At 47.2% G+C, this 144179-nt stretch overlaps 1 protein-coding gene and 3 pseudogenes across 1 annotated transcript; 3 read left to right on the forward strand and 1 right to left on the reverse strand.

Annotated features, from left to right (window-relative positions):
* Window positions 1-14531: 14531 nt before the first annotated feature.
* On the forward strand, window positions 14532-111145 carry FAM135B (family with sequence similarity 135 member B). The gene is made up of 19 exons (XM_066625229.1): window positions 14532-14608; window positions 34192-34271; window positions 57511-57650; window positions 59808-59878; window positions 61534-61707; window positions 65865-65991; window positions 82316-82469; window positions 84909-84958; window positions 86825-86980; window positions 89925-89998; window positions 91303-91457; window positions 93319-95341; window positions 97621-97787; window positions 99545-99636; window positions 105738-105835; window positions 107164-107315; window positions 107421-107531; window positions 109024-109137; window positions 110940-111145. Exons 1-19 carry the CDS (start codon window positions 14532-14534, stop codon window positions 111143-111145), a joined length of 4221 nt encoding a protein of 1406 aa, XP_066481326.1.
* Window positions 46813-46930, reverse strand: LOC136649810 (5S ribosomal RNA; annotated as a pseudogene).
* On the forward strand, window positions 103341-103457 carry LOC136650081 (5S ribosomal RNA; annotated as a pseudogene).
* Window positions 111146-114133: 2988 nt separating the features above from the next.
* On the forward strand, window positions 114134-114250 carry LOC136650344 (5S ribosomal RNA; annotated as a pseudogene).
* Window positions 114251-144179: the final 29929 nt, after the last annotated feature.

The following is a 144179-nucleotide window of genomic DNA, read 5'->3' on the forward strand; positions in this document are numbered from 1 at the left end:
GCGCGTGAATCAGACCAAAAACTCTAACCTTTTGACATGTGCCTTTGGAGTGAGTTGTCTTTTGTTTTCTATATTTGCTCTGTCAACAGTAGTTGCATGATGACTGGAAGATGAATTGTGGGCACAGATGGTGTATTGGTTTAAAAACAGGTGCTTGGAAAGGCAGGATGCTGGCAATTCAATGCACAAAGTGATTTATAGATCCTGTGCACAGTTGGGGCATGTAACATGTGGGGTTTCAACAGAACTCATGCCCTGAGCTAAGAATATGCACATGAAGGTGGGTTTCATTTTTTTCATCCTGCCTTAAGGAACCATGGAGAAGTAACATCAGTTACAGACTGAAAAAACCTCTACCTGTGGACAGAAATGGAATTAGGGATGCCATGAATATTCCCACCATACGAATCAAAAACCACATGTTCACTGTTGCAGCAGAGTGTTTGAAATAGGCAACAGGGTTTAACTTAAAACAAAAAATTATTAGTGGTTTAATGGGAAATGTTTTTGCACAATTGAGGGCACAATCTTAACCAGGTCTACTCAGAAGTATGTCCTATTTTGTTCAATGGGGCTTATTCTCAGGAAAGTGTGGTTTGTTTTCGCACTGTCCAATGAACACTCGAGACAACAGGTATGGGAGAAAGGGCCACTTTATTTAGCAGTTACAACAGAAGAGGAGGCTGAGACCTGCAGCATCCGAGGCAGCGAAGCCCCCTGTGGTGCGGAGGTGGAACCTCTGGGCGGTACCAGAACACATCTGCCCCCAGGCGGGCATGCACCCGATTCCAAGTCGCTCCCCGTTGTTGGGCAGCGCAGTGCATCCATGTCTGTCCCTTAAGGGGAAGGCAGCCGGACCGTGGGCTGTGCCACCTGGAGCCGCTTAGCCTCTGAGGTGGACCCCGCGGTCCCGGCCAGGGCCCCGTCTACGTCCTCGTGCCGCCGAGCCCCTGAGGACCGAAACTGGGTTCTGCCCTGCCTATGCCGCCTGAAGGTGCTTGCCCGAAGTCCACTTCATACCTCCTAACCCGCACCACCTGCCTTCTTAAAGTGACCAATGGCAGCTTGAAATGGGGGGTAACCCTGGCCCATGACAGTCCGGGGTAGGTGAAAAAACTGCCTGCCCCTTGGCCAATCTTGGCAGGCAGCAAAAAATTCCTACCTGGCCCCAAACAGGGACCAGTAAAACTCAGACTGCCTTTAGGGAGGGCGACTGGGTGTTCCCACGGCGCCCATGTGCAAAGGAGGAAAAGGGCTGGGTATTGTGCCTTTTAAGAGGCCCTCCCTAGCTGCCAGCTCCAGCCCTCTTCCACTCCCCCACTGGGAGGAGACTCTTGTGTTCCAGGCCAGGCTAAACAAACTCCGATCACCCCTTTAATTGGGCAATCGGGATAGGATTGCAGCCTCAGAGCCCAATTCAATTCCCCACCAATTCAGAGCATGCTGACGGAGCACATGTTGCGAGCTATGGTAGTGGGGGTGGGACCAGACAGCCCTGGAGTGGTGAGTAAAAATCATTTTTACTTCTCTCTCCATAGGGTGCCTGGCCATCAATGGGTCTCTTTGGACCTGAGCCAGCTGGCGTTGTCGGGGGAGACTTCTGGGGTGGGTTTGAACAAGGAAAAGAGATAGGATCTGGTGTGTGTGCTGCTGCTGGTTGGTTGGTTGGCTGCTGCCGCCATGATCCACCCTCCTCCCATCCCTAACCACCACTTCCCTGCCCAGAACCACCTACTCACCACCCCCTCCGCCACCTTTCCTGCTCCAGCATGACATTTAGAAACAGCTGCCGCATGTGAGGGGACTCCAGCCATTTGTGCCAAAGTGGACAACAGTGGCATGCCTTTTATGACACGACAGCAGCACTTTTAGCAGCAGACCAGGAGTTCTGCTGCCGTAAATGCCCTCTAGGATTGGGCCGTAAGCTACCTTTCATTTTAGATGCGGCAGTGGTTTTGCAGTCGACTTCTGGTGCGGAGACCACAAAAAAATCTCATGGGGAGATAAGGTGAGTGAGTGAGTGAGTCATGCATGCCTTTCACTGTAAAAAGTAGAGCACTCTGCTTTTTGCACAACCCTGGCAACGATGTGAATAAACACTTGTTTATTTATTAAATAGCTTGTTAAACCTTGAGTGAGGGTACCAAGTAGACACTCATTGGAGGATGGGCTCCCAAGCCCAAGGATGGAAATTTGCAGATAGACTAGTGCGCTCCCGCACCTGTCCAGGAAAAGCTGCCCAGAAGAACATAAGAACAGCCCCACTGGGTCAGGCCATAGGCCCATCTAGTCCAGCTTCCTGTATCTCACAGCGGCCCACCAAATGCCCCAGGAAGCACACCAGATAACAAGAGACCTGCAAGGCCTCCTGGGAATTGTAGCTAAGAACATAAGAACAGCCCCACTGGCTCAAGCCATAGGCCCATCTAGTCCAGCTTCCTGTATCTCACAGCGGCCCACCAAATGCCCCAGGGAGCACACCAGATAACAAGAAGACCTGCAAGGCCTCCTGGGAATTGTAGTTTAAGAACATAAGAACGGCCCCACTGGATCAGGCCATAGGCCCATCTAGTCCAGCTTCCTGTATCTCACAGCAGGCCACCAAATGCCCCAAGGAGCACACCAGATAACAAGAGACCTGCAAGGCCTCCTGGGAATTGTAGTTAAGAACATAAGAACAGCCCCACTGGATCAGGCCATAGGCCCATCTAGTCCAGCTTCCTGTATCTCACAGTGGCCCACCAAATGCTCCAGGGAGCGCACCAGATAACAAGAGACCTGCAAGGCCTCCTGGGAATTGTAGTTAAGAACATGAACAGCCCCACTGGATCAGGCCATAGGCCCATCTAGTCCAGCTTCCTGTATCTCACAGCGGCCCACCAAATGCCCCAGGGAGCACACCAGATGACAAGATGACAGATGACATCCTTGTGCCCTCCCTTGCATCTGGCATTCTGACATAGCCCATTTCTAAAATCAGGAGGTTGCGCATACACATCATGGCTTGTACCCCGTAATGGATTTTTCCTCCAGAAACATGTCCAATCCCCTTTTAAAGGCATCTAGGCCAGATGCCGTCACCACATCCTGTGGCAAGGAGTTCCACATATCAACCACATGCTGAGTAAAGAAATATTTTCTTTTGTCTGTCCTAACCCGCCCAACACTCAATTTTCGTGGATGTCCCCTGGTTCTGGTGTTATGTGAGAGTGTAAAGAGCAGCTCTCTATCCACTTTATCCTTCCCAAGGATAAGGCATGGATGTCAGCTTATCGAAAGACAGGTCCTGGCCAGTGGCATAGCTATAGGGGGTGGCACGCCAGAGCCATTCTGAGTGCGTGAGTGACTGCAAGTTGCCTTCACTGCCTAGAATGGCTCTGACGGTGATTGGAAGGGGCCACTTACATGGTGTGTTGCAGCACCTGGAGGGCTTAATGCCCCTTCAGTAGCTATGCGACTGGTCCTGGCTTGATGCCTAAAGGCGTACAGAAAGCCAAACAGGCAACCAGTCAAATTGGGTCATGGACATATTAGGATATGACTTATAAATAACAGTCTCATTATTCTCAAGGATTCTGTTCCCAGAACTCAGGTGGATGGCAAAAATCCACACTAAAGCAACTTCATTTAAGAAACAAGCTTTGAAGGGTTTCACTCCAAGGCAGCAACCCCTCCCTTCCCCAGGAGCCCAGCACAGGAAAAGAATGGAGGAGATGATAATGACTTGCATTCTTTCACCTGCTAAGGGGGAAGGGATGGGTAGCTTGCCTTGGAGTGAAGCTGTTCAAAGTGCCTGGAGAGAGAATGACTGATGGATTGTCAGCCAGCTGCTCCCTCTCGCATTAACAAGGCTATTGTTAAATGTCTTTCTTCCTTTGATTTAAAGGGTCCTTCTCATCACACTGAGATGAAACTGCAGATAAAAAATCCATGGATAATTAATTTATACCTGTAAATGCAAATTATAACAGCAAGCTGCAAAGCTCTTCTGTGGTTTTGGAGCTGAGAACATATTCTCAACCACATGGGTTTGGTATTTGTTTAAAAGGACTGAGATGCATATCAGAGACCCTGAGAAAGCCAGAGGATTTGTTTCCGATTCTCACATGTAAGTTGCAACTGGGCAGAGAGGCAAAGGCATTTGAGCTTCTGTTGGACCATGAGGATGCTGGGATGAATCAAGAAAGCTGAATGAGGACTTTGTGGTTGTGCCGACTTGCAGATCATGGGCTGGCGATAACATTAAATTTTAATTAGCGGGAATCAGATGTTTGCCTCAAATGGCCAGGAATGACTGAGGGGGCAGCAGCGCAACTCTTATCAGTATCGAGAGGGAGCCAGTCGACGTGAACCTGGTTTTAAAAGTTCAGCTAGACAGCAAGTCCAAGACAGAGATTAGTCACTGCTCTGCTGTGATAAGCTTTTTCCTGGGTATATGTTCTTTTCTCTCTCAGTAGCATTCCCTGTTTCACTTTTGTAATGTTTCCTGAACGCTTGATGGATCTGATTTTCAGCAATGTGTCTAAGTCAGTGTTTCTCAAACTGTGGGTCAGGACCCATGGTATGTGACTGCATTTGGGGAACTCTGCTTTTAACAGGCTTCTCTGTATATGCTTTAAACAATGATAGTAAATGAGACTTACTCCTGGGTACGTGTGGGTAGGGTTGCAGCCTAGGATTGTTAAAAATTTTTCTGCTTGATGATGTCACCTCTGGTCATGACATCGTTTCCAGTGGGTCCTGACAGATTCTCATTCTAAAAAGTGGGTCCCAGTGCTGAAAGTGTGAGAACCACTGGTCTAAGTGCTTGCCTGGTCAATATGTGTGTTGGAGGAGCAGGTGTGCTCCCACACCCTTCAGTGTGCTCCTGACCTGTCCTGGGAAGGCTTTAAATAAGCCATTTGTCACACACAGTTTTGATTGGCACACTCACTCTACTTTTTTGGGAAGAAAAATGGAACAATGACAATAAATATATTGCATTCCTATGAAGTCTGCCAGCATCATAGGGTGAGGGATCTGGGGTGAAGGCCTACACTTGCCCTCCATAATGCAGGGATGGGCTGGAGTAACTGGTGAGACTCGAATCTATCCATTCCCTGCCCCGCCCCACCCCGCCCCTTTTGACTCAACTCATGCACGAGTCATAGCGTGCACCCACGTTGACTTACCCTGGAACTTCCTGAGTCACTTTGACTTGCACCAGAGTCCCTTGTGAAGCAAGCTGTGGTGCGGGTCAGGCGTGACTCCATGGAAAAAAAATCAACCATAAGAACATAAGAATAGCCCCATTGGATCAGGCCATAGGCCCATCTAGTCCAGCTTCCTGTATCTCACAGTGGCCCACCAAATGCCCCAGGGAGCACACCAGATAACAAGAGACCTGCAAGGTCTCCTGGGAATTGTAGTTAAGAACATCAGAACAGCCCCACTGGATCAGGCCATAGGCCCATCTAGTCCAGCTTCCTGTATTTCACAGCGGCCCACCAAATGCCCCAGGGAGCACACCAGATAACAAGAGACCTCATTCTGGTGCCCTCCCTTGCATCTGGCATTCTGACATAGCCCATTTCTAAAATCAGGAGGTTGCACATACACATCATGGCTTGTCACCCGTAATGGATTTTTCCTCCAGAAACTTGTCCAATCCCCTTTTAAAGGCGTCCTGGCCAGATGCCGTCACCACATCCTGAGGCAAGGAGTTCCACAGACCAAACAAAAGCCGACTGCTGCTATTATTCAAGTGAGGGTAGCAGTGCAGTGACTGCAGAAAAATGATCAGTTCCATATAAACTCCAATGACAAAACACCTTCCCCTGATTGCATAATGACTCCTGATTCTACGTTCAGAAGGAACGCCAAGGCACAGATCGACAGGGACTGGGAAACACCCGAGCTTAGCAAGGTGGGAGAAGGTGGAATAGTCTGCATGAGAATGGGGGGCCCAAAGCAGCAAGCGGTGGAGGGTCATACACAGCAGCTGAAGCGTTTAACGGTATGACCCAATCCTTTGCAGCTCTACTCAGAAGTAGTCCCATTGTGGCTGGTGATTCAATGACCCTGCCAGAGCTATTAATTTCTCTTTGATTGCTAAGAACCAACTCCCACCCAAGTTTCCCCACCTCCCCCTTTTCCCCTTTCCTGGGCTTCTCTAGTCACTCCTAAGGCAAGAACCCCACTCCATCCCTTGGGCTCCTCCTTCCACCCATCATAAGAACACAAGAACAGCCCTGCTGGATCAGGCCATAGGCCCATCTAGTCCAGCTTCCTGTATCTCACAGCGGCCCATCAAATGCCCCGGGGAGCACCCCAGGTAACAAGAGACCTCATCCTGGTGCCCTCCCTTGCATCTGACATAGCCCATTTCTAAAATCAGGAGGTTGCGCATACACATCATGGCTTGTACCCCGTAATGGATTTTTCCTCCAGAAACTTGTCCAATCCCCTTTTAAAGGCATCCAGGCCAGATGCCATCACCACATCTTGTGGCAAGGAGTTCCACAGACCAACCACAGGCTGAGTAAAGAAATATTTTCTCTTGTCTGTCCTAACTCTCCCAACACTCAATTTTAGTGGATGTCCCCTGGTTCTGGTGTTATGTGAGAGTGTAAAGAGCATCTCTATATTCACTTTATCTTTCCCGTGCATAATTTTGTATGTCTCAGTCATGTCCCCCCTCAGGCGTCTCTTTTCTAGGCTGAAGAGGCCCAAACGCTGTAGCCTTTCCTCACAAGGAAGGTGCCTCAGCCCAGTAAACATCTTAGTCGCTCTCTTTTGCACCTTTACCATTTCCACTATGTCCTTTTTGAGATGTGGCGACCAGAACTGGACTCAATACTCCAGTTGTGGCCTTACCATCGATTTGTACAACGGCATTACAATATTAACTGTTTTGTTCTCAATACCTTTTCTAATGATCCCAAGCATAGAATTGGCCTTCTTCACTGCCACCACACATTGGGTCGACACTTTCATCGACCTGTCCACCACCACCCCAAGATCTCTCTCCTGATCTGTCACAGACAGCTCAGAACCCATTAATCTATATGTGAAGTTTTGATTTTTTTGCCCCAATGTGCATGACTTTACACTTACTTACATTGAAACGCATCTGCCATTTTGCTGCCTGTTCTGCCAGTTTGGAGAGATCCTTCTGGAGCTCCTCACAATCACTTCTGGTCTTCACCACTCGGAAAAGTTTGGTGTCATCTGCAAATTTCGCCACCTCACTGCTCACCCCTGTCTCCAGGTCATTTATGAAGAGGTTGAAAAGCACCGGTCCCAGGACAGATCCTTGGAGCACACCGCTTTTCACCTCCCTCCATTGTGAAAATTGCCCATTGACACCCACTCTCTGCTTCCTGGTCTTCAACCATTTCCTAATCCAGGAGAGGACCTGCCCTCTAATTCCCTGACTGTGGAGTTTTTTCAGTAGCCTTTGGTGAGGGACCGTGTCGAACGGCTTCTGAAAGTCCAGATATATAATGTCCATGGGTTCTCCCGCATCCACATGCCTGTTGACCTTTTCAAAGAATTCTATAAGGTTTGTGAGGCAAGACTTACCCTTAGAGAAGTCAGGCTATTAAAAATTAAGGATTACCTTGGACAAGAAAGGATGCAAGATAATAAGACTTGAATGACTCTTTAATTGGTTGACTGATTTGACATTGTTATTGACTGGAAGTGGAATATTAACTTACCCCTTTTGGATATAAAAATGGGAAATTAGCCTTATAAGAATGTGAAACAAGATAATGAGAGTTGGTTGTTTTTTTTTTTAATTATTGGACCAGTTTATCTCTGTTTTTTATAGCCAGAGGTATATTGGCTTGAATTGATATTGATAAGAATGGCATTCAAAAATTTAAAGGATGTTAGTAAAAGCCAGCCCTTATTAATGGATTTGTTGTGGGATTTCAGAAATGAAATGAAGCAACAGGTCAGAAAATTATCTGAACAAATGAAGCAAATAAACTCCTCCCTGACAAGCATGCTGGAACAGATTACAAATAACAGACAAGAAAAAAAGAATGGATCAAATGTCGGATGAAACTAAAGAAGTGGAGATTTTTGAAATGAGACAGGAGATGGAAAAAGCAACTGTTATTATCAGAATTAAGAATTTTAAGGAAGAAAAAAGAGGGAACTTTCAGAGAGCATGTCGTTTCAAGAAGAGGAAGAATTTTTGGATTAAATCCAAAAAGAATAGAATGAAGAAAAAGAAAGAAGAAAAGAGAGGGATTAAGAAATTTAAGAGAGTTAAGAAGAAAAAGAAGTGGAAGGAGCCTTGGGAGGAGTAAGAAGGAAAACACCAATAAGACAGAGAACAAAGAAAGTATTAAGACAGAAAGTGAAAATGGCTGAACAACAAGTAGATCTTTTTTTTTTCTTTTTGCAGGTATTAATGGATCAAATTCTTTTTAGAATTGAAGAGTATTCCATTAATTATATCAAATCAAAGTAGATGTAAATGAAAACAAACTTGGAATACAAATATTGCAAAAATTAAAGTGGTATTAAGATAACTAAAAGGGTTATTTTTTAAAAGAGAAATTATATAAAATATTTTATAGATATTTAATTTCAGAGAAAATAGTAAAACTGTACCCTGGGTCATCAAACAAATGTTGGATAAGTAAACAATTGAGGGAACTTTTTATTATATGTAGTGGATATGCGAAAAAGCAAAGAAATATTGGAAAATGATATATAAACTGTTACAAGAGATATTGAAGTGTGTATTGCCATTTAAACTGGAAACATTCCTCTTAAATGTGACATCAGAAATTAAGAATCAGATAAGAAATATTTTATTTTAAATATTAGTTTAGTGGCAAGAAGAGTGTATAAGTAAAATCTGAAGCCTTTTTATGATTGGATAGATAATTTTAGATAAAGAATATTGATTGTTTAGTTAAATTATTAATCATTAGATTAACAATCTAATCACCCTGGGGGCTGGGGGCTAAGAATAGGCCCTCAGTTTGGCTGTACTTGTCGTAAGAGGCGACTAAACAGCCACCGGGTAGATGGGACTCGTCAGCCTAGGAAGGCAGCTCATCTAAGAGAAGGAAACTCTGACCTCAAACCTCCACTGCCTTGTGGCTACATCCAGTTCTGGAAAAGGCTTCAGGAGTCAACCTCGAGGCAAAATCAGGAGCCGGAGTCCCTTAGGCAGTTCATGGCTGAACACAGTCATGTTCTGGCAACTCCTGCGACGCCGCTGGAACCAACCGTATTGGCTTCTGCCTTTCCATTGGACCATTCCAGCGACGTGGAGAGGGGGGATTGGCTGCATGGGTAACAGCCTATCCTCCATACCTTCTTTACCCAGGCTTTGCGCACTGGAGAGGACACTCCAACTTCGCCATACGGCGTCGGCACAACACGGGAAGCAGCAGTTTACCGGTTATAAGTCTTTGCTTGATTGGCGTAGAGCATGACGCCAGGGGCTGCTTCCGACGGTGGGAGAGATCATTGCATCTCATTGGGCAGCTACCGCCCGCCTTAAGCTGGGCAGTCCCCAGCCAGTAAGGTGTTGCCTCGCCACGGTCCGTTAACCTCATGGGGTGCGTGGGGTTTAGGGTGAAAACCGACAAGCGGATCGACAACTCTGCACCATGCAACAGAAAACAGAAAACTACTGCCCTAAAGCTGGGCACCTGGAACGTTAGGACAATGACACCTGGCTTCTCTGATGACCTGCAAGAAATAGACGACGCACGCAAAACAGCTGTCATCGACATGGAGCTGAGCAGACTGCAGATGGACATCGTCGCCCTTCAAGAGACTAGGCTGCCAGATTCCGGATCTGTCAAGGAGAGAAATTTCTCATTTTTCTGGCAGGGAAAACCACCAAACGAAACCAGGGAACATGGCGTTGGCTTTGCGGTCAGAAATACCCTGCTGAAATCCATCATCCCACCTACTGTGGGAAGTGAAAGAATTTTGTCCCTGCAGCTCCAGTCATCAGCAGGACCTATCACTCTCATCAGTGCTTATGCACCGACTCTGTCGTCTCCAGCAGAAGCCAAAGACAAATTCTATGATGACCTGGCCACCACTGTCAAGAAAATCCCTGTAAAAGAGCCATTGTTCATCCTCGGCGATTTCAATGCTAGAGTTGGTGCTGATAACAGTTCATGGCCCACTTGCTTAGGTCAGTTTGGCACTGGGAGGATGAACGAAAATGGCCAACGCCTGCTAGAGTTTTGCTGTCATCACGGTCTCTGTGTCAGCAACACGTTCTTCAACACAAAGCCCCAACATAGAGTCTCTTGGAGACATCCAAGATCAAAGCACTGGCACCAGCTCGACCTGATCCTCACCAGACGCTCCAGCCTTCCCAGCATCAAGATCACACGCAGTTATCATGGTGCTGCCTGCGACACTGACCACTCCCTGGTGTGCAGCAGAGTGAAACTGCAAACAAAGCGACTGTATCACACGAAAAAGGAAGGAAGACCTCGCATTGATACCAGCAAGACCCGGGATCAGAGAAAAGTGGAGGAATTTGCACAAGCGCTTGAGGAATCTCTTCCAGGCCCGGCCGACGCAAACGCATCCAACAGATGGGAACATTTCAAGAATACCGTTTACAACACCGCCTTGTCCATATTCGGCAAGAAGACCAACAAGGCGGCAGACTGGTTTGAAGCCCACTCTGAGGAGTTGACACCAGTCATTGAGGAAAAGAGGAGAGCTCAAGCAGCATACAAGGCCTGTCCCAGTGAGCGCAACCTGCAGGTCCTCCGAACTGCTCGCAGCAAAGTCCAACAGACTGCCAGGAGATGTGCTAACGACTACTGGCTCCAGCTCTGTTCCGAGATACAGATAGCAGCTGACACGGGCAACATCAAGGGGATGTATGATGGTATCAAGCAGGCCCTAGGTCCAACACAGAAGAAAATTGCCCCTCTGAAGTCTGCCACAGGCGAGGTCATCCAGGATCGGGTGCAGCAGATGGAACGCTGGGTGCAGCACTACTCTGAGCTATATTCCAGAGAAAATGTAGTCACAGAAGAAGCACTGAACAACATTGAGTGCCTGCCTGTGCTGGAAGAGCTTGACAGTGAACCAACCCTAGAAGAACTTCACGTGGCCCTGGACTCCCTTGCCTTTGGCAAGGCACCTGGAAAAGACAGCATCCCTGCTGAAGTCCTAAAATGCTGCAAAGAGATCATCATCACTGAGCTGCATGAAATCCTCTATCTCTGCTGGAGAGAAGGTGGAGTACCTCAAGACATGAGGGATGCAAACATCATCACGCTGTACAAGAACAAAGGTGACAGGGGTGACTGCAACAACTACCGCGGCATCTCTCTCCTTAGCGTTGTAGGAAAGCTGTTTGCCCGAGTTGTACTAAAGAGGCTCCAGGTACTTGCAGAGAGCGTCTATCCAGAATCGCAGTGTGGATTCCGAGCCAACAGGTCCACCACTGATATGGTATTCTCCCTTAGACAACTGCAGGAGAAATGCAGGGAACAACGACAGCCACTCTTTATAGCCTTCATAGATCTCACAAAGGCTTTCGACCTGGTCAGCAGAGACGGCCTCTTCAAGATTCTCCCCAAGATCGGATGTCCACCCAGGCTCCTCAGCATCATCAGATCTTTCCACAAGGACATGAAGGGCACTGTTGTCTTCGATGGCTCCACATCAGACCCTTTTGACATCCGAAGCGGAGTGAAGCAGGGCTGTGTTCTTGCACCAACCTTGTTTGGGATTTTCTTCACTGTCCTGCTGAAGCAGGCCTTTGGAACTGCAACAGAAGGCATCTATCTCTGGACCAGATCAGACGGAAAGCTCTTCAACCTCTCCAGACTGAGAGCAAAATCCAAAGTCCAGCTGAAATGTCTGCGTGACTTCCTCTTTGCCGACGATGCAGCTGTCACTACCCACTCTGCCAAAGATCTCCAGCAGCTCATGGATCGTTTTAGCAAGGCCTGCCAAGATTTTGGACTGACAATCAGCCTGAAGAAAACACAGGTCATGGTTCAGGATGTGGACTCACCTCCCTGCATTACAATCTCTGAGCATGAACTGGAGGTTGTCCATGACTTTGTGTACCTTGGCTCAACGATCTCCGACACTCATTCTCTCGATACCGAGCTAAACAAGTGCATCGGTAAAGCAGCTACCACGTTTTCCAGACTCACAAAGAGAGTCTGGTCCAACAAGAAGCTGACGGAACATACCAAGATCCAGGTCTACAGAGCTTGTGTCCTGAGTACACTTCTGTACTGCAGCGAGTCATGGACTCTTCGCTCACAACAGGAGAGGAAACTGAGCGCTTTCCACATGCGCTGCCTCCGATGCATCCTCGGCATCACCTGGCAGGAAAAGTTCCAAACAACACAGTCCTGGAACGTGCTGGAATCCCTAGCATGTATTCACTGCTGAAACAGAGACGCCTGCATTGGCTTGGTCATGTTGTGAGAATGGATAATGGCCGGATCCCAAAGGATCTCCTCTATGGAGAACTCGTGCAAGGAAAGCGCCCTACAGGTAGACCACAGCTGCGATACAAGGACATCTGCAAGAGGGATCTGAAGGCCTTAGGGATGGACCTCAACAAGTGGGAAACCCTGGCCTCTGAGCGGCCCGCTTGGAGGCAGGCTGTGCAGCATGGCCTTTCCCAGTTTGAAGAGACACTTTGCCAACAGTCTGAGGCTAAGAGGCAAAGAAGGAAGGCCCATAGCCAGGGAGACAGACCAGGGACGGACTGCACTTGCTCCCGGTGTGGAAGGGATTGTCACTCCCGGATTGGCCTTTTCAACCACACTGGACGCTGTGCCAGAACCACCTTTCAGAGCGCGATACCATAGTCTTTCGAGACTGAAGGTTGCCAATACAAAAAAAGATTAACAAATATGATAATTTTTGTATTGATGAATAATTTTGTTTTTAGATATTATTAATTTTTTTTTTTTTGGGGGGGGGGGGCTAATGTATGTTGTAATCAATGGCCAATACCCTCATGTGTAACCTGTGTAGTTCCAGCCCTAAGTCTAACCTATTTTCCTTACCTGTATCCGTAATAAATAAATAAACTTGGTTGTAAAAAAAAAAAAGAAATAAATAAAAAAGCCATGTTTCTCTAACCTCCTTAGCCGGTTTTTGAATCACTTGACTGTGAGTACGTCTTAGCTCATGAATCACCATTGCCCTTTATTTCAGAGGCTGCTTATTATTTTAGTCCTCTGAATCTGATTTCTTTGACTTCTACACTAATGGTACACAACAGAGAGAGCGAGTGAGCGAGAGCACATTTCTTCAGGATTGTATTATATAAGTGTGTGTTTGGGGGGGGGAGATTTTTTAAAAAACAGATTTTGTTTTTCCACCAAAGACCACATCTCTGCCTCCTAGGAAACACAGACACAAGACAACAACGTCCATTTTTTTGGGGGGGTGGGGGATTATTTTGTTTTGCTTCTTTGTCCTTGACTTTGTTAAAAATGAATTTGGTGATGGAGACAGACAGGTGTGACTAAAATAGCCAGGCTTGTTGTTTTTGCTCTGGAGTAACTCAGCAACGCTGGACAGATTGATTAGCAGCCAGGTTGGTAAACAGCTTTGTGGTACAGTGGCTTCTGAAGGTAAATGATAATAGGTGTTTCTCATTTATTCCTCTGGTTCTTAGGTGATGGTCATATGTAATCATTTGATTTCTCTTCCCTTGATGAGCAGCAACTGAGTGCGTGAATAGACTCAGCTGAGAAGTGTTGTACAGTTAAATGGAAGTTCAATCTTTAGATAGATAGATAGATAGATAGATAGATAGATAGATAGATAGATAGATAGATAGATAGATAGATAGATAGATAGATAGATAATTGGACTGAGCCTGTTTCATGACAGTAGCAGACAATGTTCGCCTATGTGGAGCGTCTGTGCATTGCCATCTCTACCCAGAAAGCCTCTGACAGCAAATGGGAAGGGCTTTTTACCCAGTGTATTATGGCACCTGCAGTACTATTGCACTGCCCCCCCTTGTTGCTATGCCACTGATAGAAACAGCTTGCCAGCCTCTGAAGCTGGAGCAAATAGCAGGGAATGAGTGCTACCATCAAACTCAGCTGATGAACCAATGGATGTACCTGACCAGATGTCACCAGAAGCAGAATGCCAGAGTCAACGGCACTTTGGTCTGATCCCAGTGGCATAGCTAGAGGGGGTGCAAAGCACTAAGTTTTGCAGGGAACGGCCCCTCCCCTTCCCCATTTTGCTCCCGCTGCCTGGAATGGCTCCAAAGGGAAGGGGGAGGGGATGCTTTATAGTGCAGTGAGGATGCCTTCAAAATTTAGTGCTTTGCACCCCCTCCAGCTCCGCCACTGTATGATTCAAAATTGGAGTTCTTATGTATAGATTGAAGGCAGGCTCTGAAGTTATGAGGCAGCTTGCCATTGGATAGTGGAGGCTTCAAGCAGCTTCCACTGTGAAGCTCTAACTTTTCAATCTGTGTCAACTGCTGTAAATCTCCCTCCCCCTTTTGTTTCCGGTTCATTAGGTGATGACCTGAAAACATCATGTCGGAGGTCCAGGGAACGGTCGAGTTTTCTGTGGAGCTGCACAAATTCCATAATGTGGATCTGTTCCAGAGAGGGTGAGTCTGGATATTCTTGGTGTTTTCAGAAACAGTTATTTAGGATCAGACACCATGTTTATTTGGAATCTGGTTGTCATAGCAAGACATAGTATAACATACCAAGATCCAGGTCTACAGAGCTTGCGTCCTGAGTACACTTCTGTACTGCAGCGAGTCATGGACTCTTCGTTCACAACAGGAGAAGAAACGGAATGCTTTCCATATGTGCTGCCTCCGATGCATTCTCGGCATCACCTGGCAGGACAAAGTTCCAAACAACACAGTCCTGGAATGTGCTGGAATCCCTAGCTTGTATGCACTGCTGAAACAGAGATGCCTGCATTGGCTCGGTCATGTCGTGAGAATGGATGATGGCCGGATCCCAAAGGATCTCCTCTATGGAGAACTTGTGCAAGGAAAGCGCCCTACAGGTAGACCACAGCTGCGATACAAGGACATCTGCAAGAGGGATCTGAAGGCCTTAGGAGTGGACCTCAACAAGTGGGAAACCCTGGCCTCTGAGCGGCCCGCTTGGAGGCAGGCTGTGCAGCATGGCCTTTCCCAGTTTGAAGAGACACTTTGCCAACAGTCTGAGGCAAAGAGGCAAAGAAGGAAGGCCCATAGCCAGGGAGACAGACCAGGGACAGACTGCACTTGCTCCCAGTGTGGAAGGGATTGTCACTCCCGAATCGGCCTTTTCAGTCACACTAGACGCTGTTCCAGAACCACCATTCAGAGCGCGATACCAGAGTCTTTCGAGACTGAAGGTTGCCAACCAACCTGTCATAGAAAGAGTCCTATTACTTCAGGCCAAGGTCCATCTTGTCACCACAGTGGCTAACTAGATGCCTCAAGGAAGCTCACTCTTGTTGTCAAACTTTGGGCACAATCCTAACCAGATCTACTCAGAAGTAAGTCCTATTTTGTTCAATTGGGCTTACTCTCAGGAAAGTGTGTTTAGGATTGCAGTCAAGTCAAACTCTGTTTGACTTGTGGCCAAGAGGAAGGCAGAGAGACTTGGGACAGGGGGTGGATAGGCAGTCTATAAGCAGCTCAGCCCAGTAGCATAGCCAAAGGGGATGGTGCAGAAAGTACGGCAGGTGCTGCAATGCTCCATTTAAGTGGCCCCTTCCACTCAACACCAGAGTAATTCCAGATAGCATTGTGCATTACTGTCGATACCCAGAATGGTTCCAGTGGCAAGTGGAACGGTCCACTGATACAGCACCTTGTGGGACCTGGCATACCTACCGCGCTGCCCCCCTGGCTACGCTACTAGCTCAGCCTGAGAGCCAGGCCAGAAACAACCGCTATAATGGGCCAAGTGGAACCCTACATGATCTTCCCCTGAGCTTAAAACTGTAGTGGGACCCTCTAACCATCTGCAGGATTCTGGCCAGCAATTTCTCTCTGTTTGCAAGCACATCTTACCCTAAGTCCCTCTCTACTCCAATTCTTGATTTGAGACTCTTGGGACCTTACAGTACACAGCCAAACAACAGATATATTCCATGTCCTCATTTTTCTCTGACTGAACTTACAATGATCAGTATGGGTGGAGTGCAAATCAGACTTTTGGCCTTTTTTAAATTCAGCATAAGAGCATAAGAAGAGCCCCGCTGGATCAGGCCAAGGGCCCATCTAGTCCAGCTTCCTGTATCTCACAGTGGCCCACCAAATGCTTCAGGGAGCACACAAGACAACAGACACAACCTGCATCCTGGTGCCCTCCCCTGTATCTGGCATTCTGAGGTAGTCCACCTCTAAAGTCAGGACTTTGCACATACCCATCTTGGTTTATAACCCGTGATGGACTTTTCCTCCAGAAATTTGTCCAATCCCCTCGTAAAGGCATCTAGGCAAGATGCCATCATGGATGCAAGCATGGAGCTGTTTGCTGAATTCCAAAGGCTGGTCACGCATAATGCAATTTTTGAATGGAGAGGTACATTTTAGGGCTTCCTTATCTCATATGAATAGCCCTAAAATGTACCTTTCCTTTCAAAAATGTGATTTAGTGACTGGTGACAGCTGAGCCTCTAAGCAGAATTAGCTTAGGACATCTGACATTCTTTAATAAACTGGGAAATAAAGTTATCCGAGTCTAACAGAGATCAATTAATTGATTTGTTTGCTTATGTAAAAAGCCTTCAATCCCTTCCTCTTATTCTGAAACCATTTCAATACTGATGGGCAAATCTGTGTGTGGGTATTTAAAGTACCTAACAAGTTGACAGAGGCTATCAAATTTAAAAAAAAAAAAAAAAGTTCAGAGGAAAGTGAAAGAAAGAGAGGACCAGCAAGCAGATAGAGGGTTCTCAAATTAAATATGGGATTTGAGGTTATTTGTAAGTAGCCCTGCTGTCTTGACTATTTGCAGAGATGGTGGGCTGAGAGCAGAAATCCACTCCTTTCCAGTATACCTTATGGAACTTGCAGAAGTTCTTTTGTTCATTACCCCTCTCCCTGGACAGCACTCTAGACCAGTGTTACTCAAACTGTGGGTCAGGACCCACTAGGTGGGTCGCGAGCCAATTTCAGGTGGGTCCCCATTCATTTCAATAGTTTATTTTTAATACATTAGACTTGATGCTACCATGGTATGTGACTGCATTTGGGGAAATGTGACAGATCTGTACTTTTAACAAGCTACTATGTATATTCTTTTAATAATGGTAGTCAATGGGACTTACTCCTGAGTAAGTGTGGGTAGGATTGCAGCCTAGGATTGTTAAAAACGTTCCTGCTTGATGACGGCACTTCCAGTCTTGACATCACTTCCGGTGGGTCCTGACAGATTCTCATTCTAAAAAGTGGGTCCCGGTGCGAAATATGTGAGAACCACTGCTCTAGACATCACTCATACATGGAGGGATAGATGGATGTAGTACACACATACGTGAATGCATTCACATGAACACTAAGTTGCTCTGCTGTGTGCCATGATTAATGGGGAAAAATAATATATTATTTCTGGGAGAAAACTTTTTTTTTTTTTTTTTGCAGATTTTGGTGTTTTCCAAAGTACAGAAAGCAGTATTATGTATTTTTATTCAAAATTTTCATTATAATTATAAATTATAATTGCTTTAAAAGTGTACTAGCTAGGTGATATAGGTGGTATCGTGTCAGCCAGTGCAGCCATAGTCCACCCATGTACCTCCCATTAAATAATAAATAAAAACCAAATGAAACTGTTTTATTTTTTCACAAACTATGTTTTTTTCTTCTTCAAAAAATGGAAAGCACCAAAAGTGATGTTATGTAGTTTTATTTTGTTATCAATGTTCTCTCCCACCTCTAATTGTTTCATACACTGCAGGAAGAGGACTTTGGTTTTAAAACTGGGTCATAGTAAGCATCTCCCTGTGAAATGTTGGAGGGCGTGGTAGGCTAATAGCTGGAGCTATAGTCCTGCACACTGTTAACTGGGCGCAAATCCCATTGAACTCTATGGTGTTTACTTCTGAGTAAGTGGAGAGGGTCATTTGGGGTATAAGGCTGAGTCAGAGACTGGTGCAGAGCTGTCATGAACTTCCCTGGTGCTGGGGCAGTGATGTCACAAAGTCACATGATGTCACTTCCGGGTCTCCCTAGAAGCGGGAGTGGTGGTACAACAGCTTTGCACATGCTGTTCCTTCTCCCCTGGAAGCTGGGAGCCTCCACAGGAGAAGGAATGGGGAGTGTGAAGCTGCTACTGCCCCCTTCTCCAGAGAGAACCCAGAAATGACGGCCTTGCGCCACAAGCACCTCCTTCATAACTAGGGCAGAGCCTGGGAGCAGTCATGTTCCCCTGCTTGGTATAGCACCCAGGGCAGGTGCCCCTCAGGGTCTGCCCTAGTTACAGCTTTGGACTGGTGGGTGCAATGGCTGGAGCAAAGGCCAGGAGAGGCAGACCAATGTGGGAATCAGAAAATTCAGGAGACATACACGGAGGTAGGTGAGCTACAGGAGCAATAGTTGAGCCCTGGGCTTAGTGCAGACTCTCAGAGGTGCTCCCCAGGTTGAGCTGTTGTACCAATGAAGATCTGGCTGGAAATCAAGTGCTTAAACAGGAGTGGGAAGCCCTGACATTTCTGTAGCTACCTATGTCCTGATTTGCAGCATTTACCCAGATTTATTTATCTGAGGAGTTTTATACGGGACTTCATTCCTTCTCCCAGATAGCCTCATCAGTAGATAAGTTTCAAGCAGCCTAGTGAACACACCTCTGCTGGCTCTGAAGCTCAGTCCAGTGTTGCTGCTGGCGATGGAGGGGGCCGAGGAGTGGGGTTCCTACTGGGAACACTGGATTATACAGGCTTCTCGGCGGGCTCTGGGGTTTGATTCTTGGAGACTTTCCATCCATGCTAGGAAGGCTTGCTCTTTTTCCACAGGTAAGGCTTTATTGAGGTCTTGATAGTCAGTGCTTTGGCACGGATCTACCTAGTGAGCTATTGCCATTGTAAAATTTGGCTTTGCACTGCAGCTTTTTCATTGTTTGCAATGGATATTGTGCCCAGTCAAAATATAGCTTTCTCATTTTGACAGCTTAGATATCCAATATTGCCACGGTGTACCTGTAGCTGATGTAGCACAGGTTGGTGGGGAAGATTGATGCTTCCCTGCTGTAAAATGCTTCCCAAAAGGAGCCAGAGGAGAGACGAAAAAAAGACATTGCGGGAATGGGCAAGTTGCAGCAATGGATACTGTAGACAGGGAAGGGGCTGCAGCTGTGAATTTGGGGGTGATGTATTATTGCTTGTGTTTCAAGCGGTGTTCTATTGTGTACTGCTGAACAGAGAAACAGGCAGCTGAGGAGGAGGCAAGTGGAGGAGAAGGAGGGTTCGGGACATGGCTGGGGGGTTACCTGGGAACCGGGGCAAAGAGGAGCTGAGAGGAGGGCCAAGAAGCCAGGGCTAGGAGGGGAGTGGGTTCGGCAGTGGTAGCGAGTTGATCCATTGCAGCTGCTGGGGCTGACCCCAAGGCCAGGGGACAAATGTCCCCTTACCTTGAGGAGACCTCCAGCAGCCAAAAATCCCCTGTGGGATACAGTGTAGCCTGTGCCGGCACTTCTGCATTTCTGCACAGGAATTTAAGAACATAAGAACATAAGAACAGCCCCACTGGATCAGGCCATAGGCCCATCTAGTCCAGCTTCCTGTATCTCACAGCGGCCCACCAAATGCCCCAGGGAGCACACCAGATAACAAGAGACCTCATCCTGGTGCTCTCCCCTACATCTGGCATTCTGACTTAACCCATTCCTAAAATCAGGAGGTTGCGCATACACATCATGGCTTGTACCCCATAATGGATTTTTCCTCCAGAAACTCGTCCAATCCCCTTTTAAAGGCGTCTAGGCTAGACGCCAGCACCACATCCTGTGGCAAGGAGTTCCACAGACCGACCACGCGCTGAGTAAAGAAATATTTTCTTTTGTCTGTCCTAACCCGCCCAACACTCAATTTTAGTGGATGTCCCCTGGTTCTGGTATTATGTGAGAGTGTAAAGAGCATCTCCCTATCCACTCTGTCCATCCCCTGCATAATTTTGTATGTCTCAATCATGTCCCCCCTCAAGCGTCTCTTTTCTAGGCTGAAGAGGCCCAAACGCCGTAGCCTTTCCTCATAAGGAAGGTGCCCCAGCCCCGTAATCATCTTAGTCGCTCTCTTTTGCACCTTTTCCATTTCCACTATGTCTTTTTTGAGATGCGGCGACCAGAACTGGACACAATACTCCAGGTGTGGCCTTACCATCGATTTGTACAACGGCATTATAATACTAGCCGTTTTGTTCTCAATACCCTTCCTAATGATCCCAAGCATAGAATTGGCCTTCTTCACTGCCACCGCACATTGGGTAGACACTTTCATCGACCTGTCCACCACCACCCCAAGATCTCTCTCCTGATCTGTCACAGACAGCTCAGAACCCATCAGCCTATATCTAAAGTTTTGATTTTTTGCCCCAATGTGCATGACTTTACACTTACTGACATTGAAGCGCATCTGCCATTTTGCTGCCCATTCTGCCAGTCTGGAGAGATCCTTCTGGAGCTCCTCACAATCGCTTCTGGTCTTTACCACTCGGAAAAGTTTGGTGTCGTCTGCAAACTTAGCCACTTCACTGCTCAACCCTGTCTCCAGGTCATTTATGAAGAGGTTGAAAAGCACCGGTCCCAGGACAGATCCTTGGGGCACACCGCTTTTCACCTCTCTCCATTGTGAAAATTGCCCATTGACACCCACTCTCTGCTTCCTGGCCTCCAACCAGTTCTCAATCCACGAGAGGACCTGTCCTCTAATTCCCTGACTGTGGAGTTTTTTCAGTAGCCTTTGGTGAGGGACCGTGTCAAACGCCTTCTGAAAGTCCAGATATATAATGTCCACGGGTTCTCCCGCATCCACATGCCTGTTGACCTTTTCAAAGAATTCTATAAGGTTTGTGAGGCAAGACTTACCCTTACAGAAGCCATGCTGACTCTCCCTCAGCAAGGCCTGTTCGTCTATGTGTTTTGAGATCCTATCTTTGATGAGGCATTCCACCATCTTACCCGGTATGGATGTTAGGCTGACCGGCCTATAGTTTCCCGGGTCCCCCCTCTTTCCCTTTTTAAAAATAGGCGTGACATTTGCTATCCTCCAATCTTCTGGCACTGTGGCCGTTTTGAGGGACAAGTTGCATACCTTAGTCAAGAGATCTGCAACTTCATTCTTCAATTCCTTAATAACCCTTGGGTTATTTAGGTTGATTTATTTGGGTTATTTAGGTTGATTTAGGTTAATTTAGGTTGAATCAGGCTGCCTGATCTGAAGCCAAGTATTAATGGAATCATGCTGAGTGTTAATTTAGTAGGGTCCTACCTTTTTACCTACCGTGGATATTATCCAGTGTGGCTGCCCTAGTCTGTGGGCTCTTCTCCACCAAGCAGTGGCATAGCTAGAGAGGGTGCAAAGCATGAAATTTTGCAGGGAGCCTCATCGTGGTGTGCAAGAGGCCCCTCCCCCTCTCCTTCAGAGCTATTATGGCTGAGGTGTACGCCTGGCTCCGAAGGGGAGAGGGGACCCTCGCACAATGGGGAGAGGCTCCCTGCAAAACTTAGTGCTTCACTCCCTTCTAGCTACACCACTGTCTGGAGGCACAGCAAGCCACGTAACTATGTCATTCCTCATGGATGACAGTCCTTTTCCCCCAATTTCCCCTAAAATGAAACTTCAGGGTCAGTTTGCGAGATTTCTGTGAGTGAGAAATCCGAGATGTATTGAATGTACCCAAAAGTTTCTATACAAGTGTAGCAATTTTTCAAAAGGGACTTTTCGCCTTGAAGACTTTTTGACGGTTTTGCAACGACTTTGTCTTTCTGAATTTCAATGCGCAGCATTTTAGACGGGAAAGCATGGCACTTTAATTACTTAAAGTGCCGGCTGCAAAGGCAGCCACATATTAAATGCAAGTCAATCCTTTCATCGCTCTACATCCCATTTTGTTTCTTGAGAATATCCATTAATCTGCGGGCAAGATGTATGCCTTTATTGCTTGGCGGTATAATTGTATTCCCCGCCTTCCAAAGCAGAAGCTTACAAAATGAATAGTTCGTTAGAAAGGAGCAAAATCATTTGGCTGTGAATGAAGAATGTATGATGATGTTCACGAACAAGCAAGAGGTTGGCTTTGAACAGAACTGAGAGTGTAACCCCCAAGGGAGATGACTGCTTGCTGTCAGCCAAGAAACACTTTGGGGATAGGTAGTAGTAGTAATTTTATTGTCATTGTGCTACAGCACAACAAAATTTATGCACCTTCGAGATACAAGCATAAATATATACTACAATTCCAACAATCACACTCTGCACACTCACCCACACATTCTATACAACATGCATCATAATATAAAAACAGTATAACAGACCATAATGCCCAGGAGCTTGGTGACAACTATATTGCCTTATTCAACGTAATTATGGCTGTGGGATAAAAACTGTTCAGGAATCACGTGGTGCTGCTCTAATAGTTCTGTATCGTCTACCCGAAGGCAACAGTTCAAAGAACTTATGAGCCGGATGGAAGGAGTCTCTCAGAATACTATGTGACTTGTGCAGACAGCAAGATGTATAGATGTCCTCCAAAGCTGGTAGATGAAGGTTGATGATCTTATTAAGAGATCTTAATAATTCTCTGCAGAGCTTTTTTGTCCCCTGCAGAGCAATTTCCGTACCACACCAAGATATCATAGGTTAGGACACTCTCAATGGTGCAATGATAGTAAGACGCAAGCAGCTGCTGTGACAAATTTAACCTCCCAAGCTTCCTCAGAAAATATAACCGCTTTTGTGCCTTTTTAATCAACATGCTGGTGTTAATAGTCCATGAAAGGTCCTCTGTGATGTAAATACCTAGGAATTTGAAACTAGCAACCCTTTCCACCTCCTCACCATTTATGTATAATGGTGTGTGTACATCGTCTTTTTCCAGAAGTCAATTATAAGTTCTTTAGTTTTTTTGATGTTGAGAGATTACTTTCTGTGCACCATAATAACAACTCCTGTACCTCCTTCCTATAAGCAGACTCATCATTCCGGCTAACAAGTCCCACCACTGTAGTATCATCTGCAAATTTTATAATTTCATTGGTGTAATGTGATGGGGTATAATCATGTGCATACAGGGAATAGAGGAAGGGGCTCAGCACACAGCCTTGGGGAGCTCCTGTATTTAACATCAGAGTGGAAGAATGATAAGAGCCCATCCTAACTGACTGTGGCCTACTTGTCGAAAAGTCCTTTATCCACAGACAAATGTCTTGCTGTATGCCCAAACTAGCCATTTTAAAAAACAGCCTGCTAGGTAGAATGGTGTTAAAAGCAGAACTATAATCCACAAATAACAGCCGTACATATGTACCCCGTTGTTCCAAATGATGCAGGACTGTATGTAAAACAATAGAGATGGCATCATCAGTTGACCTGTATGCAAATTGACAAGGATCCAAGGTTGGTGGAAGACCAGACTTAATATGTTTCAACACCAGCCTCTCAAAGCACTTCATAATTACTGAAGTTAGAGCCACAGGTCGATAATCATTGAGAGAAGCAACTACTGTCTGCTTAGGAACTGGCACTATAACAGATGTCTTCAAGCAAGTAGGGACAGAGCACTGTGACAGAGATAAATTGAAAATATTTGTAAAAACTTCAGTCAGCTCTGCAGTGCAGTCTTTGAGGACCCGTCCCAGAATTTCATCTGGGCCAGCTGCTTTCTGGACGTTAATATTCTGTAAAACCCGTCTCACATCATCAGGCTGCAGGACAAGTGACTGACCATCAGTGGCTGCAGCTGGAATGTTGGTGGCTGCCATCTCCTGCTCAAACCGGCCAAAAAACTGATTAAGCTGCTCTGCCATGGAATCACTACTGCGGGGCAGACTATTTTTATAATTCTGCCCGGTAAGTTGTTGCAGGCCCTGCTGTACCCGGCGGGTATCCGAACTTTCAAAATGCTGCTCAATCCTCCGCCTGTACATGGCCTGTGCATCCCTGGTGCCTTTTTTTAAGTTCGCTCTAGTCTCACTCTACTGTAGTGTGTTTTCAGAACGGAAAGCAGCATTCTGGGCTCTTATCAAAAGGTGCACATCTCTGGTGACCCAGGGCTTATTATTAGGAAACTCCCGTATTTGTCTGGTGGTAGTGACAGTGTCCATGCAATTTTTGATATAGAACAGTACAGTCGAGGTATAGATGTCGTTATCGTCCTCCGCAATAACGTTCAATCAGTACGCCTGAAGCAATCCCTAATTTGCTCCAATGCATCTTCTGACCACTGTTGTTTTTCTCTGACAACAGGCCTAATTCTATTGACAAGAGTATCTTGTCTATTGACAATCTATCTATTGACAAGAGTATGATGGTATCAAAAACAGAGATATATGGTCAGATTGTCCCAGAGGGGCAAAGGTATAGTCCTATATGCGTTCACAATATTACTATACACATGATCTAAGGTATTTTGCCCTCTAGTGGGACATTGTACATGTTGATTGAACTTAGGGAGGACAGTCTTTAAATTAGCTTGATTGAATTACATCAGTTGATGCAATTACATACACTCCATCTGGGTGGGCCCGTTGCTGTTTACTAATAGCAGTTAGCAGATAGTTCATAGCTAGAACAGTATTTGCAGTAGGAGGTATATAAACTGCAGTAATTCTAAACACAGTAAACTCAGGAGGCAGATAGAAGAGGCGGCATTTATCAGCCATATACTCCAGGTCAGGAGAACAATGCGTATCCATTATTGTGGTGTTTGTGCGCCAGTTGTTATTTATGTAAACACAAAGCCCCCACTCCTTTTGCTCTTTCCTGAGTCTGCAGTCCTATCCTCTCGATGTACTAGGTGACCTAGTAACTCAATAGCCTCCTCTGGAATGGAAGGATCAAGCCATGTCTCTGTAAAAACCATGGCACAACAGTCCCTTATATTTTTCTGCGTAGAGATAATAAATTCCAGCTCCTCTATCTTGTTTGAGAGGGATCTAACATTTGACACAAAGAGACTAGGCAGTGCCAGCTTGAACGGAGATCAATTGTTTAATCTCACCCAGATCCCAGCTCTGCGGCCTTGTTTCTGTTTTCTGTCTCTACGCTGTCTTCGTTGCTTCTCAGCTGGTAAGATGTTCCACTCAGGCCCTGGCAATCTGGCAATCTCAGCTGGAATGCTGTAACCCAAGACTCCCAGTCTCAGAATGCAATCTTTTCAGCTCAGACTGATAGCGAATAGCTCTTGTCAGCTGTATATCTAGGCATGTATGGCACACTACACTGTTGGCAAACTTCAGTCTCGAAAGACTATGGTATCGCACTCTGAATGGTGGTTCTGGCACAGCATCTAGTGTGGCTGAAAAGGCCGATTCAGGAGAGACAATCCCTTCCACACTGGGAGCAAGTGCAGTCTGTCCCTGGTCTGTCTCCCTGGCTATGGGCCTTCCTTCTTTGCCTCTTTGCCTCAGAATGTTGGCCAAGTGTCTCTTCAAACTAGGAAAGGCCATGCTGCACAGCCTGCCTCCAAGCGGGACGCTCAGAGGCCAGGGTTTCCCACTTGTTGAGGTCCACTCCTAAGGCCTTCAGATCCCTCTTGCAGATGTCCTTGTATCACAGCTGTGGTCTACCTGTACAGCGCTCTCCCTGCACGAGTTCTCCATATGGCATGTATGGCACTCAGCAATAAATAACTAAACAATAAACTAATTAAAAAAATACCAATCTCCAGAGTGCAAAGCTGCTGCATATACATGCGCTGCCATCTTGGAAAAAATTGTACTCACTGGAGGAATTGGAATTGGAATAGGAATTGTACTCTCTGGAGAATTGTTCTTTCTTAGTGCTCTTGGAGCCTGGCTTATAGCCACAGCAGCGTGCGAGAGAGAGCTCCTTTACTCCTCCCACCACTGCTATAGCAGCAAAAATGGTGAATGAGAGGGAGGGATTGAGATTACTGGGATTACTGGGAATCCCCAACTGGGATTAAATCTCTGCCAAAGCAGAATTTGGGGAGATGCGATGCATGCAGGGACGGCCTTAGGAAATGCAGGGCCCAATTGAAACAATGTCGGGCCCCCTCTAATTTTGCAGGGCCGCCTCTACTAATTTTTTTTTTTTAGCTGTTAGCTTGAATGGAACTAGAACAAGAAAAAAAATCTGTTACTTCTGTGCAAGTGGATAGGACTCCTGTACCTTTAGTAGTTGTGAAAAACTGAAGGGAGGAGGGAGTGTGCGCCCAGCCTGCAGAGCTCCCCGACTCTCACCCATCACTGCTCCATCCGCAGCAGCCCGCTCCAGACCAAAACAGGGGAGAGGATGGTGCCGGGAGCTGTGAGGGCGAGGAAAGAGAGAGGTGCGCATGCTGCCACCTGCATGGCACCAATTTCGGGCCAATTGGAAGCAGTGATGGGTGGAAGGGCAGTGCGGGGCCCCCACCATGCGCGGGGCCCAATTGGGTTAAATCTTCCTAAATGCCGGCCCTGAATGCATGTACTGCTAACACTCAAGCCTGAAACTCCCAGACATCACTAGCTAGACCAGAATGCAAATCTAATTCATGAATTCACTTTGTGAACATGTTCCATGATGTGCTAATTCAGTGATCAATATCAGAAGCAAGAAGGGAATGAATGCGGTTCCCTCCATTCTTTCATTAGCAACTAGTGTTTTGGCAGCGCAAGGTACTCGTATTTTGTGTAGGGGAAAAACCTGGGCCACTGTTGTGCAATGCTGGGCCACTACTAGAGATGGTAAGAGGCCTGGCACATCTGGCAGCAGCTCTGGAAAGCTCTGCAGGTGCCCGTAAGTTGGCAGCAGGCTGTGGATGAGAAGGGAAGAAACGGCATATTCAGAAAGGAACTGGGAATGTGTTGGGGGACAGAGTCCCCGAGGCATCTGGTGGGACACTCTGAGATACAGGAAGCTGGACTAGATGGGTCTTTGCCCTGATCCAGCAGGACTCTTCTTATGTGATGCATGAGGGAGGACCTTCATTGGCTCATCTATTCCACAGATACTGCTTGAGGGGAGTGATGTCCAAGGCATGCGGGGCTAGTTGGGAAAAGAGATCAAATCCCATTGCAGTCCTGATGATTTATTGGGAGAATGATGGGGTATAATTCCGACTGGACATCAGGAAGAAAGATTTAATGGTAAGAACATAAGAACAGCCCCACTGGATCAGGCCATAGGCCCAACTAGTCCAGCTTCCTGTATCTCACAGCAGCCCACCAAATGCCCCAGGGAGCACACCAGATAACAAGAGACCTGCAAGGCTTCCTGGGAATTGTAGTTAAGAACATAAGAACAGCCCCACTGGATCAGGCCATAGGCCCATCTAGTCCAGCTTCCTGTATCTCACAGCAGCCCACCAAATGCCCCAGGGAGCACACCAGATAACAACAGACCTCATCCTGGTGCCCTCCCTTGCTTCTGACATAGCCCATTTCTAAAATGGTAAGGTATGGTTGGCAACCTTCAGTCTCGAAAGACTATGGTAGAAGCCTACAGCACCCGGTATTCCCAAGCGGTCTCCCATCCAAGTACTAACCAGGCCTGACCCTGTTTTGCTTCCAAGATCAGATTAGATCAGGCATGTGCATGGTAACAGTTCAGCAGTGGTACAGATTGCAGAGGGAAGTGGTAGACTGCAGACCCTCAAGCAGAGGCTCGACAGGAACCTGCTGGAGATGCTCTGGGATGATTTCCTGCTACAGGGGGTGTTGGACTAGATCACCTTGTGGCTCCTTTCCAACTCTATGATTCTATGAGAACTGACCAGAAGAGTCCACCTCATTACATCTGACAATGCAAAAGTGTTTTGAAAAAAGCCGTTTGGGGGGTTTTGGTGACCCATCCTTGGGTGTTCCCGAATCAATTGCAAGTGGCTTTGGACACATCAGTCAGGAGCAGGAGGCAGGATCCTGAACACCCTGTGGAAAACGAGTCCCTTTCATTCCTCCCAGCAGGGCCTTCTGCAATCACGATTGAGTCACGCTGGCAGAGGCATGTTGCCGTGCATCTCTCCAGGAGCCATCTATCATGCGCTAAACGGAATTCAGTCTCCTGGGCTGTCAGTCTGGCATTTCTTGTGAGCACTAAATGTACTTTGGAAGGGTTTACGCTGCTCAGAGGAATGGGAAAAAATGACTCCTGCCTGCCAGCCATTCAATACCGTTCAACAGGTAGGCTTGGATGGGTGCCAGCACTTCCCTTAGTTTATTTCAAACAGCAGCTGGGTCTGTAAAGGGTATAGAGCCAAGCCTTGGGTTCCAACGATACGTGCATGTGAGTTCTCTTCTTGATCTTGAATTTCCACGTTCTCCTGGCTTCAGAACTGGAAACTGTATCCTTGGAGGAAGGGGTTGTTCATACCTTTCATTCAGCAATGAAATATAGCTTGACCGATTCGTAATGCGAATGTTTTCATACCGGAATATTGAAATGAGGTGACATGATAGGGGGAGGGAGTTCCTGATGATCTAGGTTAGCGGTTCCCAAACTGTGGGTCCAAGACCGACCAGTGAGTTGTGACCCAATTTTTGTTAGGTCGCAAAACTGACAGGATAGATTAAAAACATAAGAACATAAGAACAGCCCCACTGGATCAGGCCATAGGCCCATCTAGTCCAGCTTCCTGTATCTCACAGTGGCCCACCAAATGCCCCAGGGAGCACACCAGATAACAAGAGACCTGCAAGGCCTCCTGGGAATTGTAGTTTAAGAACATAAGAAGAGCCCCACTGGATCAGGCCATAGGCCCATCTAGTCCAGCTTCCTGTATCTCACAGCGGCCCACCAAATGCCCCAGTGAGCACACCAGACAACAAAGAGACCTGCATCCTGGTGCCCTCCCTTGCATCTGGCATTCTGACATAGCCCATTTCTAAAATCAGGAGGTTGCGCATACACATCATTTGTACCCCGTAATGGATTTTTCCTCCAGAAACTTGTCCAATCTCCTTTTAAAGGCATCCAGGCCAGTTGCCATCACCACATCCTGTGGCAAAGAATTCCACAGACCAACCACACGCTGAGTAACGAAATATTTTCTTTTGTCTGTTCTAACTCTCCCAACACTCAATTTTAGTGGATGTCCCCTGGTTCTGGTATTATGTGAGAGGGAAAAGAGCATCTCCCTATCCACTCTGTCCATCCCCTGCATAATTTTGTATGTCTCAATTAAGCTATGTCAGGGCTGGTCTTAGGAGCTGCAGGGCTCATTGCAGATATTTTTGTGCCCCCCCCCCACGGGGGGTCCCTTATTTACCAGGATGAATGGCAGTGGAGAGGTGACCCAGTAGTGGTGTCACCACCAACTGCTTCCAGGAGGGATTTCAGCCAATCAGACCCAGGAGCGGGAGGGAGCTATCCAATGGCAACAGTTTGTTCACCGCGCTTTCCATGGAATATTCCACACCCAAGTGTCAGCTACAGAGCGAGGTGCCAGCTGTGGCAATGGGTACTCTGCTTGCCATCCCAGTGCAGGGCACCTTCAGGGGCAGGGGCTTGTTGCCCTAAGGCTGGCCCTGAGCTATGTGCATCAGATAGGGGGGGGGGTAGCACTGCTGCCCAATCACCATTATATCCACACCCCTTGGCATTTATGAACCAGGGCCTCTAAGAAGTTTGGGAACCACTGATCTAGGTAGCATGAAACCAAGCACACGTCATGCTGCAAGTGCACTGTCAACAGGTAAGGATCTTCTTCAACCAATAGAAGGTTGAAAGTTAAATTCAAAGAAAAGGGACAAAAATTATATGTAGTGTCCCGATCTTTTCTTGGTTGTGGCCGGGGCATTCATGCCTGGCTCTTATCAGCTTCTGAGTCCGTCTGCTGCTTCTTCTCTGCTCTGGAAGCCTGCTAAGTCAGGGTCAAATGCTTCTTGCTGGTTTTCCTATGGCGATGCCCACTTCGCTTAGCCTCCCGTTCTTTTGTCTTTCCCCCTCTCTGTTTTTGGTCACCTGCTCACTAAGCACCCAGAAGGGGAAGCAAAGGGCAGGTTGCTCAAAGAATGCAGACAGAAGAGCAAACAAAAGGCAGGCCTTGCTACCATGGTGCGCCGAGAAGGGCATGAGCTCCTGAAGTGGGCATAAAAGGTGTTTTCAAGAAAGCCTGTTCATGCTGTTGTCAGAGAACAGCGGGGGGGGGGGGGAGAACAAAAGGGATGGAGCTTTTATTTCCTGATGCCTGGGAGCGCAGACTCGAAAAGGCAAGCGGCCATTCCATTTTGAAGCTAAAAATAAACGAAAAAGAGAAGAGCCAATCTGTGGTTTACACACATCCAATTTTTCAAGCTTAGCCTCCTATTTAAGTGTAGTCAGAGCAGGCAGGGGCTTAAAGGTTACGCAAATGGATGTTCTGTTTCCAAGAGGATTTTCAAAGCGCACAGACTTGGGTCTCAGGACCGGGCCTGTTGTCTTTGCCCAAAGGCTGGCATGTGGCAAGGGATTGTTTTAAAAGCCTGAGATCTGGCACAAAATCAGATCTCAAGGGCACCAACGCCATTCATTCACGGAAACACTTTTTTATGTCAAGATGAAGAGTTGAGAAGCATCCATGAGATCAACTGAGATAGTCAACTCAGGTAGCAGGCTGGCAGGAGTGTCCACTCACTCTTACTGTACTTTTTCCCATTCCCTGAATGGGAAAAAGGAAGGATATGAAGCAGGGCTGGTGCATGCCTCCTTGCTGCCAACAAGGCCCACTACCCACAAGATGAACTACCCACAACTGCCTCTGTTCACATGTGCCCATGTACTCACCCCTGCTGGCAGAGGAAACAGGACAATTTGTTACTACAGGCCCTTGAAACAGAGCCACTGAACTCGGAAGTGTTTTTTGGCGATTTTCAACTGCTGTGCTCCCATGGCACACCTGCGGACCTTTCATGACACATCAGTGTGCCATGACATACTTGTAGAAAATCACTGCACTAAAGACATGTGCAAAACTGTATTTTTCTTGTTGAAACTCCTTTGGTTTCCTTTGAAAATTATTGGCTATTTCTCCTTAATTCGTCGGCTCTGCTGCTTGTGGGGAGGGACGGAAGTTGGACCTCTCATGACAGCTCTTTTGCTTCCCTCAAGCCTGCACAGCATGCCATACTATGTAGGAGAGGCAGGCAGAAGATGCCAAGAAAGAGATGTAGATTGGCAGCTTACGTTCCAGGAGGTTAGGAAGCTGAGGGGAAAGGAGGACTCAGGTGTTTGCTATCATTTCTCTCCTCCCACCTGAGACAACACGACGGGGGAAATGTGAACTGTCTGCTTCCGGACAGTAGCACAGCTATAGGGCACGTTGAATATTGTAGGTGCCGCAACGTGTGGTGTAAGCAGCCCCTCCCACTTGCCGTCGGATCCATTCTGGGCAGCAGTTGCTGTCGCTGCAATACTTAGCATGCCACCCCTTCTGTAGCTACACTACTGCCTCTGGGCTACAGAGAGCAAGAAGAGAGACCTGAATGACATGCCATGGCTTCATTGAGAAAAATCAGTGGCGTAGCTAGAGGGGGTGCAGAGCACGATGTTTTGCAGGGAGGTAACTGCGGAGGTGTTGTCTCCATTTTGCTCTAGTGGCCTGAAATGGCTCTGAAGGGGTGGGGCCACCTTGTACGCCGCAGTGAGGCTCCCTGCAAAAGTTAGTGCTTTGCACCCCCTCTAGTTACGCTACTGAGAAAAATACAATACTTTCACAGTTTAAGAGAATTTAAACAGAACACTCACAAGTGGAAAAGAGCAAAAAACAAAGTGTGTTGTTGTTGTTTTTTTTAAACACATACATAACGTCAAAGTTAATCAGATCAAATCTCTGTGCTACTGGAACATAAACCAAAGGTGGTACAATGCCCCGACAACCCCTCCACAGCCCTCTCTCATTGCCTGGCTTGGTTTTAGTCTGCTCATAAACTAAAATGTGGTGGTGGAGTCCTGAGATAGTAGAATAGGCTGTACCGTTTCAGATTGTGTCACTTGTTCAAATGTCCTGCCCTGTCAAAAAAAAAAAAAAAAAACACTCTTCCAAGAAGAAGAAGAAGGGCAGTGGGGGCAGGTGAAGTTCTGGGTCACAAAACTAAGGCCCTCAAGCTTTGAGCTAATCTTTAGGATGCCCCGTTTTGAAAAATGGATTGGGCTGGATGGTATGTAAGAGGAAGAAATTCATTAAGCGTTCAGGATCAGCCCCAGACTTGTGCCGTCTTCTCCCCTAGACATAGCATATTCCCGAACTCACTGCTCTTGTACATGATTAGGGAATAACAAGCAAGTGCGCACTGGGGTAATCTGTCACTGGCAAGTGGCATTGCTGGCTGTCAGAGTGGTAGGGCAGCGATCTGTCGGGGTGATGACATACTGTGATCACAACTGTGTTTCTTGTGCCTAGATGATAAATTCTTCCACGTCAAGGCAAAATGCTGCTTTTCCGTTGCTCCCTTTTAACTGCTGGTCTGTTGAACGCTGGGAGTGAGCTGAGCTGCCGATACGACAGCGGGGCAAGCTGTCCTGGCCCTTCATCCAATAAATGCTTCATGAGCCAACTATCTCAATTTCATTTGGCTATTATAAATGAATTAGTTTGACAAATCGCACCATTTTAAATATATAAAAAAGGAGCCACTATTTGTACTGAAATGACTTTTTGGAAAGACAAGTTCCAGGAAGGTCTGTCATCAAACTAATTAAACAGTGAAGGCAGTGAGGAGGTGGGGATGGGTGGATGAGGGGCAGGATCAGTGGCGCTAGCACATGTTGCATCCTGTTCCCGTTCCTGGGTATGATCCGCGATACAGGGCAATGTGGACTTGTGCCAGCAATTGGTCCAAGTTGCCCCATTGCAGCTACTGGGGCATTCCCTGGGATAAGTGGACAAATGACCGTTTATCCCAAGGAGACCACCAGCAGCTGAGATTCCCATGCAGGATGCCGGCACCGTTGCATGGGAATTTGCACTGAATGGGGCTTCCCAAGTCCTGTTGGTAGGATGACCACATCTCTGAAATCCAGTGGAGCAGCTACTGGGAAAATAGGCCATGGTCAGGCATTCCAGTGGCAGAGCTTCAGCTCCTGAAACACAGACAACCCTTTTCAGAGTGTAAAGTAAAATCTCGAAATGTTCCAACTACTAAAACAATAGCAGAATAACATAATAAGTAATTAACTGTAACCCAAATAAACACATCAGTAAAACATCATCGGTATGTAAAACACAGAATATAAAGGAAGAACACATAAGAACAGCCCCACTGGATCAGGCCATAGGCCCATCTAGTCCAGCTTCCTGTATCTCACAGCGGCCCACCAAGTGCCCCAGGGAGCACACCAGATAACAAGAAGACCTGAAAGGCTTCCTGGGAATTGTAGTTAAGAACATAAGAACAGCTCCACTGGATCAGGCCATAGGCCCATCTAGTCCAGTTTCCTGTATCTCACAGCGGCCCACCAAATGCCCCAGGGAGCACACCAGATAACAAGAGACCTCATCCTGGTGCCCTCCCTTGCATCTGGCATTCTGACATAATCCATTTCTACAAACTCCAGCCATTGGTCTCCCATCAGTCCTGAAGGCTTGGGGGGGGGGGAGTATTCAACTGCCTCTTGAAGGTTAGTAGGAAGGAGACTAAATGGATCATTTTGGGAAGGGGAGCTTTGGGAGTATAGCCATGAAACTGATGGAGGCTGACCTACCCTCCGTGGAATCTGGAGTAGATTTGATCAGATGATCTCAAGTGCTTGGAAGGTTCATGAAAGCAAAAGTCCTTTTCTGCTGTTGCTCCCCTGTAAATGGTACTTGGAGGCATTCAGCCTCTAAAAATAAAAATTTCATGTAGTCCTCCTGACACCCCCAGCAGAACTGGGCTATGAATGCATATTTGTGTTTTCTGTGGGTCCCAGGACCCCTATATTCCTACCCCTGCTTGAGAAACGCTGTTGGTCTTATCAAAACTCTCTTTTGTGGCATCCACAGATTCTTTGCTGGAGCTCCAAAATTCTCCAATCTGATGGCAAGTTCACGTGGTGACTTTGACTCATGCAAAGGAGAATGGGAGTTTTTCTAACAGTTTTCTTCTTATTCTCCCAACTTTTCTCTAGGTACTACTTGATACGTGCCAGTCTGAAGGTCCCAGCCAGGATTCCACATCGATTAATGGCAACTATTGGGGAACAAACAGGTAAGGGGGGGGAGGAGAAGAGAGAGAAAAATGTCCTGAACTAAGGTTAGTCGATGCCAGTTTGGTGGACTGGTCTAACTCTCAGGAGGATGGATTGCAACAGCTCCATTATAACACAGAAATCTGAAGGTGAACCTCAGTCTGAAAATAGCACACAGCTCAGTGGTAGAGCAGCTGCTTTGCATACTGAAGTTTGCTGCTATAATCTCCAGGAGCATTAGGAAAGACCCCTGTCTGAAACCCTGGCGGGCCACTGCCAGTCAGGCCAACGCTAACCCAGATGAACAGGTCTAACTTGATAGAAGGCAAATTTCTATGTAACCTGTGCCTCAAATGGCTTTCCTTGACCCAAGCTGTAGGTACCTACACACCAAAAGAAGAGTTATTTACCCTTTCCCTCATGTTGTGTTGCTGATCTACATCCCATGCACTCTGAAGCGGCTATTAACCCCGCTGGAGAGACATGCAGGCACCATACATCTCCCTGTTCTTGTAACATGGTGGAACTAGGAGATGTTTTGGGAGACAATTTGGGTAGGGCAAATGGTACATCGTTGCTCATTACAATTGGAGCCCTCTGTGACTGCTTTAAAGATCCCCCTAAAAAGCCCAGAGAGCTCATCATGGATCTCACATGTTGCAACTTGTTTGTGCCCAAGGTTCATTTATTAATAATACATCCTACCTTCCCTGTAATGGTAGCACAAGGCAGCTAGTAACAATTAAAACCAATATGGAACAAAATGCCTTTGTGCAAATTCCATACCAAAGTACAGTTCTGAAAACAGCAAATCATTCCCCCCTCCTTGATCTTGGAGCCAGCAGAGGTGGAAATGTGTGCGCATGGTCTGGCCTCCACTCCTCTCCAGCTTCATCTCTGTCTTCCAGGTGTTTCAGAAAGCCTTTCAACTACCTCTTCCATAACTCTGACCACATCACCCTCCCTTTATGATGCCTCCTTAACATTGCGCTTTTTAATGCACTTTCTTGGAAAGTTCTCCACTTCCCTAGCCTTGGCTTCGTTTCTCTGTTCCTCTCCCTCCAGTGCGGCTCAGATTACATTTTTTTCACACGAGATGTTGACATGGGTTTTTTTGGGGGACATTTTTATATATATGAGTGTCTGACTCTATCTACAATGTGGTAGTTTTGGTGATAAGCAAAGGCTACAATAACTGCTACAGATGGTGATCGGTGAGGTTAAAAATGGCAGTAGTGTAGCTAAAGGGGGTGCAAAACACTAAGTTTTGCAAGGGGTCTCATCAAAACATGCAAGCGGCCCCTCTCCCTCCCCTTCAGACCCATTCTGGCAGCCAGGTTCGGAGCCAGGTCTGGTGCTCCATTGGTGCTAGGGCCTGCAAACGTGCCTTATGGCATGTTTGTGACAGTGCGTGCTGGCGGTGAGCCAGTACATGCTGAGTAGCATGGGGCCCTGACTCAGTAGATTCAACTGGAAGGTAGGCTGAAAATGTGCTATTGATTGAAAGGGGAGCCTTGTCCATGCAGTATGACTGAGAGTAAAGCAGAACCACCTTCTATGTCGCCTGTCTCTATACAGCAGAGTGCTGTGTCCCAGGTGGGAGAGGACACCCTGATGCTAGGACTGCTGTGGTGTTTTTACCACTGAAAGGATGTCAAACCTGAAAAAGAACATGCAGCATGGAGTGAGCAGTGGATTTGCATGGGACTAATGCAGCCTAACGAGGACTCTAATTGCGTTACAGGGCCAGCATCAAAGCAGGGGTGGCTTAATCGTCTTGGAAATGTGTCATAATTGATTTGAAAGCTTGCGGGAAGATTATTAATAAGGCTGCACTTTCAGGTCCAAGACACATGCAATGTGAAATGCATCATCATTAGCCCTGATGGGTTGAGTTTTTCTTTGTGGCAGCCACTGACGCATGTGTCCAAAAGGGATCCATGGGTGTTAAAGCCCCACCTCCTTATGCCACAGTCCTGATTTATCCTGCAGCTAATTGTCTTAAGGGGAAAGCTTCCATTGGCAATGAATAGCAGGCACGAGTTGGGAAGGATCATATTTGGGCAGGAGAAGGGGGTTGAAACACTATTCTTCCCTGGGCAGTGCTCCCAATTCAGATTGCCCCTAGCTCAAGCTCCTATTGACAAAAACAACTATGCTTCTCAAGGTTGATGCATGTCACGGGCTTGAGAGAGGGAGCGCCATTCCTTTGGTTACCAGGAACCTGCCTGGAGATGCAGTTACCTATGTAATGGCTACATCTCACAGGATTGTTATGGCTAATTTATGGGAGCGCTGTCTGCAATGAGTTGAACATTTAACACAGACGGAATGGTCCATGATTTGGTTGTTATTTTTTCGGTGGTGTCTCATGCGAAATAAAAGCGACTGAGGATGTCATTTGTGAAGGTGGAATGTTGTCTGAACAAGCTTCATCGAGCCTCATGATCAAGTGTTTGGGGGCAAATGTTGCTTCTAGGAGAACCAAGTTCAAAAACGCATGTGTGTTTAAGCAATGTCTGGTTGGCAACTTTCAGTCTCGAAAGACTATGGTATAAGCCTATAGCACCCAGTATTCCCAGGTGGTCTCCCATCCAAGTACTAACCAGGCCTGACCCTGCTTAGCTTCTGAGATCAGACAAGATCAGGCATGTGTAGGGTAACAATGTCTAGTATAGCAATTTTCACTGTTTTTCTTCTTGAAGGATCAGCACGCTGATCTCTATGGTCTTCTCTATGGTTTCCACCTCTTGTGATGTCACTTCTGGGTTCCAGGAGACTCGTCCAGGTTCTGCTGCTCTGTAACGAATATAATGTCTATAGTCATGAATTGTCTGTCCTTATTCTGCCAGCTCAGACAATTTGTTACTACAGACAGTTGCCCTAGAATCAGAGCCACAAAACCAGGAAGAGTTTTATCAGCTATTTTCAACCACTGTGCTTTAAACTCACACGGCACACCAATGTGCTGTGGACACCAGTTGAACATCACTGGACTAGAGTGAGAAAGTCATAGAACTGAAACTAAGGGTGCAATCCTAACCCCTTATGTCAGTGCTTTCTAGCACTGGCATAGCATTGCCAATGGGGCATGTGCTGCATCTCACAGTTGGGTGTCACTCACGAAGGCTTCCTCAAAGTAAGCGAATGTTTGTTCCCTTACCTCGGAGCTGCATTGCCCTTATGTCGGTGCTGGAAAGCACCGACATAAGGGGTTAGGATTGTGCCCTAAATCTGAGAACAGATTTAACTCAACGAGTCTAAATCCTGGCTGTTAGTCAGATCCTGAGGAATATGCTCAGCTTGGCAGAGAAGCAGGAAGGTCTTTTTTTCTTTCATTCAATGCTCTTCTCTATCCAGGGCTGTGATGGAGTCATTGGTCTGACATTTCACTCTCCAGTGGCCTTCTTGGACATAGGTTGTGGTAGTACACCAGCTGATTTTTTCAAACTTCGGGATTCTCTTTCATATTCCTGTGACCACTTGTAAAAACTGTTGTCTATCTACCTGGAAGCAAGGCCCAATGGTTTCCATGACGTTTGCTTCCAAGGAAGGGAGATTAGGGCTGCAGACATGTGCACACTGAACTCTGTTCACACTGTTCCATGGAGTCAGGCGCACTGACATGGATTCAGTGTCATTTGGGTGCAGGTTTACATCTGAATGAAATCTGTCTCATTGCTCTTTAAATGCAGCTCAGTGAAGGAGCACCACTTTTCTTGCTTCTGAAAAAAAGACATGTTGGATGAGTTGGACAACAAGTGAAACCGCTCATTGGTCAGTGGAGCAGGAAGGAATCAAGACTCTGAATTGTATCAAATTGCCGTCATTAGTCCCAATAATGCTTGGGAAGGCAATTTCTGCTTCCATCAAGTGGAAGTGAATTTACTGCCTTCTGAAGTGCAAGAGGGAGAATAAATATTTTTATTTCTGAGTGCATGACATCTGGCTCTGTTTGGAGGACTTCATAGACAGTCAGATTAGAAACACGGGACTTTACACTTGGAAAGGGCACCCAAGTGAAGGAAAAGAAAAGAAAAATTAGGGATGACATGGTAACCTAGCCGTTTTTATTCTGATATGGATACAGTCATTCTGCTTGATGCAGAGAATAATCCCAAAGACAGCTTTTGTCTGGTTCATTCCATTGGATTTGTATTTATCAGAGCTGGGGGCTTGAATTTTCAACATATGAACTGCCCAGTAGCATAGCTACAGAGAGGTGGCATGGTAAGCATTGCAGCCGCTGCAAAAAATGGTTGGCAACCTTCAGTCTCGAAAGACTATGGTAGAAGCCTACAGCACCCGGTATTCCCAGGCGGTCTCCCATCCAAGTACTAACCAGGCCTGACCCTGCTTAGCTTGTGGTGTGTAAGCACCTTCTCTCACTCCCTGTCAGAGCCATTCTGGGCAGTGATGGCATTACTGTCACTGCCCAGAATGGCTGGGAGAGGTGAGTGGGAGGGGTGGCTTACATGCCGCATTGCATTGTAGCTATGCTACTGCAACTGCCTTGTTCAGAAGTGGTCCAAGGGCTGGCTCATCCAGGCGGTCACCTTAAGCAGCAGATTGGGTGGAGATGCTCCGAGGTGGGCACATGGAGGAGGTTTCTGCCCACATTTCTCCAGTGTTCTCCTCTTCCACCCTGGAATGGAAAAGGAAGAGGGGGATGGACCCAAAGAAGCATGGAGGAGAATGGTAGGCTAGAGTGTCAGAGACATTCTAGCCTACCATTCTTATCTCCTCCTTCCTCTTCCACTCCATCCTCCTCTTTGTTTTGCAGTCAATGGAGTGGATACAGCAGACTGGCACATCATTAAGGGTCGGGGGCATTTGACACATGGTGTTGGGCCACATTTTGTCCACCTTGGGTCCTCTGCACATAATGTAACCAGCTTGCTCAAGCAAAGTAAATCAGGGCCTTGATGAGTGACTAGCTGGGAGCCCAATTTATGCCACCTTGATGATGTCGGAAAAGTGGGATCTGAATTAAATAAGTAAGTAGATCTAGCTCTGTATTACCTCCATTGACTCCATGGCAGCAGCATAGAGGGTTTCAGACAGGGATGCCAACCTGACTGGAAGATGCCAGGGATTGGACCTACAAGTAAAGCAGGTGCTTTAAAACTGAGCTATGACCCCTACTCTTCCGTGAAAGCAAGTTGGGGGATAATAAATGGGGAGGCACATGTGGGTGTGCATCACATTGGAAACAAAGCACAGTGGTCACTTTCAATATATGCTTAGCATTTCCAAAAGCAAGTAGGGGGGGGGTCCCCCGTATCTATGGATCCTGTATCTGTGGATTCAGTTATCTGAGGATTGTGTCGGGACCTATCCCTTCATGTCCATCTGACTGAGCCCTAGAGATATAAAAGTCACTTCCGGTTTCTCCTTTAAATGCCTTTTAACTTTTCCGGGCCTCCCAGTGCCTTATAAAGCATTAAAAACATCACTTCTGGTTTCACAGAGAAACTGCAAGTGACTTTTTACCTCTAGGGCTCAGTCTGAGCCCGGCAGAGACTGCAGACAGATGGATGTAGCCTCTGCTGGGTTTAGAGGACCCCCTGGAGGCAAAGGGAGCAGAACTCCCCACAGCTCCAGAGGGTGGGGGGGAGGTGTTTGCCCGAATCCATGGTTTCACTTAACCGTGGGGGGGTTCTGTAATGGATCCCCCGAGGATATCTCAGTATAGCTGAGATAGTTTTTGGTGGGTATCCTAAACCATAAGATGGAAAGGCAGAAAACGACAGAAATTGGCGGGATTTTCATATCACTGAACTATATATTTATCTCAAAGAGGCTGAAGAAGAGAGAGTCATCACACTCCGTGTCGTCTTATGAGTCCCAACTGTGACATTCATAACTGTGGTGCAAGCAAATGCATGCGCATAAGGGAACATGCCCAGATATGGCCTGCCTCCATTGAAATGGATGTGGCAGGCCTTGATCACAGGGAAGATTTGTGTGTGTTTTAAAGAATTCCCACAGGACACTGCTGGCACGGATCCATGACTTCTAGTCATTGGCCTCTCAGGAGTGATTCACTCTGTGTATGTGAGCACAGGAGGGAGGGAATTGTGGGTCAAAAAATGGAGGGTGGATTTTGACTTCCTCTTCACAAAACCTCAGCAGTTGTTGGCAACCTTCAGTCTCGGAAGACTATGGTATTGCGTTCTGGATGGTGGTTCTGGCACAGCATCTAGTGTGGCTGAAAAGGCCAATTCGGGAGTGACAATCCCTTCCACACTGGGAGCAAGTGCAGTCTGTCCCTGGTCTGTCTCCCTGGCTATGGGCCTTCCTTCTTTGCCTCTTTGCCTCAGTCTGTAGGCCAAGTGTCTCTTCAAACTGGGAGAGGCCATGCTGCACAGCCTGCCTCCAAGCGGACCGCTCAGAGGCCAGGGTTCCCACCTGTTGAGGTCCACTCCTAAGGCCTTCAGATCCCTCTTGCAGATGTCCTTGTATTGCAGCTGTGGTCTACCTGTAGGGCGCTTGCACGAGTTCTCCATAGAGGAGATTCTTTGGGATCTGGCCAAGATCCTGGATTGATCCTGGATTGAGCTCTTATAGCTCAATGGCTAAAGTGCTGGTCTGTGGAGCCAGAGGCTAGGGGTTCAAATCCCTACGAGGAATAAACCTCAGCAAGCTGTATATTAAATAGCAACTGGCTACTATGATTATCCTGAAGCGATTGAGCATTATGAGGAGAAAGTGGTCATGATGGAAAGAGCTGTTTGTTTTTTTCCCAGGGAAGTTTTTTTGCTTTGAGTGATCTTCTCAGTAAAGAATATAAATTTCTGAGAAACCCCAGGAATCCGTAGAACACAGTTTGAATACCATCAGATTGAAGAGCTGCTGCTTACTCCAAGGGCCAGAGCTTCCAAAACAGATGCTTATGTCATCTTGTAGGGGTAGCCAAGTGTCTCATTACACAAAATCTACCCTTTTTGCTTCTTTTGGCTTAAACCAGTACAACATGGGCAACTCAGCTTGACAGTAGGGATCTGCAGTGGGTGGGGCAGCGGGTGAGGCAGAGCCTCCCCACCGGAGACCTCTGAAAAGCGCTGCCGCTGTGTGACGCACCCAAGCTTTAGCACCTCATACAGGGGTGGTGCTTTTCAGAGGACTCTGGTGGGGAGGCTCTGCCTCACCTGCCTCCCCACCCACAGCACATCCCTACTTGACAGACCAGCATGGGCTAGCACTGCAGGTTGGGCTTCCCTGGATTTTATATCTGAAGACATTCAATTTTGGTGACCTTGACAAATGCACGTTGGTTTATGAAACATAACAGAGATAAGTGACGACATTTATATCACTCACGTCCCCATAAGGGAATTAATGGGGGAATCTTAGTTCCCCATCTTCGCATAATGGAAGAGTACGAGAGGAACCATTAGCGATCATTCTTTCCGAATGGCTAATTGGAAATGTCAAAAGGCAAGGTCGAGAGGAAGGATTGATGACAGGGTTGTGCAACTTCTGTGGGAAGTTATACTTGAAGACGAAAAGTTTAGCTTTGAAACTTTGTGCATCGCTGCTAACCCACTGCTTAGGACAGACCCACAAACATGACCCTCCCAGCTGAACATCACTCACTGCTCATGTATGGTGGCCCACTGGAGAATGGATTAACTTCTAGGTTTTAGAATTCTAGGAATAAGTGTCAAGTACCTGAAAAACCACAATACATGACTGATGTCGATCTTGCAGTCCAGACTGAGATGCTTCATCTCCTTAACCTTCATGCCAGCCTTGCAACCTGTTGTGTGTTGGTTCCCTTTCAGTTACTAAGTTCTGTCTGATTCCTGATCCCTGGAACCTGTGGAAATAACTTCGCGTTGTGTGTGGGTGGGTGGTCTCCTCTGTTTGCCTTATAGCCCAAGCTTATCCTTCTCCCTCCTTATTTGGGTAGCCATGCGGGATCCAACAGGGGGACAGATCAGATGGTGTCATAAAATATGTATATTTTATGTGTATTTCCAGGTATAGGGTTGTCTGTTTTTTTGTTTTTGTTTTTATGTTAGAGCCAGCTTAAAACTCAGTAGTTCCAGTCGCTGTCCTTCAGAGCTGGGATGCAAAAGTTGCTGGACAGCTTGAGGGGAGAGGAAATACAGATTGGGAATTGGCTAAGACTTGCGAAACTGGTTCAGCAGTTTTCAAGGGGTTTCAAGGGGAGCCAGTGGATTAGCTCAGATTTCCTGCTAGCTGTCCTCCAGGGAGGGAAAGGTAGAGATCAGGTTTCAAGGAGCATGGTCAAAGCAGCCAATCATCTGGCAGTCCTCCAATCAGAGAGCTGGATGATGGAAGTTTTCTCCTTGTCCAGCCATCACAGGATCCAGCGGGGAACTCCAGACAGGGAGAACCACCAGTACCCTTGGGGAATGCAAGGGAAGACTAGTGGTTCCAGCATTCAGGTACAAGCATAGGAATCAGTATTAGCTAGAAACTGTAAAATCCTATGTTGATTTTGGTCCGCCTTCTCTGTGCCATATAAGCTTGTTCAAAACTCCCAGGAAGCTAACTCTGAGTTACATCATATGTGTGAGATTCATAAGAACATAAGAACAGCCCCACTGGATCAGGCCATAGGTCCATCTAGTCCAGCTTCCTGTATCTCACAGCGGCCCACCGAATGCCCCAGGGAGCACACCAGATAACAAGAGACCTGCATCCTGGTGCCCTCCTTTGCATTAGCACTTCAGCACTTTCTGCTGTCTGTCTATATTATTTTCACTAGCCTATAGGCTCAGAACAGCGGTTCCCAAACTGTGGATTGGGACCCACCAATGGGCCGTGACCTGATTTTTGGTGGCTCACAAAACTGAGAAGCTGATAGTTGACAAGGAAAATGTCTCAAGCCCTATGGAAGCTGAAATGGAACAGCACATGTGCGTTTACTTATAAGTATGTAAATATATCTCAGTTGACTGTCTCGGCCCGCTCGGTCCAGGCTGAGGAGAATGCATCACCACCAGAATGGTCCTGATGATCGCAGGCCCCAAAAAACACTCGAGAAGGAAGGCCCCCCCCCCGCCGCCGCAAACTGAGAAGGAAAATGTATAGAGCTCTGTGGAAAATTGAGGCGCACATTCAAATTTACTCATGAGTAGGCAACTGTGCCTCAGTGCTTATCAAAGACCAGGTGGAGGGGAACGCAAGGCCACCAGAATGATAAAGATGAAGCTCATCAAATGTGCCAGAAAGCAGCGCTCCCCATCATAGTAAAAAGGATAAAAACAGAGGCTTGAGGGCTGATAAAGTGAAACATTTTTGTTTTAGTCTCATAAAGCTAGGTGGGTCCTTTTAGGGTATTGTTTTAAAAAGTGGGTCCCGGTGCTAAAAGGTTTGGGAACCATGATTTTTTTTTTTTTTTTTTGCCAAAACGCAACCTAGTTTTTGCTAAAATACTGCTTTTTTCATTTGTTCTTGTTCCTTTGATTTTGTTATCTCCTATGCCACCCTACTGGCTATGAATGGCAAAGCCAGATGAATAATTTCTGTTAGGCTACAATCATGCTTGCCTTTAAGACAGCGGTTTTCAAACTTTCATGGAGAGTTTTGAGTTACCATAAGTGCTTGCGGTGGGGGGGGGGAGAGAGAGGCATCGGGGGCGGGGCTTTAGTGGAGGCGGAGCACGATCGCTCTGCTTTTACTTTCACTGCTGTGGGGAGCCCTGCTGAAGGTCGTACCGGGCTCCCTGCACCCCCGGGAGGCTGCAGGAGGCTTGGGTAAGTGCATCCAAGCCCCTGCAGCCCCCTGAGCAGCCCGATCCTGGGGATTGCGCCGATGCCTCCTCCCTGCCTCCGGGCTACCCCCACCCCTTAAGGGGGTAGAGGCCAGGGCCCACAGGCTGGGGCGTTGTGACGCCCCAGTTGGAAAAGCCCTGCTTTAAGAGGTCATAGGCCTCTTTTGTCTGAGCTGTTCAAACACAGGTTCTGACTGGCCCCAGAACATCTTCCAAGATCTGGAGATCACATGTGAATACATGCATAAATGGAAATAAGTTTGTACAAACATCCTCAAGCATGATTCACAGTTTTGCCTCAATGTTTTCCTCCTGGAATGGGCTTGCAGCCCAAGCTAGCCCCTTCTGTGCATCTCTGGGCCTACTTCAAGCGCCTCGATGTCCCCCTCCCCCTTAGGGTGCCACAGGACTGTTTTTGGTTTTCACCACACATACGTGCGTCCACACAATACATTTTGACGTGAGCGGATATTGATGAGATCATTTTAATATACCGCATGTGCATTTATACCTGAATCCCTTTTGTTTTTCAGTCCACTCAAGAGGGTTCTGTGGTCCCTCTTGGTAACACTCCAAAGCAGTGCATTACCCAGACGTGCTGATCAGATTATATTTTCCCCGGGTGATTATTTGAAATAATTATGTGTATTGAAGGGATGTCCGCAGCATCCACAGCATTTGTTTAATCCAAAGGCTTTAACACGTTCCATTTTGTGGTTGCGTCATAATACTTCAGTGTTGCCATGGATTCCGTATGATGATGCTCAAAGGGGGGGGCGCTTTGTTTCGTTAAAAAGAAACACAGAGCGGCTTGGAGTGTATGTATTAATTCACATACATCAGACTGCTTCACAGACAGATCATATTCCTTGGCTTTTTTTGGTGTGCTAGTTAGGTTTTTCCTTTGATTGTTGCATTTCACCTTTTAATGCAATAAAAGAAATGATGAATGTGTGCAGAAAGTGCAAAGGATTTTGCCAAGGATTAGCAGCTGGCTGGGCTTAGTTTTTCAATCCCACAGTCAAATGGGTAAGTCACTCAGGTTACAGTGGAATTCAGTTTACTGTGTCTGGAGAAGAACTACCACAGCATTCCCCAAACTTATAATAAAGTGAGACAGAGCAGGATTTTTTAGATTAAAACTAAAGGTACACATTAGTCCTGTTTTGAAGTTATTCTCCCATTCTACCCACAATGAGGGGGGACATGAGTGTGAGCTACCTAACCATACTGTCTCCCTCTGCCAACATAGCCGTGAGCAAAGCAATCTGAGTGCCCACACGCAGTAGGGAAGCTAGAGGGGGTGCAAAGCACTAAGTTTTGCAGGGAGCCTCGCCATGCCGTGCAAGCAGCCCTCCCCTCTGGAGCCATTCTGGGTGGTGAGGCCTGGAATGGCTCTGAAGGGGAGAGGGAGGGGCTACTTGCACAATGTGATGAGGCTGCCTGCAAAACTTAGTGCTTTGCACCCCCTCTAGCTATGCTACTTTCCACATATTCACTTCTTGTCTGCAAAGAGCAAGACTGAACATAGGAAGGGCTCCTTTGTGTGATTTGGAATTGGGCAAAAAGGGCATAAAACAATCAGACTGGAAAAGCAGCGGAGCAACCCAGAAAGTGATGTAAACAATAATGCATACCAGGACTTTCTAGCACAGTCAACAAGGACAGTTTGGCAGTTGGGCAGAAGGTGGTCAAAGTTTCAGCCCAGAGGCTTTCTAAAGCAGTCAGGTGTTTGCCTACTGCCTGGAGCTGTATTATGCTAGGGTATGATAGACCTCTCTCAGGAGGGCATTCCTCATAGTTGATGCCACTGCTGAAAAAGTCCGAATGCAGTAATTTTCAGTGGCTGTCTTCCCATGGCACACTGACCTCTAGGGTCTTCACCTCTTGTGATGTCATTTCTAGCTTTTGGGAGACTCTTCCAGGTTCTGTGGCTCTGTTTCAAAGGTAGCTGTCCGTAGTAACAAATTATCTGTCTCTCTTCCTCTGCAGGCAGAGCAATTTGTTTCTACAAGAAAGCTGCCCTAGAAGCAGAGCAGCAGACCCCAGATTTTTCTCAGTTATTTTCAACCACTGTGCTCCAAAAGTACACCCATGGGCCTTTTCTGGCACACCAATGTGCCACAGCACATTGACTGAAAATCATTGTCTTAATATCCCCTGTACCTAATTTCAGAATGGCACCTGGACCAGGGTCTCTGGTGTTCCAGTGCATGTGGGAAGACATGTTGAAGTCATCCTTAACATACTTGAGCCCCAGCTATTTAACCAGGTCTACTCAGAAGTAAGTCCTATTTTGTTCAATGGGGCTTACTCTCAGGAAAGTGTGGTTAGGATTGCAGCCGTAGCCATTTAAAAGTTAAAACCAGCGCTTTGACTTGAGCCTGGAAACAACACAGGCAAGCAGTAGAGCTCAAACAAGACCAGAGTAATGTTCTCTGAGTGGACAATTCCATCCATTGGCCTAGGACCATTTTGACCTTGTTCTGGTGCCTGCCATCTACAGCCCCACAGCTGTCCATTACAGCAGGAAATCCTGGAGGCTACTAGAATACAAGTGACGGCGGGATGCTCTGGCTTGACTTTGGAAGCACGTGGCTGGTGTACCGGTTAAAGCTGGTGGAAGATGCTCCTCTGAGCCTCCAAAAGCAGTACCAGAGCCAGGGTGCTGGATTCAGGGTTTTTGTGGGTGATTGGGCACACCTCTTTCCAGCTCTGGCTGTCATTGGAAATATTTATATATTGCCTTTCAACAAAACAGATTCACAAAGCAGGTTGGTTGGCAACCTTCAGTCTCGAAAGACTATGGTATAAGCCCACAGCACCCGGTACTCCCAGGCGGTCTCCCATCCAAGTACTAACCAGGCCTGACCCTGCTTAGCTTCTGAGATCAGACGAGATCAGGCATGTACGGGGTAACAGGATGTGTAGCAAAATAAATGGAAAGATGGTTCTCAAAAAGGCTCGCTCTTTTCTGGTGTTCTGCAAGAGGCACACCAGCCAACAGCCACAGGTGTGATGCTTTGCTGGGGCTTGTGGGGTCACGGTTCTTCTACTGCAAAATATAGGAGAGCCTGCAATTAACGGGCTCTCTCACTTTGCAGCTGTTTTCTCAGTCTCTCTGCAGAGAAGCACAACCCAGGCCAGACATTCAGTTTGTGACAGTGGATCCCTTGGTGTCAATACAACAGAGTCCAGGACAGAAAATCCTGACATTCAATGAGCATCTAATCTGTGGCTAATTCCCAGCTGCAGATGGGGAACTCACACAGATTTAGGCTGCTTTGGCAACGGCCAGACAGAAATTAGATTTCCATGTAGGCTTCTCTCCCCCCTGCATCCAAACACACAGGTGGCTGTTGCTGATTGTGCACAACAAGGGGAAAGAACAGAATAATTCGGAGAGGACATGTTGTCTGGGCACCGTCCAATGAACACTGGAGACAACACATGTGGGAGAAAGGACCACTTGATTAGCATTTCAGTACAGAAAGGAGGCTGAGACCTGCAGTTGCAGGGGCAGCGAAACCCCTGTGCGGACCACTACTCAGAAGCAAGGCCCATTATAGCCCAAGGGGCTTCCTCTCTGGAAAGCGTACTTGGGATTGCAGCCCCAGCGCTTAAGCCTCTGCCTGGCTCCTCAGATGTAAGCCCCATTACAGTCCCTGGGGCTTACTCCCATGAAAGTGGGTGACGGCAGAGGCGCTGAGCTGGCGCCCGCCTCCCCATGTGCATGAGGCCGCAGGGATCCGGAGGTCCGCCCGGTGGGACACCTCCTGGAGCCCCGGGCTTGCCTGCCAGCCGAGCGCAGGGAGCTGCAACAGTCCTGCAGCTTGCACAGCACATGGCCAGGCCCCTGCGCCTTTGGGAGGACTCTGCGCCATGCGGAGCCAGCTCCCACATGGAGCGCACTGCAACCTGCCCCCTGGGCAGGCAGGAGCCCTGGAGCAGCCCTGTGATCATGGTGCCCCTCTCCAGCAGCCCCTGTGGGCGCCCTCCTGGGAAGCAGTAGCAGGAGCTGTGAGCTCCACGTGCACTGGAGACCCTGGCGAGGCCAGCAGGGAGACCTGGCTCCGAGCTGGAAGGCGGCAGCCTACCCCTCCGCCCACCAGGGAAGGGACTGAGCACACATTCCAAGCATGTCTGCTCAAAAGCAAGTCCCCCTGCGCTCCACGGGGCTTACTCCCAGGAATGTGTGCCTGGACTGCACCTGATCCTTCCTTGGGCAGAGCCTGTCCAAACCCCCATCCCCACCTTACAGGTCAAACACGCTGCAGGTGGGATCCAGCGCAGGAGGCCTCCTTGGAAGTTGCACTGGTCCTGAGTCCAAGGTGGCTGGATGGGGTCAGGTCCACTCAGTGCCCAGGAGCTAAGAAGGAAGGGGGGCCATTGCTGTGTCCTTAAAATACCTCTGCTCCCCCCAGCCACAGCCCTCCACCTTGCAGGGGAAGGGGCTCCCGTGTTCTGGCCAGGCCATACAAACTCCGATCTCCCTGCTTGTAATTGGGTGATTGGGATAAACAGGAGAGAGAGAGAGAGAAAGAGAGAGAGAGAGAGAGGAATGCAGGAGGGTGGGAAAATGACAGGAGGTGGGAAAATAGGATTGGAAGAGAGAGTAAGAGCCCAATCCTATCACTGATCATTGGCAATGATAAAGCTACACCAATGGGTCGGGTGCTGCATCCAATGATGGGGGGGGGGGCAATCAGAAGGTCTGATGGCCTACAGATCTCCTAGAACTTATGCCAACTGTATACTTGGCATAAGTCTGAGGAGTGAAAATGGGGGGGGCAGTGGAAAAAGAGGGGATAGGATCCTGGCATATGTGGGTGCTGCCAGGATCAACCCCTCCCTCCCTGCTTCCCTCCTCCCTCCCTGCCCCTAAACTGGGGAAGCAGTCAAAGTTTGAGAAAGCTGGTTGAGATAAGTAGGAGACTAGATAAGGGTGATCAACCTGAAATTGAATCTGGACAAAACAGTGAACCTCTTGGTTTGGAGTTCTGAGATGTGTGTCTTGAATCAGCAGCCTTTTCTGAATGGGGTATCACTGCTTCTCCAGGAACAGGTCTGCAATTTTGGGATCATCCATGGTGTATATACCATGGATTCATTGCTGCTCTTGGAGGCCCAGGTGGTGGCGGTGGCCAGAGAGACCTTTCCTCAACTTTGACTGGTGGCCTAGCTGCAACCATACTTGAATCATGCAGACCTAACTGCAGTGGTCCCTGCTCAGTCCCTGGTGTTATCAAGGAACTGCAGATCTTACACAGTAGTACTGGAAATAAATAAATAAATAAATAATACTGGCAACCTTCAGTCTCGAAAGACTATGGTATCGCGCTCTGAAAGGTGGTTCTGGCACAGTGTCTAGTGTGGCTGAAAAGGCCAATCCGGGAGTGACAATCCCTTCCACACTGGGAGCAAGTGCAGTCTGTCCCTGGTCAGTCTCCCTGGCTATGGGCCTTCCTTCTTTGCCTCAGTCTGTTGGCCAAGTGTCTCTTCAAACTGGGAAAGGCCATGCTGCACAGCCTGCCTCCAAGCGGGCCGCTCAGAGGCCAGGATTTCCCACTTGTTGAGGTCCATTCCTAAGGCCTTCAGATCCCTCTTGCAGATATATATATTCTGCCTAAAACCCTGAAGTGATGCTTCTGACCGAAGGAGTGAGAACTGGATTGGTTTGACTTGGAATATGTTTCATGGAGAATAGCCAAATTAATTATTTTTTTTTTCTGTAAAAAAGAACAAAGAATTCACTTTAAATATATTTTACCAGTTTATTTCCTGTCTTTCTCTAGCAGTTTCAGGAGGGTTGCAATGACCATAAAGAAACTACACCAGTGGTCCCCAACCTTTAGAAGCCCATGAACCACTGAAACAAAAATTGGAATTATCATGGGCCATTGGAATTGTCATGGATCACTTGTGGCTGTGGAGAGTCTGGTCTCCACCCTCTCTGGTGGTCCATCTCCCAACTGCTCCCCCATGGACTATCAGAGAGGATGGAGAATGGCCTGCCCACAGCCACAGCTGACGCTTCAGTGGTTGTGGCTGTCACTTCTCCTCCCTCTTTGGTGATCCATGGGAAATTAATCATTTCCAGTGTCTTGCCATGCAACCAAAGGTGATTTTTTTTTTCCTGAGACCTCTCAGACCACTTCTCGGAGTCTCGTGGATCACCTGTGGTCCCTGAAACACAGGTTGGGAACCAGTGGACTACACAGTTTACTATTGTGTGAACTTTTTTGGGAGCAAGTCCACAAAAGTTCTGTGGATCCTCAGATTTCCATTACAACCACCCAAATCAGAAATTCAGCTTTTGCCTATTGAATTCATTGGACTGATCAGATTCTGAGTATCAGTTTTGAGCATGTTTGTACCTGTATCCATAAACACTAAAATCATTTGGCAAGGTTCATATTTCAGTCCTATATCTATTTTTTTTTTTAATTCAGTGTTCACATTTTGAGTTTAGCTGCATTTGATCATTGGTTTGCAATCGCCTTTAGCACTCGGCTCTACTGATAGAGAACATGTAATGACATTTAGCAGCCGACGTTATTTGATTGTGGATAGCTTTTGAGTCCAATTTTGAGCAACATGTCATGTACAACTGCATAGAGACTGCTCTTTTGCAATGTTTGGTCAAAGTGCATATGCATATCATTAACATAGAAGGAGGAAAGAAATCAATGAAGTGAACTGAAATCTGTGCATTTACAGAGGTCTGCACAAAATCAGAAAATAAAACTGCAGCACTCTGGGCTTTTGCCACCACCGTCCCAGGTCTGCCGCTGAACCCCAGCCATCTGATAAATTGTACTCATTAAAACTCAGCTTCCTTTGAAAATTCTTACATATTTTGCTTGGGCAGGAATAGCAACATTTCCTGTTAGATTTTGGGGATTTTAGATTTCAGTGGCCACATAAAGGTGCATGAGATCTCACGGAGAAATTATGCTATTATTAGAATTCTCTGGATTTCTTTAAAAAGAAAAATGACTTGGGCCCAGTACTTCTGTCATTCTGGATCACAGGGACCACTGCAGAACTATTACTTCCCATATTCCAAGGTGCTAGGAGATGATCCAGACCACATTTGAGGAGCCCTCATAGTGGTTCCTCTCTAGGCTGTCATCAAACTGGGTTAACACTGTGGAATGAGAAGGAATTACACCATGGGCTCCATGGTGCAGACAGTAATCATACTTCTGTGGCTTTCAAAACATGGAATAAAATACATGTTTTGCCTGAGCTGGAACTTACGTTGCTACAATTTTTGTTTCTGGTAAAATTAAATGGCAACGCTAAGACCATAGTTTGCAATTACAAGAATGAGCCTCAGGAATATGTGCACCCATGTCCTTATCCTCCTTTGCACATGTTGGGCCACTTTAGGTTTTAGATAAGAACATAAGAAGAGCCCCGCTGAATCAGGCCAACGGCCCATCCAGTACAGCTTTCTGTATCTCACAGCAGCCCACCAAATGCTTCAGGGCACACACAAGACAACATAAGAACATAAGAACAGCCCCACTGGATCAGGCCATAGGCCCAACTAGTCCAGCTTCCTGTATCTCAAATGCCCCAGGGAGCACACCAGATAACAAGAGACCTCATTGTGGTGCCCTCCCTTGCATCTGGCATTCTGACACAACCCATTTCTAAAATCAGGAGGTTGCGCATACACAACATGGCTTGTACCCCGTAATGGATTTTTCCTCCAGAAACTTGTCCAATCCCCTTTTAAAGGCATCCAGGCCAGTCGCCATCACCACATCCTAATGATCCCAAGCATAGAATTGGCCTTCTTCACTGCCGCCGCACATTGGGTCGACACTTTCATCGACCTGTCCACCACCACCCCAAGATCTCTCTCCTGATCTGTCACAGACAGCTCAGAACCAAAACACAGCAGCAAAACACAACCTCCCCTGGTACCTCATCCTGGTACCCTCCCCTTCATCTGGCATTTTGAGGTAGCCAACTTCTAAAATTAGGACATACCTATCATGACTTGTAACCCCTGATCAGGACTTGTAACCACACTTTCCCATAACCACACTTTCCCATAACATCTGAACTCAGGAAACTGTGGTTTATTTTAACAGTGATTAGTTCACAAACCATCTGAGGCAGTGCTTGAGCCAAAACCGAAAGTGTCAGCTTTCAACCTGCCACCTGTGAGCATGAAATAGATCAGGAGAAGACGAGGGACTGCACAAGCAGAAGGGTGGCTGTGCTTGTTGTCATAACAACAAACTATGGTTTGGCATTATGCTTCGACCAGGCTTCAAGGTGAAATTTCTGGTTCTGTCTTGGAACGGTGGAGTAAAAGTTGCCAATTGTACCTGCTGTTCTGTAACAATTTGCATGCAAACAATAGGAAAAAAAGTTCCCTAAGGTTGATGAAGAGCCCTCAGAGACATTTCAATGCTGGCCACGTACGTCAATCTGAGCCATTCTGTTCCTGCGTTCTCAGGAAGGCACTTTTTAATTAAGGGGAAGCTCTGCAGAGTGTAGTATCTTCATCTCTTTGCAGACTGACATTGCTTTAGCGTTCCTCTTAGTCACGGGGGGGGGGGATTCAGGATGTTTAATCCTCTTTGTGCATTATAATTTTTGCTAGAAAAGGAATAGCAAGCAGTGTTACTATAAAGTGGAGTCTGTGCTGCTTGTCTTCTGTTGTTGTATGTTCTCATTCTTAATACATGGTTGCCCATTTGAAAATACTGCATTCAAATCTTTCTGACTTCTGAGGCTGAAATCCTATCCACACTTACCTGGGAGTAAGCGCCATTGATTATAATGGGACTTACTTCTGAGTAGATATGCATAGGATTGGGCTGTAAATCATCCAATGGAGTCCAGCTTTGGGAGAGATGCTAATGGCAGTGATATCACAACTTAGAACCCAATCCTGAACTCTTCAGCGCTGGCAGTATGAACGCACCACCAGCGTTGGGTGTTGCAGATGTGCCATCAGGCATTCTTGAGAAACCCTGTGCAGAGTGAGTGTTGACACCAGCACAGCACCAGTTGGTGCTGAGCCCAGAGTCAGCTGGAGACCGGTCAGAGCTAGGTAAGAATTTCAGGTGGCAGGGAGGGCCTTGGGGGTGGGGGAGGCGTTCTACAGCAGAAGGAGGGCAGGGGGGCAGGAACCAGGGTGGGAGGGGGTGGGATCTGAACTCTGTGTCACACCAGAAGGCCCAACACGGAGTCTCTCGCGTCTGTGCCAGCAAAATAGCTGTTGCAGACTTGAGAAACCCCATTGTGGGGCTTGGGGCTTTCCCTGGGGGTAGGGGATGAAAGGAGACCTCCGGCAGCTGCCATGGGGCCGAAGGATGCAGCCGTAGCTGCTTTGGTGCTGCTGCACCCGGCGGCAGGGTCGCCTTTAGGATTGGACTGCCCTGGGCTGCCTGGGGTGGCTGCTCCTCGTCTAAGTAATTGGTGGTGATGAGATGATGTCACCACAAATTTCTTCCAGGCAGTGCCACCAACTACAGAGAACAAGAGAAAGCCCACCCTTCTCCTCCCAACCTCCCCAGAGTGTATTTATGGAAGAAGGGATAACTCTTGTCCAAACAGAAAGGAGCGGCTTCTTCTGCAGAAGACTAAAGTGGCAATAAAAGTCAGTTAGTGTAGGCCAAACCATGCTGTTCACTAAGCCCAGGTGCCAACGCATGAGCTTTCACATGTTCTCACACACCTTTTCACACCAGTATGAAGGGCTCCATTGCCCTTCTGAGTCTCTGCCTGGTCCATGAGTTCCATGAAAACCCATGAACCAGGCAATCCTTCCTTCCTCATCCAGGGCCGTTCTTTCTTGTTTCTTCATGAGTGCGGCATACAATTGCCTCTGAAAAAGCAGTCCCTCTGAAAAAGCAGTGCTCTTGTATCTTTAAGGGAGGGGACAACACCATTTGCATTCCCACTTGGGGAAGCAGAGGTGATGGAATCTCAAGTTGGTACCTGCTGCCTGACGTTTTGGTAGATGCTTCTTTTTGTTTAATGACAATTTAAAAAAAAAAATTGTTGTCCAGATGAATGGGTGTATTTTTAAACAGTCACAAACTTTTAATCAATTAATCTGGTTAATCAGCCAACTGTTGCAGCTTGAGAATGAATTTAGCAATTAATGTCTTGCAAAATCTCTGAAAGGTGTCAGAGATGAGAGCTCTTCCGAAGCACAGGCTTAAAAATCAATTTCCCAGTTAATTAACTGGTGAAGAGCTGTACTTTGCTCACGCAGCCCTTGCTTTTGTAATATTCATTTGAGTTTGCTTGCAGAGAAGTTGTTTTGACATCATGCCCTGTTTTCACCTGGCCAGCTCAGGTCATGGGCAGTTCACCTTGATTGCGAACAGCATTGTTCAGCAAACCTTGATGAAGGAGACCAGAAGCAACTTTACTGTGGCACATTACATGTCTCTTTACACATGGTTGAAGTCTCTTCTCTGCCTCGGCATGCTGGGTTGATTTACTTCACAATCACATATTCTGTTCTCAGGGGTGACAAAACCTGCAGTGCTGTTGCTCTGCTCTACCCTCCCACCCAAAAAAAAACACTCCGAAGCCCTTATCATGTCCCTCACATGCTACCATCAAACCCAGAAGTTCAGGACTTGCAGCGTCATTTACAGGGACAGTGCACAAACAACAAAACAGAATTGATCTAATCTCATCATGTTGGCAACCTTCAGTCTCGAAAGACTCTGGTATCACGCTCTGAAAGGTGATTCCGGAACAGCGTCTAGTGTGGCTGAAAAGGCCAATTCGGGAGTGACAATCCCTTCCACACTGGGAGCAAGTGCAGTCTGTCCCTGGTCTGTCTCCCTGGCTATGGGCCTTCGTTCTTTGCCTCTTTGCCTCAGACTGTTGGCCAAGTGTCTCTTCAAACTGGGAAAGGCCATGCTGCACAGCCTGCCTCCAAGCGGGCCGCTCAGAGGCCAGGGTTTCCCACTTGTTGAGGTCCACTCCTAAAGCCTTCAGATCTAATCTAGTCCATATTATACTTAGGTGTTCAAGACAAGTGCCTTCAGCTATGGTGCTATGTACAGTTTCTTGGGAGTAAGCTAATGCATTTTTGAGCTGCCACCCCTGCTGCCACATGTCCCAGCCTTACATGTTCCTCTTTCCCAACCAGCAGATTTCCTGGATAAAGGAATGTGTGTGCATGCGCTCCTTTTACCCTTTGTCCCTTCTAGTCTCGTGCAGGAGTGTGTGCTGGGAGATCCCCCCCTCACGTCCTCAGATAAGCCGCTGCTTGTGTTGAATGAGAGCCAAAGTGGCTGAAGCAGGTGGTGAGGGCACCAAACCCAAGCCTGACGAGACCGCGCTTTTTCATAATGTTTTGCTTCATGGAAACAATTTGGTGGTGACTTCCATGTTGCCAAGCTTTTCGTGACCCACCAAAAATTGACTCACAACCCACTGTTGAGTCTCAACCCACAGCTTGGGAAACAATGCTCTAGGTTAGGCTGTAGCTCCTTCTTTGGAGATTTCACTTCTGAAGGGGAGAGGGATGAGACCTGATGAAGTCTTGCAGCTCATGTTAGAATCTATAACATTTCCTCGGAAAGCAATCAAGGGACCATGATTTCCCAGGGACAGGTGGTACTAGTGGTACGAGGGGAGGGACCATAGCTCAGTAGTGGGTTAGATGTTAGCTTCCATCTGTGGCTTCTCTGGTTAAAACACCCAGCAGCGGGTGTTAGGGAGAACCTCTGCTTGAAATCCTAGATAGCTGTTGACAGGTGGAGCAGATAGTGACTGGGCAAGATGAGTCATTCATGAAGCACATTTTCATATATATTAAAGTGGAACTGCCCTGGTCTAAACAAGGACTCCAAAAATACCGTTCTAGTAGGGACTGACTGACAACATCTTAGCTTGTCTAAATGATGTCTTTAATCCTCCCAGTTATGTGCCGGCAGTTGTCCAGGCTGGAGTGTGTTTGAAAGCAAAAATTACATTAAGTTCTGCATCTCCGATGAAAGCTAGTGCATCAAAGACACACACACACACACATATTTTTAAAAAAATCAAATCATACAATCAAATTTCTTTTTGGTCCCACTCGATTGAAAGGAGAATGCATTTGCTCTGCAGTGCAGTTTGCCCAGCGACTGTAGAATGATGAGTTTTAAATGAAAATAAATAGGGCTACGCCAAGGAGCTTATCTGCCTCACACATTTTATCCCCATCACTGCAGCAGGGCAAAGCAAATGAGTTTTCAAGTCTGCTGTCCATGCTTTCAGTGTGATGCTTAACTGAAGAGGTGCAGGTGTTTCAATATGCAAAAGAACATTGTGGAAGGAATCATTGTTAATATTCTAGACCAAGATCAAACGAGAAACCACAAAGAGATGAGAAGAAACCCCATGTAATTGCTGGTGGGCTGTATCATTTCTGCGTGTTGATGGGGGAATGGAATGTTCCAATCTCCCTCCACCTCAGTGGCATAGCTAGAGGGGAGGCAAAGCACTAAGTTTTGCAGGGAGCCTCACCATGGTGTGCAAGGGGCCCCTGCCCCTCACCTTCAGAGCCATTCCTGGTACAGGGATCAAAACAGAGGCCAATGTCAGAGAAGATCTAGAGAAGAAGCAAACACCTCTGTTTTGCTCCCACCACCCAGAATGGCTCCGAAGGGGAGGGGCTGCTTGCACACCGTGGTGAGGCTTCCTGCAAAACTTAGTGCTTTGCACCCTCTCTAGCTATGTCACTGCTATGCACTGGTTAGTATGGCACAGAATACAGATGTTGGGACACTGGGCTAGATGGGCCTTTGCTCTGATCCAGCAGATCTCCTTATGTTTTGTTTAGCTAGTATATCAGAGAGAGGTTCCTAGATTAGCATTTTTCCTGACATGCGCTAAGTTTGTATGCGCCTGATTATTCTATGTGGAGAAGACTTCAAATATGGGCAGGAGGTCTGGTCTAGAGGGTAGAACCTCTGTTAGCCCGAAGATAACATCAGAAGGTTGCCAGTTCGAGGACACCGGCAGCTCCCTGAACGGCTGAGAATGGCGAGACCTTGAAGCAGCTGACAAGCCCGGCTGAGTGATTCCACCTGCTCTTGCTGTGAGCAAGAAGCGTCTTGGCTTGTGAGAGATGGAGCTGCTTGTCAGCCTGCCTGGGAGAACTGGAGGCCAGAAGTGAGACCAAACCAGGAAGATCCATTCTGAAATGTTGTTGGTTCTTGAAAGAGAGAACATCTATGATTGTAAAATTCCTCTTGAGGGATTTTGAAACGCCTGCCTATGCAAACCGCCTTGAATAAAGTCAGAGGAGTAATCCGATGACCAGAAAGGCATTATATAAATACCTTGTTGTTGTTGTTGTTTTTCCATCTCATTTCTGAGAAATGGGGCCTCCACATGGGGCTGTTTGGTGACTTGATTGCAAATGCCTAGAATGTAGACCAAATTAACCCTGGATTTCAAACGAACTGCACAAGCAAGACTAACTTAACAGGCATGCTGACTACAGTATGTTTGTTCCTTCCCCACAGGCGATTCCATCCTATGCTCGGCCTGCATCCACGAGAACAGTGTCTACAGCAGAGTGTTCCAGATCTTGTACAGGAATGAAGAGATTGTCATCAATGAGTCCATGAACTTCAGAGTCCACCTTCTTCTGGATGGCGAGAGGGTGAGGCATTTTCTTGTCTCTCATACAGGACTTCACTCTCACAGCCATAAGAACAGCCCCACTGGATCAGGCCGTAGGCCCATCTAGTCCAGCTTCCTGTATCTCACAGCAGCCCACCAAATGCCCCACGGAGCACACCAGATAACAAGAGACCTCATCCTGGTGCCCTCCCTTGCATCTGACATAGCCCATTTCTAAAATCAGAAGGTTGCACATACACATCATGGCTTGTAACCAGTAATGGATTTTTCCTCCAGAAACTTCTCCAATCCCCTTTTAAAGGCATCCAGGCTAGACGCCATCACCACATCCTGTGGCAAGGAGTTCCACAGACCAACCACACGCTGAGTAAAGAAATATTTTCTTTTGTCTGTTCTAACTCTCCCAACACTCAATTTTAGTGGATGCCCCCTGGTTCTGGTGTTAATGTGAGAGTGTAAAGAGCATGTCTCTCTCCACTCTGTCCATCCCCTGTATAATTTTGTATGTCTCAATCATGTCCCCCCTCAGGTGTCTCTTTTCTAGCTGAAAAGGCCCAAACGCCGTAGCCTTTCCTCATAAGGAAGGTGCCCCAGCCCAGTAATCATCTTAGTCGCTCTCTTTTGCACCTTTTCCATTTCCACTATGTCTTTTTTGAGATGAGGCGACCAGAACTGGACACAATACTCCAGGTGTGGCCTTACCATGGATTTGTACAACGGTATTATAATATTAGCCACTTTGTTCTCAATACCTTTTCTAATGATCCCGAGCATAGAATTGGCCTTCTTTAGTGCTGCCACACACTGGGTCGACACTTCCATCGAGTTGTCCACCACCATCCCAAGATCTCTCTCCTGATCTGTCACAGACAGCTCAGAACCCATCAGCCTATATGTGAAGTTTGGATTTTTTGCCCCAATGTGCATGACTTTACACTTACTGACATTGAAGCGCATCTGCCATTTTGCTGCCCATTCTGCCAGTCTGGAGAGATCCTTCTGGAGCTCCTCACAATCACTTCTGGTCTTCACCACTTGGAAAAGTTTGGTGTCTACTGCAAACTTAGCCACCTCACTGCTCAACCCTGTCTCCAGCTCATTTATGAAGAGGTTGAAGAGCACCGGTCCCAGGACAGATCCTCGGGGCACACTGCTTTTCACCTCTCTCCATTGTGAAAATTGCCCATTGACACCCACTCTCTGTTTCCTGGTCTTCAACCAGTTCTCAATCCAGGAGAGGACCTGTCCTCTAATTCCCTGACTGTGGTGTTTTTTCAATAGCCTTTGGTGAGGGACTGTGTCGAACGCCTTCAACCATGTCGAACGCCTTGCCTTGCTAGCTTGGAATGAGGCGTGGCTAGGAACTATTGACATGGCCTGATCTCACATGAACCAGCCCCCCAGCAAGTTGCTTCCCTGTATGTCTCTCACAGCCCAATCGTGCCCCCCCCCCATTGATGAAGTGATGCCAAAGTGTCTACCACTGTATCCTGCAAGGAGGGGCCATTGTGGAGGGTATATTTACAAGAAATACTTCTTCTTTCCCAACTTCCCTACACAATTCCCTTCCCTTGTTGTCCCCCTTGTGACTGTTTTAGACTGCGTTCCTTGGGGCAGGAATTTGTCTTGGATTCTATTGTACACATGGACGGTGCTACATAACCAAATGAATACATAGTACTGTGCCCATATTGGACCCACCTATGTAGCCAACATACCTCTTGGGTCACAAGTTCTGCAGACCTGTATCATGTGTTCATCAGAGACTATACGGTTCTGTGTCCACCTGCTGAGATGAGGTATGAACCACTTTCCAGCTCTTTTCTCAGCACCTCTTAATCCTGAGTCCTCAAAGGCAGCAGGCTGGTCAGTCTTTCATTTGTGCAATAACTTGGCCGAGCCCTTCTGGGAGCTCAGCATCCCATCATTCAGAGTTGTCAGTCAGCTGGCTTTCTTGTACTTCTATTTCCTTAGTGCCACTTTAGCTTAAATATTGATAGATACTTGGTGGATGAGAAGCTCCCTTGTCAGAGGTAAATGTGTGGTGATTTATCAGTGTTGCTTGATGGATCCTCTTGCGTACTGTTCTCAGCATCTCTCTCCTTCCTCCCCCCCCTTACGAAAGGTGTTTCGTAAGCTGGCTTGTAATGGCAGGATTATTTTTTTACCTTCACAGGTGGAGGAGGCATTAAGTGAAGCAGATTTTCAACTCAAGCTGGACCTGCACTTTACAGACAGTGAACAACAGTGAGCACCATTGGAAACCCTCTAGTTACTCACTCAGGCACAACCCTGATGGCCATTCATGCACGGTTGGCCTAAACCTCCCTCATTAAGGGCACAGTCCCAACCCACTTTCCAGCACCGACATAAGGGCAATTTAGCTGTGAGGTAAGGGAACAAACATTCCCTGACTTAGAGGAGGCCTCTGTGAGTGACACCCAACTGCAGGGTGCAGCATACGTCCCATTGCCACCACTGTCCCAGTGCTGGAAAGCACTGACATAAGGGGTTAGGATTGCACCCTTAGAGTTTTAAAAGTTAGATTTGGCTGATTGGCTTCCTGATGTAAGCTCCGTGCCCTTCTTTGCTGTTAGGTCCACTTCTCAAAATTGATTGTGTGACATTGAATTCCATCAGCAAAAAGAGCTCCATCCTGTTCTGGAAACCTCATTTTATTTCTGGGTGGTCCTATAGTTTACTAGAATATAGCAGGTCATCAGCCCATTCCAGAAATTCTCCTTCCTCCATCGAGAGGTGGGGTTCTAACCCAGTCAACACGGAGCTATAGACAGCTATAAGGACAGGAAAGACTATCATTACTGACGCAAAGTCCATCCTAATCAGGAAGGCTTTACATTCCTTCTTGTTAAGGGGAGTTGACCTGCCTTGATAATATTGAGCTAGAAGGAGCAATAAACAGGGGTTCTCAAACTTTGTAGCATCGTGGCCTACCTCATCCTCTGTGATGGTTCATGTTGCTCCTGATGGTGCTGGGGGCTTCTCCTGACCCAGTGACCCACTGGGCCTCTGTGGGCTTCAGTATGGCCTTCAGAAGCCTCAGTAAGCAACTTCAAGTTTATGGAAGCAAACTAGAAGTAGCTTCCAAAAACCAGAAGCGGTTTATGGGGCCTTCTGAGGGCCATTCTGAGGAACACAGAGATTTGGAGTGTGTGTCGCTGAGATGGGAGAGGCCTCCAATAAGTAATGGGACTTCTAGAATATCTCCTGTTTGGAGCCAAACTAAAGTAAGGGTGGACAGGAGGGTCCAGATTGTGACCCACTGTGCTTGGGCCACAACACACCAGTGGGTTGCAACCCACACCTTGGGAAGCACTGCACTAGAAGGTAGCTTCATACAAGCCTTTGGAGGCTCCAAGGTTCAATTTCTGTGCTAGGAAGTGTGTAGTCACTCACTGTTACAGGTTGTGACATATTGAGCCGGTGGAAGTCTAATGTCAGTGGTATGGTGAGTCTCTCCACACATTTACATTTAACATCCTGGCCATGTGAAACACAGCTGGTCTTTCCCGTTTGGTCCCCAAAGTAATCGTGCAGGCTGGGTACATCCTCTGACTTGCTTTGGCAGCTTCTCACAAAACAACAAAGAAAAGTTGAGGGCCAATAGCTGCTTTCACAAGGGAAAAAAAAAAAAAGAATGGATCTGTGAACAGGGAATGCGAGTCACTTTGGATTTCTTACAGCAGTGTCATAATATTGTCACTGCTGCTACAAGTACAATTAAGAGCTAAGCACCAGCCTTGTAAATGTGCCTTGTTGCAGAGAGAATTGCTGCCAAGTGATAAAAATGCTGCTCACGCCTTCTTCCTGAGGACTCTAATGATGCGGCAGATTGAGCCGGCGGGAGGCTTTTCTATAACTCTGCCAAACTCTCCTTCCAGGCTGAGAGACGTCACGGCCATCCCCTTGATCAGCAGTCGCACTTTGGGGCTTCACTTCCACCCACAGCGAAGCCTGCACCATCACGTCCCGGTCATGTTTGACTACTTCCACCTGTCCGCAATCTCAGTGACCCTGCACGCCTTCCTGGTGGCATTGCACCAGCCCCTGATCAGGTAAAGGATGGTGGAAGCACCAGTGTTGAGTTTAAGGATACTGGGGCAGATATATATGGGATACCCAGGGATAGAGAAGACGATAGAAGTTTCAAAGATCACTTCAGACCAGTACATTGCACCTGGGCAAGGGGCGGGGGGAGCTGATATGAGGAAAGATCATGGCAGACCTAAAGGTCCCTAGGACCTGGCATGTGATAATGGAGTCACTGCTATGTGTGATGGTCATAACACCTAAGAACATAAGAAGAGCATGTTGGATCAGGCCAGGGGCTCATCCAGCTTTTCTATATCTCATATTGACACACCAGATGCCTCAGGGAGCACATAAGACAATACCTGCATCCTGCAGCTTCCCCCTTGCATCTGACACTCAGAGATAGGCTACCTCTAAAACCCAGAGGTTGCATACAGTCACAATAACTTGCAATCTGTGACGGATATTTCCTCCATAAATCTGTTCAGTTGTGAAATGGGAAGGAGATGGGGCACGGAGGAGGGCTGATCAGGCCTGGGAAGGCTGCAGGTTCTGCAGCAGTGGTGCCCACTGAATCCAAACCCCCTTCCCAAGCCTAGTCTGCCTTCATTGGTCAACACAGACTTGTGCCAGCTACAGAGCTGGTGCAGGTCTGGTTGCTACTAGAGCCAGAGGCTTTCCTGGGGGTCCCTGTGCCCGGGACATATCGTTGCCACAATTACTTATGCGCAGTTGCCTCCTCCGCTCCCCCTTTGAAAACAAAGGGAAAGAGAGCAGGCTGCCAAGGCCCCCACAGAGCCTTCTGCACCATGGGGGGTCTCCATGGCAGCGGTCTGGGACTGCTTCCAGCGGCCCCAGACCGCTGCAGTGGAGACCTCCGCACCGCTTGTAAGCTGCGCGGAAGGCTCTGTGGGGGGCGGGAAGCAGTACAAATCTCCTCCAAAGTCAGAGGGGATGCATGCCATTTCCCCTCCACCTCTGAGGGACATAGGCAGAGGAGGGGCACCCCGGTCTGGGAAGCGGCATGTGTCTCCTCCTAAGTTGGAGGAGGCGCGCGCAACTTCCCCTCTGCCTCTGAGGGATGCCCTCAGAGGCGGAGCAGGGGCACCTAGGGGCGCTCCTGGGAGGCAGCGGGCTGCCCCCCTCCTTTATAGGAGAAGACAAGATGGGTGCCCTAGAGCATCAGTGCCTCTCTAGGGTGCCTGTCTCCTATCCTCCTATAAAGGAGAACAGGAGGAGGCGGCTCAGAGGCAGCAAGCTGCCTCTCTGCAGTGCTCCTGGGTGCTCCTCCTGGGGGGGCGAGGGTCCGAAAGGCGCCCCTGGAGGGTCAGCGCTTAGGGCATTTGCCCCATCTACCCCCCCCCAGGTACACCAGTGGCTAGAGCTTTCCATGAGGCAAGGGAACAGATATTCCCTTACCTTGAGGAGGCCTCGATATCCCAAAAGCCCCCATGGGATATAGTTAGGATTGGGTTGCTAGTTTAATACCTCAATGAATTTTACAATTTGAACAATATGGGTGATGCAAAATTATTATACAGTCGCTCACAAGGACTTCAACATTGGCTCTATAATAATTCTGTGCTAGACTCATATCATTCAGCTCTTAGCATTCAGTGAAGTATAAATTGAAATGCATTAACTTTGTTAATTTAATAATAATGTTCTCATTTAATATATTGAACAACCTGAAAATCAATATGATCTGCTACTTTGACACAAGAGCAGAGATTTGCCTTGATATAACCAGGTTCCTTTCCTTTCCCTATTTTTTTCCCCATTTCTATCCAGTGTGCTTTTACTCTTTATTTTATTAGCTATGTTAACACCACTTTTTTCCTACTTGATGGTTTAATGGACTTTCTGCTAACTTTGCCTTGATCTTATCCCTTTTCCCCACTTGATGAAGTTTAAATCTACTGGAAGAAGCACTGATGTTCTGGGGGAGGGGGGGGCAAAACACTAAGTTTCTCTTCTCTTCCTTCTGGCCTTCAGAGCCAGTTGTGACTACAAAAGCGACAGGCTTGGAAGCCAGTCTGGCTTCAGCCATTTCTTCTGGCTCTGAAGGCAAGGAGGAGGAGCCGCTTTACATCAGCGGCCAGGCACCTGAAGAAACAGGCTCCCCTCCCACACACCAAAGCCATTGCCAAGAAGCATATGGTTGCATTCTCCTATGTTCTGCTATTCCACGTGAATGCATAAACTCCACTATAGTATGTATGTATATAGGGCCTCCGAGAGGAATTTTATCAGGGGGTCCAAAGTTTCTTTTGGGCCCCTTTGCAAAGGGGGAGGGGTGAAACAGAGCTGGGGAGGGTGGTGAGCAGAATAGGGACAGGGAAGGGTGAAACAGGGTGGGGGGAGGGTAGAGACAGCTGGAAAAGCCTTTGGAGCCCAGGTCTACTAACCCATGTAGCATCAGTAGTGTCCCCAGCATCCCCAGTCATGGTAGTGTCCCCAGCATCCTATACAGGCAACGAGTTTGAGTAGATAGGAAAACATAAGATCTCAGGAAATTTCTGGGTCCTCTCCTGGGCCCCCTTTTTGACCCTGGGCTGGTTACAAATTACCCTCTTTACTCCCCTCTCCTAGGCCCTGTATGTTTGTATGTTTGTATGAGCTCCCTCGAGGAACTCAGAGTGGTGTTCATACGTAGTTCCTCCCCATCCTTTTGTCCTCACAACAACCCTTTGAGGTAGGTTAGGCTGAGATATAGTGACTGACCCAAGGTCACTGAGGGAGCTCCAAGGCTGCATCTTTGGTCTTTATGAATCTTTGGTCTTCCAGGTCTAAGATCAACTCCATTATTTATATACTGCTTTTCAACAAAGAAGTTCTCAGAGCAATTTACAGATAAAATCAAATACAGGTGGAATCTGTTTATCCATGGATTTTATATTGTCAGATCTGGTGGGTTCCCTGGACCCACATTGAGCCAGACTTGGCGCCACCTGAACCCTCCAAAGGTGACCAAAGCTATGCTACCCCCCGCCCCTGCAGTCTCTGCGGGCTTCAGAATAGCCTAAAAGGCTGAAAAAAATGCAACTTCCGGTTTCCACAGGGAAATCAGAAGTGACATTTTTGGTTTGCAACCTTCAGTCTCGAAAGACTATGATATAAGCCTACAGCACCCGGTATTCCCAGGTGGTCTCCCATCCAAGTACTAACCAGGTCTGACTCTGCTTAGCTTCCAAGATCGGACAAGATCGGGCATGTGCAGGGTAACAGTTGCTACATTGCTTACAGTTTTGCTCCAGAAACTGGAAATCACATTTTTTTTCCTGCCTTTTAGGCCATTCTGAAGCCTGCAGAGGCTGCAGACATGTGCGTGGCCTCTGTGGGCTTCAGAAAGACCTCCAGAGGTGGTCCAATTGCTTAGATCCAATTGCCTTTGGAGGCTTTAAAGGGACCAAAACCACAGATTTCAATATCCATTTTCAGTATCTGCAGGGGGTGGGTGGTTGGGTTCTGAGAATGTATCCCTCACAGAAACCGTGGTCGCACCTGTAACTAAATGGGTCTCTTTCCCCAAAGGGTCCACAACCTAAAGTGATGTAGAAAAGCAACAGCAACTGGGGGGGTGGGGGTGAACTGTGCTGGAGTGAAGAGGAACAATTACTCTTCCCTTGTCTCTTTGCCCAGTTAGCAGGGTACAAACTTATACAGATGTATGAAATTATCTTCCCTCCCTGAAGCTCCCATATAATTAGTGACTCTTACTGACATGACAGTATCCCAGATCTTATTTAGGGTGCAATCCTAACCAACTTTCCAGCACTGACATAGCTGTGCCAATGGGACATATGCTGCATCCTGCAGTTGGGGGCAGTCATGGAGGCCTCCTCAAGGTAAGGCAATGTTTGTTCCCTTACCTAGGAGCTGCATTGCCCTTAAGCCAGTGCTGGAAAGTTGGGTTAGGATTGCGGCCTTTGCTTTTGTTATCCATATTGCAGTTTTCCAGGTTCTGTACTTCCCATTCTTGCTGCAGTTAATAAGTTTATAATCAGAACTGGTATTTTAGAGTATCAAAAATGTATAGCAAAATACAAAGGACTGGGTGTTTTTAGTGCAGGAAGGAAGACAGTGGGGTGAGGGTGGGCTGTGAAATGCACGACCACTGTACTTTGTTGAAATTCTTAACTTTAAACGAGAATGTGTAACCAGGTGTCTCTTCCTTTAGCTTTGCTCGTCCAGGAAAGGGCTCATGGCTTGGTAAAGGCAGCTCGGAAATGGGGCCAGATCTGCAAGGGATGTCACTCGAAAATCTGGTGTTTGGAGCTGGCTACTGCAAGCCCGTGGCGTCAGAGGTATGGGGTCGCTGCTTTTGCACGGCTGAGTTTGTGAATCATAGTTCTCAAAGATGGTGAGGATCAGTCCTTGTTAAGGCAGAGCCGAGAATTTCATATGAACTCCATTTCTAGGAAGAGCCTAGCAAATGCCTTCACACGCATACTGTATGTAAGGTCTCTAGCAGCCTTGGGAGCACAGAACCCATTATTATTCATTAATAATTTATTAATATTAATAAATAAAAATATTATTTCTTTCTAGATCTCCCTTTTTTCCTAGTGGGTCGTGACAGATTGTCATTTTTAAAAGTTTGGTGCTAAAAAGTTTGGGAAGAACTGGTAGTGGTAGTGAGTTGTGCTGATTTTATGAATCTTGTAATAGAGGTGCATAAGAGGTATAAAAGCTAAGGGCACACTGGTGGTGTGTGCATTGTGTCATAGCTGGCCAGTGTGAGGAGTGAGGGCAATGCGCACCAAACAATTGCCCGTTATAGTAATGGTTGGCAACCTTCAGTCTTGAAAGACTATGGTTTAAGCCTACAGCGCCTGGTATTCCGAGGCGGTCTCCCATCCAAGTACTAACCAGGCCTGACCCTGCTTAGCTTCCAAGATCAGACAAGATCGGGCATGTGCAGGGTCACAAAGAAAGGAAGAAAACTCTAAAGTGGAAGCTGCCTGTGATTCAGTGATCTGGATTCCTCCAGATTCAGAACCCTGAAGGGGGGCAGTTGCTTCCTCTAGCACAATGAAACATACATAGGAGCAGATAGGGCTGGCCTTAGAAGCTGCAGGGTCCAATGCAAAACATTTTTGCGGGGGGCTGCACCCCCAAAAGTCTCCATTCACTCACAAGGGTGAGTGGCAGCAGTGAGGCACCCGGCATTACCAACTGCTTGGGGGCGTAATTTCAAGCTAATCAGACCCAGGGGACAGTGACAGGGAGGGCTGTCCAGTGGCAATGCTTTGCTTGCCACGCTCTCTTGTGAAGCCTTGGCATGGAATCTTCCATGCTGGAGCATCAGCTACAGAGCGAGGTGCCGTCTGTGGGCACTCCACTCACCGCCGCAGTGCAGGGCCCTCAAGGCCAAATTGTCCAATGGCCGGCCCTGGGACCAGAGGCTGGATAAGGTTTCATAAGAAATACTTAACACACAGTTTCAGTGGATGTACATCTTCAGAGTGATCAGAGAATCCTACAACTTTGGAGCAGAAAACCAGGGTGTGGAAGTGTGAGAGAGATAGTGTGAGAGAGATGGCCTGGCAGGTAGGGTGCACAGGCAGAGCACATCCTTCTCCTATGATGATCTGGGAAGAAGAGAAAGTGTGTGGAGAAAGGGAGGAAGGAAATTAGTATTAAGAACCACATCTTCTGAAAGGAGCATAGAGGGCAGGTGAAGAGGTCTCAGGTGTCCAGACAGTATACTGCCCTCCAGAGTCCTGAAGGCAGATTTGCATCCAAATTCCAACACAGACCATTAACAGGACTAAAAGAAAAATGCAGCATTTTATCAGGCAAATGCTGTTAATGATCCCACCTTAAAGGCAATGCTTCCTCTGTGGTACACTTTGGGCAATGACAGCTGTGGAAGAAAGAAAGCTCCAATTACAAGCAAGTTGGCCATCTCAGGTCAATTTTTATTTTCCCAAATTCGATCACTTACTCATTTGGGTTTTTTGTAACGCGCCGCCAAGAGCGCTCCAGTTATGATCTGCTTTGCTTTTCAGCTCGCTGAGACTATGTCGATTGCAGGGATAATTGAGATAATGAGCTTGTTTATCAACAGTAGCTAGCTCGATTAGTTAATGTTTATAGCTGCTTTCTTTCCTGTTTTATGGGCAATGTTGTTTGTGTGTGACTGCCGCTCGGCTAAAGAGATGCTCAATGCAAACCACTGATTTTAGAGGTAGCAATGCGGAGAATTCCTCCAAGCATCCTGCTCCATTTCCCACCAAATAAAAACTGCAGCATTCGTGGCCTCAAAAGGCCTTCTTCAGTAAGACAAGAATTTTGAGGCCACCTTGGAGACTGAAGGTTGATCAAGAAAGGCACAGGGAGAGCTCAGCACAGTCACAGGAGCTGGAGGAAAACAGAGGTACCCTATGGGGCTTAAGCAAACGCTGGAGTCTCTTTGGCTTAAAGGGAACATCTGTAGATCTCCACTGGTGCCAATGGTGCAACTATTTACAGCCCAATCCTAACCACACTTTCCTGGGAGTAAGCCCCATTGACTCTAATGGGACTTGCTTCTGAGTAGACATGCATAGGATTGGGCTGCCAGTGGGCACAGAACCAAGGAGGCCTGCACTGGGCAGCTCAGAAGGGAGCCTTGGATTTGTCGACAGCCCCGTCTGCCCCAAATGACTCCAACAGTGACTGAGAAAAGTCACTTACATGGCAACTTGTGGCCCCCGCTGTACTTATCGTGTCATCCCCCCTTGGGCTACACTACTGATTACAAGAAAATCCCTACTACTGACCTCATTTGCAAAGGTTTTGGCCAATACTGCTTCTCACTGGTTTTTATGCTTTGATTCCGCACTCGAGAGCATGGTGCGCTGCTGTGTTCCTTAGATGTCAACCATTCTTTGTTGAGTGCTCCTGACTTCTCATCATGCAGAATAATTAAATGTCAAGAGCGTAAGGTTGTCTGGGGCCTCTTTCACTTGCTCTTGCCAAGTGACATGCCAGAGATGGGCTGTATGATTTTCTTTTTATTTCAAGAGTATTCTCTGTTTCTCTTGCTCACAGCTCAGCACGCTACTAGACATCGCCACAGTCGTTAAAAAGAAACGGCATGGGGCAGTCCTTCCTTCTCTCTTGCAAAATGCAGAGGATTTGGCTATTTTATCATTTTTTCCTTCTGAAGCGTAGGCTTGCTCTGCACTTGAAAAGAGATAAAGGTAGCCTGGCCATTGATCTTCACGGGATTTTAATTTCAGGCAAATGGTTCCTCACAGCCTCTGTGGTTCAGAGCATGATTTATCCCTAAAGCTTTGGCAGCTGCAAATGGCGCTTTAGAATGGACTGCCTCACACACAGTGGAAAAAAGAATTTTAAATGAGAAAAGGTTTGATTCCCTTCAAGTTGCTCAGTATGACTCCTAGGCTGTTGGTCTTCAACCGGTACACAATAAGCACAACCTTCACCATTTTCTTTTCTTGATTTAAGGAAATGTTTGAATTAGGGGTGGCCAATCTTTCAGCCCTAGAGGCTCCTGGATCTTTAGCAATTGTGTTGAAGAGGGAATTTCAGCAGGTGCAGCTTGTCATCTCACAGATGAAAAGCTGCACCTGCTGAAATTGCGTCATAAGAACAGCCCCACTGGATCAGGCCATAGGCCCATCTAGTCCAGCTTCCTGTATCTCACAGCGGTTCACCAAATGCCCCAGGGAGCACACCAGATAACAAGAGACCTCATCCTGGTGCCCTCCTTTGCATCTGGCATTCTGACATAGCCCATTTCTAAAATCAGGAGGTTGCCCATACACGTCATGGCTTGTAATCCGTAATGGATTTTTCCTCCAGAAACTTGTCCAATCCCCTTTTAAAGGCATCCAGGCCAGATGCCGTCACCACATCCTGCGGCAAGGAGTTCCACAGACCAACCACATGCTGAGTAAAGAAATATTTTCTTTTGTCTGTCCTAACCTTCCCAACACTCAATTTTAGTGGAAGTCCCCTGGTTCTGGTGTTATGTGAGAGCGTAAAGAGCATCTCTCTATCCACTTTATCCTTCCCATGCATAATTTTGTATGACTCAGTCATGTCCCCCCTCAAGCATCTCTTTTCTAGGCTGAAGAGGACCAAACACCATAGGCTTTCCTCATAAGGAAGGTGCCCCAGCCCAGTAATCATCTTAGTCACTCTCTTTTGCACCTTTTCCATTTCCACTATGTCCTTTTTGAGATGTGGCAACCAGAACTGGACACAATACTCCAGGTGTGGCCTTAGCATCCTCTACACAATTGTTAAAGGTCCAGGAGCCCTAAGGTGGAAAGGTTGGCCACCCCTGGTTTAAATAAAGGAAAAAGTGAGAGAGAAAGAGAGTGGAAAAAGAAGATGAAAGGCTAGCTTTAAGAAAATGATTCCATGCAGGGTTGTAGAGGGACAGTTCTACATAGCCTTCCTTGTAAAGAGTGGGGGATATCCCCCTCCATAGTTCTCCATTTGACACAAGATGAGATTTTGTTTTGTTTTTTCCATTCTCTGGGAAATGAGAAGATACTGGAATATTTTGTCTCCTGAGACCCAGGTTGTGAGCAGGTACTTTCACGGTATTTTTCATCATTACTCATAGTCTCCACAGCTAAGCACTGGAGGAATAGTCATAGCTGGGCGTCCAAGATGTTTCTGTTTTAGCACAATGAAAAGCAAAGTTCTTGCAGGAGCAGTCCAAGTTCAAGATCAACCACATGGAAAGACCTGGGGGCGAATACTGGCATTTTTATATCTGTTCCTCAGTTTTATTGGTTAATGTCAGGACTGTAAAGTGCATCATTTGGAAAAAGTGGGAAATCAGAATGCATAAGAGATTATGGTGACAATTGCCCTCTGTGTGTGTGTGTGAGCGAGAGAGAGAGAGAGAGAGAGAGAGAGAGAGATCTAGAGAAAGATCGCTGACTTGCATGTGTTCATTAGAATGTCTGTAGAGAGCTCCTGTCTCCAACTCTCTGTGCAATCAGGAACCTTGTTTTTCAAGATTCCTGATTGCTCCCCTGTCACTAGTCTTGTGACAAAGCCATCTGGGGTGGGGAGAGACTTTCAACAGACATTTTGATGAATGTGTGTAGATTGGAGCCTTGGCTTGCTGCCTTTACGCCCCACTCTCTGCACATTCAAGGTAGGAATTTTGAGGAGCACAGGACTAGTTTGTTTATTTTTCTTTATCCTTGAAAAAGTGAATAGTAAGGAAAATAGACCACCTGTTCTTTTACACTAGTATTAGATACAGTTTCTCAAACTGTGAGTTGGGACCCACTTGGTGGGTCGTGAGCCAGGTTCCCATTCATTTCAATATTTTATTTTTAATATGTTAGACTTGATGTTACCATGTTATGTGACTGCATTTGGGGAGATGTTACAGATCTGTACTTTAAACAGGCTAACATGTATATGCTTTTAACAATGACAGTCAATGAGACTTATTCCAGGGGGTGGGTAAGATTGTTACCCACCTAAGATGGTTAAAAGTTTTCCTGTTCGATAATGTCACTTCCGGTAATAACATCACTTCTGGTGGGTCTTGACAGATTCACATTCTAAAAAATGGGGTGCTAAAAGTTTGAAACCACTGGGTATTCTTAAGTTTTGGGGGATGCTGTGCCTCTCTACTTGCCAAGGAAAAGTCCCTTTAGGTCAGTGGCTCCCAAACTGTGAGACGCAGCTCCAAAGTGAGCGCAAGTGTACTCAGAGGAATGTTGTGGGATGTTTCTGGTGTCCTCTTCCCAGGTACTGCCATCTTGGATTGTGCAAAATAGCAGAGATCTTGTACTATTGTCATCTCATGAGAATAGTGCAAGACCTTGTGCGATCTAGGGCACAATCCTACAATAGACTTGGGCCAAGGCAAGTTCCTTGCGCCAGCCCAGGAGTGTTGCAAAAGTGCCATACAGCACTTTTGCGCCACTCATTGGGAAGATAGGCCGGTGCACGTCCATGGGCCCCAGGAAGAGAGTGAGTTGTGATGGCAAAACTCGACTGATGCAGGAGCCTGGGGGTATCTGGGAAGGGCAGGGAGGAGGAGGGAGGGAGGCGTTTTGGCGCTGGGGAAGGGTGGGCAGCGGGCAGGGCAGTGGGCAAGCAGGCAGGGAGTGGGAGGCCGCAACCCAGGACCTAGCAGTTATGCCTGATCCTGACCCTATTCCTGGGCAGCTCAGGGTAGTCCCAGGCTACTCGAATTTGCACCACCTGAGTAGACCCTTTGGGGCTACTGCAGTGTGACCACCTCCAGGTCCGGGAGATGGGTGGTGCCAGGATCCGGCACTTAGGCCAGATCCTAACCGCTCCCCCCAACAGCCTGGCCTTACACCAGGCTGCTTGGATCTGTGCCACCTATTTAGGTGGTGCCAATCAGAGTAGCCCCATAGGGGCAGCTGCCTTACGACACAGAGTAAGGGGAATGAATCCCTCTTACTCCAAGTTGTGCTGCAACCCAGCCCAGCTGGCCCTCCTGCTCCAGGGCAGGTTAAGATTGTGCTGTCTGTGATATAACTCCATGAAAAATAGGCCAGTTTTTCTCCTAGACATGTGTTTTTGTTTTTAATTCTTAAAAGGAGCCTTCCTTAAAGAGAGGGTGAGACCCTTTCCCCATTAGGGGAATGTAATATTGTCACTCCAATAAACAATTGAAGTAGAGAAAGAACTTGCATTCAAGGTGTCTAACAAGGTCATAGACAAGAGCACTTAACAACAGTGCAATGCAACTGACTGACAGAGCAGGTAGATGCATTCATTAAACTTGAAACTATGCACCTAATGCATTCTAAATTAGAACAATTAAAATTTCAAAATTATAAGTGCACCATGCAAAAAATCTTGTCTCCATGTGATTATAAATAATTATCCTTAATGCCTGTTTGATCAGAAGCGAGCAGTTTCAGAAGGAAAAGTGTAGAGAGCCAGCAACCACTTCACTGTCTCAAAACTCTTCAAGTAGATTGTAAAATCTAGAGTGGAGCCTTCAATCCACTCAAGGCATATGTAAGGAGGCCCACCCAGATCCGTTCAGGAAAGTTTCCACCCAAGACAGCCAACATTTCTGGCTCAGATCCTGGTTTGATTCAGAATCTAGCAATTCCACAGCTCTCACGTCGCATGAGGAGAAAAGCCACTGCGTTCTAGCAAAGGCCATTATGAAATGTGGTTGTGGTCGCTAGCAAATAATTTCTCTCTTCGGCAGTTGCTAGCCAATAGTTGAGTGACTGGCTGATGTTTTGATAATGGGAGCTAAAACAGTCTATTAAAAACCCATAGAACTTTGCGCTGTTTTTTATATACAGCCCGTAAAACATCTCATGGTTTATCACTGTTGAGAGAAGTCAGTAGGCAAGAGAGCAGATAATAATCTTATCTGTGACGGTGGGAAAATAGAGAACAAATACTGATGCAGCCGCGTGGGTAGAGGGGGTGCAAAGCCCTAAGTTTTGCAGGGAGCCTCCCCGCGGCGTACAAGCGTCCCCTCCCCCTCCCTTTCGGAGCCATTCCAGGTGGGGGGAGCAAAACGGAGGCGAATGCTCCCCCAGCCTGGAATGGCTCTGAAGGGGACGGGCTGCTTGCATGCCGCAGGGAGGCTCCCTGCAAAAGTGCTTTGCACCCCCTCTAGCTATGCCACTGTGCTGATGCCATTTCCAAACATAAATTTTCCATAGCAAAGGAGTTGCAGAAACGACAGCCATCCCCTTTTCTAGCTGTCAGTTCAGCTTGTCTTTGCAGCACACAAACTTACTGGAAAAACTGTTTGGGGACAAAAAAAAAAAGCAACCTAATGACTGAGCAAATCATGGTAAACTGCTCTGTGGCTCATAAAATTTGATTGTTTGTAAATGACATCAAGGTTGGTGGATGGAACGATGAATAATACAGGAGGCGTCTGCAGTAGCAGGGGAGCAAAATAAGGGAAAAAGCAGAATATCTTTACCAGTCCCACCAGCTATTTGGAAGTTCTTTGACGCACAGCAGTGAACTGCAGCAAGGAGGTGTTTACTTTAAGGTGACCTGCTGAGCAAAACTTTGCAATAGCTGCCGTTGCGGACTCTAAAAGCAGGAGAGGAAAAGAGCTCAGAAAAACAACATCTCCTCTGCTTAGGTTTCTCGAACTGCAGAGCAGAAATTCTGGCCCCTGTTGTTGGCTACAGTAGTATAACACACGGGATTGCCAGGGTGTCACCTGGAGATTTCTGTTGAAGCTTTATAAGAAACAAGAAGTGTTTTATGCCCTGTTCTAGCTCAGTACTCTCCTGCATTTCCTCTTCTTTGGCCTTCCTTTTCCAATCTAGGAAGTGGAAGAAGGAGAAGGGGAGGCAAGTAGGTAGACAGAAAAGTGTGCCCCCCCACCCAGTGGCATTGCTAGGAAGGTACGGGGGGTGCATCCCCCACCGGGTGACACACATGGGGGCATAACATGCACTGGAGGGTGACTCCACTAGTTACCAAAATTGCTAAAATCGTGGTTTGTAGGAATAATACCATCATGTTATATACTGTTCAATGTGTAATTTACAGCAGAATGCAATAAAAAAAAAAAACAGAGTGAAATGTCTCAATTCTATCAAAAGTTATGACCAAAAAACTAGAAAACAAAAATGCAACTGTCTTACAGCCCATTCCTATCCACACTTTCCTAGGAGTAAGCCCCATTCACTCTAATGGGACTTACTTCTGAGTAGACATGCATAGGATTGGGCTGTCATGAAACAAAAAAGTACATTTCCTTAATTCAAAACGAACCAATCAGACTGATTGTTTGAAAAGCCAATGAGATGCTGTTATGACACAGCATGGAACCAATAGGGTATTAGTAAGGTGATGCCCGGGGGAGGGGTATGGGCTATGTCAGAATGCCAGATGCAAGGGAGGGCACCAAGATGCAGGTCTCTTGTTATCTGGTGTGCTCCCTGGGGCATTTGGTGGGTCGCTGTGAGATGCAGGAAGCTGGACTAGATGGGCCTATGGCCTGATCCAGTGGGGCTGTTCTTATGTTCTTAAACTACAATTCCCAGGAGGCCTTGCAGGTCTTCTTGTTGTCTGGTGTGCTCCCTGGGGCATTTGGTGGGCCGCTGTGAGATGCAGGAAGCTGGACTAGATGGGCCTATGGCCTGATCCAGTGGGGCTGTTCTTATGTTCTTAGGGGGGTGGGGTGACACCACTAGTGATCAAAATCAGTAAAACTGCGATCTGTAGGAATAATACCATCATATCCCATTTGATGTGTGATTTGCAGCACAACGCAATGAGAAAAAACCACAATGAAATATTGGTGTTCTATCAAACGGTATAGCCAAAAAACCAGTGGGGCAGGGCAATGGTACATCACCATGCCCACTACCCACGTCATTGCCTCACCCATTGTATGGGAGGAGGTCCATCATGGGGGTGACACGCTGGCTTCCCACACAGGTGACACAAACCCTTGTGTCACCACTGCCCCCACCAATCTGTTGCCTGAGGCAACAACTTCAGTTGACTTCATGGATGGGCCGGCCCTGAGGGTAGGGTTTCAGCTTTTTTAAAGGGATACACACATTGCAACTCTGCATACAAGAGAGTTGCATGCAGCAAGCCTGGCTGTTGGACACTGGCCTTCCTGGGGGGTGGGGGAGGACAATACAGTAAGTTTCTTCAGGCACCTGGTCGCTGGTGTGAAGCACCCCCTCCTCCTCTCCTTCAGCGCCAGTTGTGGCTGCAAAAGCCAGGCACCTAAAGAAACTTACTGTTTTGCCCCCCCTTCAGAAACGCCAGTGCTGTTGGGTCAGATCTCTGGCAATATTGCCAAAGAGCAGCTCTGTCTCCACCTCTCTCACTGCTTATGCACATTGACTGACTGGCACTGGGCTTCTGTATTATGCAGGCAGAAGATGTTCAATGTTGATAAATGTGTCAACGAGTACATAAATGTGTACATTTACAGATACATAAATGTGAGTATGAAGATTTTAGTGCTTTCTTATAAGGTGGAGATTAGCTGGGGAAGCAGGACCCTGAGAATAAGTGGCAAAATTTAGAAAGTAACTGACAGAAGCCATCGCAATGACCCAGCTGGGTTCCTAATCATTACTTGCTGATATCTCCCTTCCTTGATAAGACAGCACAGACACCATTAGGAGGCCCAGGTTACTGGCATACCTGGGAGGGGGTCAAAGGGGGAAATGCCCTGGAGTGCCACACCTTCGGAGGCAGTAGTGCTGGCCGACCCCCTCCCCCAAACCCCTCCATGTCCTCCAACTCCACCATTAGCTTTGGCCACCCTCCAAAGGCCTCCTGAGGGTTGGGGAGGCTGCTTTTGGCTTCCTTCGGGAGGCCATCTGAGTTCTCCAGAGGGCTTCAGTTGGAAAACTATTGGAACACTGGGAGTGACATTTCCTCAGAAGGCCTCCAGAGGATCAGGCAAGGTCATGCACAGTCCCAGATGCAGCAGTAAGGAGGGTGACCGGTGTGGGAGTCATGCAGGTGGCACAGGGGCCAGGATTGCCAGTGGCCCAGGTTTGCCTGTTGGGAGCATGCCAGAGGTCTTGCAAACCATGTTTTATAGTGTTCCAGTTTAACTGCACTGCTCTGCAATCTCAGTGTTGCTTTAAGTGAACTTTGCTGGCAATTCTCTTTGGGGAGTTTTGAGAAATGGCATCTCAGAGAGCGACATTTTGGAAGACAGCCCCTTCTTCCCAAACCTGTGATTCTCTAGAGCTAGGCTGGAAGCCACACCTGCCTTCTAAGTTGAAAGACCAAAAAAAAAAAAAAAAAAAAAGGAAGGAAAAGAAAAGAAAAAGTGCGGAAGGCCTCAGCAAAGAAATGTCAGACTGACTGTAAAATAAATAAACCTGGAAAAGGTTGGAGTCATTTATCACCAACGGGTGACAAGTCGGCATTTTGTCCTCCTTGATTGCTTGACACTTTGTTGGAGTTTGCTGTTTGTCTTTTTTTTACAAGTATTTTCTGAAAGCCCCGTTACAATCAGTGCTCTTCTTTTCTTCCTTTTCATTGACAGAGACAGTGCTAGTTAGCGGGGATGTTTTGCAGTTTGCTTGACTGCCAAGTGTCATTCTTCTAGATATCAGCAGGGCCTCATGAGGGATAGAGTGGGTGGACAATGTTCCATCACACGTTCTATTCCTTGCTGGTCTTTAGAAGTGATGAAAATGGTGGCTTTGGCAAGTTGCAGTTCTGGAGACACCTGCAGTTCTGTACTAGCGGGTACATTTAAACCAAACCTTGCTGGCTGTCTTAGGATGCAACCTTAGAATGCCCTTGGGCTGATGCAAGTCCCTTGCACCGTATAGCACTTTTGCGCTGACATAAGAGGAGGGAGGCCAGCGCACAGATGTGCACCATCCTCCAGAGTCCAACATGGCCCCCGATCTGCTGACACAGTGGGAAGCCCACACCAGCTGAGCTCAGTTGGTGTGGGGGTTTGGGAGTGGGCTTGGAGAGGGCAAGAGGGAGGTGTTCCAGAGTGGAGGGAGAGAGGTAGGGAGGTGGACGGGTCCATGTGCTGGCAGGAGGGAGGGCACTAGGATGCAAGGGAGGGCACCAGGATGCAGGTCTCTTGTTATCTGGTGTGCTCCCTGGGGCATTTGGTGGGCTGCTGTGAGACACAGGAAGCTGCACTAGATGGGCCTATGGCCTGATCCAGTGGGGCTGTTCTTATGTTCTTATGTTCTTAGGAGGTAAGCGAGGGGCAGGACCAGAATCCAGCACTTATCCCCATTGCAGACCTGGGCTGCTTGGATCTGTGCCACCTCTTTAGGTGGTGCAGATCTGAGTAGACCCATTGGAGCTTCTGCATTGCAACACAGGACAAGGGGAAGCAGTTCCCTTTGCCCCAGGCTGTGCAGCTTTCAGCCCCAGTCCTGCCTTGGATGCAGTGCAGGCCTGCTGGTCTGCCTGCTCCAGGGCAAGTCAGGGTTGGGTTTTTAGTGCCTTCGAGAAAAGGATTCTGCAGCCCATTAATTTCAGTGCTGGACAGCTGAATGGGGGAAAAAAAATAAAAAAGCCATCCTAATTTTACATATACACTGAACTGTCAGTGATGAACTGGGAAGAGGACCATGGAGTCGTGATGGGTAGTGCAATGAAAGCATCAGCCAAGGTGTGGCAGAAATGCCAAAGGGCACTACCATGCTGAGGTAACCAGAAAATTGATGGGAAATAACTGCTCATATCATTATGCCCCTGAGCAAATCCATGGTGCAGCCACGTCTGTGATATGGTGTACAGAGCTCACTGCCACTTCTCAAAAAGGGTACTGAAGAGCTGAAAAAGGTGTAGAAGAAGGCCATCAAAAGGTTCGCAGACTGGATCGCCTTCCTTGCAAGAAAAGGCTGCAGTGTTTTGGCAGTCCAGCCCTAACAATAGTCCTACACTGTGATCCAGCAGGGCCAGTTCTGCAGCCACTTCATTCAGCATTGGAGACAAGGGTGCTAGAGGTCTCCTTAGTGAATGAATCATCTGGGTAATCTGTTGCTACAAGGTGTGGCATTCTCCACAATCACAAAGTTGATTAGACAAATTCACAGAGGGCAGGCCTCTCAATGGCTGCTAGTTATGATGACTCTTCAATACCTCCAGAATCCGTGGCCATTTTACTGCTACCAATTTCAGGGGAGCAATCAGGAGGGAAGGGTGTGCTTTTGCCTGCTGTCTCTGGGCTTCCCAGAGGCACCTGTGGGAAACTGGCCTGATCCAGCAGGGTTTTCCTTATGTTTATGAAGTAATAACCACAGGACATGTTCTTGGGGATGAGCCAAGTGGCCTCCACTGAAGTTAGTGATCAATACCCTCCCCAACTCTGTTGTCTCATTTACAGAGTAGAAATTGGGGGAAAGAAGCATCTCAAATATTGGGTCAAGACATGAACAGAGGAAGAGTGTTTGGCCAACACCATTATTCTCGCCACTATTTCTGGATACTGCTTCTCCCTATGTCAGAGATAGGGCATTCTGACCTGCCCATGCCCTCATTGATTTGGCCTCACTCTATAGAGCCTGATGGCCTAAAGGTGGCCAGACCTTAGGATCCATGGCCGATCTGTCAGGTTCATCATAGCTAGAATCATAGCAGTCACTAAAGCAACTACAAATGGGCTGAGTCAGTGTGATTGTGTCCCCCAGCTGCTTGGCCCTGGCAGGTGAGATGGTTTCTTCCCTGTTGGTTCCCAGGGAACCCAGAATGGTTTCTCATTTGTCTTTAAGATCATCCACAGCTGAGTGTCCTACCGTCTTCTTTTGCAATGCAATGCTAGAAAGAAACTCTAAGGAGAGTGACTTCTTAAAGCCTGGGTTCTCTCTGTTTTTCTTTTGGTGGGTTATGGAGCTGTCAAAACACAAAGCTGCTCAGCGATTGGATGGTTCCTGCTTAATCAGAGGAGAGGCCAATTTTGTTTCCCGCTTGGAGAAAATGTTCTGGACTTCTAATTAAGCAGGATGCATTGTGTGCTGCTAGTGCCCTTTTGGAGACTTCGCTGTCCATTAATAGCGCATGGAGGGAACATGCTGACTTGCTTATTAATAATATTTGGGGCTTTGGGGAGTTTTGTTTAGAAAGTTGACCAGATCCTATAACAGGTGCCCCCCACCATCATTGAACTATTGCTCATAAGAACATAAGAACAGCCCCACTGGATCAGGCCATAGGCCCATCTAGTCCAGCTTCCTGTATCTCACAGCAGCCCACCAAATGCCCCAGGGAGCACACCAGATAACAAGAGACTTCATCCTGGTGCCCTTCCTTGCATCTGGCATTCTGACATAGCCCATTTCTAAGATCCATAAAATAAACCAGACACCTGCTAAGAAAAAGAAAGAAAAGAGGAAAAACTAGGCTGGCTATTCACTTCAGTATGCAGAATTCAGTCCACATGCACACCCTGAGCTGTAACTATGGTGGAACCTGAAGGTTACCTGCCTTAGGCACTGTGCCAAGAAAGGGGTACATGATTGCACCTCAGGCACTGTCCTAGTTATGGAGGAGGTGCTGGTGGCTTTGTGCCCCCTTTCTTTCTTCTGTGGAGGCTTGCCTTGAAGAGGAAGGGGAAGGACCTGGCAGCGTGAAGCATCTGTAGTGTGTCCCCCTCCACTGGGGAGAACATGCATGCCAGCAGGGGATAGCATTGGGCTATAAGTATATATTTGCTGTTGTAACAGAATGTCAGGACTGGGCTCCCACTGGCTCTCACTGAGTATCCAGTTAATCTAGAATCTTATTTCCAGTAAGGTCACCTAGATGCTCTTTCAACGCTTCTGAGCAGTGCCATATCTAGAGGGGGTGCAAAGCACTAAGATTTGCAGGGGGCCTCACCATAGCTTTCAAGCAGCCTCTTTCCCTCCCCTTCAGAGCCATTCTGGCCGTGAGAGCAAAGTGGAAGTTTTGCCATGGCATGCAAGTGGCCCCTCCCCTTCAGAGCCATTCTGGCCTGCAAAAACAAAACAGAGGTGTTGCCCTGTTGCACCCCCTCTAGCTACGCCACTGCTCTTGAGCTAGGTATGACAGTGACAGTTCTACTGTGGTCATCATTTCCTGGTACACAAAGGTACATTGTTTATAATTGTCCATACAGTGTTTATAATTTTTACCCACCTTGTATGCATCTCTACAGAGGGGAAGGGGGAGGAGGTATATGCTTTAAATAAAGGAAATATATAAATAAATATTGCATTTGGATGTGGACCTTTCATTGAGCTATCATGACTAATAGCCTATCTCCTTGGAATTTGTCTCAACATTTTCTTTTTCAAATCATGGGAACTGTCAGCCCTGATCACATCTCATGGTGGTGAATTGCATAAGTTAATTATGAATTACTTCCTTTTGTCTGTTTCATTCTCCTTTTTGTCTGTCCATTTCACTGATGACCCCAAATTTTAATGTTAACAGAGGAGGAGACAAAGAACCTTCATAAGATCACTTCTTAGGGACCAGATTTTTTAGGATGCTTAAAGCATGGGCTGGAATGTGATCTTATTAATGGATTCTTCTTCCTAATTATTTCCTTTAATAGCTCTTTCAAAACAGAACCTGTCGGGAGCAAATAATTCATGTGGTATATAAATATCACCACTTTATTTCTTGGTTGCCAGGGACTTTTATCGTATTCTGTAATGACCTGTCACATTATAGCAAAGTAGTCGGTCAATAAATGCAGGACAGCTTGGTAATTAAAATGATTTAATAGGTACATTAAAATTGCATTTCTGGTTCCCAGTGTTGTTATTCCAACATGGTTTGTGACATGTTTTATGAGAAACAATTGGAAAAGCTTTTCATTTTGGCTGCTTGTGGTTGTTGTTTTTCTGGCTATAACTGTGGCTTTGAATGGCTCAGCCCAGACCCAGCTGTTGAAGGTGCTGCACCTTCATCAGAGACAGTTTCCCCCCCCCCTTTGGTGATTGACATGGTTCCTGTTGGACCATCCTAAGCCATGATGCACACTATGTGCTTTTGAAACATTTGGACTTAGTCCCCCCCTTTGTTGTGTAAACAGACACTCCCTGCCAGAAATTAGCTGGTTGCCCAGGCCACTGGTGAGAGCTTGCCTCTTCTTTGCATTAAGAGCCGCTGTCTTGTGTAAACTGACTCTGCTGCAGGTTATGGGAGTCCGACTGCCTCATTAAGACCCTCTTTGCTGTGCTTTGATTATCATTGTATTTGCAGAGGAAGGTTGTTAGGAGATGCAACGGATTAGAAACTGGGATACGAAAGTAAACCTTTCATGGCACACCATGGTGCTGTAGGACACCGGTTGAAAATTGCTGGTCTACACTGACAAATGTCTGGGCTGAGCTATTCAAAGCCACAGTTATAGCCAGAAAAACAACAACCACAAGCAGCCAAAATGAAAAGCTTAAAACGTAAGTCATAACAGCTCTCCTGGATCCTTCTCTGCTCTTGATAAGACTGTTGCAACTGGTGCAGAAGCATGGAGCGTTGGGTAAATTTATGTGGGGGGGGCGGTCTACTTGTTTGCCGTTTTGTTTCTGGGCTCAATTCATGGTGCTGGCTCTTACCTTTGAAGCACTAAAAGACTTGGCATTTGGATTCTTAAAGGACCTTTTAATAAATAGCAGGACACGTGTACACAGAGATAAACAGACGCACACGCACCCCATGGGCTGAAACTGTGACATGAACTTTGCTTCTATCATGGTTCTGCTCCTGCGAATACCACCCACCCACAGGGGACTGTTTAAGGAGTAGCAAGTCAGGGCATTTACCCGGGGGGCCACTGAAGGGGACGACGACTAAGTGTGGACTTTCTCAGATGGTAAGCAGTGCTGGCAACATGCCCCTTGTCCTTGACACTCAGAGTGGTTCCCTGCCTTTCTGCAAGGGTTTGCTCATTGCCTGCAGGTGGGCCCGCTGGCTCTTCCAAAGCTCTGTTTGGCTCCAAAGTGGTGCCCTTCTGGGAAGGGTGTGTAGCGCGCAGGCACAGGTCCAATGTGATGATGCAGTGGGGTCATGTTGCTGCGTCACCATGTTTCCCCACCCTGGCAACCATTAGACCCTGGGACCCTCCTGCATCATCGTGTCGTCTGTGGGCCTCAGCTTGGGACATGGCAGCCCATTGCCACGGGACTCTGAAAAATGAACATGCTCCTAACCTGTTCATCTTGTTCCTTTTTCCCTCTCATTCAGGGCAGCTTTTATGTGCCATCTGAAAACTGCATGCAACACGCACACAAATGGCATAAAGACCTTTGCCTCCTGCTCTTGAATGCATACAGAGGACTCCATGTGTACTACAGTATCATCATGAAGGACATTCCCAGTCTGCCTCAGCTGAAGTTAGGTAAGAAGACAATTGGGGCTTCAGGTCTGTCCATATTGACTGACTCCCATTTCAGGTGACTTCTTGTGGTGTGCCTTCCTTGTTCCACTCAGTCCTTGTCCCAGTCCTTCCTCTTGTTCATCCATGCTAGGACAGGACCTTGGATGCCAATGAAACAGTAGGTCATCCATGCTTTTGCACCAGTTGCAACAGTCTTATCAAGAGCAGAGAAGGATCCAGGAGAGCTGTTGGAGTATGACCCCAAATAATTTGTGCTGAGGTTTGTTAATCCAGTAATGGAATGCAAATATACAAACAGTTCTGGACCTGTATAATTTTAGGTGTAGGCAAAGTATATGAGCTGTGAACCTTGAAGTCCCCAACTCATCTGTCACTTCAGCCATGACCTCACTTAGAGTCCAATCCTGAGGTGCCTGGCGCATCATGGCATCCTGACTGCACCAGGCAGCTGCCTTTGGCTCCTTGGGGGAAAGGGACATTCATTCCCTTCCCCCGGGTAAGGAAAGTAGCCTTGCAAAGGGGCTACTCGATTCTGTGGTGGCTATTTAGCTGACGCAGAATCAACGTGTCTCGTTTCACACAGTGAGGCCCGACACGGGGTTCTGGATCTGGCAGAGCTGAGGTCTGCCAGTTCTGCCCCCGGCCACACTTTCTCCCCCACCACACCTTTCCCTGCCCTCCACCTGCTGGTTCTGGTGTTCTGTGAGAGGGGAACAAACATCCCTCTATCCACTCTACCCATTCCCTGCATAATTTTGTATGTCTAGTCAAGTTCAGGTAAGTTCAAAGCCAGGATGGTGTAATGGTTCGAGACTTGGGGATGTAGCACTTTTCATGTCTCTGGGTTGATCTGTCAAGCATATCAGTTGCTTTCAGAGACAACCAATATGGGGGGGGACGGACGACTGTCCCCTTCAGGCTCACCCGGCTGTCCACTTTGGGGCAGGCATGCTCTCCTAGATGGACCTCTGGTCCAACTCCGGGCACACTTAATAGTCTTCCTCATGTTAGAATCAACATCAGACCACAACATTTATGCCTGTAGAGCGAGTCAGAGCCTAGATTCCCCAGGAACTAATTGCATCCATTGATTCTTCACAGGGTTCTGACTGATCCATCAGTCCTTGTAGGTGGAATGAGTATCAAGCACTGGCAATGTATGATTAGTGTAGACAACCCATGATTAGCTCTTCCCCCCCCCCCACAGGGTTTTTTCTTGATACAGAGAACCTTCACTTTCTCCTGAATTATGTGGGAAAGTTTCACATGCCTCCAGGCCCACAGTCTCATGACTTCTTCCCTGAAATCTGCTGCGGGTGTTTGGAGGTTGCTGAACCCATTTGGAGATGAAGTAAATCATTTTCTGGCACCCAGATATCAAAGGTTTCTGATTCTATTCTTTTCTCTCCCTTTCGGAAAGGGCTGGCCCATGACCTCCAGCCACAGGAGGTGCCCTGAATTTGCAGCCCCCTCCTTACCTTGTGGTGGGCCTGCACTGCTCCTTTCCCCATTCCCTGAATTAGAAAAGGAAGAGCGGGACAGAGTGGAAGAGGAAGTGTGGAGATGGGGAGAATAGTTGACTCTGAGGCATCCTGTGGATGCATCTCACCTGGGGTGGTGCTTACCTTGTGGAGCTTGGTGTTATGATGTATGCTGGCCTTCCAACCTTCTGCCTATCACATTGCTTTTAATGCAATAGGCCTACCTCCAGACTGCCTCCTTTTCAGCCCTCTCCAGGTGCAGTCACTTCACCTTCTCACTGGCAACCAGCAAAAGCACGATCGTTGTCAAGAATGCAATGTGACTGGGCCCAGAGAGGCTGCAGGCTGGGGTGGGGTGGTGTCACTACCTGCTAAGGTTCCCACCTGGCATGGCCTACACCAGCTGCATGCCTGCAGTGGCATCACTGAGTTGGCTAGAGCATGTGTGCTCCCCACCAGTCAGCTGCTTGAGGTAAATGCCTCACTTGGTTTCATGGATGATCTGGCCCCCTTGGAAGCTAAGCAGGGTCAGGCCTGGTTAGTACTTGGATGGGAGACCACCTGGCAATACCGGGTGCTGTAGGCTTATACCATAGTCTTTTGAGACTGAAGGTTGCCAACCATGGCCCCTGGCACTAGATGTTCAATGTTGTTGTTACTGCAGCATTTTGTTTTAAGGACATTGTGTAAGCCAGTTAGTTCCTGGAAAAAAAATAGTTGATTAACCTGAAAACAAAATGAATGAATGAATGAATGAATATCTGTTTTGGGAGGGAGCAGAAATATCCACCTTGCTGATAACAGATAACAGAAATATCTGTTATCAACTAGAAATCTCTCCTTTATAGCACCAGAAAGATCGATGTTTTTCTAGCTCAGCCGTGTCCTACGAGGTTTTCTATGTGTTCGTGTAACTCCCGCACAGTCAAAATGCCTGATATATCTTTTCTTTTCCTAGAGGATCTTGCTGTGGAAGAGACACTATCCCAACTCTCTGCAGAACTGCAGGTACTTAGCTCAATGAAACACTTGTATGTGTTCCGGTTGCCTACCATTCCAATGGCAAAATTTTTCCCCCCTCCACAGAAGTGTGACTGCCACAGAATCAGTAGCACAGCTAGAGGGGGTGCAAAGCACTAAGTTTTGCAGGCACCTGAATGTGCCCTGCAAGGGACCCCTCCCCTTCGGAGCCATTCCCGGCAGCGAGAGAAAAACAGAGGCAAATACCTTCACTTTCCCTTGAATGCCTCTGTCTTGCTCTTGCTGCTGGGAATGGCTCTGAAGGGAGAGGAAGGGGCCTCTTGCACAAATTAAGTGTGTTGCACCTCCTCTAGCTATCCTACTGCACTTCTTAGGGGAAGACTTTGGAATGCACAAGTAGCTTTAATGGGTTTGCAGCACTCTCCTGATCAGGAAGGGTGGAAGCGATGGAGGTTTTTCAGCTTGCATGGAGAGAGATTTCCATTTTCTCTTCTCTTCTAATGCAGTGGTTCAGTCACTCGGTGAAGTTGATTGGCAGCAACTGAGGGCAGACAAAATGATGCCAACCTTCATGAAACCCATAAATACTTCTCCTATAGAAACTCTTCCTCCGGGATGTGGAGACGGCCACTGGCTCCTCCAAAAGACTCCAGGAGGGCTGTTCTGACATTTGTATGCAGGAAATGTTTGAGTGGAGGAGAAGTGCTGGGTTAAGATTGGCTCCCAGGCGGCAGGGCGTGGGACAAAGTAATTGTGAGATGAATGTCAGCTAGAGGCTGCCTGGATGTTCCTTGTGGCGCACATTATGACTGCACTTTGTAGAGGAAGGCTGGCTGCCTCTCCATATTCTTTCATTGGAAGCCACCCTGAGGTTTAAAATTGCCACAGGAGAAAGAACAAAGGAGGGCTCTTCTGCCAGTGCCTCTATTTGAAATATGGGGTTTTAACTCTGCATCAGTTTCTCCTTCAGCGTTAAAAAATAGGCTGACTGCACTGTTGGAAAGGGCTGGAGAAGGACTGCAGGTTGCACTCTAGAGTTTTACATTATAGAGGGATTTGTCCCCTCTTTGGTTATAGAGACAGCAGTGCCATCTAGTGGACAATGTGTAGCTAGCAAGGAGAGGTCTCCATCATTTCCAGGTTTTTAGCCTAAGGAAGGTATTCACAACCCATGCACGATGAACATATATTGGGGGACTGTGAGTTCTACCCCTGACCAACACATTTTCAGTGGAATGTCAGTCAGTTAATTATCTGATGTTCATCTATTTAATTATTTGATTTTGTATGTAAACCACTTTGTGAACTTTCTTGTTGAAAAGTGGTATATAAAAAATGCTGTTGTTGTTAAACAGTAAGGACCACAGAAATTACCATCCATTTTGTTGGCAACCTTCAGTCTTGAAAGACTATGGTATTGCACTCTGAATGGACCACCAACTACAAAAAGCAGCTTTACTAGGAACAGTTTGCATTTTGCGACTATATTTATAACATCAAAATATGATAAAAGTCAAGCATTCCAGGTCCTTGGGAAGAACGATGTCTGGGTAAAACAAACCAGTCGATAACATCAGTCTGACTGTGTAAAAATCCATGATGATGATGATGATGATGATGATGATGATGATGATGATGATGATGTCTGCAATGAGTTCCCACATATATAGCTGTACCTGTGGATCACTCCCTATATAGTCACAAGCCAGCGTTGATTGACGGGAGAATTGACTTTGGCTGCTTTGGGCTGTCCAGGGATGTCACCCTGAACCCCATCAACCAAACAGTTTGACTTTCCTTCAGGCTTGTCCATATCTTCACCCTTTTGCTAGAGAACTTGATGATTTCCAATTGCTATCACTAGCTTGACTTGCTGACCTTCTACCCTTCTAGATGTTGAACAATCCCGAGAAGATAGCGGAGCAGATCAGCAAAGACCTTGCCTGGCTTTGCTCCCACCTTCTGGCTCTCTGGACCCAGTTTCTGGAAGTGGTCACCTTACATCCAGATGTCACAGCCTTCCTGGTTCAGGAGCATCACACGCTAAGGGTAACGCTGCATTAGGATGCCAACCACTACTCAGGAAGAAACCCATACAATAACAGGTTTCAGCAGGGATTGCATTCATTCATTCTCATCTGCTTCTTTCAAGGTCCCCCAAGGTCACAAGCCTCTCTCTGGGTCTCACTAAAATCACACACACAAAAAAAATCATTTTTTAAAAAGGATGTAATCTACACTAACAAAAGTGCGTGGAAATTTTGCACTGGATTTTGAGAAGTTGTGGATTTTCCAAATGCATTTGTTTTCACATAGCTAATGATTTTTTTCAGGCATTGATGCCAAAGAGGATGAAAGTGTTTGTTTAGCCAAGAGGTACTGTCTTCACTCAAATAAATGTTTGCTCACAGTCATTGGTTGGCTCGGATCATCAAAGGGACCTGCCCAGGAGGAATTACCCTTACTCTATGGCTGAAATTCTATACACAGTTAATGGGAGTAAGCCCCATCAAACATTGTGGGACTTTCTTCTGAGTAAACATGATTGAATTGCACTGTAAATCAGATTTTTTGCTTTCAGTAACATCAAAATATAGCCAAATCTGTTTGACTACATATTTAGCTATGTGAACTGTTTTGTGAACTATTTTTTGTTGAAAAAAGCTGCCTCTCCTGCAAAAATTGCTGCAAGGCTTTTCTTAGCTTAACTGAACATATTTCATATCATCTGATTTCTACTTATTAGGCTGATCTATACGTGCTTGAGAAAGGGCTGGGACCTCTCCCATGTAAGCACATAAATTATTATGGGACCAGTCCCTGGAATCTGTGGTATGAACCAGCTCCGAGTTAAGCTCTCTTGTTGATTTCAGTGGGAGAGTTAAACAGCTTCTAAATTTTTTTCTCAACAAAATTAAGAGAATGTGGAATATAATTAACTTGAAGTGGATTGTGTCCTACATTTGTTCATTTCTAGGGAGACCTGGGAAATACTCCTCTACCAGACCCCTTCCCAGTGCCATTGCTAGGTGGGTGCAGGGTGTGTGGACCATATGGGGTTACACACTCAGGGGAGTGACACCACTACTAGCAAAAATTGTAAAATATTGGTATTTTTGAGTATTATGATAATGTTATATGTTATTCAATGTGGAATTTCATGCAGAATTAAATGAAACAAACTGGGTTGAAATAGCTGTATTTTATCAAAAGTTATAGACAAAAAACAAAAAAACCAGAAATGGAAATCACAACTGCCTTATGTAAGATAAAGTGGATCCTTAACTTAAAACTGACAAATGAGATTGATTGTTCTGAGAGCCAGTGAGGTATTAATTATGGTAAAGCAGGAGACCAATAAAATGTTAGTACGAGTCAGCTCTCATTTCCATGTATCAGATTTAATACTAACTCTTATTCAGTTGTGTAAGAACAGCCCCACTGGATCAGGCCATAGGCCCATCTAGCCCAAGATGCCCCAGCCCAGTAATCATCTTAGTTGCTCTCTTTTGCACCTTTTCCATTTCCACTATATCCTTTCTGAGATGCGGCGACCAGAACTGGACACAATACTCCAGGTGTGGCCTCACCATCGATTTGTACAACGGCATTATAATATTAGCTGTTTTGTTCTCAATACCTTTTCTAATTATCCCAAGCATAGAATTGGCCTTCTTTACTGGCGCCACACAGTGGGTCGACATTTTCATCGATTTGTCTACCACCACCCCAAGATCTCTCTCCTGATCTGTCACAGACAGCTCAGAACCCATTAGCCTGTATGTGAAGTTTGGATTTTTTGCCCCAATGTGCATGACTTTACACTTAGTGACATTGAAATGCATCTGCCATTTTGCTACCCATTCTGCCAGTTGAGAGATCCTTCTGGAGCTCCTCACAATCGCATCTGGTCTTCACCACTCGGAAAAGTTTGGTGTCGTCTGCAAACTTAGCCACCTCACTGCTCACCCCTGTCTCCCGGTCATTTATGAAGAGGTTGAAGAGCACCGGTCCCAGGACAGATCCTTGGGGCACACCGCTTCTCACCTCTCTCCATTGTGAACATTGCCCATTGACACCTACTCTCTGTTTCCTGGTCTTCAACCAGGTCTTAATCCAGGAGTGGACCTTCCCTCTAATTCCCTGACTGTGGAGTTTTTTCAGTAGCCTTTGGTGAGGGACCAAAGGCTCACCTCTTCATGTAGGACTCTGCTCCTGCTCAGAGTAGACCTCTCTACGCATGTCATGAAGACCACTGTTTGAATGTCATCAAATTGGCCACTGGTGGTTTTTTGTGGGTTACTGATTCTATATTAAAATTAAGAAAGAAAGAAAGAAAGAAAGAAAGAAAGAAAGAAAGAAAGAAAGAAAGTTAATGGGGGATACACTAGCCCTAGTAATGCCACTGCATATGATATTGTAATTTATTCTGTCTGGTCTGGTATGGGAGGAGGTTCATCATGGGGGTGACCAAATTAGCTCTCGCACCAGGTCATGCAAACCCTAGTGAAGCCTCTGCTCTTTCCTGGACTCCTGGGCCAAAATGTCTCATAAAATGAACCTGATTCTTGTGACATGCAATCCTGGTGCTGTAAGTTTTGGGAAGTGAAAATACTAAATGAAGAACAGGAAAGTGTGCTGGCAAAGATTTAAGAGGAAGTGTTGCTTAAAAAAATTTTTTTACTGCAAAGATGCACAAATTTCCACCTCTTAAAGATTTAGCACATCAAATGCATGTGTTAGGGGCCTGATCCTGTTTGAGAGATCAGTGTTTGATTTATCTGTTTATTAAATGTTTTAGAACAGGTGTGATACTCGAATGTCTAGATAAATGTTTATATAATGATATTCATGGTGTTATTAATGGTATTAAAGGTATTATGAGGTCCTTCCTGATGCAGTGGTCATAACCACTGTTTGCTTTAGAACTCTGTACTTGCAATGTGTCTTGAGGGATGATGTGCTTTGTAAAATGTGTATTTTTTTCTTCCAGGTACGAAGGTTTTCTGAGGCTTTCTTCTACACTGAGCATCAAAAGCTTGCGGTGTTGACTTTTCAGGAAAGCCTGTGAGTAAGGTTTGCATCATGCCTTCCAGACTGTCCCCAGCATACAACCCAATCCTATCCCCACTTCCCTGGGAGTAAGCCCCATTGACTATAATGGGATTTTCTTCTGAGTAGATATGCATAGGATTGGGCTCATAGTGTTTTTTCCAGTGACTGTTTGTTGGTGTTTCTTAACATAAGAACGTAAGATCTAACTGATCAGGCTGAAGGTGCATGTAGTCCAGCTTCCAGTATCCCACAGTAGCCCACTAAATGCTTCTGAGAGCGCACAAGACAATAAGAGACCCATAACACAGGCCTACAAAATTGAAGGTCAGAAATGTTTTTCCCAAACTTTCTGGTGATTTGATATGAATTTGGGGTGCCGATTCCAAAAATGGCATCCGTTTTGCCCTATCACATCTAGTTTTGGAGATATAGTATAGCCTCATTAGTGAATGGTTCAAGCAGCTTCCTCATGAGGAAGCCATGGTGTAGGCTTCCTCATGAAGAAGCTGCTTGAACCATTCACTAAAGAGAACAAAAGAACATAAGAACAGCCCCACTGGATCAGGCCATAGGCCCATCTAGTCCAGCTTCCTTATCTCACAGCGGCCCACCAAATGCCCCAGGGAGCACACCTGATAACAAGAGACCTGCATCCTGGTGCCTCCCTTGCATCTGACATAGCCCATTTCTAAAAACAGGAGGTTGCACATACACATCATGGCTTGTAACCCGTAATGGATTTTTCCTCCAGAATCTTGTCCAATCCCCTTTTAAAGGCATCCAGGCCAGATGCCGTCACCACATCCTGTGGCAAGGAGTTCCACAGACCAACCACACGCTGAGTAAAGAAATATTTTCTTTTGTCTGTCCTAACCCTCCCAACACTCAATTTTAGTGGATGTCTGCTGGTTCTGGTGTTATGTGAGAGTGTAAAGAGCATCTCTCTATCCACTTTATCCTTCCCGTATATAATTTTGTATGTTTCAATCATGTCCCCCCTCAGGCGCCTCTTTTTTAGGCTGAAGAGGCCCAAACGCTACGGCTTTCCCCATAAGGAAGGTGCCCCAGCCAGTAATCATCTTAGTCGTTCTCTTTTGCACCTTTTCCATTTCCACTATATCCTTTTTGAGATGCGGCGACCAGAACTGGACACAATACTCCAGGTGTGGCCTTACCATACAAATACAAAGGTGTGGCCCCTTTCAATCTGCCGCTGTTGTAACGTGTGTCAGGTGGCTGCAGGAATGAACCAGCAGTGATTCAAAACGGGATTCAAAATGGAAAAAAAAGCGATATTCTGTCCTGTTTCCTTCCAGTATCCAGCGCCATGCTCAACTTTCATCAGAAATCCGGAACTCAGAGTACCTCACTAGCATGCCACCCCTACCTGTAGAGTGTCTCGACATTGATGGAGACTGGAGCACGCTGCCAATTATTTTTGAAGACAGATATGTAGATTTCCCTTACAAAGGTGGGTCATGTGCAGAGCTTTGTTTGTACTCCTTGGAAGCTTCTCAGGATCAAATCCTATCCCATTTTCCAGTGCTGGTGCAGCTGTGCCAATGAGGCATGCACTGCATCCTGTGGTGGGGAGATAGTGATAGGAACATTTGCTCCCTTACCCTGGGGCTGCATTGTGGCTGCACCAGTGCTGGAAAGTTGGATAGGATTGGGCCCTCAAGCTCTACAGGATGAGGACTTCTGGAAGGAAGTCATGTTAGAAAGTTGCAGAAAATAAATAGTGCACTTATTTCCTCTTGTACATTCCTAGCAATGCTCTAAATATCTGTGATTTTTTTTTTTTTTTTTTTTTTTTGCTCCTGAAGTATATTTTCTGTAATTGAAAAGAATGCTGAATGGCCACAAATACTTTTTTATTGATTGAAATATATTTCATCAATTTTTATAATAAGAGGAACAGAAACTATAGGCCAGGTAAACATGAGAATCTAGGGATTGCAAATTACCATCAGATTTGGGAGGGGGGGGGATAGAACCTGCATCTGTGATACAATGAACAGCCCAGTCTGCCTTACGCATAGCATCCTTTACAACTGTTGTAAAGCATGACACAGACCTATGCCCAGTAACGTAGCTGAAGGGAGGGTCACAGAACCCTGGGAAGCACTCCTCTGGTGGGGAAACAATGCTGCCCCAACTATGGCCGCTGGGGTCCTGCCCCTCCTTGCTCACACCCGCCTCCTTTAGATATGATTGGAGAAGCCTCCTGAGTTTTTCCTGAAAAAAACCGGAAGTGACCTTCTAAGGCCTCCCAGAAGGTCTTCTGAGGCCCCAGGAGGTCATGCCTCACATCACTCTCTGAATGCAACTGGAGCGCGACTTGAGGCAGGAGACAGCCCTGGAAGGTATGCCCTGGGGCAGAACACTTTCCATTGACACCGCTGCCTATGCCACAATCCAGTGTGTCTCCTCAGAGCAGGTACAGGTGGAGAATGGAGGGTAGAATCTCAGCATGCACTGCTGCCGCTGAGATCCTCTCCCTTCTGCCCCCAAACTGCCCAAACCTGGCCCAGTCCTGACCCCGGTAATCCTCCAAACCACACCTGCCTCCAACTTACTGGCAACAATGCTGAATGGAGGCGGTATAGTAGTGAATGCAGCCCCTGGCCATTTGACTGGCAGCCACTGCCCACCAAATGGTAGAGCAGCTTTCCCACCATTAGTCTGGCATGTAAGCTGATGGATCCCAAGTGCATAAGTCCCTGATCAGTGATGGAAATATTTCGGATTCGTTCTCTGAGTCAATGCTAAACAGGCACAAACTCCTTTAAAAGCGTATAGAAAATTTATTTACAAGCTATTTACAGATTAGAAATAGATTTGAGATTTCAGGATGGATACAGGTTGGATACAGAAATGTTCCCCCATGGTGGATCCTTTGCTTCTCCGAGAACCACACCCAAAACTTCTCTGTTATACCTTGCAACAAACAAAGTACCCATGTGACATCCATGTGACTTCCACTTCCTTATTGGGCATACTAGTGCATGGTTCCAGCCCTAACTGGGAAGTCTGTTACTTATTATGGAGAAGTTTCTGGCCTACAACTTTGATTACATAAGACCCTGGAATTTTCCTTTTGGGAAAGCTATAACGCACATGTTTTTTTCTCTGCAGGTCAACTTGACATAATGACTTTTCCTATCCTGTTTTTAACAGAAACACTAGTCATGTTTTTCTACTGTTCCTCATCTGAGAGAAGTTAGGTTAACCCTTTAAAATCTCCATCATCAGATTGGGTTGCCTATGTGAGCCGTCTTTTATGGTAAACCATTACCATAATCTTCTCTTATCTTCTCTTTCTCTTTCAGTTCAGGGCTTAGATGTTTCGTCAAACTATGTGGTTTCTGCTGTGGATCAGTCAGAAGTAAACCTGATAGAGAAAAACAAAGACCTTTCCTCAAATGATGACAATTCGCAAACAAATGGAGAGTTTAGGAACTGCACTCCGTTCATCATCCACACGGACAGGATAAACAGGACATCAGTGTATGCTTGCAGCTGTCCAGAAGAATATTCCAGTATAGCCAAGAGTTTCAAAGATCACTCCACAACTCAGGTACATGCAGTAAATGGAGATGTCCAATCCCACGAGACTCTGTCAGCCCCAATTAGCAACTCCACATCTGGTTTGCAGTCAGGGCCCCTGAAAGACACTGCAGAAAGCCTTAAGATGCCTGTGGAGTCTTCAGAAGATGATGATAGGCTCACAACGGCTCTGACGTATTTGGACATGAACCCAGCTTGTAATGGTGCCCATCAAAGAGAACCAGTGCTAGTCATGACCGCCCTTTATGACAGCAGCACACCTGAACCTCATAAACTTTTGGATGAGATCAAATCATGCCCAACGGATAAAGGGGATGATTGGGAGGGTTTTCTCTCTTCAGATAAACCCACATTTAATGAACAAAATGGCCTTGAGAAACAAGTAGATGATGGTGATCAGGGCACACTGCCTACTTTGAGAGATCATTTTGGCTCGTTGAGCCAAATCAAAGATATTGAGGAAGTCAAGTCTTTTCCAAAGGAACAAAGGGCACAGGAGTGTGAAGCGTTTAGCTTGACTTCAGGGGTCATCAAGCGCTCCTCATCATTAATCTCAGACTCAGGGATTGAGAGCGAGCCGAGTTCAGTAGCTTGGTCTGATGCCCGGAGCAGAGCCTTGGAGTTGCCCAGTGATCGGGAGATTGTTCACCAGCTTGTCACGAGGCACGGGGTCCACCGGAACTCTCTGGAAGGTGGGCACACAGAAAGCAATACAAGTTTGCCCAGCGGCATACAAGCCTCTCTCACCTCAATCAGCTCCTTGCCGTATGAGGAAGAAGAGAGGGAGGTGGAACCCAACAAGCTGACAAAGTCTATCTCAGCTCCTCAGATCAGTAGCCCTGAGGAGCCTGTAGGTGACATGGATATATCAAAACACACTGAAGCAACCTCTGACATTGCCGAGGGACAATATGTGGAAATAGATTGTGCCAGCGTGACCTTAATGAGAGGTGTTCCTACCTGTCAGAAAGACAGAGCAAGTGTAGGCTTGCAGCTGCCCACCGATGCAATAGACCATCCCGAATCTGCCTTTGAACAAAATGGCAGCAGTTCTCGCCTATCGGAAAATATCGAACAGTTTTCAGAGACAGTCTGCAGTTTGGAAGTGGTGGGGGAATCTGTGCTTCTACAGCAAAACCTAGATCTAGATGGCACAGCAAGATCCCAGTTGCTGGAGAGGAAAAAGGAGGACCACGAGGGAGGAGTCAGTGACTATTTGGACATAAATGCTGCTCATCTTGATGAGTATGGTGAGGAGGCAAATGTCCACGAAGGCCAGAGCTTGTGTTCCACAGACAGAGAGGCTTTCTCTCACTGTGAGAATCATGGACCAGACTTCTGCTATACTATTTCTCCCACACCTCAGGTGGCACCTGAATCTGCCTCCACAAAGGGGACCTGTGAGAGCCCTCTTACCAATGATAAAATAGCAACAAACGGGGAAGACGTTCTCACCTTACAAGAAACTGAACTGGATGACAAATCCAGGTGTGGGCCCTACAGTGCTGAACAAGAAAACAGGCAGCTCAAAATGGTGTCAAGCAGTGCGGGGTTCAATTTTGTGGTGCCTGAGACTAAAAAGGCCACCGAGGTGGTCAACTTATCGGTTTCTTGCACAGCCACATGCCTTCCTTTTTCTTCAGTCCTCAAAGAGGCTCCACCGGTGGCCGGCTTCTCCTCCAAGCAGGCCACTTCTCCCATCACCCACCAACCGGTGGGCTCCTTTGGGATCATCTCCTGTGAGTCCAGTGAGGTGGATCAAGAAAGCAATGAGAGAATGCTTAGGTAAGGATGTCTGAGAAGCTGTCATTTTTAGGGTATGTTCAGCTGCCTCTGATTCCCTGAGCCTAGGGAGCTCACGCAGTACTTGTGATGCCCAAAATCCAGTTTCCACACTGGAAGTGTACTCAGGTGGTTACCCAGAGCTCAGTAACTCAAAGACTGAGGCAATTGAATGGTGAGACCTTGGTGGCTGCATGTCAGTAGCATGATTAGGGTTGCTCCCAATGTAAGGAGCTCAGCAACCTGGAAGTTGGATGGTGACATGATGACATCATCACATTGCTGCCAAACTTCCAGGTTGCCAGGCTTTCTCAATTTTTTTTTTTTTAATGCTCACCACCTGAAAAGAAAAAAGAGAGGGAAAGCAAGCCCTCCTTGCTACACTGCCTCTGTCAAGGGATCATCGTCGGGCCTGCAGGTAATTTGCAGGCTGGATAGTATCAGGCCCTGAAGCCTTGGCCTGACTGAACAGAGCATCATGGGAAAGGCTGATGCAACACAAGGCAGAGGCAGTCACCTGGTGTGTCACCCCACGTGCCCTCAGAGTGACTTAGCACTTTCTATCTCACTCTGATTGGCTGTAGCAAGTATATACTCCGGCCAGGGCAAGCTGGATCGTGGGAGAAGCGAGGTGGATTTGATGCCGAAGGCTACGTCAGTGTGATCCGTGAATTGTGTGCTATCTGGACTGTTTGCTGTATATATTGTACATAGTAAAGGGACGTTTGGTGGAGGACATCTGCCGTGTGTCGTCTTTGTTCCCGGGAGTGTCTACGCTCTGGCCTTGAGAGATAGGCAGACTGCGCTGCCAGCCAGCTGTTTGCTGCGAAAGCTACCCGCAACAGCCTCACTGTTATCCGTAGTATCACTGCTCTCCGTAGTAGCATTGTGCTGCTGCTGGGTGGCCCAAGACCTGCCTCACCTCGCCTGGTGCATGTGGTGGCAGTGGTATAGCTAGAGGGGGCGCAAAGCACAAAGTCTTGTACGGATCCTCACCACCGTGTGCAGGGGACTCCTCCTTCCCCACTTTGGAGTCAGGTGTATGCCTCCGTTTTGCTCCCACCACCTGGAATGGCTGCAAAGGGGAAGGGGAGGGGCACCTTGAACACTGCGGCAAGGCTCCCTGCAAGACTTAGTGCTTTGCTTCCCCTCTAGTTGCACCACTGGTGGAAGGCACTGGGCGGAGCGCATTGATCTCTGGCAGCAGCCACAGCAGCTGGCACTGATGTGCTGCTGCACTAGTAGGCCAGTGGGCTGGAACTTCTCCTTGCTCCATGTTGGGAGAGTTAGAACAGACAAGAGAAAATATTTCTTTACTCAGCATGTGGTTGGTCTGTGGAACTCCTTGCCACATGATGTGGTGACGGCATCTGGCCTGGATGCCTTTAAAAGGGGATTGGACAAGTTTCTGGAGGAAAAATCCATTACTGGGTACAAGCCATGATGTGTATACGCAACCTCCTGATTTTAGAAATGGGCTATGTCAGAATGCCAGATGCAAGGGAGGGCACCAGGATGAGGTCTCTTGTTATCTGGTGTGCCCCCTGGGGCATTTGGTGGGCCGCTGTGAGATACAGGAAGCTGGACTAGATGGGCCTATGGCCTGATCCAGTGGGGCTATTCTTATGTTCTTAAACTACAATTCCCAGGAGGCCTTGCAGGTCTTGTTATCTGGTGTGCTCCCTGGGGCATTTGGTGGGCCACTGTGAGATACAGGAAGCTGGACTAGATGGGCCTATGGCCTGATCCACTGGGGCTGTTCTTATGTTCTTATGTTCTCCTTCAGGGCCGGCTGTGATGAGAAGGCAGAGTAATTGCCAGCTGCTGTTTGTGGGTCTCGCTGAACTCCTTGGCCCGCTCTCACTTGTGAGCAGTAGTGTAGCTGGGAAGGGGGAGGAAGTAAGTACATCAAGCACCGCAGTGTACCACATAAGCTGTCCCCCTCACTTGCCTTCGGAGCCATTCAGGGTAGCGATGGCAAAATGCGCCTTTCCTTGTACTTCCCATGCACCCCCTCTGGCTACGCTACTGCTGACAAGTGAGAACATATACAAAGCGATGACGAGCGTCCCTGGAGCAGCCATTGCACTGCATTATTTGAGGAATCATCCTGTGAGAACATGACTGTGGTGTTTGGATCAACAACTAAATCGGGCTCTTTCTTCCCAATTGCTCTACAGCTGTAAATTAGCTGTAAATTTCCCCATGAGTACAGGGGTCAAAGAAGCCCCTTCTTGTTGAATGCCCAGTTCGACTTTGTGATTAATTAGTGTATTCTCCAGTTTTTATCAGGCCAAGGAAAATTTTAAAAAAGAACTGAAGATTGAAGGATGTCTGTACAGTGACTTATCTGTACTAGCTTCTGATATCCCATATTTTCCACCAGAGGAAGAGGAAGAAAACTTGGACGATGGGATTCACCTAGTGGTCTGCGTCCATGGGCTGGATGGTAAGGCCAAAGCAAGACACGGGGGAAAATGGACTTATACATTTGGAATGATTGCGCAATAGATAGCTGTGGGTCACCTGTTTGTGGAGGCCTGCACAGCTTCATTGAACATGTGGCCATCAGACCCCCCCCCCCAATGGTGTTTGCTGGGATGCTAGGAAAGGAAAACTTGAATATTCATAGTTCAGAGGAGAGATGAAATATCCTCTCCCGGACTTAACTATTTCCTTGTGGTCTATTGCCGCACTGTTGACACCACCCCCAAATCGATCTTCTCTCCCCTCCCACTCCTGAAGTTGGTCTCTCTTCACTGGAAACAGTGTGGTTGTCTTGTGAATAGTCAACATGCACTGAGATTTGGCAGTGTGATATCACTGAGGGCAAATGGGCAGCCCAATCCAACCAAAATCCCTACGTGGCAATTCAGCAGCACTGGGGCGGCTTCCATGGGGAATCTTTGGCTCCTGGAGGTTGCCCTGGGGAAAGCCCCAGCAGCCGCTTTGGGGCAGCTTGGACCTTGCTGGTGCCAGTCTACATGGCTCGGTGTGGGTGCTGTCACTGCCTCTCCTGACCGCCTCCCAGATCTCATCCTCCCTTCTTTCCAACCCCATCACCACCCTCTTCCATCCCCTCCTTCCACCCCATTCAGCCTCCTCCCTCCAATCCCCTGTGCTAGCTCAGCTCCTCTGGAGGGTGTCTGAACTGAACCCTTTGGTGCACAGAACTGGCCACTCACCGTTTGCAGCAATAGCCGGCCTGTACACACTGGCCTACTCACATTTGTGATAGTTGTTAAGGTAGTTACACCAGTGGAATGCATGTTCTGTCAGCACACTCCTTCAATAGATTGGGCCATAAGGCTGCAATCCCACACATATTTATCTGGAAGTAAACACCATCAAATACTATGGAGGTTACTTCTGAGCAGACATGGATAGGCTTGTGCTGCAAGTATCTGTTGAGTAAAGAAAATGTCTTCATTTTAATGAACATTTTAATGATGTTCACCCTCAGTGACATCATCATGTAGCTAAATCTCATTGGTTATGTGGCTGCTTCTTGGAAGAAGATAGTGATTCTTGGGGGGGGGGGGGATGATATACCAATAGCAGATTGTTGCAACAATGAGGCTTTTGGGGGGAGTGTCATGTCCTGCAGAGATTGCATTGCCACTTCTGTTGCTGCCAAGACCAGTACATGAGGGGTGGGGGACTGAAGCTGGGGAGAGGCACATGTTGGGAGGAGCCTGGATATCTGAATATATTCCCTCCCCTCTTTTGAATTCCCAAATATGCAGGAAAAAAATTCAGGAAAGGAAAAGTTGTTCTGAAAATGTTCTCCTGTCTAGTTGTCTCAGCACTGTAAAACTTCCGTCAAACATGGGCCAGGGTGCAAATTGTCCCCAAAGCAGACCATTTTGGATTGCAGTGTATGCTCGGTATAGACCCTACACCTGTATAACCAAAAAGTCAGGGGTTTTTGCCCCTGAGACACCCCTAAGATGCCCCTTGTAAGCAAAATGGAAGTCAACCAGGCACACCTGAAAGCATTCCCCTTGTCCTCTCAGATCTGGGGACTAGTGGATGCCCACTGAACACCCTACACATAAATACTTATTTTGGAAATGGACAAGCCCAAGTAGCACAGCTGTTCTCAATGTGTCACAAGTAGGGGTGTGTTCCTTGAAAGATAGCTGAGTGAATGATGTGCTTTGTTATGGAATCCATGTCTCAGAAAGCTCTGTGTGGTTTTTCAAGGTAACAGTGCAGATCTTCGACTGGTAAAGACATTCATTGAACTGGGCCTTCCTGGTGGAAAGCTTGACTTCCTGATGTCAGAGAGGAACCAGGTATGTGATTCATTCGTTCACACTTACGCACACATACACAGAGTCTCCATGCAATCCACCTTGAATGAAGAATTTTAAAGATAAAAGACTGGCAAGCTAGCAGAGTGTCCACCATGATGGCCAATTGCTATACCAACCGCTGTCTCCTTTTGTCTCCTGTTTTTTGAGATTGCGATCTTGCAGGCAGAGACCTGCTCTTTCTGGTTTTGTATCGTATCCACTTTATATTAGGTATTATCATAAATAATAAAGTGTTGCTGTTATTATGGTATGGTATGTTTGAGTGGAAAGAGAGCTTGGATATTACCAGGAGAGCAACGGAGGTTATAATATATCTCTGTGTAGTCTGCATTCAGAGACACATTGTAACCTTCTTGTGGGTCACTCTGTTTTAGGGATAGAACATAGGTCTTGCCTCAGTGCAGCCTCTCCACGTGCAAGATTTTATTTTATTTTTTCCCCACATGACAGAATAGGAATTCAGTTCCGTAAGAGAAAGGGGTACACTCAGGAATGCCCCTGGGGGTGTAGTCTAAACTGTTCTCTGCTCTTGATCACCACAGTGACCCCACCACCACTGAGAAGGAGTCCTGTTCCAATTTGCATAGCCCACCCTGTGTTCTCTTGCATGATCACACCACAATGCACTAGAATGTTGGATCCTGGATTTTTTTAATATATTGCCACCAAACAATAAATTCATCCTGGGGGGAAAATGCATTTTATAAGTAGAAGAGCTGGTTATACAAACAACCAATTTTCACTAGGGTTGAGTATAGCCTCCATAAGAAATGTCACTTGTCTTACATAAGTACATGACTCAGACCAAAGGCCCATCTAGTCAAATCCACTGGATCAGAGTAAAGGCCCAGATCTAGTCCAGCATCCTATATCTCACAGTGATCCACTGGATGCCTCAGGGAACACACATGTCAACAAGAGACCTGCATCCTGGTGCCCTCCCTTGCATCTGGCATTCTGAGGTAGCTTACTTCTAAAACCAGGAGGTTACATATACCTGGACTTTTCCTCCAGAAATTTGTCCAACCCCCTTTTCAAGGCATCTAGGCCAGATAGATCTAGCATCTAGGCATCATGCCCATCAGGGCATCTAGGCCCTAGCATGTATGCACTGCTGAAACAGAGACGCCTGCGTTGGCTCGGTCATGTTGTGAGAATGGATGATGGCCGGATCCCAAAGGATCTCCTCTATGGAGAACTCGTGCAAGGAAAGCGCCCTACAGGTAGACCACAGATGCGATACAAGGACATCTGCAAGAGGGATCTGAAGGCCTTAGGAGTGGACCTCAACAGGTGGGAAACCCTGGCCTCTGAGCGGCCCGCTTGGAGGCAGGCTGTGCAGCATGGCCTCTTCCAGTTTGAAGAGACAGTTTGCCAACAGTTTGAGGCAAAGAGGCAAAGAAGGAAGGCCCATAGCCAGGGAGACAGACCAGGGACAGACTGCACTTGCTCCCAGTGTGGAAGGGATTGTCACTCCCGAATTGGCCTTTTCAGCCACACTAGATGCTATTCCAGAACCACCATTCAGAGCGCGATACCATAGTCTTTCGAGACTGAAGGTTGCCAACTGCACAACTGCACTGCACAGGCCAGATACCATCACCACGTCTTATAGGAATTTATCTGGTATCCCTTGAAAATGTTCTGATATTTTCCCTTTCAGATGAACCCTGAAATTTGTTTGGAATTTCACTTTTTTTGGCATGTCAGTTCCAAGCCAAATATTAACACAAAAGCGACTCTCCTGTGTGTTGTTTAGCACAGGTCACTCAAAGTACTTGGTTTTGTTGTGGCATGTAGACATTTCAACAGAGAGAGAACACAGGGTGGGGCAGTGTGGGGGTCCAGATGGTCTATGAGTGGGTAGCATGTTTAGATGCGCTCCCCTGATAAGTGATATTCCGGTACATATTGCCACTGATTATGGAAGTTCCATCTGTCTTCTCGGTGCCCTTTATGGTTCAGTGGGATTTTTCATTTCTAAAAAACATGCAAGATTGAAGATTGCGAGCTCTAGAAGAAATCATTAATTATCGAGGCAGACAAAACAAACAGGCAGGAGACTATATTTAGTTTACGAGCCTGTTTAGTGGAAGGCAGCATTGCAAATTGGATATGCTCCTCTTTTCTTTTGAAAGAGCTGCAATTAGTGAGATGAATTTTCTCACCAAAAGCATTAATTATTGGATCTGTTTCCCTTGAATCTCTGCCCCGACATTTGATGATTATTTCCCTGGCATCTCATTAGCTTTGAGTTTGATTCACGGCCGATCTGATTGCAGAACTGAACAGTTCCAAACCAGAACAAGCGCTTGCCACCCTGACGCCTGTGGATGCAATGCTTCCATTATTTCCTTTTCCAGTGTCGCAGACAGCAGTGCTGGGTCTAGCTTCGGAGCTCTACAAGTGCGTTGCTGGCCCAAGTTAGATCAATGCAGTTTTGCGGTACCTTCTTGAGAGTCGGTTTTAACTTTATGATGGCGTGTAATATGGCAGCCTGCTCAGTTCTGTTTTTGACTATGTAGTGCCATTTGGTTTACAACTCCTGCTTCAATTTGTATGCTGTCTTGAGCAGTGCCGTCACCAGTCGTGGACCTCCCCAGCCCCACACCCCGGGGCAAAGGCCCATGATGGCACCCCCTTGCGAGCTGTTGCCACCCCCCTGTGCAAATCTGCTACCCCTCCACTCATCTGAGGCTCACGGAGACGCAAGAGGCTTGCATCTGGGAAGCCTCTCTGAGGTTCCCGAATGCTATAAATCAGGGGTGCTCACACTTTTTTGGCTCGAGAGCTACTTTGAAACCCAGCAAGGCCCGGAGATCTACCAGAGTTTTTTTACAATGTTTGCGCCATCATAACATATAACATTTATGTGTACAATGTATGTTGGTGTACCTTGAGCCCCACTGAGTATAACAGGACTTACTCCTGAGTAGACATGCCTAGGATTAGGCTGTGAGGCTGCAATCCTAGCCACACTTACCTGGGAGTAAGCCCCATTGAGTACAATGGGCCTTACTCCCGGCGTTTCCTCCCAGAGGCACCTGAAGGGGGGGGGTCGGCACTCCGCGATCTACTCATTTTGCCTCGCGATCTACCGGTAGATCACGATCCACCTACTGAGCACCCCTGCTATAAACTGTGCTTTCGGCAAACTGGAAGTACAGTTTCCAACCCCGTCGGCAGCCTCAGAGAGGCTTCCATGGGATCCTACAAACTCACGCCTGGGGCATTTGTCCCATAGGACATAATGGGAGGTTTGCAACTGGGCGTCACTAGGATTTTCATCACCCGGTACGGGAGGCCAGTGTGACACCCCCATGTTGAATCTCCTACCATGCAGTGGGTGGGGCAATTTATTTATTTATTTATTTATTTATTTACTTACTTACTTACTTACTTACTTACTTACTTACTTATCCATCCCACCTTTCTCCCACACCAAAGGGGACTCAGGACCCAACCCTATCCAATTTTCCAGTACTGGTGCAGCCATGCCAATGGGGCATGCACTGCATCCTGTGGTAGTGGGGCAGTCACAGAAGCCTTCTCAAGGTATGGGAACATTTATTTTCTTACCTCAAGGCTGAATTGCGGCTGCACCAGTGCTGGAAAGTTGAATAGGATTGGGCCCTCAAGGTGGCTAACAATGTGAGCATAATATCAATACAGTATATTAAAAAGGCAGCAACTGTTACCCTGCACATGCCCAATCTCGTCTGATCTCGGAAGCTAAGCAGGGTTGGGCCTGGTTAGTACTTGGATGGGAGACCGCTTGGGAATACCAGGTGCTATAGGCTTACACCATAGTCTTTCGAGACTGAAGGTTGCCAACCATCTCCCTATACTGAACACTATCTCCTGATCTTGTCTGATCTCAGAAGCTAAGCAGGGTCAGGCCTGGTTAGTACTTGGATGGGAGACCGCTTGGGAATACTGGGTGCTGTAGGCTTATACCATAGTCTTTCGAGACTGAAGGTTGCCAACCATATTAAAAAAAAAAATTAAAACATTAAAACAAACACCCTGGAGCAATGTCCCAGGTATTGGGTGATGCACCCATTGTACCCATGGGTGATGCACACGGTGATGTACTGTTACCCTACCCACTGGATTTTTTTGGCTCTAACTTTTGATAGAATAGAGATATTTCAGTGTGGTTTGTTTCATTGCATTCTGCAGGAAAGTCCACATTGAATGGTATATAATATGATGGTATTGGTCGGAAGTAACAAGATTTTAAAAATTTTGACCAGTAGTGGTGTCACCCCCCATGGTCCGTACCCTCCCGCACCCATGTAACAATGCCACTAGCCTTGAGGCCAATCAGGGGTGGTAGTAGTAGCATTCCCTGATACCCTAACCCCGACTGTCTCCCTTACCGCTGCTATTACACAGACTTGCACATGCTAAACAGCAAGTATATATCTGAGGAAACCCATGGTGGCAGTGGAGGTTTTCCCTGGGGTAAGCGAACAAATTTCACTCACCCTGAGGAGACCTTTCTGACTGTCCCCTCCTGCAGATACAGCACACACTCCACTGGTGTGGCTGCATCGGGGGGGGGGAGCAGATTTGGGAGGGGTCGGGCTGTTTGTTAACAAAATTGAACAACAGCCAGGATTGCAGCCCTCTCACCCTCTGTCATTTTCCTTGTATGTATTTTAGCACCAAACAGCCACTGGCGGAGGAGCACACAAATACCATATGGATTGAACTTCAGTGGAAAAATAGAGCAGGCAGAAAGGCATGCCTCCTGGCTGCAATCCTAACCTCACTTTCCTGGGAGTCAGTCCTATTGAACACAATAGGACTTACTTCTGAGTAGACCTGGTTAGGATTGTGCCCTTTAGCTTGAAATGTAAAAGCCCCTCCTGAGACTCCTCCTTTGTGGCTGCTTTATGTTAAAAAGGAAAAAAATTTCTTACATTGAGCATGTCTCCTAATAATACATGTAGCATAATATGGTAGTTTGGTTCTCAGAAGGCCCTAGATTGCCAAGGAATAGACTGTTCAAGGACGCAAGCTCTGTAGACCACTTACAACAGGAGAGGAAACTGACTGCTTTCCACATGCGCTGCCTCCGACGTATTCTCGGCATCACCTGGCAGGACAAAGTTCCAAACAACACAGTCCTGGAACGTGCTGGAATCCCTAACATGTATGCACTACTGAAACAGAGACGCCTGCGTTGGCTTGGTCATGTCGTGAGAATGGAAGATGGCCGGATCCCAAAGGATCTCCTCTATGGAGAACTTGTGCAAGGAAAGCGCCCTACAGGTAGACCACAGCTGCGATACAAGGACATCTGCAAGAGGGATCTGAAGGCCTTAGGAGTGGACCTCAACAAGTGGGAAACCCTGACCTCTGAGCGGCCCGCTTGGAGGCAGGCTGTGCAGCATGGCCTTTCCCAGTTTGAAGAGACACTCGGCCAACAGTCTGAGGCTAAGAGGCAAAGAAGGAAGGCCCATAGCCAGGGAATCAGACCAGGGACAGACTGCACTTGCTCCCGGTGTGGAAGGGATTGTCACTCCCGAATCGGCCTTTTCAGCCACACTAGACTCTGTTCCAGAACCACCTTTCAGAGTGCGATACCATAGTCTTTCAAGACTGAAGGTTGCCAACTACAGACTGTTCAAGAAAGTTCCTGCTGCATTTGTGGTAGCTGGGGGGACTTTGATGGCTTCCTCTTGGGGGGAGTTTTAGTCATAGCAGGGGACACATCAAAGTCATGGAAGCAAATTGAGAATATTATAATGCCAGCCATTAGAAAGTAGATGCCTTCCAGGAAGTGTCTTGGGTTTAAAGAAAACAGAGAGACACTTAGCTACCAATGAAAACTCAAGCAACCACTATTAAGGTCAGAGAACCCATTTAATTCTGTCTTCTCAAGGTTAGGTTATGCAGCTGCAGTAAGACCTAACAGGATCAGAGGAAGGAATTTCAGACAGTACCATCCCCGGGGGTACTGAAGGAAAGCTTCAAAGAAATATATCCTTTGCCAGAGGAGGGGAGTCCACAACACCATAGAAAATTGGAAAATACCAAGCACCTGATGCCATTTTTTTTCTCTTTAACAGACAGATACATTTGCTGACTTTGATACCATGACTGACCGTTTGCTGGATGAGATTATTCAGCACATTCAGCTGTATAACCTGTCGATATCCCGAATAAGGTAATGTATGCAACTGTCTACGTATTTTAGGGAATAAAAATCTGGGAATGAAGTCCTTGAAATTTCTTCTGTGTGGGCTTGCAAGTGACACCAATCCAACAGGCTCATTTAAATGTGTTAAAGAGCTGGGTTCTAGATGATCCTAAAGATTTCTAGTTTAAATTTCCACTAGTAATAATAAAATAGCGATGAATATTCTGTGCCAATTGGAATTAAAAAACAAAACAAAACTCTCATCAGTGCTCCTTTGCCCATGTTCTGCTGCTCTGAATTTACCTGCCTGTTACAGAGTGAGTTTGTCTTCTGTCTACATTGCTTGGATGTAAATTGTGAAAAATTGCTTGGATTTAAATGCCATGGGCTGTGGAATTTGTATCCCAATCACCTATACTTTCTCTTAATACTATGGCAACCCTTTCTTGTATCAGAGTGTAGGATCAGAGTATAGGATCCCTCTATTGATAATGTCTTTCTGATCCTCCCTCCCAGCCTTTGGGCATTCTTAATGCACACTTTGTCCTTAAATTTATTTAAAGGCAACATGTAGATGTCCACTGGAACACAAATGTCTGTTGATGAAAGACCATGACGAGTTTCCAGTCTGGACAATGGCTTTCCTAGTCTCAGAAGAATCTTTCATAGCCAAATATCTGTTAGCGACAGTATGCAGGAAGTAATGGTTCACCATATATTGCTTTAACCAGACCCCACCTGGGATATTGTTTCCAGTTCTGGGTGCCACCATTGAAGAGGGTTACTGACAATGTGGAGCAAGTCAAGATGGGTTGACTAGGATTGTGAGGGACAGATTTAGGACAAACTAAACATGTCCTATGGGACTCGGTTGGAGGAGCTGGGTATGTTTAGTTTACAGGAGAGATGGCTGAAAGTTGGCTTGTTTATTATCTATAAATACTTGAAGTACTGCCATGTGGAAGATGGAGTGGATTGGTTCTCTCTCATTCCAGAAGATAGGAACCAGGACAAGTTCATTTAAATTACAATGAAGGAGATCTGGATTAAACATTCAGAAGAACTTCCTGAAGGTACAAACTATTTGGCCATGGAACTATCTGCCTTGGAGAGTGGTAAACTCTCCACTGTTGGTAATCTTTAAGACTGGATTCCCTTTTCTCAGGGATGTTGTAGTTGTGGGCAGTCTGTATTGGCTGAGAGTTGGACTTGATGATCTTGTAGGTCACCTCCAACATTGTGATTCAATGATTCTGTGCGTTAGTTCACAGAAAGTTACCAAAACCTTGTGGAAACCTCCTATGGAGCCATCACAAAGATAATAATTGTGATCACATCTGTTTGTGTCTCCACAGCTTTATCGGTCACTCTCTTGGCAATGTCATCATACGATCAGTACTAACCCGGCCCAGATTTCGCTATTACCTCAATAAGCTACATACCTTCCTGTCCCTCTCGGGGCCGCACCTAGGAACCCTGTACAATAACAGTACTTTAGTTAGTACAGGTAAGGACACGTTCAGCCTTCTGCACTAATTGTTGTGTTTCAATTGCTTTGGAAGGACTGAAAGAAGATGTGGGTTGGCTCAACAAATATTTATTATTGTTCCAGGCTTGTGGCTCATGCAGAAGCTGAAAAAATCTGGGTCACTTTTGCAACTGACTTTCAGGGATAATGCAGACCTACGCAAGTGTTTCCTCTATCAGCTCAGCCAAAAAACAGGTGGGTAGGATTGTATTCAAAGCAAAAACTCCTATCTTAATAACCAGTGCTAAAAACTAGCTGCCTAATCCTATCCAGGATTGGGTCGGCACGTGTAGGGGTTTATGAAAGTAGAACAGAGCAGTGGCATAGCTAGAGGGGGTGCAAAGCACGCCGTTTTGCAGGCACCTGGATGTGCAGTGCAAGCGGCCCCTCCCTTTCGGAGCTATTTTGGGAGGTGGGAGCAAACTGCCTGGTTTGCTTCCACTGCCCAGAATGGCTCCCAAAGGTAAGAGGGAGGGACTGCTTGCGCCGTGCATTCAGATGCCTATAAAACTTAGTGCTTTGCACCCCCTTTAGCTATGCCACTGCTCTGTTCTGCTGTCATAAACCCCTACACATGCTGACCCAATCGTGGATAGGATTAGGCAGCTAGTTTTTAGCACTGGTTATTAAGATAGGAGCTTTTGCTTTGAATAGGAATTTTTTGCTTTTTGCTTTGAGTTTTGCAGCCCCTCTAACTATGCCACTGGAACAGAGTTCCACTATTGAAAATGGCTTTCACCTGAGCCCATTTTGACTGGGCTGCTGCAACTGGGTTGTCCTGAGTGGAACAGAGGACGAGAAGGGAGGCAGAATGGGGATGGCATCGGCAGCACCCCTGTGCCAGTATCCTAACCCTCTCCCTCTCCCTTACCACTCTTCAGGAACACGTATTCTACCACACCGGCCCTTGTTAGGATTGGGCTGTAAATAATTTTAAGAAATCACTTCAAAAAATAATTAATAAAGGGATTGAGAATTAAATGGTCAATACTATTATGCCATTGTACACATCAATGGTAAGGTCACATCTGGAGTATTGTGACCAGTTCTGGTTGCCACATCTCAAAAAGGATATATAATGGACCTGGAAAAGGTGCAAAAGGGAGCAAGCAAGCGATTAGTGAGCTGTGACACCTCTCTTACAAAAAAAGGCTTTTACATGTAATTTTACATGTAAAATTTTACATGGGATAGATAGTGTATAGAGGAAAATTCTTTTCCCTCTTGCACATCACGAGAACATTCACTAAAATTGAGTGTAAGGAGAGTGAGAGCAGACAAAAGAAAAAGAAAAACATTCTTTACCTGGCAACTAATCAATCTGTGGAACTCCTTGACACAGGATGGTGTGATAACACCTGACCTGGATGCCTTTAAAAGGGGATTGGACAGACTGATGGAGGAAAAGTTCATCATGGGTTAGAAGTCATGATTACTAAATGTAATCTCCGGGTGTTAGAGGTAACCTACCTCTGAATGCCAGATGCAAGGGGATGGCAAAAGGATGCAGGTATCTTGTTGTCCTGTAAGCAACCTGAGGCATCTGGTGGGTCACGGTGAGTTTGTAGGAAGTTGGGCTAGATGGACCCTTGACCTGATCCAGAAGGGCTCTTCTTCTGTTCTTATGCTTTTGTTCCCAACATCTACAGAAGGCTGACCTAATGCAGGTGGGATTTCTTTGTTATAGGTCTTCAGTATTTCAAGAATGTTGTTCTGGTCGCCTCCCCCCAAGACCGCTATGTCCCATTTCACTCTGCAAGAATAGAAATGTGTAAGTCAGCTCTGAAAGACAGGCATGCAGGTATACTTCCGTTTTAAGAAAATCTCTGCATTTGTGTTCTGGGGTTTTGTTTTTAATACATGCTTGTACAGTTAGACCCCAGTACCTGCAGGTCCGGGGTCTGCAGGTTTGACTTGACATTGATGCCAGCGGATACCAAGGCCAACAATTTAAAAGTTTTTTGTTTTTTTTTATAAAAAGAAAAAAAAAAGCATGAGGCATTCTGGGGCTTCACTGAGATGACCAGGGAAACTCCATGTGAACCAGATGTGGGTCTCTCAGTACTAAAAACAACTCTAGAGGCTTTTTATTTTAGCTTTCTAGACTGCTTCTTGTGCTTATCTAATGATTCTGCGTATACACTGGTGTGTATCTGGCACTTGTGAAAAAAAGATGGGCACAAACCAAACTGCAAAAAATGTCTCTGGTCATTGGATAAGGTGGTTCACAAGTGTAGTTTACAAGTGCATGGGGTGGTGGCAAGATACGGCCTTCTCAGGAGCGGCACCAATTTTATGGAATTCATTCCCTCTCAGTTTATGAACTGCTGTGTCCTTAGAGCAGTGGTTTTTAAACTCACAGGGAGTCTGAGCCCCGCAGTAAGTTCTCACGGGGGCAGGAGAGAGGCTGCGATGCAATTGCCAGGATCCTGTCGCTGTCGAGGAGCACAGTGGCTTGCCTGGACTCACCACTGCCTGCAGCGACCTTCCAGGGGTGCGGGGAGCCCCGCGCCAGCCTCTGCAGGGCTTCCCAACATGTGGAGGCAGTCGAAATAACGATCGCGACCCACTTCTAGTTTCATGATCATAAACTGGAAGTGGGTTGTGATTGTTAACTGCACTGTCTCCGCATGTTGGGAGTACTGCAAATGCTGGCGTATGGCTTCCTACAGCAGTGGTGAATCCAGACAAACTCCTTGCCCTCGATTCTGGCGATTGTGTTGCTGCCTCCCTGCCCCTTAAGGGGGCAGAGGCCAGGGCTCTCTAGCTGGGTCGTCGTCATGCCCCAGTTTGAGAACCACTGCCTTAGATGATTTCTGGCAAGGCCCAAAGACATTTCTTTTAGCCTTCTGACTGCATGACTTTTTTGGAGGGGGGTCCTTTACATCCATGCTGTTTTTAATTTTTATGAGTGTTGCCCTTTCTTAATGTTTTGTGTTTATGTATGATCTTAAGGTTGTTTTAATTGTTTAAGGATATTCTAATGTTTATATATAAACATTGTTTTAAATGTGGTTTTTAGGTTTGTAAGCCTCTTTGGGTGCCCCTCAGGGAGAAAAGTAGGATATAAATGTAGTAAATAAATAAAAATAATTGGTAGACAGTGAACCTATGAATCCCCTTACTATCCCAGATCATTGAGTTACCTATAGATCAGGATTGTCTCCACTAGATGGCAGCATTCTCCAGATTTCCAAGCAGGGGCTTCCCCAACTCCTACCTGGAAATTCAGGGACTGAACCTGTGATCTTTTGGATGGAAAGCAGGTGAACTACCACTGAGCTACACTCCCTCCCCTGAGTTAATATATGGAGTGGGAATTAATATATGGAGTCACCCCCAGCAATGGGGTGATATTTCCCAATACTGGTTCCAGCCAGGATGAAACATTTGGGACAATTGAAGTTTCTGAGTGATCTTCAAGGGTAGTCCCATGCAGAGCACACTGCAGAAGTCCAGGCAAGGTGTGACTAAGGTATACCTCAACAAGGCTAAATCTGCTTCCTCCAGACATCTGCCCCAGACTCTACCCTGTAAAATGCTTTGTAAGTTTGTGGCGCTCCATACATAATAATAATGTTTGTTTTTTTTAACCCTTCCTAGGTCCTGTTTATGCAGAGATGATCAACAACCTTCTCCAGCCTGTTGTTGGGGCCAAAGACTGCACTTTAATCCGCCACGATGTTTTTCATGCCTTGCCAAACACAGCCAACACGCTAATCGGGCGGGCTGCCCATATAGCCGTGTTGGATTCCGAACTGTTCCTGGAGAAATTTTTCCTTGTGGCTGGGCTGGGCTATTTCAAGTAGGATCCTGAACCTCCAAGTCACCAAGGAAGCTGTTTGTGCAATCATGAGAAGGGATTCCTGAGCCAAAGCGTGCTGCGTTACTGGGAATCATGGCTCCTGCCCACGGCAAGTTGGGGCACACCTCCATTTCCTACTTATTTTAGGAAAAGAATTAAATGCTTTGGGTGTAAAGTATTTGGAGAGCCAGATATTGGTGCTTTGCGGAAGATGTCAACAGAAATACATGGGCCTTGCCCTGCTGTGTTTGTTTATCTGCCCATAAAATTGGTCTTGAAATGCAGAGGGGGGAAAGGGATCAGACATCTTCTGTATATGGTTCTATGTCCTTCTCTTCCCTGGCTCTCTGTCATTACAAATCCATTTAGGTACGAGCTGCCTTAGATAATTTAATACATTTATTTACTTAATAGGGAAGCTGTTTTCTTTTGCTTCTGTAGATTTTTTTCCTTCTCATCGGTGTGTGTGTGGTTTACACGAGCGGTAAGAAGCAAACATGAAACTCAGGTTACGTTTTTCTTTGTGATGTCTCAGAAACGGGGAACAAAACTTAGTTAGGAATGGCACGAGGACTGGTGATTGCAGCTGCTTTTGAAAAACTGTTTTTGTTCAGTAGAGAAACTGGCATTAATATGTGCCAACCAGAAAGCTCCAACTCTGTGGCCCCAAATTGGCTGAGGGGTCTACAAATGCTAGATCCCTGTGTTGAAAGAATTTGTGGCGGTATTCAGCCGTTGGGGGTTGGGTAGGAGCAGAGCAATATTGCCCTTGATTGACCTTTTCTGGGAGAAAGGCTAAGTATGCATTAAAAAAAAATACTTAAATATAAATAGAAGGCTTTGGTGGCATGAAGGTCCTTACTGGCAACCGGGTCATGAAATAAATTGAGCAAGGACTAAAGTGTTAGCAGCATTGGCTCTGGCCACCGACTCACTGACACAAACCAAACACAGGTTAAGGGCTCTGGAATAGCCTTCTCCACAGCAGGAAGGGCAGACTGGCCACGGTCCGGTCAGTCCAAGGCACAGGCAAAAGACCCTCAGTGCTGCCCTTCACCCCACGTGTATAGCAATAGAGTCATTGCCTTATGTAGTCCCTGTCTTTATTTGTTGTGCAAAGAGGTGAACAGACACACCGTTGACCACTGCTTGACCAGCATCCTATTGAAGAGCATGTGGTTGGATTGCAGAGCTATGCTGCAGCTGGATTGGAATCTCCCGGGCCTGGATTTGGCCCCCAAGCTTCAGCGGCCTACTCTGACACTAGGCAGGCTGAAGGGAGGAAATGCAGGGTTGGGGTGATTCATAGGAGGCTTTGATTTGCTGATTGCTTGATCTAGACAGGCAGGGGTCACGTTCCAGAGAAGTGGACAAAGATCAGGGAGAGCAGAGGCAGAGTCCAAGTCAAACAGGAATCAGGTTTCAATGTAATGGTCCAGGAAACTGTGACTATGGTGTTCAGGCTGAGAAGCCCAGGACCTCACAGGAGCTGGGACTGGGTCGCCTGACTGGTAGCTCTGGTAGGGAGGTTTATCAATCTAAATGGTGTCTCCAGAGCCCAGAGTACAGTCTAGGAAGCTTGCAGCAGAAGTCTAGTGAAGGTGGCTGGCGAACTGCTTGAGTCTGGCTGTTAACAGCCCCTGTTGGAGACACCCCTTGATGCTTTTGGATCAATCCAAGGGGCAATCCTTGAGTCACCCACAACTTCCATGCCTTGCAAACATAATCAAGATTCAAAGATTCAATTCCCACACGGGCTTGTTATTCCTGAGCATGAAATGAACCTTCTATAGTGCAGTGACAAGGCTTTTTTCCATCCTACCTGATCATCAATGAGGTTTCCACGAATCATCCACGAGCCATTTGGACACATTGAACCAATGTAGTGAATGGCTTTGGCCCAAATCACAAATCCAGCAAACTAGAGACAAATCTGCAAAAATTGCAGTCATTGTCTGAACTAGAAAATGAAAAACTTTGTATTAGTTTTATTATCAGCCCAATCCTACCCAAATCTCCATGTGGAGATGAAGTGGCACCGTATGTATACCGTGGTATCTTGTATGGGATTTTTGGCTGCTAGAGGTCTTCTCAGGGTAAGGGGACTTTTTTTTCCCCCTTTGCCCTGGGGAAAGCCCCAGCAGCTGCTATGGGTCAACTTGAACCTGCACCGACTCAGTCACTGGCACAAGTCCATGATGACCCAGGAAGGTGAATCAGCCCTGGGGGTACCCTCTGGATTTGGCATGTGCTGCTGCCAATTCCACCCCTCTTGGCCTGACCAATGCCCCTCACTGCCCTGTTCCACCCACCCCTCTGATGTTCCACCCAATCCCCACCAACCCCCACCTCATCTTCCTCCAACCCCTTGCGCAGGCTTACCTGCTCTGACAGGTCTCCATGGATCTGCTGGTGCATGACAGGCCACTCTGGCTCCCTGCCAGCTTGCCCACTGTGCATATTAGCAGAAGCTGCTTTACGACTGCCATAAAGCAACCTCTTCCAGCACAATGCTAGTTATGCTGGCTGGGTACGATTGGGCCATAGATCCATTCTAGTATTTCTGGGGTCCACTGCACATCTAAAAGTTCTAGCATCTCTAAAAATGGTGCAAAGCTCCTTATGGCTTATGGGAATGTTGCTTTTGCATTTGTATATGAAGCACTCACCCCAGCAATGAATTATGTGCATGGAAAGAGAGTGCACACACTGAGCAGTTCCCAGCATGGAAGGCACTAAGGGATCCCTCACTAACACAAAGCTCCATGTGTGCATCAGCACCCTACAAAACCTGGGCCAGAGCCACTATAACTTGCTTCTGAACCTTGTCGCTGTTGAATAGCAGTTGCCAATGTCTATCTTTTTAAAGCAGAATATGAATGATAGCACCAATCTTTTTGGTGTGTGCCATGCTCAGTCTGAGATCTATGAATGTCAATGGAAGGGCTCCTTGTGACACATAATGAGCTCTGAATCCAGTCATTTGAGTGAGATTCGCAACTGTTACCCTGCACAAGCCCGATTTCATCTGATCTCAGAAGCTAAGCAGGGTCAGGCCTGGTTAGTACTTGGATGGGAGACCGCCTGGGAATACCAGGTGCTGTAGGCTTATACCATAGACTTTCGAGACTGAAGGTTGCCAACCACCTCTTATTGATGCCAGCAAGAATTGCCTAATAGTTTTATGTAGACCTCTTGATGTGTCTCTACTAGTCAAGTCAAGTGCCATTCTTAGACTCAGTTAGTTTGGGTTGGTCCTATTTCTCCCAGTGAGGAAATTGATGGATCCAGTGGCATAGCTAGATGGGGTGTAAAGCACTAAGTTTTTTTAGGGAGCCTCACTGTAGCATGCAAGTGGTCCCTGCCCCTCCTTTTTGGAGCCATTTTAGGTGGGAGACATTCGCCTCCATTTTGCTCCCCCCCCAGAATGGCTTTGAAGGCGAGAGGGAGGGCCCCTTGCATGCCATGGTGAGGTTCCTTGGAAAACTTAGTGCTTTGCATCCCCTCTAGCTACGCCACTAGATGAATCGTCAACGACTGACTTAGCTTGAAGTCTAGACCCATCAGTCAAGTCTCGTAAAATTTAGAAGTGTCCCTCTTTTTTAAAGGACTATGATTTCATCAACTATGATTGTAGACTTCGTCTTCACCAATGCTGTCACCATTGTGTCAACATTGTGGGCAATAATAACCTGTTTCGCTGATGATTTAAAACTATCAGATATGTATCTTTCTTTTTTAAAAAAATTGGGATGCTGTCTTTGTAAAGACTTTTCAGTATTGTATAATCCTGTCCTACATGAAAGTATAGATAATGTTTACGCTCTTACACTTGTACAAAAAACAAAAACAAAACCTAGATAATAATTGTGTTGTACAGAACTACATCTCAATGTGGGAACATTGTTAAGATATGATTACATTTGGCCTCCTTTGAAAAGGCTTTTAAGATGTCTCTTTCTATGGGAATCTATAAATAAATATAAATATATAATATACATATATTAAAATAACATTGTTATGGCTGTTGAACTCACGCATATTGGGTGTCTAATATCTTTGTCAAAGTCTGATTTTACTGGTTCTGGTTGTTTTTTACAGACTTCTCTCTTGGAGGCAACTGTTTCAAGCTTTCAAACCAGCCTAATTACATGTGATGTATGGGAAAAAAAAATGTATATATAAAACTGTGGGAACTGGTAAACCTTCCCCACGAGAAAGATAAAGAGTTGATATTTCTGTTTCACTCTAAAGTAAATAGACCGAGGCTTCAATCCTATGCACTCTTTCCTGGGAGTAAGCCTCATTCAACACAATGGGACATACTTCTGAGTAGACATGTATAGGATTGTGCAGTCAGTGGGCATTCATACTATATACATGTGAATGGTTCAATGTTAGATTCTTAAACTTCTTAAATAATATTGGACTTTCATTGAAACTTCACCAAACACCATGGCCACCTTTCTTTTAGTATAGTGGGGGAGGGGGGTCTGGGATTATTGCCAAAGCTTCCCTTGCCATGGGAGTAACAAAATAATTCCTGGGCCATGCAGGATCGGACCATCCTGTACTTTCTCCTTATATTATGCCAGCTTCTGAGTTGTGAGAATTATGCCAGAGTTTTTTTTAAGCCAGAGTCTATTATACCAGGGTTGACCCTGGCTTGCAAAAGAACCACTTGGCCCAGGAGATTACCTCATTAGTGTGGGATGGAGTAGCAGTACATTTTCCTCACTAATATTATTTGAGGAAACACCCCCCCCTCCATGTCTCCTAACACCATCTGATTTCCTACATGGGTCAACATCACAGGCATTATCAAATTAATCCCTTAATGCAGTAGTTCCCAAACTGTGAACATACGAACATAAGAAGAGCCCTGCTGGATCAGCCAAAGGCCCATCTAGTCCAGCTTCCTGTATGTCACAGTGGCCCACCAAATGCATCAGGGAGCACACAAGACACAACCTGCGTCCTGGCTGAGCCGTGGTTCCCTGGGGAGCTGCAGAAACCAGCTAGGGGAGCTGCAGAATCCTTGCGAGAAAACTGCCACCATAAAAAATGTATAGGATTGTAGCCCTAATGGGGAGGCCAGTAGGTCAAGGGAGCAGTCAGTTGAAAAAGTTTGGGAACCACTGCATTAATGGGTCTGGGATAAACACTAATAGTTCTGAATCTTTTCTCTGGCTCTGTTCAGAATTGTCTAATCCAGCAGGCTTTTTAGGTTTGAAAGGGCTCCAGAGATCCACTTTTTGTGGGGGTCAGTAGCACTTATTTAGCTCTGCAAAGCTCACCAAACCTTGCAGAAAGTGTAAGTTGGGAGAGGATCAGATACAGATGCACTGTGCAATTTTACGCCTGTGATGGGGCCGGAAGATGAGACCACTATCAACATCATACAATGTACATGAGATGCACTTCCTGTGGCTTCATCTGCTATTGGGTCGCTGTGTGGGGTTATCACCTTTATGTTCCTGGTTAAGTCAAATGTTAAGTTAAATGTTAAGTCAAATGTCCTATGAAGTCCATGATGTTTTGTTTGACAAATGGCAACAGATTTCTCAAAGGCAGCGGTTCCCAAACTTTCCAGTGCCGTGACCCACCTCATCCTCCATGGTGGGTTGCGAGATGATGCTTCCCGTAGCACTGCAATGCCTTATTGGGAGGCCCCAGTGGCCACTCCTGGATTCTGCCAGGCCCACAACCCACTCAGTTGCCTTCCATGGGCCCCAGAATGCCCAGAATGCCCTCCGTGGGCCCCAGAATGCCCTCCGTGGGCCCCAGAAGCAACTTCCAATCAAACTGGAAGTTGTGCCCACCAGCCAGAAGTTGGTTCCGGTTGCTTCCATGGGGCATTCTGGGGTCCGTGGAGGCCAATAGTGTGGGTTGCAGTTCCAATGTGACCTGGAAGTGGCCTCTGGGGTCTCCCAATAAGGCAGTGCAGTGCTACAGGGAACAGCGTGTTGGACCCAGTGCACATAGGGTCGTGACCCACAGTTTGGAAAACACTGCTCTAAGGGATCAAGTGAATGGAATATGGTGGAATCACTGGAATAGGCTTAAGGAAAGGGCTTTTAATTCATAAAAGGTACTTCTTCTGAAGGGGTGGGAGGAACTGGTCCTTCATCTCACGACGACTGCAAACATAAAGCTTAGAATGCTGCTGTGAAATCTGGATGATTATTTATTATGGTGATGATGACTCTTGTATAATAGCAATGGGGGTGAATGTGATGAAGATGCCAATAATGATGACTATTAATAATGAAAAATCATCAGTGCCAATATGACTCAAATATTTTTCTACATATGCTTTATGGTGACAACTTGTGTGGCTTGTGTACAGTGCAAAAGAAATGTCAATAAAAGTGCTTGCTTCCTTTTTCCTGGCTTGGTGAGGTTATTTGGGAGGAAGATGGCTTTCACCATGTGCTGCCTGGATTGGGGGGGGTCCATATCCCACCATGGTTCTTAGGTGCCCCTTTCTCCACAAATACCAGCAAATAGTGCAATGCTGGAGGCCATAGCCTGCTCACCAGCCTGGCAATCCATTTTGCATGGTGGAGTGGAAATGTCCCCTCCACTGTGCGCATGACACTGAGCACATGAGGGCAAGAAGGGAGGGAACAGACAAACTCAAGACTCATTCACAGAGCATCACACCCTGACTTGTCAATCCATCTGAACCAACACAATGTGTGTGAGATGAATTCCCCATGGAGGTCTATGACAGTTACTCTGATTTGTGCAGTCTTCTCTTTCTTGAATCTTTCTCTTGGGCATCTTCATGGAATGCCCCAGCTTAGATATTGTACTGTGTTTCTGGTGAAGGTAAGTGCTGCACAATCTCTCCAGCACATGGAAAGGATCCCTGTTACTAGGCACTTGGATGAACCAGAGCTCTGATTTTGCACGTCTGCCAGCCACGACTGGCTCTGAAGGAGAGGAGGAAGGGCTGATTTACACCAGAGGCCAGGAGCCTGAAGAAACTTAGTGTTTTGCCCCACCTCCAGGAATGCCAGTGGTTTCTAGGGTATGGCAGACCAGGGTACATGCCAAGGGTGCCAGTTGAAGGGGTTGGGAAGTGACTGCAACTTGTGGGGACTCAGGGCAGCAGCTGGGGCGATTTTCACCACAGCACCTGGGATGGAATCACACTCCAGTTGCTTCCCAAGTAAGGAAGCAATTTCACCCCAGCTGCCACCATGAGTGTCCACCAGTTCCAGTCACTTTGTGACTCGGGAAGCGGCAGCAAGAACTTGGAAGTGACATCATGAGGTATCATAATGTTGCATGACCTCACATGATGTCACAATGTTTCTGCTCCAGGCACCATAGCCCCTGGGTATGCCACTATAGAAGCATGCTGATGAAGCATGCACTGCAACCAATGGTGGGGGGGGGCATGATTGGACAGCCAGCAGGAGGTAAGACTTTTTTTACTTACTCCCTGGTAGCTACCCAGTTAACTATGGGTTTCCTCAGAACTATGCCAGCCATTTGGCTAGTGTAAGTCAGAGGAGAGATAAGGGATGAGGCAGCCTGGGAAAAAGGGAATCAGAGTTGGTCACTGTGCTGCAGCCAGGATGCACCCCTCTTTCCCCTCTCCCTACCTCCAAGCCCCTCCTGCCACCCCTGACATACCTCTGCGGCCAACCTACCAGTGCTGGCAGAGGCTTCAGGTTCCACTGCCTGCTGTTGTAGAAAGAGTGAGACTCTCCAGAACAGGCGAATTCCCTAACGCATCAAAGACTTGTCAGTCGTAAGTCCCTCTTTCTTGTCTGAACTGGGTTTTAATTTATTGGCCTCCATTCAGTCCACAACAGCATCTGGATGTCTGTTACTCAGGGGACAGCTGGCAGCTCCCGGATTTGGAGAAACAGTATCACAAGTTATCTGCATACTAAGTACCAGGAACAAGATGGGATCTTGTGATGATACTTCCAAGGTATGAAACAGCAGTCACCTGGTATAATCATCTAGAAATACCCTTGTTGTTGGCATCCTTCAGTCTTGGAAGACTATGGTGTCACGCTCTGAATGGTGGTTCTGGAACAGAGTGTCCTCTCCAGTGCACGAAGCCTGGGTAAAGTAGGTATGGAGGATAGACTGTTTCCCATGCAGCAAACCCCCCCTCTCCACGTCGCTGAAATGGTCCAATGGAAAGGCAGAGGCCAATATGGTTGGTTCCAGTGGTGTCGCAGGAGTTGCCAGAACGTGACTGTGTTCAGCCATGAACTGCCTCAGGGACTCCGGCTCTGGATTTTGCCTCGAGGTTGACTCCTGAAGCCTTTTCCATAACTGGATATAGCCACAAAGCAGTGGAGGTTTCGGATCAGAGTTTTCCTTCTCTCAGATGAGCTGCCTTCCCAGGCTATCGAGTCCCATCTACCCGGTGGCTGTTTAGTCGCCTCTTACAACAAGTGCAGCCAAACTGAGGGCCTATTCTTATCCCCAGCCCCCAGGGGAAATACCCAGAGAGGTGGAAATGGAGCTACTCCTCACTCAAAAACCTAGCATGTGGTACAGACTGATAGCCCTGCTGAGAGGTCTGGGGAAATGAATGTCACATCCTCCCTGCCCAGCTCCAGGTAAAGGGACCCGATCAGGGCAGCTGAAGCAGTCACAGTGCTAAAGCAGGGTTCTGCACCCCATCCGTCATGGATTGAGGAAAACCAGTGTCATCTAGCATCCTTGGAGTTGCTCCATCCTTGCTCTCTAAATTTCTTTGCACAAGATTGGTAGATGAGAGAGTCCCAGTCTGGGCCCTGGTTGAAGCATTCATTAGGTCTCCATTCTAAAACCCACTGATGTCTTTTAAGAAATGGAACACCAGTGCCATGCGTCTCAGCCCAGAACCACAGGGATCTGAGAAAATGTAGCCAGATATTTATTTATCCTACACAAGAAGTTGCCCAAGTTCAGTGGGGCTTAAAAAGGTAATGGTAAAAGTTTCCCCCAGTGTTAAGCCTAGTTGTGTCCAACTCTAGGAGCGGTGCTTATCTCCATTTCTAAGCCAAAGAGCCGGCATTTGTAGACAGTTTCAGTGGTCACGTGGCTGGCATGACCAGACGCCTAAGCACACGGAATGCCCTTACTGAGGTGGTACTTATTAATCTACTTGCACTTTTACATGCTTTTGAACTGCTAGGGTGGCAGGAGCTAGGACAAGTAATGGGAGCTCACCCCTTCATGGGGATTCGAACTACCAACCTTGCGGTCAACAGACCCGTCGGCTCAGTGGGGCTTACTCTCAGCCAACGGTCTTCAGCCTTGCTCTCCCACTGGAATGCTTCATACATTTTTTCCTCCATACTGGAAAATAATAATAATAATAATAATAATAATAATAATAATAATAATAATAATAATAATAATAATAATAATAAAAGTTTATTTCTATCCCGCCCTTCTCCCCAAAGGGGCCCAGGACGGCTAACAACATATAAAACAGATTAAAACATAATTTCACAAACAGATAAAAACACATTAAAAAACACATTAGCAGAACTCATAAAAACAGTAGTCAGATAAAAGTCAGAATAAAAGAGCATAAAACAGCAGTACTTAGAGGAATCAAGCCTGTAAAAAGCAACTAAAAGATGTATAAAAGATGTTAAAAAGGCCATGAAGTCAGAAGGCTTGATTAAACAACAAGGTCTTCAGGCCTCGCCGAAAAGTCTCCAGAGAGGGAGCCATTCTCAAGTCAAGGGGAAGGGAGTTCCACAACGTTGGTGCCACTACTGAGAAGGCCCTATTTCTTGCCGCCGCCCCACTTACCTCCTTAGGTGGCGGCACTTGTAAAAAGGCCTTCTCTGATGACCTGAGAGGACGAGCCGGATTGTACGGGAGTAGGCGATCTCTAAGATAGCCTGGCCCAGAGCAGTATAGGACTTTAAAGGTCAAAACCAGCACCTTGAATTGGGCCCAGAAACGAATGGGCAGCCAATGTAGCCCCCGGAGAAGCGGGCTGACAGAGTCAAACCGCCTAGCTTCAGTGACCACAAGGGCCGCCGCATTCTGCACGAATTGCAGTTTCCGAACCGTCTTCAGGGGCAGCCCCACATAAAGCACGTTACAATAATCTAACCTCGATGTCACCGTAGCATGGATCACCATGGCCAGGTCTGCACGATCCAAGTATGGACACAGCTGGTGCACCAGCCGAAGCTGAGTGAAGGCCCCCCTAGCCACAGCCGCCACCTGGGAATCCAGGAGCAGCTGCGAGTCCAGGTGGACCCCCAAGCTGCGGACCTGCTCCTTCAGAGGGAGTGCAACCCCATTCAGAGCAAGCCGATAATCCAGCACCTGCATCGAGGATTTCCGAACCAGGAGAGCCTCTGTCTTATCCGGATTTAATTTCAGCTTGTTAGCCCCCATCCAGATCCTCACTGCTTCCAGACAGCGCTCCAGGCCCTCAACCGCCACCCTGGAGTCTGGAGGAAAGGAGAGATAAAGCTGGGTGTCATCAGCGTATTGATGACACCCCACTCCAAACCCCCGGATGACCTCACCCAGCGGTTTCATGTAGATATTAAATAGCATGGGGGACAGAATTGAACCCTGCGGCACCCCGCACTTCAAGGGCCAGGGTGTCGAACAGGCATCCCCCAGCACCACCATCTGGGACTGACCTTCCAAGTAGAAGCGGAACCACCGCAAAACAGTGCCTCCAACTCCCAGCTCGGCCAATCGGCCCAGAAGGATACCATGGTCGATGGTATTGAAAGCCGCTGAGAGGTCCAGCAGGACCAACAGGGACGCACCCCCCCTGTCCAGTCCCCGGCGTAGGTCATCCACCAAGGCGACCAAGGCAGTTTCCGTCCCAAAGCCCGGTCTGAAACCAGATTGAAAAGGATCCAGATAATCCACTTCATCCAAGACCCTCTGGAGTTGGGCCGCCACCACCCGCTCAATTACCTTGCCCAGAAACGGGATGTTGGAGACTGGCCGATAGTTGTTCAACACAGTGGAATCCAGGGAGGGCTTCTTCAGGAGGGGGCGAACCACCGCCTGCTTCAAAGCAGGTGGCAACGTCCCCTCCCCCAAGGAAGAGTTGACCACCCTCCCCGTCCACTCAGCCAGTCCACCTCGGGCAGCTCTTATCAGCCAAGCTGGGCAAGGGTCAAACAGGCAGGCAGACAGCCTCACACTCCAAAGGAGTCTGTCCACATCCTCAGGCTGCACAAGCTGAAAAGAATCCCACAACACTGGACAAGCAGTTGCCAGGGGGACATCATCAGACATTGTCAATGTGGCATCCAAGTCGTAACGAATGCGATCGATTTTATCTGCAAAATGTTGCGCAAACACGTCACAGCGGCTGACCGTGTATTCCTCCTGGTCCACTGGCGGGGCCTGATGGAGGAGGCCCCGCACCACACGGAACAGCTCTGCCGGACAGCTATCAGCAGACCCAATGGTAGCAGAGAAGAATGATTTCTTCGCTGCTACCACCGCCACGGAGTAGGCTCTATAATGAGCTCTACTCCGTGTCCGATCGGATTCATCACGAGTTTTCTGCCACCGTCGCTCTAGACGCCTGCCCTGCCGCTTCATCATTCGCAGCTCCTCAGTAAACCAAGGAGCCGCTCCGAGTCTGCAACGTGGCAGAGGTCGCTCCGGAGCAATCTCATCCACTGCCCTGGACATTTCCCCATTCCAGAGGTCAACCAGGGTCTCAGATGAGGTGCCAGTCTCAGCAGTGGGAAAATCCCTCAGAGCCCTCAGGAAACCTTCAGGATCCATTAGCCTCCGGGGCAGACCATAGAAAACGGTCCCCCGCCTCTGCGGAGGTAGGAAGTCGCAACCAGCCTAAACCTTACCAGGAAGTGATCTGTCCATGACAACGGAGTGATCTTGATCTCCTCAACATCCAGATCACTGCCCCCGTGCCCAGCTGTAAACACCAGGTCCAGCACGTGTCCTGCAGTATGTGTCGGGGCCAAGATCTTCTGGGACAGGCCCATGGTTGTCATGGCAGCCATGAAATCCTGAGCTGCACCTACCGCAGGGGCCTCGGCATGAACATTGAAGTCCCCCAGCACTAACAGGCGGGGGGCCTTCAATGCCACCCCCGAGATCACCCCAGTCAGCTCAGGCAGGGAGAGACTGTTGGGCAGCAGGGCAGACGGTACACCAACACAATCCCAATGCTGTCCGGTCCTCTCAACACAACATGCAGGCACTCGAACCCAGCAGACTGCTGGACAGGGCACCTGGTGAGGGAGATGGACTCACGATAGACCATTGCAACTCCCCCTCCCCGTCCCTGCAATCTTGGCTGCTGCAACACCTGGAAGCCTGGTGGACAAAGTTCAGAGAGACTAATGCCTCCCTCCATGTCCAACCAGGTCTCCGTAATGCATACCAGGTCGGCTTTCTCATCCAGAATCAAATCCTGGATGATACAGGTCTTATTATTCACCGACCTGGCATTCAAAAGTAGCAGCTTCAGATCCAGGGACTCACCGCCAAGACCACCAGGCATCCGAGAACTGGGGGAGGGACCAGAAGGGGAGATGATCTGCCTATGATTAACTCTCCTTCTCCTGTAACGGCCTGTCCGACCCCCACCGCCATATCTCCCCTGGCCCGTCACTCTCTTGATAGTGGCACCCTTCCCTTCCCCTGAGCTCCCTCCTGAGAGCACACACATGTGGCGAGGCCCGCCTTCTCAGACTGGCCTGCAGGCGGATCCTCGCTGTAAAAACAATTGTTGCTCTTCTCTCCCCTGCCTCCACCAATGGGGAGGGTATCCGACTGCAGCTAGTTGGTCCGCTGACGGAGAGGGCACCTGATCTTCTGGGCACGAGCCCCAGGCTAAGAGCCACGGGCCAAGAGCCCTTTGGCTCTTGCCCTTTGGCTCTTGCCAAAGGCTCGCGCCTCTGGCAAGCTGTAAAGTACCTGGGGAGAGAGGAGGAGGAGAGCAATCAGGCAGGCCGGCTTGCAGACTGCATGCTTCTCTTAATATATGGTGGGGTGGCACAGCTGGTATAATTCCAGTTATATATTATGAGACAGTGTATACTGTACTGTATACTTTTTCTCCAAGAGGAAGATGACTAAGAACATGTGAAAGTGCTTTCAGCTGCCACAAGATGTCACTGTTTCCCCACATAAGAATATGGAGGTGGTTGGCTACTTGGCTAATATATGGATGGAACATTCTATCCCTGTGAAACCTATAGGAGGCTGCGGGCACAATCCTAACCCGTGCTGGAGCAGGCAAACCAGGAGGCTTGCACTGCATCCAACACGGGTTACTGGCCAGCTGCGGCTCAGCCAGAGGCAAGGGGAAGCTCTTCCCCTTACCCCTAGATAAGGGCTGCTGGCCCCTATGGGTCTCCTTGGACCTGCGCCACCTCCCCGGGGACGGGGGTTGGGATCCGACATAACCGCCAGGTCCCAGCCCCGCCCCCAGCTCCCTGCACGCCCACTCCCAGGGCCGCCCAATGCCCTCCCTCTCCCCGCCCAGAAACACCCCCGTCCCACCTCCTCCCTGCCCCCCCCACACCTTCCTTTGCCACTTGTGTTGGCACAGGTGCACTGGCACAAGTGGCGGGGAGGAAGCCACCGTGGAGGCTTCTGCCAGCCTCCGTGTGTCAGTGCATCTGGATGTGCCGACACAGCTTCCTTCCACGGAGGTGCAAATGTGCTTTACAGCACATTTGCGACCCTCCCGGGGCTCCTATACCGGCATAACTGCTGGTTAGGATTGCGCTCTGTGCGTTTCAAGAGTCATCTTCCAACTTTTCTAAGTGATGACTTGTACAATACTTTCCCCAGGCACATTCTTGTGCAGACAATTATGTCTGATCATGAGCTTGGGTCGTTACAGACATCTCTGGCATAAAGTCCTGGGACTATTCCTGCGTGGAATCACACTTTTTCCAGTTGATGCAGTCAGGGGAACTGGATCACACATTAACATTTATCCATTTGAATGTGTGCACCAGGGGAAATCTACAAATGGCTGCAGGTCTGAAAAAGATATCATGTGAACAGGCCCTTAACGATGAGAGTGGTGAAATTGCTTTCCCTAATTTAGAAGAACAGATGCTTGTTGACTCCAGCTTATCATTTACTATCATGTAACCAACTTAAATTAGGGATAAGTACATTCCCCTCATTCCATATAACTATTTTTGCATCACGGGTTTCCTTTGACCCACATTCTGATGTACCTCCCATCTAACTTATCTTAGAGCAGTGGTTTTCAACCTTTTCCTTCTCACAGCACACTGACAAGGCTCTAAAATGGTCAAGGCGCATCATCGGTTTTTTGACAACTGACAAAGTACACCATGCTGCTGGAGGAGGGTTCACACCCCTCAGTGGCCCTACTTATAAATGATACTCCCCCTAATTCCTGCAGCACACCTGTTGACCATTTGCAGAACACCAGTATCCCACAGCACAGTGGCTGAAAATGGCTGCTTAAGGGCCCAATCCTATCCAAACTACCAGCACTGATACAGTCATGCTGATGGGGCATGAGCCGCATCCTGTAGAGGAGGGGCAGTCATGGAGGCCTCCTCAAGATAAGGGGACATTTGTGACAATCTAATTGTTGTAATTGTCTGTTGTGAGTCTCTTTAGTGGCTTCATTATAAAGTGAAAAGTGTGAACCAGGAGCCCTTGGGAAACCTACGCTTTTCAGGCCTACAAGTTCTGGAAAGGGTAACAGGACACTGCTAGAGCAGACAAGTTACCTAGAAAGGAATTTTGGGACACAATTTGGTGAGGTGGAGAGAGGAGGGAAAGAAGGCAGGGTGGGAAGTGAGAGAGACATCAGTGGTTGGCAACCTTCAGTCTCGAAAGACTATGGTATAAGCCTACAGCACCCAGTATTCCCAGGCGGTCTCCCATCCAAGTACTAACCAGGCCTGACCCTGCTTAGCTTCCAGGAAGCGAGAGAGACATCAGTGGCAGGATCATGAAGGATGGGCAGGGTTCAAACTTTTTTGCATCCCTGATCAAGAACATAATGCCATCCAAAAGCGGCATAGCCAGAGGGGGTGCAAAGCACTAAATTTTGTAGGGAGCCTCACCACAGCATGCAAGCTGTCTCTCCCCCTTTCCTTCTGACCTAAGAGGCGTTTGCCTCTTCTCTGACATTCACCTCCATTTTGCTCCCCCTGCCCAGAATGGCTCCGAAGGGAATGGGGTGGGCTGCTTGCACTCTGCAGTGAGGCTCCCTGCAAAACGTAGTGCTTTGCACCCCCTCTAGCTACACCACTGCGGTCCAAATTGATTTAGAATCATGCCGTTTACCTGAGCTACTTTCTGTTGGCACCCAGTCCTCCCTGACACAAGCCTCACACTCCCCAAAATGTATCCTTGCCAGGGGTGGCAAGGAAGGCTGGCTGCAGCAGTAGAGATCTCATTTTAACGCCTGGAGGGCCAGGTGGAGAAATAGATCAGCTTAATTTGAGTCTCTGATTTGAGCCTGAGGGAGTCTGCTCAGGCACTAAGATTTGTCCAGGCATAAATGTGTGTCCAGGGACGTCAGAACTGCTTGCGTGTCGGAAAAAGCAGTTTATTTGGAGAAGCTCTAAGAATCGTTTGGGAAATGATTCATGATCCATTTGCTGCGGCTTTCCGTTTGTGTCTTTGGTTCTTCCTTACAGCCTGCTGATGCACACCAGTGAAAATGCATGTTGATTAAAGTCATTCAAAAAGGACTGATGTGAAAACTTTGTTGGTAACTGGCTCCAGCCTGGACAAAACTAACAGTCCAATCCAATCCCTGGTCAGCCTACAGTAGGGGTGTCCAAACCCTGGCCCGGGGGCCACTTGTGGCCCTCGAGGACTCCCAATCTGGCCCTCAGGGAGCCCCCAGTTTCCAACAAACCTCTAGTCCTCCAGTGACTTGCTGGAGCCCATGCTGGCACGACACAACTTCTCTTAGCGTGTGGGTGACTGTTCAACCTCTTGCATGAGCTGTGGGATGAGGGCTCCTGCCACTGCCTGCTATTTCACATCTGCGATATAGCAGCAGCAGTGAAGGAAAGGCCGGCCTTGCTTTACACAAGGTCTTTTATAGGCCTTAAACTATTGCAAGTCCTTCATTCATTCATACGGTCCATCTCTAATATATTCATTTATGTAAATTTATTCAAATTTGAAATGTAAATGAACTCTTTTTTCCCCTGGCCCCTGACACAGTGTCAGAGAGATGATGTGGCCCTCCTGCCATAAAGTTTGGACACCCCTGGCCTACAGCATGCCAGCAGTGCTAATGGAGCACATACACCATGCTATAGTGAGCTGGTGACCAGTGGCTTGGAGAGGTGAGTAAAAATATTGGGGGGGGGGGAGTAGGCCGCCTGGCCACCAATGGGTCTCCTTGGACTTACACCAGCTATTTTGCTGAGCTAAGTTCAAAGAGATGCAGGGAGTTTGTTGGGCCAGAAAGAGGATCGCATTCTGGTGTGCATTGGTGCCACCTGAATCCACCTCCTCCCGTCATTGACACTCCCCTGCCTGCCCCACTCCCCACCCCACTCCTCTACTGCTCCTTCCCTCCTATCTTCGAACTGTGCCTGCTGCCACCTTTCCCGCACAGGTTACAGTGGCATAGCCAGAGAGGGGGTGCTAAGTATGAAATTTTGTAAGGTGTCTCTCCGCAGAGTGCAAGTGGCCCCTCCCCTTCGGAGCCATTCCAGGTGGCAGGAGCAAAACGGAGGCGTACAGCATCAGTGCAGCACACCTGTGTGACGGGGCTGTAAGTAATCCTTGTACACTTCTCTTCTTCTGTGTTGCTCTTTGTCTGCTTATATGTTTCCCCAGCATATTAAAAGCTGACAGGCAAGTGGGAAATGCCAAATCACATTTAAGCACCAAGACCCCAGTGAAATCATCCTAAGCAGAAGGCCAGATGTGACAAGTTATTAAGAATTAAGTAGTGAGTGTATCCTATCTTCTAGACAGCCGGGGAAGTCGTGTCCCTCAGGAACTGATCAGTACCAGTAAAATGTCAATCAAAAGCCCTTGGCATAAATGCTGAACTCTGGCTGGCTAATTATGGGGAATCTTGATGAATCTTGGCCATAAGCATAGACCTCTCAGCTCTCCTACAACAGCCAACAATCTGGAGTAAAAGCCCCATTCTAGTGAGGGCTTAAAGTCTTATGATCTGGACCAGTGTTGTACAAACCATGCTGCTGTCATGCACTGTGGAACCACCAGCGTAAATGGCTGGGAGCCCTGCACATGTGCACCCAGGCCGTGCTGAAGCAGGTAAGGTGGCGGCTGCAGTGACTTGGGGGAGGATCTGGGTGAGGAATGAGAGAAACCAAGGGTGGAGCAGCTCTGCCATCAAGTGGGAGGGGCAGTTTGCAGGATGTGTTGCGGGTCTGCAATACTTCTGTGCCACACCCCCTCTAGCTATGCTACTGCAGGAAACATAGTTCAAGGGCTTCCCAGCTCAGAAGACTGCATTAGGAGACTGAAAATTGCATATCCTCCATGTTGTTGGATGCTTCAGATAAGCCTCCAGGTGTAATGGATCCAGCCTGCCTTACCATCAGTCCCTCCCTCTGCAAGGGTCCTTGTTCCTTGTTGGCAACCTTCAGTCTCGAGAGACTATGGTATCACGCTCTGAATGGTGGTTCTGGCACAGCATCTAGTGTGGCTGAAAAGGCTGATTCGGGAGTGACAATCCCTTCCACACCAGGAGCAAGTGCAGTCTGTCCCTGCTCTGTCTCCCTGGCTATGGGCCTTCCTTCTTTGCCTCTTTGCCTCAGACTGTTGGCCAAGTGTCTCTTCAAACTGGGAAAGGCCATGCTGCACAGCCTGCCTCCAAGCGGGCTGCTCAGAGGCCAGGGTTTCCCACCTGTTGAGGTCCACTCCTAAGGCCTTCAGATCCCTCTTGCAGATATCCTTGTATCACAGCTGTGGTCTACCTGTAGGGCGCTTTCCTTGCAGGAGTTCTCCATAGAGAAGATCCTTTGGGATCCGGCCATCATCCATTCTCACAACATGACCGAGCCAACGCAGGCATCTCTGTTTCAGCAGTGCATACATGCTAGGGATTCCAGCTCAGTTTCCTCTCCTGTTGTGAGCGAAGAGTCCAATTGCAAGGGTACAATTTGGTCAATGTGGCGGTGGTGTCAAAAGCAGCCAGTTAGCGGCAGTGACTTGTGCCAGGCAAGCTCATTGGCCTCAATGGGGGATTTCGGTTTGGCTCATAACAGGGTCTGGGGTTCCAAACTTAAGATTGTTTTGGAACACATTTCTGTTAGTTTCAAAAGTCAAAGCCATTTCTAGTTCCTGTTTCACTCTCATCCCCACCCTTTCTCAGGGCCTTCCATGGTTTCTATGGAAGGCCCATATGGTTTCTATGGCCTCCTCGAGGGTTAATTAGTAGCAATAGCATAGCCACAGGGGGTGGCACACAGTAGGTATTGCAGGTGCCACAACATGCCATGTAAGTAGACCCTCCCACCTGTTGGTGAAACCATTCTGGGCAGCAACAGTCACTGCCCAGAATGGCTCTAACGGCAAGTGGGAGGGTAATTGTGGTGTGTAAGATGTGTCCCACCCCTGTAGCTACACTACTGGAAAGGAGTCAGCATGGAACCAAGAACCAGACAATGAAGCCAGGAGCCAATGGATGAGCCAGGAGACAACTGGAACCATGGAGGTCTCAGTCCAAACAGGAAGTCTTTATGTTGCAAGCCACAGACCAAAGTTCTTCCCATTGGAATTTCTCCCAGCATTCTGAAATTCCAAATGAGGTGATTATGTGCCCAGTACTATCAAGATATGTTCTGTGTTATCCGGAATGCCGGCAGAACAAACCCCCAGTACAAGGAAGGAACAGACCAATCTGCCTCTCGATTAGAAGAGGGACAGAAGTCATGGGACACATAAACAGATGAAACACAAAGATAGTATTTGCTAAGGGTTTATGGGGAGGTTAGATTGTGGACCTACTGAACAGTGAAGGATATTTCTGGATATTTAGAAATGGTTCAGAACCCAGCATCTTGGCAGAGAACAGGCCCAGAGCCAGAGTGTAAACAGAGGTTCCTAAAGTCTTAGGGAGCAAGAAGATAATAACTAAAAAGTGCAATTGCTGCAATTTTCTTCAGAGCGCCACTTGTTAAAAGATCTGCCGTGTCACACTGCAAGGCTGCGAGCAATTTTCAATCTGAGCTTCATTACGGAGACAGCAGTGTGAGTCCCACCTGCCCCCAATCACTGGAACATGCAAGCAAGCTGCAAAGGCCGTTCACATCAGTGGCCGTTTCTCCATGTGTTGGGCTCTCAAAGGTATCCCACCTGGACTGTGGTGTTCGACACACAGAGAAAGTGAGTTTGAGCCTAAGACCTCCTAGTGATGAAAACCAATGATCCAAACTCATACCGCAGGGGAGAGAAAATAGAGCCAGCTTAGTCTAGAGCAAAAATGGACCACCGTTGATTGCTTGTAGAGTGGAGCCATCTGGCTCCTGAAGCAATTGCAGTGGTCCATGACAACATTATCACATTTTAATCCAAAGGGGATGTAATGAGGGCTCCTGAGCATCAGACCCTGGGGGGGGGGGGGGAGTCTTGGAGCTAAGGGGTGTAACTTGAGGTCAAGTAGTGGAACATGCTGGTAATAGAGAATGGCACCTGGTGGCCTGATGAACACAAGACAACAGCTATCAAAAGCTACAAAGCCTAGCAGAAACCTGCTCATTCTCCTTGATCTTGTTGAGAGACCAGGATGAGCAGAGTAATCAGTGGAAACCCCCTTCCCGTTGGTAAAAAGGAACTCTCCCACCACCCGAGGCTAGCTGATAAAAATAAGGTGCACATGAAGGCAGAGGCATAGTTTAAGACTGGCAAAGGAGGGGGAAAAAAATAAACTTTACTTTCAAATCATAGTAGGCTACATGCATCTTCTCATTAGGATGAGAGGCCTTAAATGTGGGAAGAAGGGACCCTAATAACCACTCTTTCTGTGTGTGAGTATGGAACTCATAAGCTGAGGGGCTGCTGCAGGCACATCCTCTCTCTGGAATGTCTGGGGACAAAAAGGGATGGGTGCTTGGGAAGGAGGAAGGAAATAGATTTAAGGTCATATATACCACTGCACAGACCACAAAGAGGACAGGTAGAGAGTCTCAGGTGACACTCGCCCTCCCAAGTCTTGCAGGTGATGTTGCAACTTCCAACAGTTCTGTCCCAGACTTTTTTTGCCTTTTCATAAGACCATAAGAACAGCCCCACTGGATCAGGCCATAGGCCCATCTAGTCCAGCTTCCTGTATCTCACAGCAGCCCACCAAACGCCCCAGGGAGCACACCAGCTAACAAGAGACCTGCAAGGCTTCCTGGGAATTGTAGTTAAGAACATAAGAACAGCCCCACTGGATCAGGCCTTAGGCCCATCTAGTCCAGCTTCCTGTATCTCACAGCGGCCCACCAAATGCCCCAGGGAGCACACCAGATAACAAGAGACCTGCAAGGCTTCCTGGGAATTGTAGTTAAGAACATAAGAACAGCCCCACTGGATCAGGCCTTAGGCCCATCTAGTCCAGCTTCCTGTATCGCACAGCGGCCCACCAAATGCCCCAGGGAGCACACCAGATAACAAGAGACCTGCAAGGCTTCCTGGGAATTGTAGTTAAGAACATAAGAACAGCCCCGCTGGATCAGGCCAAAGGCCCATCTAGTCCAGCTTCCTGTATCTCACAGCGGCCCACCAAATGCCCCAGGGAGCACACAAGACAGCAACAGACATAAGAACAGCCCCACTGGATCAGGCCATAGGCCCATCTAGTCCAGCTTCCTGTATCGCACAGCGGCCCACCAAATGCCCCAGGGAGCACACGAGATAACAAGAGACCTGCACCTGATGCCCTCCTGGTGCCCTCCCTTCATGGTGATACTAAGGAGAAGCACACCCTGAAACATTAGGCCTGACCATGAGACCCGGCAACACTTGAGAGTGTGATAAGTAGCCCTCTGTTCATCTGTGAACTGCTGGAGTATGCTACAGTATGGAGTAGAGTGTGGGCAGCCCCTGGTTCCATGTAGTAGTCATCGGAAAGGATTCATGACAGTCCTGCTACTGGATAAGCAGGAATTCTTTGCAGTAGTCCTGAATTGCTTTTTGAGCATACGGAGCTATGAATCCGCATGCCCAAAGCTCCTCCCTTTGAGTGCAGTGGGAGTTAGCATTGGGGAAATGGACTCCATCCAAATGGAGCTGGGAGTGAAAATGAATGGGGCTGCAGTTGTGTTCCCTCCAACCAAAGTCACAGCCTTCAGCCAAAAGAACAGCTACGAGTCATAAACAAGCACATTTCTGCTCTGCTGGAGACAACATTCTGCATAATTCACCCCCTGTGTGGACTCAGCCGTCCTCCCCTTTCCAATAAAACGGGCTCTGCAAGGCTTCTCTGCCAGACCAGTGATATGCTGCGTGCCTTTTGTTCAGCGCACCAGGGAGCCAAGCCACAAAGAGGCAAGGCTGTTCGCATCTCCTCCGCCATGGCGCGTTCTAGGATGTAATGACCAGCAGTGTAAAAATCACTGCCCATTTTACAAACACTCCAGCACAGAAGGCTCATCAATGAGATTGATCTTCCAAAGGCAGGGAAAGATTAAAAGCTCCCTTTGAAAAGCCAGCCGCTCCAGATTGATGGCACCACAGAACAATGGCTGGTTGGACAGGACAATACCGCTGGTCGGGTTCAGAAACAGGAAATCCTCAGGGCTTCTCTGAAGTGCATCGTTTGAGAGAACATAACCTAAGAAATGCATGACAGTCCAGATCCATATCTCACCCTCACCTTCCCCGAGCAGCTGCTATTTACAGAAAATGAATACATTAAAGTGCAAAGTCAAATCCTGAGTGAATCACTTATTTCTGCAAAGGTACGGATTGAGCCCACCCCTCCCTTCCACCTTGGCGAGCCCCTCACACCTTAGCAGCCAGTCTTTGGGAAACAGAGCGGCCCGCTTGGAGGCAGGCTGTGCAGCATGGCCTTTCCCAGTTTGAAGAGACACTTGGCCAACAGTCTGAGGCAAAGAGGCAAAGAAGGAAGGCCCATAGCCGGGGAGACAGACCAGGGACAGACTGCACTTGCTCCTGGTGTGGAAGGGATTGTCACTCCCGAATCGGCCTTTTCAGCCACACTAGACGCTGTTCCAGAACCACCTTTCAGAGTGCAATACCATAGTCTTTCAAGACTGAAGGTTGTCAACAATAATAGTAGAGGAGAGGGGTCAGAGCAGTGATTTTCAAAGCTTTTCTCCTCTCAGCCCACTGACCACTATGGTCCTCACCTCTTGTGATGTCATTTCCAACTTCTGGGAGATTCTTCTGGGTTCAGTGGTTCTATTTTTAGGGCAACTTTCTGTAGCAATGAATTGTTTGTCCCTCTTCCTCCACCATATCCAAAGAGTTTTTTCAGCGATTTTCAACCACAGTGCTCCAAACTTATCTGAGAACCTTTCACGGAACACCAACGCGCCCCGACACACTGGTTTAAAATTGCTGGGTTAAGAGTCTTGTCTGACGGGAAGGCTGTGTTAGCAGTTTTTCTCTGCCTTCACTTTAAATCTGAGATAGAGGAGAATGTGGGTGTTTGTAACGAGATGAGCACGACATGCTCAAGAATTATGTTTCCAAGCCTGGAAATTCAAGCCTTGGCAATATCGTTATTTAAAATATTCTGCTGTTTGTTTTTTGTCTTTTTTTAAAAAAATGTTGAATACATTGTATTATAATGCATTGTAGGAACGTTCTTACATAAATCTATGATGCAACCACACTTGCCACACTGTCTACGGTTCTGGTCCATAAAGCCATTGTCAGGTTGGAGAATGACAATGACATAAAATGACAAACAAATGATAAAGTTCCACCTTCCTTACTAGGAAAGGCTAAAATGTTTGTAGTCTTCAGAAAAAAAAAAAAAATACAACTAAGGGCAGATCTTATCCATTTTCAAAATTCTGCAGATTTGGTGGAAGTGATTAGAGCGAGGTTGTTTTACCTCTCTCACAATATCAGAAAACAGGATCATCCAAAGCCATTAATTAGCAGGTGATTAGCAGGGCAGACAGGGGAAAGTCCTTCTTGATGCAAGACATAAATCACCCCTGGAACTAGCTGCTACAGACCAGGCCATGGTGGTGACCAGTAGCTTAAATGGCTTGCAAGGCGATTGGACCAATTCATGAAAGAGAATAAAGTCGCAATCCTAACCACACTTTCCTGAGAGTAAGCCCCATTGAACAAAATAGGACTTAGAAGTAGAAAATAGGACTTAGAGTAGACCTTAGAAAATAGGACTTAGAGTAGACCTGGTTAGGCTTGTGCCCTAAATTTATCACTGATTACACAGGCCTACAAAATTGAGGGTCAGAAAAGTTTTTCCCAAACTTTATGGTGGTTTGTTATGAACTTGGGGTGCCGATTGCAAAAATGGCATCCGTTTTGCCCTATCACATCTAATTTGGGAGATATAGTATAGACTCATTAGTGATTGGTTCAAGCAGCTTCCTCATGAGGAAGCCATGGTGTAGGCTTCCTCATGAGGAAGCTGCTTGAACCATTCACTAATGAGGCTATACTGTATCTCCAAAATTAGACGTGATAGGGCAAAACGGATGCCATTTTTGGAATCAACACCCCAAATATACCCAGGAATTGGTGTAACGTTTAAGGAAGGAAAATGTGTGTTGGCCTGTGTTATCGGTCATGATGTCTACGCAGACCCTCCACAGTCAGAGGAAGTATATCTCCAAGTATAAGCGGCTGGGGAAGACAACAGCAGGGCAAGTATATTGCCTTCTTGAGGATTTCTCAGAGACATTGGGTTGGCCTCTGCTAGGGGAAGCAGGATGCTAGATTAGATGGATCTTTGCTCCTTATTCAAGAGTCAGCCCTTACTGGGAATCTTCTTCCCTTCCCTTAACAAAGCATTTGAAACCTCACAGAATGACCCTGAGCAAATCAGTCCAAATCATATTGATAACCTGGTGCCAGGAAATTGTCATTTTTGTGTGTGTGCCCCTTTAATCTTTGACCTGCTTTCTTTTGTTGTTCTTCCACCCAGAACTGCTCTCTCCCCACTAAATTTTGCTCAAATGTAGAATTCCAGCAAAACGTGGAGAGCTCAATATGGGTCGTTCGAACTCCCGACAGTCAGCGCATTGACTGGGGAGCATCCCTGAAAGACAAGACCCTGCTCAGAGCAGCTGCTGTCCAGTACAAATAAGCACTTCAAAAAACCCAGCCTGATGGAGATGAATCAGCTGCCTAAAAGACCATGAAAGATTTGTGTGCTTTAGGGGCTTTCGCCATAGGCTCTCTGCTTTTAGCGCTTCGGCATGATGCAATATTTCATGTGCTTTGTGAAATGTAAGCACCACAACCACCTCGGAAATTGCTGTGCTTAATGTGGTCTGGGGGTTTTCGATGCTCGATGGAGAGCTCTCCAACTAAACCAGCAGAATGCTGATGTATCTGTGGGTATGTTCCTCTCCCCACTTAGACTTAAGCTTCTTGCTTGTTAACTCTGCTTCCCCTGGGAGATCCCTTGACATGAGGAAGGTCAAAGCAGGGCACCTTTGCGCAAGCCAGTCCTTAAAGAGGCATTGGGGTGTGTGTGTCTTATTTTAGCCATAAAGCATACAATGTCAGCTCTTTTCTAATGGGGTTGGCCTTCCACAACTTAAGACTGAACATATCAATGGTGCTCCTGCACATGCACCAACTTCCCCATTCCCCAGTGCAATAACTATTTTCTAGACCTGTCATGGGTAACATCACCGTCCATATAAAATCCCATTTTTTGCCTTAGTGTGAATTAGTATTCTTCCAGGTTCAGCTCCCTTTCTAGGGTCTCTACAACAGTAGCGTCACTGTTCTGCCAAATCCCAATCCACTGGGCCTCATGCCTGCTTAAGGCTGATTAGTTTCCCTTGTGAAACTCACCAGTGCAGCAAGCAAAAGTCAGAGTCCAGTTCCAGTCCACAGATTCCAAGTACACCAGTCCAATCAATGAGAGTTGTCAAATCAGAGTCCAGAGCCAATAAGCCGAGTCACAGTCAGAGGTCAGATTCCAAAGTCAGTCTACTCTCCTACCTCCAACCTGCACTCCTTCTACAACCCACCCCCACTAGTTCCTCCAGGTGCTTTTTATGTGCTCCCAGGTTCACTTTAGCCTCTAGTGGCTGCAGCTCTGCAGCACACCTCCAGCTACCACCTGGGCTTTAACCCTGCATTTACTTCGAGCATGGGGCACTGTGGACACCACATTCTACCTCCTCGCCAGATCTTCCACTATTCCACTACAGTCACTAGAGGGTGGGGATGCAGACAGCACTGGGGGTGATACCAAAAGCAGCAGCGTCCTTGTCTATCCACCCAGTAGACCTGGCTTCTCAATTGCTCCTTCAAAGAAGCAGGTGGGTTGGGCACCCGGATTCCATCCCCCAACATCCAGCATTAAGGTCCATTGGGTTGACACCATAAATTCCTGCACTGGGTGACGCCAATTCTAGTTTCACCACTGCTCTACAATTTGATGTGGGGAACAGCTGCATCATTTCTACTGTCACTGCATGACCACATACATGGGAGTACTTGGCCTACCAAATCTCACACTGCAGCCCCACAGGGACATGTTGAAATCAAACTGAAAGTTAATCATGGTTTTTCAAGTATATTTGGAACCAAATGACACCTTTCTGACTTTGTTGTTGCTGTGAGGCTGCAACTGGGAGAAGGGTGAGAACCTTGTACACAGCCCTGAGCTTCCAGAAGGAAAGGTGGGGAAGAAATGTACTGATTAATATTTTTATGACTGAATGTTCTGCTGTCTAGCAATGGCGTCCCATCAGTACTGCTGCACAACAGAATACCAGAGAGTTCTCTGCTTTATTAAAAGGGTTTCTAGCCCTTATTATGACATTAACATGTGTGGTTTCTGTCTAGCGAAATCTCCACTAGTCAATCAAGGATTGGGTGGGAGGGTCTGTTTCATAGCTGCACATTCCACCAATGACCCCTGCACCATTCCCATTCCTTCTTGTGAGATTTGTGCTTTACTGGTGGACTTCTCCAGTGTAGCCAGCATTGGTCAGCATAGTCCAGCAATTTTCAACATTGTTCTTCTCATGGTACACTGACCTCTATGGTCTTTCTGTTGCCACTTTCTGTATCCAGGACATTCTTCCAAGTTCTGAGTTTAGGGCAACTGTTTGTAGTAACACATTGTCCCAAATGGTAGTAACAAAGACCAGAGGTAAAGACCAGAAGTGATTGTGAGGAGCTCCAGAAGGATCTCTCCAGACTGGCAGAATGGGCAGCAAAATGGCAGATGCGCTTCAATGTCAGTAAGTGTAAAGTCATGCACATTGGGGCAAAAAATCAAAACTTTAGATATAGGCTGATGGGTTCTGAGCTGTCTGACAGATCAGGAGAGAGATCTTGGGGTGGTGGTGGACAGGTCGATGAAAGTGTCGACCCAATGTGCGGTGGCAGTGAAGAAGGCCAGTTCTATGCTTGGGATCATTAGGAAGGGTATTGAGAACAAAACGGTTAGTATTATAATGCCGTTGTACAAATCGATGGTAAGGCCACACCTGGAGTATTGTGTCCAGTTCTGGTCGCCGCATCTCAAAAAAGACATAGTGGAAATGGAAAAGGTGCAAAAGAGAGCGACTAAGATGATTACGGGGCTGGGGCACCTTCCTTATGAGGAAAGGCTACGGCGTTTGGGCCTCTTCAGCCTAGAAAAGAGACGCTTGAGGGGGGACATGATTGAGACATACAAAATTATGCAGGGGATGGACAGAGTGGATAGGGAGATGCTCTTTACACTCTCACATAATACCAGAACCAGGGGACATCCACTAAAATTGAGTGTTGGGCGGGTTAGGACAGACAAAAGAAAATATTTCTTTACTCAGCGTGTGGTTGGTCTGTGGAACTCCTTGCCACAGGATGTGGTGCTGGCGTCTAGCCTAGACGCCTTTAAAAGGGGATTGGACGAGTTTCTGGAGGAAAAATCCATTATGGGATACAAGCCATGATGTGTATGCGCAACCTCCTGATTTTAGGAATGGGTTAAGTCAGAATGCCAGATGTAGGGGAGAGCACCAGGATGAGGTCTCTTGTTATCTGGTGTGCTCCCTGGGGCATTTGGTGGGCCGCTGTGAGATACAGGAAGCTGGACTAGATGGGCCTATGGCCTGATCCAGTGGGGCTGTTCTTATGTTCTTATGTTCTTAAGGCCTCACGGGAATTGTAGTTTAAGAACATAAGAACAGCCCCACTGGATCAGGCCATAGGCCCATCTAGTCCAGCTTCCTATGTCATACAGCGGCCCACCAAATGCCCCAGGGAGCACACTAGATAACAAGAGACCTCATCCTGGTGCCCTCCCTTGCATCTGGCATTCTGACATAGCCCATTTCTCAAATCAGGAGGTTGCACATGCACATCATGGCTTGTAACCCGTAATGGATTTTTCCTCCAGAAACGTGTCCAATCCCCTTTTAAAGGCATCCAGGCCAGATGCCGTCACCACATCCTGTGGCAAGGAGTTCCACAGACCAACCACACGCTGAGTAAAGAAGTAAAGTCAGTGCTGGAAAGTTGGCTAGGATTGCACCCTAACTGATGGGTACGTGCACTGGGGCCTGTGATAAAGAAACCTATGACCAGTCATGAATGCATCAGTCCCAAAAACAATTTTCAAAATTCTCCCAGTATAACCTGGGAAAAAGAGAGGAGACTCAAGACCTCCGAGCCAACATGCCTGAGGTACTTCTTGTAGTGTTCTTTGACTTTTTTTTCCTTTTTTAACCTCACCTTCCAGATGATCAAAAGTGTTCTCGAATATATAATTTAGCAAGTCTGGGAAGCAAGCAGCATGCTCAGGTTTTGGGAAGCCTGGTGGGGAGCCCTGTGAAGTACGAGGACAAACAATTGTTATTTCACTGTTTCCCACCTGGCAGACATGGCCTGCTGCTATGAAACTTTTCTCAGCAGCAGCTTGTTTCCAAGTTTGAAGAGTTCCCTTTCTCCAGATCTGAGTCAGTTCAATACGGGCTTAATTGAAAACATGGGTTTCCTTCAAACTTTAAGAGTTAAATTACCAGGGATTTCCTTCCCACTTCAGGTGCTAGTGTAGCATAGAAAGAAGCACATTACGCCACCCACGCAAGGGTGGTAGATTCTGCAAAGACGATCCATCTCAGCGACTCTTCCTGATGTGTTGATCTAGTTTATCAGGTGACCCACAAACATGAAGAGGAGAAAGTGAGCAAGAAAAAAAAAAAACATCCTCATAACACAACCAAGAGCGATGGAGGGGGGAAAGGAAGAAAGTGACCCTTACTTGCTTTTCCCTGCTTGCCACCCACAACTTGCTGCCACTGGTGGAAGAGTGATCGAAATGGCAGGTTGGTGGGAAGGGCCCAAACATATCCATCGCAGGTACGAGCCCACGGAAGTTCACCCCTGGTTTGGAGCACACTTGTCTGGGAAAGCTGGCCCGCATATCTAGTCATTGCCCTTCGCTTGGATGTATTCATGCTTCTTACATTTCATTTCATGGTCTTGCTCCTTATGCTGTTTTATGGGTACTGTGTATCCATATGTAACACCCTGAGTCAGACAAAGTGAGTTCTAGTCCATGGCCTTCGTGCTACAATAGATGTGCTGGTCTTTAAGATGCCACAAGATCCATTGTGAATTTTCTGCAGTATCTCCAGCCACCTTCTGATTAGAGAAACAGTTCTGAAAGGTTTTAATCTCTCTAACAGGAACACTGAGGGGGGAGGGGGGAGGCAGGCAACCAAAGCTTTTCTTTTTTGGGGGGGTTGAGATGGAGAGAGAGTCTCATCAGGTGAGGGGAGGAGAGTCATTCATAGCCCATAGAGGTGAGGATAATATCTGAGCAAAGGGAGAAACATCTCCAGTCACTGAGTGAAGAAATTAATCCTCCGCATTAGAGTCACTGCTTATGTCAAAGACTCTTCCGACTTTGAAGCCTGAACGCTGTGAAATAAAAAGAGAGAAACAATCCCTAATCCCAACTCTTACGATTTAGCGATAAAGCGAAATCCACTCCAGTTTAAGTAGCTCAGCTGATTTGCTTGAAAGTGATGTACTTTCTTCTAGAGGAGATGAGACTCTCCGCCTCGATCACAGCGATGCCCAAACCGTATTCAAGGACACACTTGGGTGCGGCGGAAGAAGCAGGAAGGATCTTGACCACAAGCAGACCAATCTTAGAGGCATCTAGCACCCAATGTCTATCTCAGTGGCCAGATAGCATTGCTACCTCTCCCCTGCAAATATATAGGCAGTCACCTGCATCCCAAGGATGGAATGAGGCTTGGGGATGTATTAGGAGGGGGAGTGAAATGGGGCTTCAATAGTTTGGCTGCAGCAAGAGTTGCAATATAATCAGTCAGTGCTCAGATGTTGCTTTTGACTTCTTTTTTTTTTTTTTAGTTGTGAAGCATCAGGTTCATCAGGAGTCAAGCTGAGAAATTTGCCTGGGGCATACATCCATGTTAGGTCATCATCTCTCCCAAGGGCTACCTCAGGGAGTGTAGCTCATGTTACATTAAAGTTAACAATTATCTCAGCTAAGGTTCAGGTTGCGGGAAGCAGTCCTTTAATAGAACAGGAAGAGGGATGGATCGTTAGGTGCCTAATTTGCAAATGATACCCAAAGGAGTTTAGGATGATGCCACCTCAAGCAGATGGTGTGACAAACTCTAGAAAAACCTGCAAATTGGGTTAATGGTCATCACAAAGTCAGATGAGGTTCAAAGGAAAAATCATGCATTCTGAGCTGACTGGGGCTTGCTGACAGGAGAGACGAGTCGAGAGGGTGAGTGACTAAGGGCGCAATCCTAGCTTGCCCTTGGTTCCAGTGGTGTCGCAGGAGTTGCCAGAACGTGACTGTGTTCAGCCATGAACTGCCTCAGGGGCTCCGGCTCCGGATTTTGCCTCGAGGTTGACTCCTGAAGCCTTTTCCATACCTGGATGTAGCCACAAGGCAGTGGAGGTTTGGGATCCGAGTTTTCCTTCTCTCAGATGAGCTGCCTTCCCAGGCTGACGAGTCCCATCTACCCGGTGGCTGTTCAGTCGCCTCTTACGACAAGTGCAGCCAAACTGAGGACCTATTCTTATCCTCAGCCCCCAGGGGATTCTTATCCCCCAGCCTTTCACTATCCCACAGTTATCTCTAAGAATATGGTCAAAGTTGACTTCATATTGTTCCACAGTGGGAGCAAAACGGAGGCAGACACAAGGGAAGAGGCTTGCATGATGCGGTGAGGTGCCTGTGAAACTTAGTGCTTTGCACCCCCTCTAGTTACGCTACTGACTGACTGCAAGAGCGCAACGGGAGGAATGCCACTTATTTACTGGAAAGGATTCCCCATGTCCCAGCACCTAGCTGTGCATTTGGTTTCCTCTCCTTCATTGAAGTGCTTCAGGGAGTCATTTCAAGTCCAGCCAACACTCCAACTCCAGAAAGCATTACAGAGAAGTACTTTTAATTAAGCAAAGTCTCTTACTTAATCTTCTTCATGGGGTAGCAATAGCACATTTACTCTATGGTCCTCATGCCAACGACAAAAAAGTGTTAAGAAGCACACTGAAGATCAGAACCATACACTTTTTAGAAGAGCACAGAATACAAATTACACGCACCCAGTTTCACAGGAGCGGAGAGAGCCATAAAATATTGGAATGCGGAATCTAAGTGAACAACAATTGCTTGTTGCAAAGGGAAGCTATTATCTGAGCATGGAAAGTGGACAACCCAATCCTCCGAGGCCTCCATTGACGCAAACCCATTCATTGGCAGGGAATTAGGGAGTTTCTTCTTTTCACAGTAAAAGCTCAAGGCTGGAGAAGACCAAGGTTTTCTCCACATTTATGAATCAAATAAGCTGATTCCTACCCACTGGTGAATGCGTTGATTTACTAATGCATCATCTTGGAACTTAGGTATGTCACTGAATGGGAACAAACTGGAACCATTTGTGTATTCCAATTAATTCTCACTTTGTTAATCCAGGATTCATTAATCCACAATGGATAATTCCAGAGTTTTATTATCCCAAATTATGTTTGATTTGAACTGAAACAGGATTCCAAGTGAGACACCAAAGAATTCTTAAGCCACTACAGCTTCCCAAACAATTGGGACAGTCCAGCCTTCAGGGGACAGGCTGTAGATCAATTACACAACACTCAGGAGAGCTCCCACAATAAAATGTTCCAGTATTCACATCCCCCTTGGAGTCTGTTCCACTGGACTCTGTGCAGCTTATTTCAGAGTAAAAATGCCCCAGATCACACACTTCAAGAGCTTGGTGGAAGTCTTTTCTCTCCATCTCTCCCCCCAACACCGCATCAATTTTTCCAGCTTATTTTCCACATCTTCCTTCAGAGTAAACATACCCCAGACCACACTGTTAGGCTGCAGCATTCGCTCAAGCCCCAGTCCTACCCCTCACCATCTTATATGATGCAGCTATGCAGAAGGGGAAGAGACTACCAATTACCAGGGCCCAGTGATCTGGAAGGGGGACTGGGGCCCATCTATGTTGCATATATTTTAATCTTGCATTTTAGCTGGTCTGCCCTTGCTGGGCAGCCCCTGAATCTGCTCTTGGTGATCCTACTCAGAAAGGTGTGGCTTTTTTTGTAGAAAGACAGTGCAGGAGAAAGGTGAACCCTTTCTCTCTATGCCAGAGGTTTGGAATCTTCTAAGTCTTTGTAGAGCAGGATGATGATGGCAATGGAACCCACATGATTGTGCTGCCAGGCAAAAATGTCTGTCTGTCTGTCTGTCTGTCTCTCTCTCTCTCTCTCTCTCTCTTTTTACTTACCAGGGTCTCTCTGGTCGTGATTGCAACCAACTTCTGGTTTTCTACAGCATTTCTGAAGCACAGGGAGACCCACAGAGGTGGCAGCAGGCTTCCTGAATGCTCCAGGGAGGCTGAGAGACCCCTGGTAAGTTTTCAAAAAAAGACCTTATTCACCCAGTGGCGGCAAGATTGTGTGGGTCCTGGTGCCACTGTCACCATTGCTCCATCCCTTAAGGGGACAGTGACTGAGCTTCCCTGCCTGGGGTGTCAAGATGCCCCAGGTTAGGAACATCTGCTCTATGCTTTGGACCTGATTAAGGCTAGGACCACAGCTTCTGTTACCCGGGTAAGTTTCCCCAAAAAGACCTTTTTTGCCCAGTGGTGATGGGATTGTGCGGGTCCTGTCATCCCTTAAGGGGGCAGTGACAGAGCTTCCCTGCCTGGGGTGTCAAGATGCCCCAGGTTGGGAACATCTGTTCTATGCTTTGGACCTGATTCAGGCTGGGACCACACCATTGTTTCTGTTTCTTAAGAAAGGGACAGAGCCAATCTTAAGCACATTATTTAACAATAATGCTAACACAGCATGCAGTTTCGTCTTTAGACAGTGCAGAAAAGTGCAGTGCAGTTATCACAGGTTATGACTGTTTTCACCCAAAGTGCAGAGCAAGCCTCTCTACAAATCTCGCCCCGACAGAAATCACTCCTCATTACGGAATTCCTGGTTAGATTTTACAATCCTTCCGAATGTCACAATCGTCTATTTTTCCCCTTTCGTTTACACATCTTTTAACGACAACAGCAGGAAAATTGCTCTTTAATTGGCATCTCTTTTCACTGTCAGTCACAGAAACAAAATGAAGGATTAAAACATCAATTAGATGCGGGTTTTTCAGGGAGGGCGGGAGCGGGTGAGAGATGCACACTTGGATATGGAAGGCTGCAAAGTGCAGCTGCCTAAAACCCAGCAAAGATGAAGAACCATTTCACAGCCACAACGCTGGGAAATGGAGGCTGATGCATGGTGTGCTTTGGGTTGTGTGACTGTACAGTGTCCTTGCAATAAAGGAACCTCTTCTCTGAGCAAGTACTGAAGGAAGGGAAGCACAGGGCAAGCTCAAGATCCATCTCATTCCAAATCCTGAGCTTGGCAGGGGCCAGCTGGATGGCTCTGTG

Source organism: Tiliqua scincoides, chromosome 4 (assembly GCF_035046505.1).
Source record: "Tiliqua scincoides isolate rTilSci1 chromosome 4, rTilSci1.hap2, whole genome shotgun sequence".
Taxonomy (NCBI): Eukaryota; Metazoa; Chordata; class Lepidosauria; order Squamata; family Scincidae; genus Tiliqua; species Tiliqua scincoides.

Coding starts and splice junctions, on each gene's coding strand:
- FAM135B (XM_066625229.1), top strand. CDS start 14,532: ATGTCGGAGGTCCAGGGAACGGTCGAGTTTTCTGTGGAGCTGCACAAA. Junction 61,708..65,864: donor TTGCACCAGCCCCTGATCAG/GTAAAGGATGGT, acceptor CTCTTCCTTTAG/CTTTGCTCGTCCAGGAAAGG. Junction 99,637..105,737: donor TGATGTCAGAGAGGAACCAG/GTATGTGATTCA, acceptor TCTCTTTAACAG/ACAGATACATTTGCTGACTT.